The sequence below is a fragment of the Phacochoerus africanus genome, chromosome 15 (assembly GCF_016906955.1).
Source record: "Phacochoerus africanus isolate WHEZ1 chromosome 15, ROS_Pafr_v1, whole genome shotgun sequence".
Taxonomy (NCBI): domain Eukaryota; kingdom Metazoa; phylum Chordata; class Mammalia; order Artiodactyla; family Suidae; genus Phacochoerus; species Phacochoerus africanus.
Genome location: NC_062558.1, coordinates 129,691,671 through 129,834,655, shown reverse-complemented (window position 1 = coordinate 129,834,655; position 142,985 = coordinate 129,691,671). Strand labels below are relative to the sequence as shown.

At 45.7% G+C, this 142,985-nt stretch overlaps 3 protein-coding genes across 12 annotated transcripts in view; 2 read left to right on the top strand and 1 right to left on the bottom strand.

Annotated features, from left to right (window-relative positions):
* Positions 1–7,701, bottom strand: part of BAG3 (BAG cochaperone 3) — a 23,645-nt gene extending 15,944 nt beyond the window's left edge. The window contains exon 1 of one of the 2 annotated variants that reach the window (XM_047761520.1): positions 7,173–7,701. In XM_047761520.1, coding sequence (XP_047617476.1) covers positions 7,173–7,358 — 186 coding nt within the window. In that variant the 5' untranslated portion in view covers positions 7,359–7,701. The remainder of the gene's footprint in view (positions 1–7,172) is intronic. The other variant, XM_047761521.1, reaches the window with a different exon arrangement.
* A 43,394-nt stretch (positions 7,702–51,095) lies between these two features.
* Positions 51,096–74,454, top strand: TIAL1 (TIA1 cytotoxic granule associated RNA binding protein like 1). Of its 8 annotated transcripts, none has more exons than XM_047761525.1 (14): positions 51,180–51,314; positions 53,449–53,516; positions 54,012–54,073; positions 58,375–58,471; positions 64,437–64,535; positions 64,777–64,831; positions 64,989–65,076; positions 66,960–67,035; positions 68,507–68,615; positions 68,929–69,024; positions 69,125–69,209; positions 69,435–69,558; positions 69,914–70,053; positions 71,645–74,454. In XM_047761525.1, the coding sequence occupies exons 4-14, from the start codon at positions 58,460–58,462 to the stop codon at positions 71,769–71,771; spliced, it is 1,011 nt and encodes a 336-aa protein (XP_047617481.1). In that variant the 5' UTR covers positions 51,180–51,314; positions 53,449–53,516; positions 54,012–54,073; positions 58,375–58,459; the 3' UTR covers positions 71,772–74,454. The 8 variants fall into 8 exon arrangements, with proteins under 8 accessions (XP_047617482.1, XP_047617478.1, XP_047617481.1 ...); XM_047761524.1 differs by having other exon boundaries at positions 64,386–64,535; XM_047761526.1 differs by lacking the exons at positions 53,449–53,516; positions 54,012–54,073; positions 71,645–74,454 and adding an exon at positions 69,760–69,818 and having other exon boundaries at positions 51,096–51,314; positions 64,386–64,535; positions 69,914–70,052.
* A 19,701-nt stretch (positions 74,455–94,155) lies between these two features.
* On the top strand, positions 94,156–130,784 carry RGS10 (regulator of G protein signaling 10). 2 transcript variants are annotated; one of them, XM_047760646.1, is made up of 5 exons: positions 94,156–94,306; positions 105,851–105,969; positions 107,073–107,159; positions 117,164–117,307; positions 130,303–130,784. In XM_047760646.1, the coding sequence occupies exons 1-5, from the start codon at positions 94,258–94,260 to the stop codon at positions 130,447–130,449; spliced, it is 546 nt and encodes a 181-aa protein (XP_047616602.1). In that variant the 5' UTR covers positions 94,156–94,257; the 3' UTR covers positions 130,450–130,784. The 2 variants fall into 2 exon arrangements, with proteins under 2 accessions (XP_047616602.1, XP_047616603.1); XM_047760647.1 differs by lacking the exon at positions 94,156–94,306 and adding an exon at positions 100,128–100,602.
* Positions 130,785–142,985: the final 12,201 nt, after the last annotated feature.

The window sequence follows — 142,985 nt, the reverse complement described above, 5'->3', positions numbered from 1 at the left end:
TGAGACACCAGAACCCAGTTGTGTCTGACACCAAAGCTGGACAGAGGTGAACCCTTAGCTCTTCCTGCACATCCCGCTACGGGGTGATGATGGCAACCCCTCCCCTTCCCGGGGTGAAAGGCAGCAGGAGGGAAGGCACTTCCCTTCACCCAGTGGCGGAGCCGGGCTGAGGCGCAGACCTGGAACATTCAGTTCGGTGCGCTCTGGGTCAGGGAGCCAGGGCTCGATGCTGAGTCACTGCCTGGCTGTGGCAGGGCAGCGAGAGTGAGGGCACTGGGCTCACTTCTGAGTCACCACAGCCGCAGGACTCCACACTCGCCCCGGGAGGAAGCCCAGCTCGAGCCCAGCAGGAGAGCCGGTCCTGCTCCGCCGCAGGGTCTGTGCAACAATCCCGAGGACTCGAAAGCCCGCGGCAGCCGCCTCGGCCCCTCACACGAGCGCGATCCTGCCTCCCTGCCGCCTCCATCTCTAAACCGGCCGCTCTTTCACCGCCCAGGAAGATGTTTTCAAAGAACTGAAAAGAACTACAATTCTACCTCAATTTAAAGTAAATTACACTTTCAAGAAACCAAGGAAGTTGCTTCAAAATAGGAAATGTCTGTTCTTCAACAGGACGCGAAGGACTTTGCAGGGCAAGGCTCCCTCTGTCCGTCACTAGGGACCCAGCCCTGTGGAGGCAGGTGTTTACAGGCTCCTCATGCAGGCAGTGAGTGACCTACAGCTCTGGCTCTTCAGAACTGACAGGGAAAGAGGGGCTTCGCCCTGCAGCACCCGAGCTTCCTGCCAGCCGCCTGGACCAAAAAACTGCAAAGAAAACCCCGAAGAGAGACGCCTTCTACAGAGCGGAGGCTGCTCTCTGCGGCTGTGGCTTAGCGACGTCTGGCAGCGAACCAGCCTCCAAGATGCTGTGTCACTGGTGAGGACAGAAGAGAGCTCCTGCAGACCTGTGAGGACGACCTGAGGGAAGCAATACCCAAGTCCCCTGTGGAGAAAAGGCCATTCAGAAAATTCAGTGAGGAACATTTGGGAGCCCAGGATACCACTGTTTAGGGACCGACAGCAGGCTGCCCACGACACCCACTTTAATAAGGGATGCTTTTCTTCAACCTGCCTGTCCGCTCCGGAGCCCAGGCCCACGTTTTACTGTTCTCCACGCAGAATCCTTCGATTTTACTGAGCCTGTAGACCCTGCCAGGCCCCCAAGAGGCAGAAAGATGAAAGAGACACAGACTCTGCCTCTGGAACGCTCAGCCCACAGGGACGTGACCCCAAGGCAAGGCAGAAAAGCACTCCCTTTTGAAGGAAAGATTCAAATTAAAGTAATGTGGAGTCCAGAGCAGGGACAGCTTGCTTCCAAGTGGAGAGACGTAGCAAACGTCTTGAGGAGCATGGCACTGAAGGGGAGAGAACTGTCCTCTATATGGCATTTAACACCACGACTTGCAGAGAACGGGCATGCAAAAATTTAGGATGGGATGAATGAGTGAGTGAAGACAAGGGCCCAGCTTCTAAGTTCAGACCCAGGCTCCAGAAATGAGCCAACATTTCTGATCAGCTGTAAAGAGGTGGACTCAAGGCTGTTTATCACCAGGGCTGTGCCTGGCAAGATCTGAACATAAAGGAGACGCCATCAGGCCTATGAGCAGCCAGTCTGTCTGTCACCGGCCTGGGGGTAAACCTCTGGCCACAGCAGTGTCTCTGTTCTGTCACAGCTGACAGTCCTCGGGCCCTCTCTCTCCAAATCTGTTTCCTTATGCATAAAGTGCATGTGACAGCATCCATGATCTGCTCTGAGGATTTAAAGAGAAGAGGTTTGTAACAGCACCCACCTGTGTCTACAACATGTATATAAATAAATATGTTGACAGACCAAAAAAAAAAAAAAAAGGTTCATTCCTCCCTAAAGAAAGTCTCTCCGACTAAGCTCCTGCAAGCTGCCTGGCTTGCTGAGAAGCTGCCAAGGCCCCCAAAGAAATCGTCATAGAAATATGTGAAGACTTAGTAACATGAGCTATCTCACACAGCCACACAATGCCAAACAAGGGCTGGAGATCAACTTCCACATCTGCAAAAGGAGGGCATTTGGAGCCCAGCTTCCAAGTCCAGCTGTGAGGCTGAGGGCTGAGGCATAAGAGGATCATGGGGGTGCAGAATGGAGTCACAAGCCCCGGGCAGCCAGGAGGGGCTGGAGAATTCCAGAGTCAGGTGTGAGAGAGGTTTCCTCAATGTTCATCAGCACTAGAGGGTCCTCAGAGGTTCCCAATAAGCAAGGCCTTTGTCATCTGCTGCTCCCAGTTTTCATATATAGGGTGTCTTAAATATGTAGGAGCAACATTAAAACAGCAAAAAACATGAAGGAGAAAGAGTAGGTTTTTATTATGCATCATTTCCTAATTTTTATGAAAAATACCAGATCATTAAAAAATGTCAATAGGAAGTAATAAACATGCACGGTGGTTTATATAAGGCAACTGTGTGTCGTTCCAGAAATGAGGACAGTGCTAATCAAGCCTCATGGGTGGTATGAAGCTTTCTGACTCACAAGCAGCCCCAACAGCATCAAACAACTAAGCCTTCCCAGCCCTGGCTAACGTCAAACGCCGCCACAGTTCCTGTGCACTGACTCTCCCCTTGTAAAGGGCAAATATACTCTACGAAACAGGCGACAAGTTATGCTCAGTTCTTGCATAATCCAAACACAGACTGTTCTTTAGAGGGGAAAATGAAGGTCCTGGATGAGCTGGACTCGAAAGGCATGTGGCCATGTTCTTTATCCACCCCCAGCAAATAGCTAGCTATTCATCAGTCATAAAGAAATTTGCCCCAGAATAACTGCAATTTGCTGAAAATACAAAGCGCAGAATGGCCACTCATTTCCTGACTGTGTTCTGATTCTAAGAGGTAAACACGTTTGCAATCGATCTGCAAAGAGCAAGATGATCTCATCTTTAAGAAGATTCAGGAGGCTCTGCTGAACATGAAGCAGAACAAATGGGTCTCTTTACTTCAACTGTAATTCAAAACATTCCCTAACCTATATGGGACAAGACTCTGAAAAAGAGTGGATATGTGTATATTATAATTGAATTACTCTGCTGTACAGCAGAAATTAATATGACATTTTAAATCAATTATATGTCAATACAATTTTAAAAAATGAGAAACAAAAAACTAGAACAAAACAAGATTTCCAATTTCCTCTGAAAGGATGTTTCTGCCTGTCTCTCACAGAGCCTGAGAATAATCTGTCAAGTTATAGTGGTGAGACTCTGCTAGGACAGGAAGACAGGAAGGAAAGCTCTGACTTGCTCCTTCCTGGGGTTCAGAAGGGTCTTGGGACACCTCCCCACACCCTGGCACTGCCACTCCGCCAGGCTCAGCCCTACCTTCACTCTCCTGGAAGCCAGCACTGGCAAAGTTTCACCACGAAGGAATGGAGGCTTGGCCAATGGCTCTGCAGGTTAGATGTTGAGCAGGAGCCCTTGAAGATGCCAAGGCCTATGCAGGCGCACACGATGTCCCAGCTCATCGTCCATCAGTGGCTCCCAAATGCCAGTCTGGCAGAACAAGAACCATCAGGGGAGCTTTTCTGACCTACAGACTTCTGAGCCTTACCTTGTGGGATTCAGATTCAACAAAGGTGGTGGGGGGGAACAAGGGGACACACAGCAGGCAACCCCTGTTCTTAAAAGGCTTCTCTGAAGGTTGCCAGGCGTGGGAATCTGTGCCAGGGACCTGGGACCTCAAAGACCTGCAAAGCTGGAACATGGAGGAGGGACTCGCCCTAGTCCCTGGGGAGGTTTAGGAGGGAGTGGCTCAGCGCCTCTCTCCAAAGTATCTGGCTTCCGTTTACTTAGCAAGGAAAGCTTAGAGGAGCGGCTGCACTGAAACTGTACATCTCCTGACTCCACAGTGGATGCCAAACTCTCTGCCGGGGAAGGGGCCGGGACTGGTACGAACTTGCCAGATTAGTGGGAAGCCCACGTGTGCAGAAAATCAATATCCAGGAAGAGCACAGGTGGGGAGGTTCAGTGGCTCAGAGTGGAACTGGATAAGGCCCAAAGCCTTGGCCTCTAGCTGCCGGCCTCTGCAAAGGGAGGACAAGGCACTTGCTTTCACTCCCCCCCCCACCCCCACTGTAAAAATGGGGAGGAAAAGAGACTCTAACAACCTCAGGGGAATGGGGGAGGATCATCTACAAGGCAGCAGAGGATACTAATAAACCAAAGTTCTAGTCTTTTTCTTCTTTCCATGAAAGCCACTCCTTTAACATTCGGAAACTGTCTTGCCCCAAAGAGGGCTTTTCTCTGTTTTTCGTGCTCAAGGAATAGCTCTTTACTGACTGACAGCATCTCCTCTTGAAGGCAAGGATGCTTGATGAGTCTTCTTAGCTCAGCTCCTCTAAAACTACCTTTCATTTTCAGACAGAGCCCTTTTCTCATTCCTCATTCACAAAGCAAGTTCTGGTGTTCCTGCCATGGCTCAGCAGAAACGCATCTGACTAATGTCCATGAGGATGCAGGTTCCATCCCTGGCCTTGCTCAGTGGGTTAAGAATCTGGCGTTGCCGTGAGCTATGGTGTAGGCGCAGACATGGCTTGGATCCCACATTGCTGTGGCTGTGGCATAAGCCAGCGGCTACAGCTCCGACTCAACCCCTAGCCTGGGAACCTCCATACACCACAGGTGTGGCCCTAAAAAGACAAAAATAAATAAAAAGAAAGCATGTCCCAGTATAAGGTAATAGAGAAAGATTTTCCATCATATTTACTCTGCACTATGGGGTCATAAGTGACAGTGAATTAGCCACACAGACGTTCTATGTATATCAAAGCACAGGCTTGAAAGCAATGAAGCCCATGGAGCTAATGAACCGAATGTTAGTTTTCTCCTTATGATGTGGTGCCATGCTGACAAATCTCAAGTAATTAATCTGGTAAAGAGAGTTCTTTTCTTGAGTTGAACACACCCAGCCATCACCACCCAAGTAGTGTTCCAGTCTACAAATTTCAGTGTTTCATAAAAATTTAAGACATTTCTATCTTCTTCTGAACAGATCCACTGCCTCTTATCAGAACCTTCTGGTATAGTTCTCTCTTTTCTATTGGTTGCAGCGGAGTGACCTTTGGAAACACAGTTGAACTCTCTGGGTTTATTTCTTAGATAAATGAGACTGAGCTAAAAGATCTGTAAGGACCTTTCAACCTTAAAATTCAGATTGTTAAATTTTCACATCAACTTTTCCAGGATCAGAGTTCTTTTTGGTTGAGTAGCTCTTATTTTCTACTTGGGAAGAACAATAACAGTAATTCAACCTGGTTTTTCCCCCTTAAGAAGGTTTATGAAACCACAGCCTGACCCATCCACTGTGCGGGTACACAAAGATCTCAACCTGCTGGGTGAGTTTCACATTGAAAACAAAGTGCCGGGAAGGTGGGACTTACACTGCACTCACAGTGGATATGTTCAAACTTGATCCTCATTCACCACCAAGGATACCACTGGATTCTGACATCCCTGTCTCTACAGGACGTTAGTCTCAAAATGACAACCTTTTTCTTTTTTTCTTTTTTGGTCACAATAAGGACCTCTTCCCTGGAGACTGCAGTAACAGAGGGGGACTGAAATGGGCATTAGTTTCACTCAACAATGGGCTGAACAGACACAGAAAAAAAAAAAAAGAAGTATCTGCAGTCATGACCATCCCAGCTAATTACAGCCTCTTGTACTAATTTTCAAAAATAAACATACAATTAATTTCTTATAAATGTAAGTTGCTAAATATACCCTGTCTCACTGTTGGGCACCAGAACTTTATACACACTTTTAAGAAAAAAGTACATTAAAATGAAAATGGGTAACAGATCTTTCTTCTGAAATAATGACTTACAAAGCCTTTAATTTGGTGAATTTTTAAGTCTTCAAAATAACTTACCAGCTCGTGACTTTCATTTTTATTTTGCCCAAACAACATTAACGCTACCCTTAACGTAGACCTCTTTTTGCCAAGCTTTATCTTTTGAAAAAGCTCAAATGGACAGAAAAATCACGAGAAAAGTACAGTCATAATTTTTTAAACAGACTCATTCCGAGTTTATATTTTCAAAATTTCAGGCTCCTAAGGATTAAGAATATATACCCTTACATAAATGTAAATAAGGCATACATCTGTATTCAAAAAAGCATTACTACTCAATTATTTGTGTATTAGAAACAAATCCTGGGTATTGTAGTAACATAACAAGGAAAGGAATGTATTGCCATTTAAAAAAAACAACACTTTTTCTCGCCAGTGTGAGGCAATGTCTAAGTCAATAGCCAACTAGGCGACAGTCTCACGTCTTTAGTTTAAAATTGCCTGGGAGAACAGCATCTTTTTTTTTTTTTTAACAAGTCATTCTAGAATATATTCTTATCGAAAACAGTTTCAAACAAGAATACAGTTTTAATTTCAAATTCAAGGGGGGGGGATGTATTTACGTCAGTCTCCTGAGTCACTCTGTGCCTCAGGTGGGAGACTGAAGTCAAGATACCCTCAAGCAAGTTCTGGAACTTTGGGAGGTAAAAGTCCTTAGAGATCCTAAGAGACCCCCCCATCCAAGCTTGCCAAAGGCCCCCTGGCGTCCGACCAAGCGTGATCAGCAGAGTGAAACCAGGCTCTCAGCCCTGGAAGCCGGGCGGAGGCCGCGGCGGGGCCTGGCCCGGGCCTCCGAGGCTGACCAGGCCGATCGCCCCTCACCTCCTGGCCCACGGCCCCTCGAATCCAGCCGGTGGAACGGACCTGGCACCACGGGGCGGGTCGCACTTCCCGCCCGACCTCCGGAAACCAGATGCAGCCCAGAGAGGACAGTCCTCCCCGGGGCCTCCCCCTCGCCCCGACGCCGGCCAAGGGCGGGCCTGGGGAGGGGGCTCCTGGGACGCGGCAGGCCGACTCCTGAGAGCTGGTGTCCTCTTGGGGGTCTGTATGTTCCCAGTGGCCTTCACTGACCTCTGGGACACCGGCGCGGGCGGGCTGTGGCCGGCAGGCACCCTGCTCCTCGCGTCACCGCAGCCCGGCCCAGTCCAGCCCGCCACCCCAATCCCCGCAGCCCTGTCCCGCCGCTCGCCGTCGGGGCGCGGGGAGGTGGGGGTGGGGGGAAGTGCTGGCCAGAGTGCAGCTCGGGTCCCGCTTACCTTGGGGCCCTCGGGGGGCACGCGCGGGTCGTTCCACGTCGTGGTGCGGCTGTTGTGGTCCACGAAGAAGGGCCAGCCGGTTTGCGGATCGATCTTGATTTCCCAGCCGGGGGGCAGGGGGTCGCGGTCGCCGGCGCCGTTGCCGGACGCCATCTGAACCATCGGCGAGTGGGTGGCAGCGCTCATGCTGGGTCGGGGTCGGCCCGGAGGGGCAGCCGCCGGGGTGCCGGGTCACAGGGTCGCGGGGTGCCGGACTTCCAGGCGCAGAGTGGCTCGCTGGCCGAGGCCGGAGCTAGAGTCGTGAGGGCTGCCGACGTGTCCGGGAAGCCGGCGCTGGGCACCTTTATGAATTAAAGGAGGGGGTGACGTGGCCGGAGAGGGCTGGAAGTGTCTGGAAATAGCCTCCACGCTGCCAAAGGGGAAGGAGGAGATAAAGGGAGGTAGCAACTGGCCGGCTAGAAACTTCTGGTCCCATCCAGAGAAGTTGGCGGCGGCGAGGGCTGGATGCGGAGCTCCGCCCTGAGTCATCGGCTATAATCGTGGCGGGGCGGGGCGTGGGCGTGGTCACGGGCGTGGCCTCCCTGCCGCCCCTCCTCCACCCCACCTCCTCCCTCGCGCCAGCTTCCTGGGTGGGTGTATCCCGGCTGAGACAGCCTCAGGGTGGGCCAAGGTGCACCCGAGGCATCTCCCTGCTGCTGGCTGACTGGACCAGCGAGCCCCAGGGACGTCGTCTTTGTGTCCTGGGCGGTTTCGGTTTTCAGACTGCCTCTTCCTGTTCTTAGGACTGGGAGTCCACACTCAAGAGTATCTGCTGCAGTTCCTTATAAAAACAAAGTCATCGTTAGCCTTTAAAGTCTTTGGGTTTAAACCAGAGTCTCTCCCCACCTCTCATTTGTACCCCCATATACTGATACTCGGGGCACTGGTGTCCCTCCGTTATGTTTTAATCACTTTTCTCCCTTGGGCTTAACGGCTGTCGGAAGGAGCGCTGGAATGTTGATCTGACACAGTAACCAAGCCAGGGGAAAAATGGAAGTGCAAATGGAAACTCACCTGCCTTTCTTTCAAAAAAACCTGAAGACAGAAAGATTGCATCAGCCCATGGTTTTATGCTCCTGAACCTCATAACTCAAATGAGAAACTATCATTGCTGAACAACTTTAAAGAAAAAAACACATTATTTGGAGTTTTGGTCTTTTTTATGGTAGAGGTTGGTTCTTGCTGTCTTAAAATTTGAGCTTTACTTGAGAAGTAGGGAACAAATTGAATCATTAAATGTATTTGTTGGGTTGTTTCAATAATCGCACTTGTAGCCTGAACCCAACACCTCAATTCCTCTGGGAGAGAGAGTGTGTGCCCCCCAGAGGGAGAATGTTGGGGAGGTACTAGTTTAAATCTTTGGGCCCGAGACTCATTCCTTTCTCCAGAAGCACTTTAAGAAGGTGCCATGGATTAATACTGGGCCCAATTTTCCAACTCAAATGCAGAGACTACCCAGGAACCCTTAGAGGCAATACCTTTCCTCTCTTCCTGCCCTCAAATTACTCCTTTTGGAGCAAACGATAAGAGGCCTACCAATCATTTCCAATGGAATGATTCTCACTTACATAGGTGTTCTTATCAGCTTTAAAGTACAAAATTCAGTTTTGGGAAAACGCAGAGACGATTAAGCCCCAAGGACTGACTCAGGTACCAAACACACAAGAGACTGATGTATAAACCCAAATGCCAGTGCACTAATTTACCCTAAGTACTACTATTGAAGGAGCTGGACCCTCAAGCGCCTTATTCAGTGGCTTTTTTGGAGGGGAGTCGCACCCCAAGCTTATGGAAGTTCCCAGGCTAGGGGCTGAATTGGAGCTATAGCTGCTGGCCTACGCCAGAGCCACAACAACACCAGATCCAATCCGTGTCTGCAACCTACGCTACAGCTCACAGCAATGCCAGATCCTTAATACACTGAGCAAGGCCAGGGATCAAATCCACATCCTCATGGATACTAGCTGGGCTTGTTACTGCTGAGCCACGATGAGAACTCCCATCAGGAAGAACTTATTTCTGGAGACCTGAGCTCCAGAATCTATATTCAATAATATTGATGTATACTGAAGACTGATTCCAAAGCGAATTTTTATTTCTCTTTCCTTTACTCCATTTGCATTCTATGACAACTACATTTACACACTGAGAGCATTCTTTGCTGATGTTTTGTTTGCAGGTGTACTAGACAGGAGCAAGGAGGAAGCAAGTTCTCCTGGGGCTAATATAGCTGCTTCTGGGAGTTATGTTCCACCAGGGACTTCAAGTGGGTTTGTCTAAAATGGAGCCATAAGTCTTGGAGAACTACCTGGAAGAAGCTCCTTTGAGCCATGCTGAATAACGAGGAGCATGTCTGACCTTGGTGCCTTTTTTCCTTCTAAGTCTTGGGATGCTCTTTCCCCAGGTGCTAGAGACTGGAGGTTTCTATCCTCCCAAAGGTCATATGTTGAAACCTATTCCCCAGTGTGATGCTATTTGGAGGTGGGACCTTTGGGAAGTGATTAGGTCATGAGGATGAAGCCCTGGTGAATGGGTTCAATACCCTTATAAAAAACACCCCAGAGGAGTTCCCGTCATGGCACAGTGGAAACGTATCCGACTAGGAACCATGAGGTTGCAGGTTCAATCCCTGGCCTTGCTCAGTGGGTCAAGAATCTGGTGGTGTTGCCTTGAGCTGTGGTGTAGGTCACAGACGTGGCTCGGATCTGGCATTGCTGTGACTCTGGCGTAGGCCTGCAGCAACAGCTCTGATTAGACCCCTAGCCTGGGAACCTCCATATGCCATGAGTGCAGCCCTAAAAAGACAAACAAACAAACAAAAAACCCCAGAGAGCTCCCTCACTGCTTGCTTCCTCAAGTGAGAAGTGAGAAGACAGATGTTCCTCTGGCCCCTACTAGACACCGAATCCACTGATGCCTTGATCTTGGACTTCCCAACCTCCAGAACTGTAAGAAATTTCTTTCTTTCTCTTTCTTTCCTTCCTCCCTCCCTTCCTTCCTTTCTCCTTTCCATCCTTCCTTTCTTGCCACACCTGTGGCACATGGAAGTTCCTGGGCTAGGGGTCAAATCAGTAGAGGGAACACGGGATCTGAGCTGTATCTGTGACCTACACCGCAGCTTGCAGCAACACCAGATCCTTAACCCACTGAGGGAGGCCAGGGACAGAACACACATCCTCACAGAGACAACATTGTGTTCTTAACCCACTAAGCCACAACGGGAACTCCAGGAATAAATTTCTGTCGTTTATAAGTCCCCCAATCTGTGTTATTCTGTTATAGCAGCCCGAACAGACTAAAACTCCAGGCCTCCTTGAGTTCATTCACCCAGACCAGCAGCTTAAACACGACTCTGAATTCCCCTTTCTCTCTTACCTTACCATCCAATCAACACCAAGTGTGTAGATGCCATCACCTCAGTATTCTTTCACTCTGGTTACCCTTCTTTCTCTTCAGTCTAGCCTGGTCCAGGTAATCCTCATCTCTCACCCAGACTCCGGCAACAGCCTCTGATATCATCCATGGGCAGTCCATTGCCCAAATGGCAGCCGTGACCTTTTTCAGGCATTAATGGACCATGTCCTTTCTCTGGTTAGATTGCCTTAATGACTCCCCACTGGCCTCTTTATATCCAAGGCCACACTCCTTGGCCTGGTGTATGTAAGACCCTTCATCCCCTCTTGCTGGTGCCCACTCCATGCCAGCCCTGCTGGTGTACCTCATGCCCACACTGCGCTTTCTCTTGTCTGCACACACTGCTTCCTCAACCTTCTCCCTCCACCCCCACCCCCCAATGCCTCCCACTCCCTTCACCTGGCTGACTCGTCTCCATCTCCAGGCATCACCTTTGACACCACTCTCTTTCACCCTCCTAGTCTTGATCACGTGCCATTTCTAGATGCTCCCATACAAATCCTGTGGCACCCTGTCAAGTGCACTGCATTACAGATGCTTGTCTAATGGTCCAAATTGCTGTGGATTGAGTTTATTGAGGGCAGGTACAGAATCTTGGTCAATACAGAGTCCCCAGCCTCTAGCACAGAGCCTGGCAAATACCAGTTTTAAAACCAACAGTTGTAATGGTGACCACTTACTAAGCATTTACTGGAGGCTAGGTACTGTGTTTACGCACACTATGTGAATAATCTCATTTAAACTTTGCGATGGAGGCTGGGATCCCCTTTCAGGATCAGGAAAACCAATCTCAGGAGTCCTTCGGGGACTGGCTCAGCTGAAGAAAACTGCCTTGCTCAAGGTCATACCTCCTTCTAAGGGCAGTCTGCATCCAATGGCTGATCTACCCATCTATCAAGGGACATAATAGCCCTGCCCTTCTGGTCCAACTCTAGGAAAGGCTAACATGCTCTCCCAGCTCCAACCCCTGGGGTTGACCAGTTCTTTCTTTTCTTTTTTTTCCTTTCTCTCTCTCTCTCTTTTTTTTTTTTGTCTTTTTAGGGCCACACCACAACATATGAAAGTTCCCAGGCTAGGGGGTGAATTTGAGCTGTAGCTGCCAGCCTACACCACAGCACAGCAACACCGGATTTGTAACCCACTGAGCGAGGCCAGGGATCGAACCCATGTCCTCATGGATACTAGAGTTGTTTCCACTGAGCCATGACAGGAACTCCTGGCTGCTGCTTTCTTGGTACTGCATCCCAGCTCAGCTTCTCCCTCTGCCCAGTTCTGTTTCCTGCTCTCCCTTTTACTGGTGTTCCTCTGAAGAGAATCCTCTCATAAAATCCTGCTGGCTACCTTCTGCTTCACAGTCTGCTTCCCAAGGACCCAAACTTGAAACAATCCTTGCAGCAGCCTAATGGGTAGGTGTTAATAGGATTCTCCCTTTACAGATGAAGCGATTAAGGTTTAGAGATGCTAGGTGACTTGCTCAGTGTCACAAAGCTCACAATTTGTACAGGTGGGATTTGAATTCAGGTCATTGATTCTAGAGCCCCTGCTTTTGACCACATACTCAATAAATGCAATAAGTGAATCGATGGCTAGTCCCGCTAGCCACCAAGGGGGAAAGTTTTTTAAGCTATTATTCAGAAACAAACTTTGTGGACATAATTGTCTCAATGCTGAGGAAACAAGGGCAGCAGCAGATGGCTGTGGATGATCACAATCCACCCTGTCAATGGTGTGGATGGTCCTGGCTGACTCATAGCATAGGTCCCAGAGCCGAAAACTCCAGCCCAGCTCTAATGGTGCCTTCTACATGAAAATGTCACCCGGGATGGCTCAGCAGAAGCAAATCTGATTAGCGTCCATGAGGATGCAGGTTCCATCCCATTGTGGCTCAATAGAAACGAATCTGATTAGTATCCATGAGGACGCAGGTTCGATCCCTGGCCTCGCTCAGTGGAGTAAGGATCTGGTGTTTCCGTGAGCTGTGGTGTAGGTCGCAGATGCGGCTTGGATCTGGCATTGCTGTGGCTGTGGCGTAGGCCACAGAGGCTAGAACTCCAATTCAACCCCTAGCCTGGAAACCTCCGTATACTGCAGGTGCGGTCCTAAAAAGACAAAAAGAAGAAAAAAAAAAAAAAAAAAAATTGTCACCCAAAAGATCCCAGTGTCTGGATGATTTAATCCATTTCTAATGGAACACATGAAGCGGCATAGAAGAACAGCCAGTTCTCCCGTCTGTGAAAATGCTGATCGACCCAAGTTGTTTTTGTTTGCCTTGGGATGTGATCAGAGATCAACACATGCAGCTGTGCGCAGCCTCACCAGCCAATGCCGCCCATGGGGACCCTTCCACCATGGGCAGCCTAGACAAGGGGAGGCCAGAGCCACCTGGATGGAAGCTCGGGCCTCTCTCAAATGTCCTAATGGTCAAGTTCATTGGGAGAGAGGGACCACAGGCAGTAGGTGGTAGAGCAGAGAGAGGAATAGAAGGTGTCTGGTCTGCTTACGTGGTGGAGAACTTGATGATAAGCTCCAGATAGACACCCTGGTGGAGGGGGAGGGGGAAATCAATATGGCTTAGCTCAGAGTTTCAGATTTCAGCACTAACTTTGCATCTGTTTGTTATTAAAAGTTAAAGTCTGTGCCTGCTCCAACCCAGACGTCCTGCGCTCTCTGACCTCCTGTGGCAGGTACATCCTGTTCCAGGCATCTGGGTCTTTAATCATAAACTATTCTGTTTTGCTATTCAACTGTCTATGTTCTTCCCTAAAAGGATTGGCAAGAGCCATGGAAATGAGGACACTAGTATTAAAAACTAATTTTTTAAAATATCAGGTGCAGGTGCTAAGCACACTAGGAGGTGATCTTATTTCTCTCAGCAGTTCTAGGAGGCATTAAGCCCATTGCATGGAGGAGGAAATAGGCTTAGAGATGCTAAGTAACTTACCGAAGTTCATAAGGCTGACCAGCAGGTAGAACCAGTATTTGAAATTAAATCTGTCTGATTCCATGGCTGTGCTTAACCACAAAATTAAATATGCCTTTGCTTTTGGCTCTTTCTCCAACTGAGCTATAGTAGGGTAGAGAGTGTTCCCCCAAATTCACCTCCACCCAGAACCTCAGAATGTGCCCTGACTTTGCAGATGTATTCAAGTGAAGGTGAGGTCATAATGGATTAGAGAAGACACTAATTTGGATGGGTATCCGTAGAAGAGGAAAATGTGGGGCGTTCCTGTTGGGGCTCAGGGGTAACAAACACAACAAGTGTCCATGAGGATGTGGGTTCGATCCCCAGCCTTGATCAGTGGGTTAAGGATTTAGCATTGCCACAAGCTGTAGGGTAGGCTGCAGAGGCAGCTCGGATCCTGAATTGCTGTGGCTGTGGTGTAGGCCAGCAGCTGCAGCTCCAATTGGGTACCTAGCCCGGGAACTTCCATATGCTGCAGGTGTGGCCCTAAAAAGCAAACAAAAAAAAAAAAGAAAGAAAGAAAGAAAAAGAGGGAAACGTGGACACACACAGGGACAATGCCATATGATGACACAGCGAGGGCAGAAGTTGCAGTGATGTGACTACAAGCCAAGGCTTGCTAGCCAACACCAGAAGCTGAAAGAGGCAGGAAGGATCCTCCCAGAGCCTTCCAGAGAGAGCGTGGTCTTGCCAACACCTTGATTTCCAATTTCTAGCCTCTGTAACTGTGAGAAGATACTTTTTTTTTCTTTTGTCTTTTTAGGGCTGCATCCGAAGCGTATGAAAGTTCCCAGGTTATGGGTCAAATCGGAGTGGCAGTTTCTGGCCTACAACACAGCCACAGCAACTTCGGATCCAAGCCACATCTGGGACCTACACCATAGCTCACAGCAACGCAGATCCTTCACTATGGATACTAGTTGAGCTTGTTACTGCTGAGCTACCATGGGAATTCTTAGACAATACATTTCATTTGTTTTAAACCAACTAGTTTGTAGTACTTCATTGAGGAAGCCCTAGGAAACAGCCACACTAGCAACTTTTTTACCTAACCCACATGTCCCTTCTGTAATCCATGACAAGACCCACCCTTTGGAGCATGATTGACAGATTGTTTCCTTTGTCCCTCATCAAGCACAGCTTGGATGGCTTTCCAGACTCTTCATCTCTCCATCAGGTAGAAATCAACCCTCTTCCTGTTTGAGGAATTGTTTCCCTCAAAAACTACTAAACTCTCAACTCATTGGAAGTGAAACTCTTAAATACGTTGTTTTTTTTTTTCCTTTTAGGGCCACACTCACGGCACATGGAGGTTCCCAGGTTAGGGGTCAAATCTCAGCTACAGCTGCCAGCCTACACCACAACCACAGTGACGCCAGATTAGAGCCACATCTGCAACCTACACCACAGCTCATGGCAACGCTGGATCCTTAACCCACTGAGTGAGGCCAGGGATTAAACCTGCATCCTCATTACTGTTGAGCCACAATAGGAACTCCCAAATGTTTTTGTTTTTTGTTTTGTTTTGTCTTTTTGCCTTTTTTTTTCTAGGGCTGCTCCCATGGCATATGGAGGTTCCCAGGCTAGGGGTCCAATCAAAGCTGTAGCCGCTGGCCTACACCAGAGCCACAGCTACATGGGATCTGAGCCGCATCTGCAACCTGCACCACAGCTCACGGCAACACCAGATCCTTAACCCACTGAGCAAGGCCAGGGGCCGAACCCACAACCTCATGATTCCTAGTCAGATCCATTAATCATTGCACCATGACAGGAACTCCCCAAATGTGTTTTTATTTATTTATTTTTAAAATTTTTTTTGCCATTTCTTGGGCTGCTCCTGCAGCATGTGGAGGTTCCCAGGCTAGGGGTCGAATCCGAGCTGTAGCCGCCAGCCTACATCAGGGCCACAGCAACGCGGGATCCGAGCTGCGTCTGCGACCTACACCACAGCTCACGGCAACGCTGGATCGTTAACCCACTGAGCAAGGGCAGGGATCGAACCCAAAACCTCATGGTTCCTAGTCGGATTCGTTAACCACTGCACCACGACGGGAACTCCCCCAAATGTGTTTTTAAATGAGATCTTTTTCCTTTCATCTGTCAAAATCCTCCAAACCTTAGGGTCAGGTCTCAGTGATCTTACCCTGACGAATCATCAATGAATTGATAGTTTAGCAAATCCAAAATCAATGAATAGCCATAAAAATGGAGGAAGAGAGTGAAAAATGTCTAGTTATCTATTCATTCATTCATTGCAGCAAACATGTGAGGGCTGGTTTCTAGGACCATAAAGATTGATAACATGTGGGCCCAGCCCCTTTCGTGGAGGTTAGAACCCCATGAACAGTTAATCACATCACAAAATTGTGAAATGTTCTCAGAGCCCCAAAGTCAGAGACATCAACTCAGACTGATGAATCTGGGAAGACTTCAAGGAGGAATGGACATTTGTGCTAAAATTTTTTTTTTTTTTTTTGGTCTTTTTGCCATTTCTTGGGCCGCTCCTGCGGCATATGGGATGTTCCCAGGCTAGGGGTCCAATCGGAGCTGTAGCCACCGGCCTACGCCACGGCCACAGCGACGCGGGATCCGAGCCGCGTCTGCAACCTACACCATGTCTCACGGCAACGCTGGATCCTTAATCCACTAAGCAAGGCCAGGGATCGAACCCAAAACCTCATGGTCCCTAGTCGGATTCATTAACCACTGCGCCACGACGGGAACTCCCCAATTTTTTTTTTTTAAATCAGTAATACACGTACACGATACAGAACTCAAAACGTACCAAAGAATGCTGTATTCATTTGCTAGGACTGCTGTAACAAAGGCCCACAGACTGGGTGGTTTAGAATAATAGAAATGTGTGGTCTGGAGTTCCCTGGTGGCCTGGCACGTTAAGGATCCAGCATAGTTACTACAGTGGCTTGAGTCACTACTATGGTGTGGGTTTGATTCCTGGACAGGGAACTTCCACAAGCTGTGGGTGCGGCCAAAAAAACTGTATTGTCTCATAGTTTTGGAAGCTAGAAGTCCAAGATCAAGGTGTTTGCATGGTTGGTACCTTCTAAAAACCGCAAGGGAAAAATCCATTTCCATGCCTCTCTTCTGGCTTCTAGTGGTTTGCTGAGAATCACTTGGCACAGTGTTCTCCATGTGTGCCTGTCTATCCAAACTCCCCCTGTGTATAAGGATGCATGGCATATTGGGTTGGGGGCCCACACTATTCCTGTATGACTTCCTCTTAGCTAGACACATCTGCAACGACCCTATTTCCAAATAAGGTCTGATTTTGAGATACTGGGGATTAGAACTTCAACAAATGAATTTTGTGGGTCACTATTCAACCTGTAACCGTACTCAGCAAAAAATACATCTCCTTCTTTCTGATGTTCCCAAGCCTCCCAGGTCCCTACCCAGGTTACTGGGTATTCTGCTGGGGTCCTCCATGCATTTACCACCATGTATGTGTGTTCTTCCCACCCACAGATGCTAGCACACCACATGCACTGGCATCCTTCTTACTTTTTTCACTTTGTACCCTGCAAAATTTTCCATAGCAGTCGCTACAGACCTTGCTTGTTCCCTTAAGTGGCTGTACCATAGTTTATAATTTATTTAACCGGTCCCCTATTAATACACATTTAGACAGTTCCCAGCCTTCTGCTATTACAAACAATGCCACAATGTATATTTTGGGGAAGACGTCATTTTGCATGAAGGTACATCATCTATTAATACCTTGAGGTGGAAGTGCTTGGTCATCAAACCAGTTCATCTTTAAAATTTGAGATGTTTTACCAAATTGCTCTCTCAAGGAGGTCAGAGAAGGTCGGCCTTGCACCAGCTGTGCGTGTTTTCCTACAGTCTTACCAGAATGTGTATCTAATTTACTGATCTTTGCCAATCTGATATATTCCCTTTGTACTTTTAATTTGCATTTCTATTATTATGAGTGTAACTGAGCATCTTTTCATCTGCTTAAGAGACATTTGGTATTCCTTTCTGAACAGCCTGTACCTATCCTTTGCCCATTTGTCTACTGGAATTGAGGAGCAATGAAAAGGATGTTTACAGTTGCTGAAGAGGAAATAAAAAAGGGCACCAGATAATTGTGAGGCATACAAAGACAGGGACTGGCACTGCAAAATGGCTTGACGACCTAACCTCACCAGCTCTCTCCAGTTGCCTGAGATTTCTGGCGTAGGCCTCCTACCTCCTCAAGCCTAAGAAACAGCCTGCTTAGGAACCAAGAGGAAGCCTGGAAATTAGATTCTGGGTTTAGAATTGCAAATTGGAGCTTGGACTGTGTGAGAAAGCACTGGGCCCCTCTTCTGAGCCTGGTTTATCTTCAAGGGGGTGATTTAAGTTGGTGGGGACAGGGTGGGACATAAGACATGGGAGCTTGTTGCTTGAATTAGTAACAACAGCCTTGGGAGAAAGATGAAGCTTGAAACAGGTACAAATGTCATAAAAAGACAGTCAGAGACCAGGTGCAGAAATTCTTCCCTAGACCACAACATGCTTTTGTGTTTTTCTTTTGTCTTTTCTTCACTGGCTAGGGCTAGGCTGAGCTCAAAGTCAAATGAGCAGACATTTCTGTCTAAATCTGTTATTATCTTGGAAGGTATGACTGAGTATGGAAGAGTTGTTTTCAGGAGAGAAAGGATTAGGGTTATGCTTGTGGTGTCTCTGCAGCCATGTGTTTGCACTCTGGAGATTAGGCAGATGCTGGTCAAACAGCCCCTGTTGTTTCCAGAAGGGGCCCAGGGTTGCTCCCAGGGGTTCTATCAAATCTGCTGCGCTGTCCTTCCATTCCTGGGGGCATTTATTGAACACTTCCGGACAGAAATCTCTGAGTTTGACCCTGTGGGAAGATTCAGACGTGTCTGCACTAACCTGTGCCTTTCAAGGTGGTAGATTCTAGTTAGGGAAATAAGACTCTTATGATAGTTAATTGTATATGTCAGCTTGGCTGGGCCTTGGTGCCCAGATATGTGGTCAGCATTATTCTGGATGTTTTTTGTAAAGATATTTTTTTTGGATAAGTGAAGTGTTTAAAATAGTGGACGTTAGTAAATCAACCATCCTTCAAAGAAACTTTAAAACATTAAAGAAATAAAAATAAAAAACAGGGTTAAGAATCTGACTGCAGTGGCTTGGGTCACTGCAGAGGTGAGGGTTAGATCCCTGGCCAGGCACAGTGGGTTAAAAGGATCCAGTGTTGCCACAGCTGCAGTGTAGGTCGCAGCTGTGTCTTGGATTCAGTCCCTGGCCTGGGAACTTCCATATGCCATGGGTGCGACCATTAAAAAACCTAATTAATTAGTTAATTAAAATCATGGACTTTCCCTCCTTTATGAGAGTGGGCCTCCTCCAACCCACTGAAGGCCTTAATCAGAGCAAAAAACTGATGTCCCCTGAGCAAGAGGGAGTTCTGCCTACAGGCTGCCTTTGAACTTGGACTAAAACTCTTTATTGGGTTCCCAGTCTGCTGCTCCACCCTGAAGCCTTTGGACTTGCCACTTCACAACTGTGTGAACCAATTCTTTAAATATCTCTTTCTCTCTCCCTCTCTCCTCTCTCCGATAGACAGATAGAAAGACAGATACATTCTGCTGGTTCTGTTTCTCCGGAAACCCCTGACTAATACAACCACTAGTGAGTTGTATTGCGGTATCTGACTAAGCACAGGACGAGGAAGATGACGAAGAGAGAGAGGAGGTGAGGACCTCACCAGACAGGGAGGCCTTGAGCGGGAACTGGAGAGTTGAGCAGAATTCTGAAGCAAGGTCAAGAGAGATGAAAGAAGGAGGAGAACAGGCCTTCTGGGAGGGGGAACCGCAAGAGGGAACCTGTGGAGCGAGGCCCAAGCGGGACTGATCCTGCAGATGCAGATGCTCCTGGTACCAGGCACCTTGCCCATGGCAGCGTCAGAGGTGCAGCAAGACCTTGTTAGTGGGAGTATGTGTCCAATGCCTGTCTCCCTCTTGGGCCACTAGCTGGTGTGTTTTGAGCATGCGTATTCCCCGTGCTTACCTAGGCCATTAGCGTGAGCTGGTGTTGAATAAATATTTGTGGAATGAATGCATTCACTTTGTCCTCGGATTGAATTACAATCTCTAGAAGAATGAATTCCCAACCTTGTTCCAAAAGGGGTCAAGAAATTGGCAACAATGGTTAAGAGAATTGCTTTTTCCCGACGGGGAAATAACTTTATTACTTTCCATTTCAAAAAGCATACTTGTAAGCAATTCAGACAATGCAGAAGGAGAGAAAGTAGACTGTCTACAGTCCTGTTGCCCAGAGACAAGATGGAAATGAAATAGCATTAAATCACCATTAAGTGTAGAGTGTGATACATTTGTGGGGTTTTTGTTTGTTTGTTTGCTTTTGTCGTTTTAGGGCTGCACCATGGCATATGGAGGTTCCCAGGCTAGGGGTTGAAGCAGAGCTACAGCTGCTGTCCTACGCCACAGCCACAGCAATTCCGGATCCTGAACCTACTGAGTGAGGCCAGGGATGGAACCTGCATTCTCATGGATACTAGTCAGATTCATTTCTGCTGAGCCATGATGGCAACTCTAAATTTGATGCCCCGTTGTCAGAGCTTCACTTGCTCTTGAGCCAGGACCGTCATATTTATGGAGCAGGTACTCCTGCGTTAGGGAGTGAAACACAAAGCAAAATAGACAGACGTGGGCTTTTCCTGCCTTCTGGGAGTGATGAGCAGATTAGAGGGAGTCTCACAGAATCAAAAGCTTTTCCCCACTTGGGATGTTTCTGTCCCACCTCTTGGCTACTGGCCACGTGGTCTTTTGTTGTGGTTGTGCCTAAAAAGATATTGTCCCTTCCCCTGCCAAGGCTGAGAGGAACAAACCTCTCAGAGCATTTCTTTGGAGCTGTTTCCACTTTACACAAAACGGGTTGTTAATTTCGAAGGGCTCTTTTCACTTCTTTCCTTAGATCCCTCTGGAAATTCAGTCTTCTTAGTTTAACGATTTTTTGTCTTTCTTTCAGTATTGTTTGTGTTTAAAGATCACATTCTTCTACTGGGCAAGCAGCTATTCACCCTGACAGGCCAAACTGGTTTAGTTTTTAACACTCTTCACTTATAAAAAGAAGCATTCTTCTCAGGACATAGAAAGGAGCAATTAGCGGCACTGTCTTCGTTTAAGTTTGTTGGGTTTTTTTTTTTTTTTAGTGTTGTTCATTTTTAAGCACCTAAATGATAGATGTGTCCTGATATGAACATGTGTTTTAAATTTTAAATTCAGGTGTAAATGAAGCATTTCATCCACTAAGTCTTAATCCAGACGTTCTTGCATTCTTTAGGGTTGTTTTTATAGGGTGCAGGCCAGTGCTTAACTCATTGGCACCTGAGAAAAATCTGTTATGATTTTCCAAAATTTCTCTGTTTCCCAGATTAATTTTATTCACTTCACCCATCCAGCTGTCCTGTACTGTTTATAGGCCACAAGATGCCAGGACCTACTTGGGAACCAGAGCAAGCAGCCTTTGCCTTCATGGTGTCTACAACCCGGTGAGGCCACCCGCATCCTCTGGGACAGGCCTAGTGGCCCCCTGGGCATTCATACAGTGTTCCTTGCCCACCGCTCTAGGCTGATAAAGGAGCATTTGAAAGTCAGGGAAAGCCCTTGCTAGTCAGTGGCAGCTCACAGGCCATGCCAATAGCAGCCCGGTCCCAAAGTCATGGGAGGCCAAGTTGTGCTCATGCTGGACTCAGTGACCAACCTAATGTGGCAGAGGAGGCCAGCGATTAGGTTTCTCTCTCTCTCTTTCTCTTTTTTCCTTTTTAGGGCCACACTTGTGGCATATGGAAGTTCCCAGGCTAGGGGACAAATTGGAGCTGTAGCTGCTGGCCTACACCACAGCCACAGCAATGCTGGATCCGAGCCTCATCTGCAACCTACACCACAGCTCATGGCAACACCAGATCCTTAACCCACTGAGTGGGGCCAGGGATTGAACCTGCATCCTCATGGATGCTAGTCAGATTTGTTTCTGCCAAGCCACGACAGGAACTCCTTCTTTCTTTTTCATATAAAGAGCAGAATTAGATTTTGTGGTTAGAATTTTTAAAAACTGTATTATTTTCTCTGTAATCTCATAAGCAATTTATATATACTCTATAAAAGCTGGAAAATACAAAAATCACAGAAGAAAATGAAAATCTCGTGCAAGGGTGAGAGCTTTGAAGGAGACAGGATGCAGGTTGAGATGGGGGAGAACTTGCTAACGGTCAGGAGTGAGCCTCTGGTCACTGGGAGTGTTCACCTGGCAGGGGACTGAACAACCCGCCTCTAAAAGGCCTCCCTGCTCTGATTTTGTGGTGGGACAGCATGCCCTTGGTCTTCTGGCTTCCTAACACTGTGCTCATTTTCCTTAGCCCTCCCCCCACAGAGCAAGGGAGGACAAAGTGAATCAAGGCTCTGCGGAGTGGCATTGCAGAGTGAGTTTCAGAGACGCCACATCTGTTTGTTCATTTGTTCATTCATTCATTCATTCACTACTCTTTAAATATTTATTGAGCAGTTACCATGGATGGGGCACCACATCAAGCTCTGAGGATTTTCCATGAACAACATAAACTCTAGATCAAGTTATTACATAGGCATGAAAGTTATACCGATAAGAATTTAGCCACAAGCTTTCAAAAAATACACAAAAGCGGAGCTCCTGTCGTGGCTCCGCTGTTATGAACCCAACTGGTATCCATGAGGACGCGGGTTCGATTCCTGGCCTCACTCAGTCGGTTAAGGATCCGGCGTTGCCATGAGCTGTGGTGTAGGTCTCAGACACAGCTCTGATCCCATGTTGCTGTGGCTGTGGGGTAGGCCAGCAGCTGTAGCTCTGATTCGACCACTAAACTGGGAACCTCCATAGGCTGCAGATGCAGCCCTAAAAAGACAAAAAACAAAACAAAAAAATACACAAAAGGAAAGATAAAAATATTTAATCACTGAATAGCAGTAAATACTGTTAACATTTTGATATGTAACTTTTCAGTGTTTTGTGTACATTTTAATTTTTTATCAGAATGAAGTGTTATCCTCTATCCTCTATTTGTAGCTTGTTTCATAATATGTTTTCCCATGTCATTAAATAATTACATCAAAAAAAAAAAAAAAGAATTTAGTCACAGGAGTTCCCACTGTGACACAACAGGATTGGCAGCACCAGGAGGCAGGTTCGATCCCCAGCCCAGCACAGTGGGTTAAAAGGATCCAGGTTGCTGCAGCTGCAGGGTAGGTTGCAACTATGGCTCGAATCCGATCCCTGGCCTGGGAACTCATATGCCTTGGGATGGCCAAAAATGAAAAAAAAAAAAAATAGAATTTAGTTACAGTTGTTAACAGCCAAAAGGAACAGAAGTTGGGAAGGCGTCTTTGAGGAAGTCACAGGCCTTTTTCAGATGAGTAGGAGGTAGCTGAGCAGAGGAGGGCAGAGGAGCCCTTCTACAGGAGGTGTGAAGGTCTGTGTTGAGGAACCTTCAGGAAATGAAACAAGGCCAGTGTGGTGGGAGCCTGGAGAGCAGGGCCCTGCTGTGAAGTAGGCTGACCTTGGCCTTGCAGGGCCAGTGAGGCCTCTCGGGGGGTGTGGGACCTTTTCCCAAGGGCAATGAGAATCATTTGCAGAATTTTAAGCCGGGAGTGACATGACCAGATTTGTGTTTTTAGAGACTTATTTGGCTGCCTTGTGGAGAATGCCTTGTAGGAAGGCAAGGTTGGAGGTCAGGAGGCTAGTTAAGAGGTCAGATGAACATTAAGTGAGAGATGCTGTGGCTGAGACTAGAATGGGGAAAATTGAATGAAAATAAGGTTTGATTGAACATATAACTAAGTGCCAGGCACCTGTATGATTTCATCCACTCCTCACAAGCACTTGTGAAGTCAGTTTTATTAATAGTTGTTTTATGGAGACCACTGAGGCTCAGAGAGGTTAAGACATTTGCCTCAGGTCACACAGCTGGTGAATGCAGAGTCAGGATTTGAATCTGGGCACTCTGGGTCCAGAGCCTGTGAGCTTAATTACCATCTTTACTAGAAAGAAATAGATAAGACTCAAAATACACTTGAGAGTGAACAGCAACAGAACCTGGTGATTGATTGACTTATTTCTCCCATGAACCCACTAGATGATCTGTGCCATTTGTTAAGACTGGGACAGCGAATTCAAACTTAAAACTTTTTACAGATATGGCTTAATGGGAGAAAAGTTGCAGATCAATTAATTTATACTAGGGTGATAATAATAATAGCATATGCCGATATGGAGCTATATGCCAAGCGCTCATAATCTTCTATGAGAATGAATTTTTTTCTTTGTATGGCCGCACCAGTGGAAGTATCAAGGTTATCATCCCTGCTCTGGTCTTTTGAATGTTTGTGTCGTCCCAAAATTCATATGTTGAAATCCTAACCCCCAAAGGTGATGGTAATAGTAGGTGGGGCCTTTGGGAGGAAATAAAGAAAAAGAAAAAAGGAAAAAAGAAAGAGGTTCCAGAGAGATCCCTGCCCCTCTCCCACCAAGTGAGGACATAGCTACAGAGAGAGAGGGCTCCCCCAGGATGTGACTATGCTGCCTTTTTTTTTTTTTTGGTCTTTTTAGGGCCACACCTGTAGCCTATGGAAGTTCCCAGGCTAGGGGCTGAGTCAGAGCTACAGCTGACAGCCTACACCACAGCCACAGCAACACAGGATGAGAGACACATTTGTGATCTACACCACAGCTCACGGCAATACCAGATCCTTAACCCACTGGGTGAGGCCAGGGACTGAGCCTGCGTCCTCATGGATACTAGTCAGGTTTGTCATGGCTGAGCCACGACAGGAACTCCCCATGCTGCCCTCTTGATGTTGGACTCCACCCTCCAAAATGGTGAGAAATAAATTTCTGTTCATAGAAGCTTTCCATTCTTTTATTTTGTTATAGTAGCCTGAACAGACTAAGACAATACTATTTCATAGATAAGAAACAGAGGTGCCGAGATTTCAACTGACTTACCCCAAGTCACAGAGCCAGAACATAAGCCCCAGCAGGCTGGCTGCAGAGGCCATGCAGCTTCCAGGAGCCTTTGCAACATACTGGTCCCCCTACCGGGCTTCACCAAAGCAACCATTACTCTGAGTGAAAGCTTAGACATAAAATTGGCGCTTGGATGTTTAAATAATAAAACTTGTGACTGGCATCTCTGGCTCATTGCTCACTTATGAAGGAATAATGAGTCTGCTGTAAGCTGATTATTAGTAAGGCCTGTATTGCTGAAAGGCGTTCTTTTCCAGACATCATTTTCTGAATTGGTTTGGAGGTTGTTTGTAAGATTGTGACAAGTTATTTAATGAGGAGTACACAGGGAGACTTTTCTCAGAGTTCTGATGACATTTTTTCATTATGCAGATGTGGCCTTCTTGGTGGTGCTGAATAAAGCTTGGCTTAATTTGGATGCCTCTGAAATTACATTTGGAGGGATTGCTGTTAAAGGAAACCAGTGGAGGGGCCATCATTAGTTCCTCATAAGCCTGGATATCTTTGTGTAATGGAGCTACGGCTTTCCTCAAATCATACACAACCCCTGTGAATTAGAACCCAAAGGGGATGGATGCTCCTGCATTTAAACAAATCTTCAGGAGTGTGTTTAAACAAACCTTTCTGCTGTGGCACAATGGGGTTGGTGGCATCTTGGGAGCACTGGGATGCAGGTTTGATCCCTGGCCTGGCACAGTGGACGGGGGATCCCATGTTGCTGCAGCTGTGGCTCAGTTTGCAACTATGGCTTGGATCTGATCCCTGGCCCAGGAGCTCCATATGCTGTGTGGTGGCCAAAGACAGAAAGAGAGAGTAAAAAAGAAAGAAGGCTTCAAATGAAGACTCAGCCCCTGGAGCCACCCTCAGGAGTCCCCATTCCTGTTTCAGAACCTTGGAGAACCTCCCACTGCTCTCAGCAAGAACCCAAGCTCTTCACTGAGCTGCCAAACCCATCCCAGTGTCACTCCATCCAACTTTGCAAACTCTTCTCCCATCCACCCCACTATCCATTCCCACTAGAGTCTCACCTCCCCCAAAAATATCCTAGCTGGGTTCCTTCCTGCCAGAAATGGGCTTCTCCCTTCTCTTCATCTGGATCTTCTCTCTACCTCTTCCTTTGAGACCCTGACAGAAATCTCCCTAAAAAACTTTCCCCACCTGACCCAGGTACTTCAAGTACAGATGATTATTTGGCTGTGTGTTATCTCCCTCTCTAAACAGAGAGGCCAGGGATCAACTTACTTGTTTTCATTCTTCTTCCTTCTCACCATCTGTGGCCCCTCCATCCCACAGAGCACGTGGTGAACAAGTGCCAAACTGGGCAGGCTATGTTGCCCAAATTCTGACCGCCACCCTCTGCCCAATCTCATTGCAAGACTATCCTGACCACAGCCCTGTGCTAAGGGGTCTAGGTTTTGGACCATGTGAGCCTTGACTCACTGAAATGTCTCGGCTAGGAGTGAATCCCCAGAAGCCAACCCAATGGTTGGCATGTCACCTGCGATGACCTGGGGAAAAAAGATGAGCTGAGTCCTTAGGCTCTGCTTTTAGGAATGTGAAGTAAGAAACATAGAAAGAACTGGCAGAAGATGGGGTCGTGACGGAGTCACATGAAGGGAGGGAACAAAAGTGAAGACAGAGGGAGGCCTTCTACCTAAAGGTCCATAGCATAGCTGTCTTGACTCTAGGATACCCCCTGGAGAAGAAGAAGGCCGGCTGTGGTCACCGCTCTTGGTCTCTGAGTCCCAGTTTCCCTTCATGATAGTCAGCGTCCGAGATGGCCCCATGACCGTAACCTCCTGGTACTCACCGTTGTATAGTCTCCTCTGACATTGAATAAGGCTGACGGGTGTGGCCCATAGGATAGTGCAGAAGAGACTGGCTGACTTTCAAGATAAAGCATAAAAGACATTGCAGCTTTTGCCTTGGTGTCTTGACTCACTCAGCCTGGGCGAAGCCATTCACCACATTGTGAAGACACACCAGCAGCCTTGTAGAAAGGCCTTGATGAGAAGGAGCTGAGGCCTCCCACCAGCCATCAGCGCAACTGGTGAGTGAGTCACCTGGGCAGTGGCTTCTCCTGCCTCAGTCAAGCCTTCAGATGACTGGAGGCCTGGCTGACTGCATGAAACACGGAGCCAAAGCCTCTAGCTAAGTGGCCCCCAAATTCCTGACCCACAGACACTAAGTGAGATAATAAGTGTTTGCTGCTGTGTCTGTGTGTGTCTTTTTTTTTTTTTTTTTTAGGGTTGCACGTGTGGCATATGGAGATTTCCAGGCTAGGGACTGAATCGGAGCTGTAGCTGCCAGTCTGTGCCAGAGCCACAGGATCCAAGCTGTGTCTGCGACCTACACTACAGCTCACAGCAATGCCAGATCCTTAGCCCACCGAGTGAGGCCAGGGATTGAACCTGCATCCTCATGGATACTAGTCAGGTTCGTTTCCACCATGCCAAGATGGGAACTGCGCTGTTGTTTTAAGCCCCTGAATTTAGGGGTAATATGTTATGAGCAATAGACAACTAACACACTTTGTTTCTTTACAATAAAAATTCCCTGTGTTGGCTTATGTGTAAATACTCACCACTTACTCACTGATGCCTTGTGTGGTTGATGGGTTCCCACACATACTCAGGACAGTTTATGCCCTGGGATTAGCATCTGCTCCACTGGAAGCATAGAAGAACTATAATACATCTCTCTGTATTGGTTATACCAATAACATGATATTTATGTTTGATGTGTTAGTTTTCAAAGAGCTTTTCATACACGTCTCATCTGATCCTCTTAGCAATTGACATGGATGTGTAATTCAACATCTCAGATATACCTACTGCTATAGATTACACTGAGAACGTTTGCATTAGTACATGGATAAAGCACTTTTTGAAATTTTTCACATACATATGGGATCAATAGTTTTCCTAATTCAACAAATACTTATTGACTTCATGCTATGCGTAAGGAGTTAGATAGAAATCATATAGAAAGGAATCAGAAATTAACCTTGCCTTCAGGGAATTTATAATCTAATGGGAAGATTGGAATGTGTATATAAATAATGAAGATACCATGTAGAATCTTCTAAAGCCCTAACACCTGGAAGTGAGCAGTGACCTTCTCCTAAGAGTTGCACTAAAAGCTTTAAGAGTCCCTACTCAGATGTGATATCCACAAGGGCAGGGATTTGTCCTTAACTCTGTGTGTGTGTGTGTGTGTCTTTTTAGGGCTGCACCTGAGGCATATGGAGGTTCCCAGGCTAGGGGTCAAGTCAGAGCTATAGGTGCTGGCCTACACTACAGCCACAGCAATGCCGGATCCGAGCCGCATCTGTGACTTACACCACAGCTCACGGCAACGCCAGATCCTTAACCCACTGAGCAAGGCCAGGGATCGAACCTGCATCCTCATGGATACTAGTCAGATTCATTTCCGCTGAGCCACAACAGGAACTCCTGTTCTTAAGTCTAATACCTGTGACAGTACTTGGCACATGGTAACTTTTTTTTTTTTAGTGAGTCTCACTGAGTCCTCACAACCTCATGAAAAAAAGGAGAGTAGCAGAGTGGTTAGTGCGTAGGTTCTAGAATCAGTCTCCTGAATTTGGATTCTGGCTCCGTTACTCACAGGGAAATGATCTTGAAGAAATTACCGACCATAACTCAGTTTCCTGACATGGCAGGCGAGGGTGTTCATAGGTGTCTAGCTATATGATCTAATCACATTATCTCACAGGGTTATCCTGGGACTCACATGAGATAAATACTTGGAACCGTGTCTGACACATGATAAACACTAAAGTGTTAACTCTCATTACTGTCGCTATGATTATCCCCATTCTACAGACAAAGAAACGGAGGCTTGGGGATGTTTAGTAAGCATGGGTACATGCTTTTAATGGTATCATTCTAATATTTCCCAAAAAGGTGGAAAAGGAAGGCAGACCAAGATTAGTCTCAGAATATTTTCTAAAGAGAAAAGGGAGGGTGAGTTCATATCTAAAGATGGTGATGGGATGAGTGGAGCACCTCTTTGGAAAACAGTCAGCTCTAAACCAAGGTCAACTGGATTCTGGCCCCAAGTTACTTTTACTACGTCCCCTCCCAGATGGTTAGTTGGCAGAGAAGCCCCTCTAGGGCTGGGGCGAGGGGTCCGCAGCTGGAGAGGCCATTTTTGCACGACTCACCAGGCAGTTCATAGCACAGTTTAGAAACACCAGGGAGAGCAAGATTGCTAATCACACTGTCTGCTGATGTAAACTCTATTTGGATACAGTAATGTTTTAAAATAACCGCAAATACAATTACCACTCTGAGGAGGGGGCTGGTTGAATGACTAGAGGAATATCATTCAGATGGTTCATTGAGTAATTACAGCATTCCACAAACTGTGTGCAAGGCAAGGGCTGTGGGGCTGAGTCACAGGGCCGAGCTCAGGGGCAGAGGGAGGTTCAGCACCAGCATCAGGAGGTGGTACTCTTTTTCTTTTTCTCCTTTCTTCCTTTCCTTCCTTCCTTCTTTTTTTTTTTTTTTTTTGGGCTGTGTTCACAGCATGCAGAATTTCCCAGGCCAGGGATCGAATCCATGTCACAGCTGCAACCTGAACCACAGCAGTGACAATGCCAGATCCTTTACCCACTGCACCACTGGAGAACTCCAGGAGGTGCCATTCTTGATTGGGCTCTTCCCTCCTTGCTGTCCTCCTAGCCTCCATGGGCAGGTGCTATGGGAGGCGCAGAAATACTTCCACGCCAGGGCCACAGAGCTTCAAAAGCTCCGTTCCTCTCCATGGTCACTTCCGACACTGATAACCCAAGTCAGAATCTCAGAGAGCTTGAACAGGGCAGGCAGGTGGCCAGTCACCCATTCAGTTAATGCACCTGCTGTCTTGAGAGCTGGGTGGAAGGATGGATACCTCCTGCCCTACTACCTGGAAAGCACCTGCTGATCTTTCAGCTGGAAAGACGTGAATTCTTACTACATAGGACAGGGGTGGCCAGGCAGAGGCAGGGCTGGTTACAATGCCACCATGGGGGGATTAAAAAGGTTTTTTTTTTTTTGTCTTTTTGGCCATTTCTTGGGCCGCTCCCGCGGCATATGGAGGTTCCTAGGCTAGGGGTCAAATCGGAGCTGTAGCCGCCGGCCTACGCGAGAGCCACAGCAACGCAGGATCCGAGCCGTGTCTGCAACCTACACCGCAGCTCACGGCAACGCCAGATCGTTAACCCACTGAGCAAGGGCAGGGACTGAACCCGAAACCTCATGGTTCCTAGTCGGATTCGTTAACCACTGCACCACGACGGGAACTCCTAAAAAGTTCTTTTTTTTTTGTCTTTTTGCTATTTCTTGGGCCGCTCCTGCGGCATATGGAGGTTCCCAGGCTAGGGGTCAAATCGGAGCTGTGGCCGCCAGCCTACGCCAGAGCCACAGCAATGCAGGATCTGAGCCGCGTCTGCAACCTACACCACAGCTCACGGCAACGCCGGAACGTTAACCCACTGAGCAAGGGCAGGGACTGAACCCACAACCTCATGGTTCCTAGTCGGATTCGTTAACCATTGCACCACGACGGGAACTCCTAAAAAGTTGTATTTAAAAATTGTTTAAAGGTGTAAAAGTGTTAGCAAAGCACATTGAACTCCTGCTGCTTCAGACAAGCCACTCTTTCAATCTTGGTTTCTCTAACCCTTGGTTTTTTGTTTTTGTTTTTGTTTTTGGTCATTCTGTCTTTTTAGGGCTGTACCTGCAGCATTCGGAGGTTCCCAGGCTAGGGGTCCAATCAGAGCTGTAGCTGCCAGCCTATGCCAGGGCCACAGCAACGTGGGATCCGAGCAGCATCTGCGACCTATACCACAGCTCATGGCAACGCCAGATCCTTAACCCACTGAGCGAGGCCAGGGATCGAACCTGCATCCTCATGGATGCCAGTCCAGTTTGTTAACTGCTGAGCCATGACAGGAACTCCGGCTTCCCCAATTCTTAAGGAATTAAATTTAGTATCTACCTCAAAGAATTGTTGGGTCAAATGATGTATGGGTTTTTAGCACAATGCTTGGCAAGAAGCCAGGGCTCAATCAATTCTTCCTGCTGTCATTTGATCACATGCATGCTCTTGCATCCTTGGGAAGAGAGCAGGTTTAGACCTCTGCTCCATCCCTGTCTCTGAACACTTCTCCATCCGTGTTTGGACCCTCCCGGCATTTGGCCACCATCGTATGTTGCTAAAGACTGATGACTCGCAATTCTTTTTCTGAACTTTGAAACTCAATGTCAGTAGCATACTATTTCCTGAACAGCAAAAGCTCCCCCCAGCAGCCCCAGGTGAGAAGTGGCAGACACCCCCCACCACTACCACTTTGTTTTGAAAAAAAAAAAAACATTCTTTATGAGAAATATAATTGAGCCTAGCTGGCTGTACTACTCGATTTTTCTATTTTCCTCCAAAGTGAATGCCAGACATTTCTGTAGCCAAAGACAGGATTAACGTTTCTCAGCCTAGTAAACACACCCATCTGGATTCAGCAGGGAGCATTAGGGCTCCAACCATTTCCTGTAATCAGCTTGAAGGATCCAGGCCCCAAGCTTGGAAATTGAATTCTAGAAGTGAGTTTTCCATCGTGGAAGCTGTTTCAATTATGGCTTCTTGCAGATGAACCTCAGACAAGCGCAAACTTACCAGCCCTGCACTTCAGTAAGGAGTCTGCATGATGGGAACCTTGGGGCAGCACAAGTGAATAGGCCACCTGGAGGCTCAGAACACAACTGCTGGACAGAGCCACCTGCTCTGAGTGCTCTCAGTGTGACAGACATCAGGTGAGTCTGAGCAGCGCAGGGGCCCCGAACCTGGGCCCCATCCTTAAATACCTGCAGCCCAAAGGGGAAGGTGCATTTCACTGTTGGAGCTGGCATGGCAGTAAACCCTGGTGCTATGAAACCATTAGCCCAGCATGGGGTTGAGGGTGCGACCTCCAAGCTGAATCTCTGAGATTAAATAGCAGTCAGCCACGTGAAGAGAGATGCAAAGGGCATTTCAGGCAGAGGGAAGAATAAGCCAAGACCCAAAGGTATGAAATGTGGTGTGTAAGCATGGCTGCATGTGTGTGCGTGCACATGTGCATGTGTGCACATGCCTCCGGGCTGCCTTGTATTCAAGTGGGGGGGGGGCGGAAGATCAGCTTTGCCCATCACCATCATTTTTAGCCTCAGAAAATCCTCTAGGAACTGCCCCAGTATCTTATCTCCAAGACACCACATTTCTAGGGCACGAGATTCAGAGCACAGTGAGCCCTCCCCTGCTCCGCAGAGGCCAAACAGCGGGATTTCCAAGCTGGATCTCTAGAGTACAGTGGGGCCTGAGTATTAGAATTAGGGTCTGTGGGTGGCAGAGTAACCAGGGCCTGGGTGGATATTCCAGGACACAACTGTAAGTCCAGGAAGTTCTCGGCTCTAGATCTTAAGAACAAGATTCAGGGCCATTTCAGAGGTCATCAGACAGGTGCCCATAGGGCGATCTGATAGCAGGTGCCACATGGCTCAACATAGAAGACCTGGGAGCAGAGAGAGGCTGGCTCACGAGGCAGGAGCCTTGCACTTATCCACTCTTTGTATCCGACACAATTTGGGTGGAGGATGCTTAGGAAGGGGGGCCTGAACCTGTGAAACCTGTGGCACCTGGCCACTGTCAGCTCACCTGCAGGAAGCCCACAATGGGAGTTCACAGGAGGTCGGACAGACCAGAGTTCAAGTCTTAATCTTGCAGTTTTCTGTGGGCCTGAAATGACTGACTTTCACAAAATACCAGATTCCTTGCTGTTAAAATGTGGACAAGGGGGCTCAGGGGCTAGCGCGGGGGTCAAATGAAGTCAGTGTAAGACCTGGCGTCAGAGTGAGTGTCGAACAGTAAGGGGTGTTGTCCAGGCGCCACTGGATAGGCGGTTGCAGCCAGTTAAAAGGCTAATCTTGAACTGTTTAGGCTGCTAGGAGGAGAGTGCTACCCTTCAGTTTTGGGGCCTCTTTAACGTCGCCATAGTGGCAGTGGGGTCAGCTCATCCATAATCACATCCTTGGGAAACCAGAGTTGGTGGCTCCTGAAGGGCCTCCAACAGGCCTTTCCTCCTTCCTGCTTCTGCTGAGCTCCACGTGGCTCCTGGCCACCTTCTCCACATCAGGCTGCCGGAAAAAGGGCATCCGGCAAGAAGGCAGGCAACCTGGGTTTTCATTCACTGCCCAAATAGAACTTGTTGGGACTGAACATTTCCCCTGCCCCACTTGGTTTCAAAATCCAAGAGGGAAAGGTTTTACAAGAGAAGTAATGTAGAGTCAAATTTTAAAAAACTCAAACAATCTAGGACCTTAGAAATGAGTTACTTCTGGTTTTAGTTTTCTAATCTGTAATGCAGAGATAACAGTCATATCTTCCTCTTGGGGTTATTGTGCAGATTAAATGAAAGCATTTGAAAAACACTGGGTGCAATGCCTGGCTGAGAGCAAGCACCTCACATATGTTAGTGATAGTCATCGTAGCCATTCTACTTCCAGCGATGATATACGTCTCTTTCCAGAAATACTCCATGCTTACAAGAAAATATACCTACATACGCATGCACACAGAGAGATGCTAAACAATTTTTTTTGGCCACACCTGAGGCATGTGGAAGTTCCTCGGCCAGGGATCAAACCCGCACCACAGCAGCGACCCAAGCCACTGCAGTGACAATGCCAGATCCTTAATCCACTCCACCACAAGAGCACTCTGAGAGATACACTTAAGCCCTGTGACTTGCTATGTGCATTTAAAAATCATCTTGGGCATCTTTCCACACTAATGCATATTGATTTACCACATTCTTTTTAAAGAACTGGACAGTATTTCATGAAATGAGTTCCAAATGTTATATGACCAAAGGAGAGCATTTAAAATATATAATTGCATACTTGTCTGGAGGTTTTATATTTCAACATATGTGCAAAACCTATTCAAATAATTCAAACATCCTTTACAATGTTTACAAATCTTATAAACTTGACCCACATTGTGTGCCCACAGTGGTGCAGAGAAACAAACTGGAACTTCAGGTCAAGAGCACTGTGGACCAGACTGGACGTGCCTAATGGGGCCAGTTAAAAACATCGTAAGTTACTATACTTATCCCAGATTAATTTGGCACAGAATCAACGTTACAGAAAGTGTCATAGTTGTTTGCTCAAGATTTTAACTGCAATGTAAAAGCACCAGTGGTTTTACTGTTATTTTTCCATTTGGATTCCTGGCACCTCAAATTCAATCAGTGCCCTGCTGTTCAGAGGTATTTTGAAGTGTGCCAAGTCTTAATTGAAGTGGAAGTGCCTGAAACCAGAGTTAATACTATGAGCAACAGGGAGTCAAATTTATGGAGATAAACTGTTGCTAGCTCTGCATTTCAACTACTTTTGGTTCCCAGGGTCAATTGAAATTCTGATAATAGATTGGATGGTTGGAAGCTGGACTGGGTCAAGGCTGCAGCTCTGGTGATTCTGCTGAGCTTTGGGTTCCCTTGGAATGTAAGGAAAGAGTTCTGCTGCCAGGTGCAGCAGCCCAGGGTGGCCAGCACCTGGATGCGAAGTCTGCTGAATGCACCAGGCACTGTGCTGGGAGTTAGAGATGCAATGGACAGCAGGATGAGATCTGAGCAGGGTCCCTGTCCTGTAAGATTTTCCTTGGGAAGACTTGACGCAAGCAAGCAAGCAAAAAAAATGAATAGAGCTTATGGTTGGTACCTAGAAGGAAATAAAGTGATGAAATAGAGTTATTGGGAGAAGCCACTTTCCATAGGAGATTAAGGGAGGGGGCATGTGAGCTGAGACCTGATAGATAAGAAGGGTCTGGCTCCAGGAAGAGCTAAGAAAGACCATTCTAGGTGAAAGGAAGAACAAAGGCCAAGGCCCCAGGGTGGGAAAGAGACTGGTATGTTTGGTGAACTGAGAAAGCCCAGGTGGCTGGATCATAGGGACAAAAAGGAGAGGAAACTCCACAGTGGGGCCCAGATCTTGCAGGGTCATATCAACCACAGCAAGTAGCTTGTTTGTTTGCATCTTTTTAGGGCCACAGGTACAGCATGTGGAAGTTCCCAGGCTAGGAGTCCAATCAGAGCTGCAGCTGCCGCCAGCCTACACCACAGTCACAGCAACGCAGGATCCTTATCCCACAGAACAAGGCCAGGGATCGAACCCACATCCTCATGGATACCAACTGGGTTTGGAAGCTACTGAGCCACAACGGGAACTCCAGGCTTGGATTTTATTCTCAATGCCTTGGGAGGCGACTGAAGGTGTTAAGCAAAACAGTGATGTGGTCTGGTTCTTATTTGTTCAAAAAGACCACTTGACTGCTGTGTGGAGAGTGCATGGAACGGAAGGAGACCAGTGGAGAAGGCGGTAGCTGTTTTCCATGCAAGACATGATGGTGCTGGGGGCAGTGGTTACAGCAGCAGAGGCACAGCTTAGTTACAGATACCGCCAGCAGGCTGAGCCCCCTGTAGGCTCCAGGATACAATGATCCTCCAGGGTTTCCCATCAACCCCTCACCAGCCATCCCCTGAGTACTTGCTGAGCACAGGGACAGATGGCTGGTGCCACAGGGTTTATAGGAAACATTAAGACAGATACCTGTCTCACTGGGTACATCAAACACCCCCACATACAAATTAAATCATAAGATGCCAGGCCTCAGGCATTTGTGACTGTGGGCACGAGTCAGAGCAGCAGGGACAACTTCCTTGGCCCCACAGACACTTGGGATCCTTGGCAAAACTGTGAACCCTGTACTGTCTCTACTGCCTTCATTTCCCCAGCCAGGAATACAGACTCACCCCATCTTTCACACCGACCCTCTACTCAGACCCCACATGCCAGCTTTAGCCACCCCAACACAATCTGCTTTTTATTTTTAATTTTTTTTTTAATTTTTGGCCATGGCTTGATGTGGGATCTCAGTACCCAGCCCAGGGATTGGACCCAATTAGCAGAATGAAAGTGCCAAGTCCTAAGCACTAGACCACCAGGGAACTCCCCACACTTGCTTTCTATTGATTTATTTTTGGCTGCGTCTGTGCTCTATGGAAATCCCCAAGCCAGGGATCGAACCTGCGCCATAGTAGCGACAACTGCTGCAGGGACAACATCAAATCCTTAACCCGCCAAGTCACAAGGGAACTCCCACATCCGTTATTTATTTATTTATTTATTATTTATTTATTTATTTTTTTAGTGTGGCCTATGGAAGTTCCAAGGCCAGGGACTGAATCTGAGCCACAGCTGTGACCCATGCCACATCTATGGCAATGCTGGATCCTTTAACCCACTTGGGCCAGGGATCGAACCTGCACCGCCATAGTGACCCGAGCCGCTTCAGCCAGATTCTTAACCCACTGTGCCAGAGCAGGAACTCCCCACATCTGTCTTTTAAAGTGATGCTGTAACCCAAGTGGGTATGTCATTTCTGGTCTGTGTGGGAGAGAGATTTAAGGTCTGGCTCCACCTGGGGACTGAAAGGCTACAGTACAGGCCAGGACTAAACAAGTGCTAGGTGAGTCCAGAGAAGCAAACTTCAGGGCAAGAGCTGTCTGAGGGACAGGTCGGCGGTGCTGAGCTCTGACAACTTTTAGAAGCTGGATTCTAGGATTCCTGGCAGGAAGCCATGAGGTGTGGCTTTTCTCTCTAGTTGCTTTTAAGATCTTCTCTTTGTCTTTTGGTGTCAGCAATTTCACTATATTGTGTTGGGGTATGGGTATCTTTTTATTTGTCATCCTTGGTGTATAATGTAATTCCGACTGTTTTGAGCTGAAATGTGCACCCCCACCACACCTCCCACCCACCACCCACCACCCACCAAAGTGTTGAAGTTCTAGCCCTAGTACCTTAGAAGGTGACTGTTTGGAGACAGGGTCTTTAAAGAAGTAATTAACTTAAATGAGGTTAGGAGGCAGATACACTTGGAGGAATAACAGGTGAAAGACAACCTCTTGCCAGCCCCAGAGAGAGGGTCAGAAGAAACCAACCCTGCCGATACCCTGACCTCAGATTTCTAGCCTCCAGCACTGGGGAAGATAAACTTCTACTGTCTAAGCCACCCAACCTCTGGTACTTTGTCCAGGCAGCCCTGGGTGCCAAGAGACTGCTCACTACCAAAAATAGCAGCCAGGAAAGAGGAGACATTATCTTCCAAATACTGGCAGAAAGTAAAGGATGAAGGTGAAATAGGATAATAAATTTTTGATTACTTTACGGCTCTTCAAGGATGTCACTTCAAATCAAATATTGGGAGGAGTTCCCATTGTGGCTTAGTGGTTAGCGAACCTGACTAGCATTCATGAGGACGCAGGTTCAATCCCTGGCCTCACTCAGTGGGTTAAGGATCCAGTGTTGCCATGAGCTGTGGTGTAGGCTGGCGGCTACAGCTCCAATTTGATCCCTAGCCTGGGAACCTCCATATGCCGTGGGTGCGGCCCTAAAAAGACCAAAAAGAAAAAAGAAAAAAAAAATTCAAATACTGGGAGAGTGGGAGGGCTCATGAAAAGAGTTTACTAGAAAATGTTGGAGCCAATATATTACTGATTGATTCAGGGAAGGGTCATCCTTAAGTGCTAAAACCACTGGTGAAAAAGATACTTGAGCAGAACTCCAATTATTACTTCGCAGATTACTTATTAATTACAAACAGTAAGAGCTCTCTTTCCAAAGGGGAAATCTGGAGGAATCTTCTTCGTCAGTCACCTTTTTCACGTCGTCTTTAATATGACCAACGATGCGACAAATCAGCACCACACAGCTTCTAGTGGGATGTGCCGAGGACACTGCATCACGTATAAGGTCTTCCTACCAAAAATGTTTAGCCTGAATATATTTATGAGGAAACAATGAGACAAATACAAAGGGAGGGCCTGAACCTTTAAAAAGCGTCAATGTAATTTCAAAAGAAATATGATTGTGATAAATTAGTATTTGAAAGAAGGGAATGGAAGCACAGACTCAGCCTAGTATAAGTTACCCCTTAACTTACAGGTAGATAGACACCTGGGGGTGAGTAATGCACTAATTCTTAGGTTGGGGGGGCAGTTCCTGAGAATGCACTTTATTAAACTGACAATGTCACATATTACAAATATTCTTTAGCGTGTGTGACATATTACATGGTGTTTTAAAGTGGCATTTTGGCTCGGGGAAGTCAGGAATGCCCACATTTTACCTTTGGCCTATCATCTCTAGCCAAAAGATGGCTCTAGTTCCAAAAGAGGAGGCAATGGCAGGTAACTGGGGGCCCAAGGACCATGGATTGTTCCACCAAACCCCATCCCAGGAGAGGGGGAAGCTGGGCAGAGCAGTACTGCCCCTCTTACCCGGATTGGTTGGGCCAAGGGGCCTGCTCACGGGTTCTGCGCTCTAGAATTTCCTACCCTAGAACACAGACTTGGGCCTTAGATTGTGCTGCTGCGATGGGAAGAAAAGTGGGCTTCACACACAGCCATCATGACCAGGGAGAATGGACCCAGGGGGCAAGAGCAAAGGCGCCAAGTGCAGAGCTGGTTGGTGCAGGTGGGGAGGGAAAGGGGGGAGGGACGGTGGTTTGGGCAAAGGCTCTTATGGAGGGAGCAGGCCCCCCCTTTCTTCATCCTGCTATCATTTTACAGGGAGGGACTTAGGAAGGAGCCACGTTGTACCCGAGGTCTTTCTCACTCAGTAACACTGTCCACTGGCAAATGTGGCCCATGTTGAGTTCCAGAGAACCTCCTCTCAACATCAGGGGGGAGCAGGCATTGGGTGGGAGCAGGACAGGAAGGGACCTGGATTCCTGAGCCTGGAGGACAATCTGTGCAAACAGGGCAGCTTCAGTTTATTCTTCTAAAATTTAAGTTGACACAGTTCTTGGGGCTTAGTAAGTGTTACATCGCTTCCTTCCCCTCAAAGAGCCCATGGTCTCCTCTGCCAAACCTTTGGGTGGTGAGAAGTACTGTTATCCTTACTCCCTGCTGGGTCAGCCAGGGGCCAGCTGGGTCCTTAGGGACAGAGCTCCCTCTACTGGCTCCAGATGTTGAATAGAACCCTCCCTATGTGACATCAGCCTCAAAGAACTGTCATCATAATAATCTGTAATAATTTGTTTCTTATCTCATACACTGATCTACTGCTATAGACCAATAATGTTAATATGAAGTGTAGCAAGGCTCTAGAGCCAGCCTGGGCCCTTACTGGCAGTGACCTTTGGCGTGTTTCTTAATTTCTGAGCCTCAGTTTTCTCATCTGTACAATGGATATAATAATACTGTATCCGTCAGGGTCCAGTGGGCAAAACAGAAACGGCACTAGTTGATTTAACAGAGAGAGCACGGGGAAATTGTTAAACATGGGTTGGAGGACTGAAAAAATAAAATGGGTCTTTTGTGGCTACAGGATAATAATCACAAATAGCAGCTACCATTCCTTTGGTGGAGAGAAGAGGTTGGGGTTATCAGAACTGCTTCCATCATCTCTTGCTGCTCCACAAATCACCCCAAAGCTTAGAGGCTTCACATCCCCTGGGGTGGCTGGACAGTTCTGTGGGTCTCTCCTGGACACACTCAGGCTGCAGTCTTCCACTGGGAGGTAGGCTGGGATACCTGGGTGGGTTGGCTTCTCTATGTCTCATTCAACCTCAGGGAAGCTAACCCAGGCTCCCTCATGTGAGGGTGGCAGCAACAGTCCAACAGAAGAAGTCCCAAAGCCTAAGTGCTAATCCAGTCTTAGCTTCCTATTAGCTGATATCCTACTGGCCCCAGCAGGTCACATGGCCTGAGTCATGCAGGAGAGAGAACATTGACTTCAGGAGGCATTATCTATCCAGGGTCAATTATCTCAAGAACCTACAAGCTTAGAGGAGGGGTCTCCAGCTACTGCTGTTACCTCAGGACCATGGCAGGATGGGGTGTCTCATGGAGCTGGGGCACAGACAGCTGAAAAGTGGGCGCCACCCGTCTATGCCGGGAGTGTGGAAAGAAGTTGGAAATTGGAACCATCTGCTGTTCCCGGCAACCAAATAGAAGGAACAAGTCCCTTCTGCCTTCTGATCTCCCTCCAGTGGTCCTTTTTTGGCCAGCTGACAAGGGGAAAATGTAGCTTGCAGACTCCCAGCCCGGGCATCAATCAGAGAACTGGGCAGAATAGGGGGAGCTGAAATAAAACCTGCCTTGCAGGCATGGGGAAGACTGGTACTGTTTGCACAGCCCAGATGAAATGTTCAACAAGGGATAACTTTTGTTATTAACCCCTTTTCACCTTTTTTTTTCCTTCTCTTTTTGTCTTTTTAGGGCTGCACCTGCAGCACATGGAGGTTCCCAGGCAAGGGGTCTAATCGGAGCTGTAGCTGCCAGCCTACGCCACAGCCACAGCAACTCCGGATCCGAGCTGTGTCTGCGATCTACACCACAGCTCATGGCAATGACGGATCCATAACCCACTGAGCGAGGCCAGGGATTGAACCCACAACCTCATGGTTCCCAGTCAGATTTGTTTCCACTGCACCACGATGGGAACTCCCCCTTTTCCATCTTTCTTAATTTAAGCACACCTGCACTAAACTCTTGCTGTACTGGGTCCCATGCGGTGAGATAAAATTTGGAGATAACTGAGGTTTTTATTCTATCCCCATTTCTTACTGCCCTGTAGCCCTCATCCACAAAGGCAGTGACATCCCAAAAGCACAGAGGGGAAAGGAAGCCATGAGGTCCCTGGAAGAGTTGTTTTTTTGTTTGTTTTCCTGCCCCAAAGGAGATGGTAATGACAAACCAGTAGGAGAGAAAGAATCAGAGGGGCTTAACTAGATCTGATTTGTTGAGTCTGCAGGAGAGGCCCTATATGCTGGTCTCTCCAGGAGCTCAAGGCAAACACCAACCGCTGTGGGAGTGCCAAGAAAGGAAAGGTTTCCTTATTGTGTCCCAAAATGCCAGCAACAGCCTCATCTATCCAGGACACAACAGGCTCAAACTGGGGAATTGAAAGAAAATGAATCAGGGATCTATTTACAAAAGTGTGGGCAGGGTTTAGTAACAGCAAGGAGGAGGAGGTGGTACAGTCCTCTGGTACTAATAATAGTTGGGAGCTATCAACTACCACTTTTAGGCCTGAGGGAGCAAGTAAAAGGACCAGTTACTAGAACCTGGTGAGCTGTATGTTGAGGGCCGCTGGACAGGAGCTATGGGAGACACAGCCAACCCACTGCAGCAGCTCAGTGGGCAGGAAGCTGGGGGAATAAATACTGTCGTCTTTTTCCTCCTACCTGCTAGTACAAGGGTCGCCAGATTACATGGGGAACACCTCTGCTAAAGTATTGTTTATCTGAAATTCACTTTTAGCTGATGTGTATTAGGTCTGGCAAGCCTAGCCTGTGCTCCTCATTGGCTAAACTCAGACAGAAGCCAGCGCTCAGGACAGCCTACTGATGCAGCCACAAGGGTCCCTTAGGTTTTATTTTGTAGGCAATACAGATAATGCTAGATTTTAAGGAAATGAAGAAACACTTTATCTATTTGTTTATTTTTTGGCTGTGCGCACGGCTTCCAGGAGTTCCCCAGTCAGGGATCAAATCTGTGCCATGACATTGACCCGAGCCAAGGCAGTGACAATGCTGCATCCTTAACCTACTGAGCTACATGGGAACTCGGTTTGGGGCTTTATATAAATTTCTTAAATAACAATATTTAAAAATTTAAAATATTTATGTAGGGTATGTAAATTTAATATACATGACATATTATTTTTAAGATAATTACCTAAATTATATTATTATTTTTTTTTGTCTTTTTGTTGTTGTTGTTGTTGTTGTTGTTGCTATTTCTTGGGCCGCTCCGGCGGCATATGGAGGCTCCCAGGCCAGGGGTTGAATCGGAGCTGTAGCCACCGTCCTACACCAGAGCCACAGCAACGCGGGATCCGAGCCGCGTCTGCAACCTACACCACAGCTCACGGCAACGCCGGATCCTTAACCCACTGAGCAAGGGCAGGGACCGAACCCGCAACCTCATGGTTCCTAGTCGGATTCGTTAACCACTGCGCCACGACGGGAACTCCTTAAATTATATTATTAATTTTGCAGATTTATACTCAATCTCTGTGTATCATTAACACGTTTAAGTAGGCAGTTTTATGTCACCATACAGTTTCTTTTCAGGAGAATAATTTTCATGATTGCCTCCTATTCATTTTTTGGCATATTTTTATGAAGGTATAATTTATATACAATTATGTAATTGTCACAAAATCAAGCTATAAAACAATTCCATCACACCCCAAATCTCCCAAAGCCCTTCTGTAGTCCATTCCTCCTCCAGCCCTCGGCCTCTGGCAACCATTGATCTGTTTTCCAGTTTTTCAGAATTTCTTATAAATGGAGTCATACAGTATGAGGACTTTTGGACCTGGCTTCTTTCATTTAGCATTATGCATTTGAGATTCATTCCTGTTGCTTCATTCCTTTTCATTGCTAAGTGTGATTCTATTGTGTGAATGATGTAACAGTTTATCTAGATTCAGAGGTCTAAGGACATTTAGGATCTGTATCAATATATATATACGTGTATATATGTGCATATACGTACACATACACCTAGACATATACATACATACCTATATTCATCTCTCCCTTTATCAGTATCTATGTCTACACTTATCTTCCTCTTGCGCCCGCTCTGTTTCTTCTCTCTAGACAAACAATTTATGGTGAGGCATTGGCCCATGTCATTCTGGGGGCAAGTAAGTCCAAAATCTATAGGGTAGGCCAGCAGGCTGCAGACTTAGGCAGGACTTTTTTTTTCTGGCTGCCTCACAGCATGTGGAGTTCCCAGGCCAGGGATCAAACCTGAGCCAGAGCTGGAAACTACCACAGCTGCAGCAATGCCAGATCCTTAACCCACTGTGCTGGGCTGGGGATCAAACCTGAGTCCCTGCCACTTCAGCAACACCATCCATCCTGGTGTGTGCTACAGAGAGAACTCCTCAGGCAGGACGTCTATGCTATATTTTCCAGGCAGAATTTCTTCTCTAGGAAACCTCGGTGATTGCTCTTAAGACCTTCAACTGATTTGATGAGGCGAGGCCCACCCACATTATTAAGGGTCATCTCCACGACCTAAAGTCAACTGATTGTAAATGTTAACCACATCTACAAAATACCCCTGGACTAACGTCCAACCAAACAACTGGGCACCATGGTCTAGCCAAGCTGGTACATAAAATTGTCACAAGGTATTTCCAGTTTTTGGTGAATACTCATAAAGCTGCTATGAACACTAAACATTCCTGCATGGGTTTTGTGTGGGCACTAGTCTTCATATCACTTGGGGAAATAACTTGGAGTGGGACAGCTGGATCATACAGTAATTTTTAATGTTATAGGTGACTGCCAAATTGTTTTCCAAAGTGGTTAAAGGGGTGAGGAATTAAGGCAGAGTCTCAGAGTCTCTTAACTGATGACCAGGCTGGGGTCCTGATCTAACAGACTGTGAGATCAGGGATTGGCGAACTATAGGAAAGAGCGTGTTAAGGCCTCTGGAGGATATAACAGATCCCGGTCCCCAACTGTCAGATACCGCAGATTCAAGGACCCTTAACTTTTCATCGGATCAGAGGTTTGTGTGCGTGTTTGTAAAAAATTGTTTCTATTTGACTTTACACAGAGTAGAGGCTGAGATTGCTATGTGCTGGGTTTTCAACACACCTATGTTCCTTTTTTTTTTTTTGTCTTTTTGCCTTTTCTTGGGCCACTCCCACGGCATATGGAGGTTCCCAGGCTAGGGGTTGAATCGGAGCTGTAGCCGCCGGCCTACGCCAGAGCCACAGCAACACAGGATCCGAGCCGCGTCTGCAACCTACACCACAGCTCACGGCAACGCCGGATCCTTAACCCACTGAGCAAGGGCAGGGACTGAACCCGCAACCTCATGGTTCCTAGTCGGATTCGTTAACCACTGAGCCACCACGGGATCTCTTCAACACACCTATGTTCCTTATTTGTCTGAATTCAAACTTAGATTAGCATTTTTCCATATATGTGTGTGTGTGTTTGGGTTTGTTTTTTTTGTTTGTTTGTTTGTTTTTGCCATTTGTTTCGTGCGGTTTTACGAAAAGTAGGGCCTTTCATCATCTAGAGGGCACTCTCAGGTCTGAAGCCTACCAAGAGTGGGGGAGGGTATGTTTTTCCACTAGTGCAACCACAGTGATGCTTTTTTTTTTTAGATTAATTCTAATCTTTATCAGATCTATATACAGAGTTTAAAGAATCAGAATCTATAGGGCCTGTGAGGAAAACCAGAAATTCCCTCCTGGTAACTCTCCCATTTCTTGTTTCCAGAATCATTCATTTTTAACTCAACTGAATGTTTAGTATTTACCTCCCTATCTTTAAATAGCTTGACTCTATTGCCATTTCCTGGTTCCTCAATTTTAGGTATTACCTAGTGACTTCCCACTCTAAAAGGCTTTATCTCTCTTTCACCCCTCATTTACTGCACAAATGCAGATTCCCTGTCATCGATATTCAATGCTTTTATTATTATGGCCATGGAAATGCTATGCACAGCTGAGCCAAATAATACAATATAATTACTTCTCCTTTCCTACACAGGTTTCCTTTTAAGGAGCTGGTAAATGTCTTATTTTCTCTTCACGTCGTTTTCCACATGCTTGTGATTAACACCTTCCCCAGTTCTCCCTCAGTTGTTTGCTCTCCTTTGAAAGAGATCAAACAAATTAAGTATTCATTACATTTCATCATCATCTTGAAGAAATCTCTCTTGGACTCTTTTTTTTTTTTTTGGCACCGGCATGCAGTGGCTTGATGTAGACTCTCCATTCCCAGACCACAGAGGTGAAAGTGCTGAGTCCTAAGCAATAGACCACCAGGGAACTCCCCATCGCTCAGATCCTTTTTAAAAGATTGTGGTAAAATACACACAAAATTTACCATCTTAGCCATTTTTAAGTGTACAGCTCAGTAGCATTAAGTGCTTACATATTGTTGTGCAACCATCCCTCACCATCAGCACCATTCATCACCAGAACTTTCCCATCATCCCAAACTGAACCCCTGTGCCCATTAAATAGCTCTCCACCCGCTCCCCTAGCCCCCAGCCACCACCCTTCTACCTTCTTTCCCTCTGAATCTAACTGTTCTAGGGACGTCATATAAGTGGGACCATACAATACTTGTCCTTTGTGACTGGCTTATTCCACTTAGCATGATTTCTTTAAGGCTCATCCATGTTGTACATGTGTCAGAACACCCTTCCTTTTTAAAGCTGAATACTATTCCATTGCATATATACATTTGGTTTATCCATTCATTCATCAGTGAACACTTGGCTTGTCTCCACTTTTTGGCTACTGTGAATAATACTGCTTTGAACATGGCTGTACAGTGTCTCTTTGAGATCCTGCTTTCAATTCCTTGGGATATATATTCAAAAGCGAAGTTACTGGGCCATATGGTAATTCTATTTTTATTTTGAGGAACTGCCATACCCTTCTCCACAGTGGCTGCATCATTTTACGTTCCCATCGACAGTGCACAAGGGTTCCAATTTCTCCACATGGTCGCCAACACTTGCTATTTTTTGTTTCCGGTTTTTGGCATTTTTTGATAATAGCCATCTTAACAGGTTTTGGAGAGCAGACTTTCCTTTGATTATTCTTCATCAGGTTTTTTAAAAGTAGTTTCTCTACCTCTGATTCTTCCATATGCGTTAGTGTCCTCTCAGATTCTCAACCCTCCTGTCTTCCACTCCCTCCCCTGGTGACACTTTCTCACACCTAAGACTTCAGTTACACCTACAGATTTATTCCTCCCAAAGCCAGTCTGGGTCCCTAAACAAGCTCTAGACCTGTCTATTTGAACACTGCGAAGCTTTAAATACATTCATGATGAGCAAGTGCAAAGCCTTGCAAGTGCAAATGCCTCTTCTTGTATTTCCTGACTCAATCAAAGACCCCATAATCTGGGCAGACAGTCAAGCCATTAACATGGGAGTTAACTCAGTTTTCCCTTTCTCCCACCCTTCTGCCTCTCTGTTATGTTGTATCCATAACTTGGTCTCTTTTCACTGTTACTGCCTAAATCCTCTCAACTTGTAATTCCTTATCTCTTACCTGGACTATTGAAATTATGTTCCAGAAGCCCTCTCAGCCTGAAATCTCACAACCATATGATAATCCATACATCCTGCTACAGAACAGATCTGATATTACTCCCCTGCTTAAAACCTAAGTATATATGGAAGGATAAAAGACCAAGAATAGTCAGGACATTTCTAGAGAAAAGCAGGAAGGCTAACTGACTCTACCATGACTCAAACTCCTATGAAGATAATAGCTTTTTATTGACACAGGCATAGAATAGAGGGCCCAGAAAAAAAACCTGTGAGTATCTGAAACTCTAGTATAAGGCTCTGGTGCCCTGCTCAGATCCCCCTCCGAGAGAACCTGCTGTTGGGAGTACAGTTAGTGGACAGCCTCCAGGTCTTTCTTGTCCAGCTTAGAAGACAGTAACTTTATAGTCACTGAAGTGTTCATGCAGAGACCAAGCTCTCTCCCAAGGCTGCTTTCAGCCAGTGACTGAGACAGTTGGGGTGCAGCAGCCAGGCCATTTCTGAATGGCATAGGACTCCTCTAATAGGTAACCTTTGCTCTGGGGGTCCCCAATGGCCTACCCAAGGTTTTCTTAGAGCTGCACCAAGTTGGAGACAATTTCTAGCCAATCTTCCTTCCTCCCTTCCCTCTTTGCACAAGTGTCCAGCCTGTATTGTGGATTCTTGCCTATTTCCTCCTTTTATCCTCCCCAAGAGTTTCCTTTCAATGCATCTCTTGCACATCTAATTCTATCTTGCTATCCTCTTAGAGGACCCAGACTACACAAAGACAAGAGGAGCATGTCAGATCAATTGGGAAAGATTGACTGGAACTATTCAAACATGGAGTTAAAAAATAATGGTTATGCACATGGAAAAATATGAAATTGGATCCCTACATTTGTATAAAATTTAACTCCAGTTAGATTAATGACTTAAATTTCAAATACTAAGTTTTAAAATTTTAGTAGACTCTATGGATTAAGTATCTTTTAGATATTTAATTTAGACCTAGATCTGTAATTTAGACCTTGAGGTAGGGAAATATTTCTTAAACGATACGCACGCACAGCAAATAGATTTGACCCTTTAAAATTAAGTACTAAAAAAAGAAATTAAGTACTTTTTTCATTAAAGGCATTTAGAGCGGCAAGTTACAAATTAGGAGAAGATAACTGCAGTACACAAGATTAGCTTTAAGAATTCCTTAAAATCAATGAGAAAAGCACATATAACCCAAAAGAAAAACAGGCAAAAGATACCAACAGGCATTTTTCAAAAGAGGGAACACACAGAGCTAATAAAATATGAAGAAATGCTCAATCTTACTGATTAAGACCACACTGAGCTAACACTTTGATTGATAAAAATGTAAAAAGTCTGACAAAAGCAAGTGTTGAGGAGGACGTGGGTCCCCTTATAAGCCCTCCTACATGATGCTAATGGGAGCACAAACCCAGGTATCCACTTTGGAAAAAATGTTTGACGTTATCTTCTAAAATTGAATACTCACATACCCCATGACTCAACAATTCTACTTTTAGGTACAGACTTGAATAAACCAAAGAGAGCTCATGTACATCTGTAACAGAAGAGTACAGGAATGTTCATAGCAGCACTGCTCACAACAGTAAAAACCTGGAGGCAGCCCAAATGTCCATTCATGAGAAGTCAGACAAAGTTGGTATGATCACACACTGGAATAGCACACAATAGTGAAAATGAATGAACTAAATACATAAAATATGGCTGGATCTTCTGCATGTTACGGAGGGTGAAGAGAGTCCAAAAAGATGCAAAGGCATTTTTTCCCCTTTAAACAGACTTGACTTTTAGAGCAGTTGTAGGTTTACAGAAGAATTACATAGAAAGGATAAAGTTCCAAGCCATCCTCTCTCCACCACACATGCTGTTTCCCTTGTTATTACTACCTTGCATTTATGTGGTACATTTGTTGCAAAGGATGGACCAGTGTTGATACATTATTGTCTATAGTTCACATTAGGACTCACTCATGATGTACATTCTACGGGATCCATCATTATAGTACCACGCAGAGTAGTTTCACCTCTGTAAAAATCCCCGTGCTCTACCTACGCAGCCCCACCTCCAGCAACCATTCATCTTTTCCCCTTTCCCATAGTTTTTGTCTTTCCCAGCATGTCACGCAGTTGGAATCATACAGTTTGTAGCCTTTTGACACTGGTTTCTTTCACTCGGCAATGTGCATTTAAAATTCCTTCATGTCTTTTTGTGGCTTTATAGTTCATTTATTTCTGTCACCAAATAATAGCCCATTGTCTGGATGTACTAGTTTGCCCATTCACTTACTGTAAGACATTTTGGTTGCTTTCAAGTTTTGAGTTACTAAGAAACCTGCTATAGGAAGCCCCCTGTGGTGCAGTTGGTTAAGGAGCTGGCATGGCTGTGGCTGTGACGCAGGTGGCAGCTGAAGCGTGGGTTTGATCCCTGGCTCAGGAACTTCCACATGCCATGGGTGTGACCAAATAAATCAATAAACCCTGCTATAAACATTCATGTGCAGGTTTTTGTGCAAACATAGGTTTCAACTCATTTGAGATACCTAGGAGCTACGATTAGTTTTGTAAGAAACTGCCAAAATATTTTCCAAAGTGGTTACACCATTTTGCATTCCCACCAGCAGGGAATGAGAGTACCTGTTGCTTTTTATCCTCCCCAGCATTTGGTGGTGTCAGGGTCTGGGATTTTGGCCATCCTAATAAGTACGTAAGGGACATACCCTTTTTTTATTATACCAAAAAAAACCCTCAAAAATACATGTGTATACACACACACTTTTTGGGGAAAAAATTAGGTATATACATATATAGAGAATAAAACTCTGTAAAAAGAAAAACAAGAAATGCTAAATTCAGAATTCAGCATGATGGTGAACCCAGGTGAGGGGAGGCAGGAGGATGAGAGAGTGTGTGTGTGAGCAAACCCAAGAGTTAGACTAAACTGCGTCCCTAAGAACTTTTTTTTTTAGGGTGGAGGGCTCACAGCTATTATTGTATTTTTTAAAAAGTAACAAACTAAATGAAGGCAGGAGTGGTAGACTGAATAATGACCACCCCCCCCCCCAAGATGTCTATGCTCTAATCCCCAGAACCAGTGTACTCATTAGGTTATGGTAAAAGGGGTTTTGCTAACATGATTGAATGTCTCAGAGAAATGGGACGTTATCCTGGCCCCATGTGATCACAAAGGGTCCTCATGAAGTCAAAGAGGGAGGAAGGAGGATCAGTCACAGAGAGAGAGGCAGAAAGGTCAGAGAGGAAAGAAGATGCCATGCTGCTGTTTTTGAAGATGATGGGGCCAAAAGCTAGGGAATGCAGACGGTTTCTAGAAGCTGGAAAAGGCAAGAAGCCCATTCTCCCAGAGACTTTAGAAGGAACCAGCCCTGCCAACATCTTGGTTTTAGTCCAGTGAAACTAATTTCATACTTCTGACCTCCAGAACTCTAATACAGTCCTGTTTTAAGTCCCTAAGTTTGTGGCAGCAACAATAGGAAATTAACACAGTGGGCGTGGATCAAGGATGAATTGGATGATGATGGTTACAGCTCTGGATGTCGGTTCAATTAAAAATAAAACCTCTGAATAGCTCCTCATTGATTGGGAGACAAAGCCCAAACTCCTCAGCCTGGTACCCATCTTTAACAACATGGTGCTATAAAACCCTTGCCCACCTTTCTAACTTAGCTCTCCAGATTCCTACTCCATGCCTTCCCCCACTTCTCCCCCAACCAAACCCATACATTTTTTTTACCCATGGGTCCTGGCCTCGGTGCCCCTTGACGTTCCCATTGACTCAGGGGGCTCAACTCTCTTCTCAAGGTCTTATGAAGCCTTCCAGGTTGAACCCCCCCTCCTTCCTCCCCATATTGACATTACAACGTTTTTGCTGCACGGTTGACTCCCATCACAGGATTAGGAGTCAGTGGTAGTGTTTATAATACCAACTCTCAAGGCACAGTTTACCTGGGACCTTCTAGCTCTGGCAACAGGATGAAAAACCTTTCTTCGCCGTTATTATCCTTCACTTCACTAACCTACAAGAGGGGGTACGAGCTCAAAAGCATTCTCCCAAAGACGCTTGGGGGTGGGGTGAAGGAGTGGGAGCGTAGGGTGAACTGCCGCCGGTGAAAAAAACAAATTCTACAAGGTTACGTAGCCAGTTTGAACGGGGTTTCCCACATACTCGAGCAAGACTTCATCCCCGTCCATATGATGGATGGAGGGATGTCTGTAAACACAATCTTAAGTCTGTGCACGTCTCTGCCCAAAGACTTTCACTCTAATAACTAAATGAGGGGCAGAAGGGCATTATCGCCCTCTTTACACCAACTCGATGAGTCATCTTAGTGGAGGGCTGTTCTTTTGACCCCCTTATCCGATGAGATAACGAATGAAGAAGCCGTCTACCCAGGGTAGAATACCTATTTGCGGGAAAACACGCCCAGAGGAGGAATCGGCGGGCTGTTGAGAAAGCCGGAGGGGCCCCGGCGAGCGCAGCTTCCAGCTCAGCGCTGGGCCGGAGGTCCCCCCCAGCCCCTCCGCTCGTCGCGCGGGGCGGCAGTTGGCGACCGCGGGCGGGCGGTTTTGATGAATAGAGGAGGGCCAGAAAGGCCTGCGGGCTGGGACGCCACGCGGAGCCAGAGGACCGCATTAGCCGCAGTTGAAGATACCGCTCTTGGGCTGGACAGAGGCGGAGCAGCAGCCCACGCTGAGCCAACAGAAGAGCCTTAAAATGCCTGAAGCAGTCCTAGGACAGCCCCCAGCGCGAGGCACTATGGGACTTGCAGTCTACTTCTCCGACGCCGCTTTTTCCCAGCTCGATTCCCGGCCTTTTAACGTCGCTTTTATTCTCTCCCTCCCCTCCCAGCACGCCGACTTCCTGGTCGCCGCACGTCTCACGTACGACTACACTACCCAGAAGTCTCTTCTTCGCTTCCCAGAGCGGCTCCGGCTCCTCAGGACTACAGTTCCCAGAAGTCCTCCGGGGAAGTGCTTACCTCTCTCATTTCCAGGACCACAATTCCCAGAGACTTCAGTTTTACGGCGGTTCTCTTTTTTCTCGAGTTCTTCTTGAGCTGGCTGGGTTTCGCTGGCCAGCCGGCGAATAACGACGACGTGATCCATCGTGACCGGGCACGAGGTTTCCTCAGTGGCCCCTTTTGTTCCCACTCAGTTATCCGCTTTTTCAGGCCGTCGCGGCTGGCCTGAGCGGTGACCTGGCGGGCCGCGCCTGCGCTCTGCCCCGTTTCCTGCCTGGCTGGTGGCGGCGGCCATTTTGTTCATCCTCCTCCTCCTCCAGCTCCTCCTGGTTGGAGCGCAGTGTCCGGAGCGGGCTGGGGGGAGAGAGCCCGAGAGCAGGGTTCGGTGCCTTTTCCTCTGTCCCCAGCCGGTGCCCGGAGCCCCCCTCCCCTTCCTCCCCACCCCCTCCCTTCCCCAGCCCTGCCCTCCCCCTTGTCCCGGGATCGCTCCGTCGCACCCACCATGATGGAAGACGACGGGCAGCCCCGGACTCTGTGAGTACCCAGACGGGGGGTGCCAGGCGCCTAGAGGCCCAGGCACTGCGGGATGCTATGGGAGGGAGCAAGAGAGCGGGGCCGAAGCCAGGACTCTCGGCGGCTCCCTAGCTGGGGTGGCGCGGACGCGAAGTGCATTCCTCATTTGTCCCTTTTTCCTTGGGAAGGAAGCCCTCCCTTCCCCCAAACACAGTCACTTCCTGGGGTCCGGGGCTAGTTTCGACCTTTTCCTCTCGCGCCCTTCTTTGCAACCCCGTCCTGAGCCGGGCTTTTGCACGGCAGAGTCTGTCAGGCCCGGGAGAGCTCCTGCTCCCCCTGTGCTTTGGGGGCCCTGGGCTGGGCCGGGAGCTGCCGGTCCCCACGGGGGCTGGGCCTGGTGGGGGTGGGACTGGGGGTGGGACTGCGGCCACATCCCCTGCGTGCTGCGAGGAATTAGCACTCACGCCCTCCACGTCCCCAGCTCCAGTCGCTCCCGGCTCTTCTCCCAAGCTAAGCTCTGCGAGGAAGCCGGACACTCTTCCGCCACTCAAGCCCCTACTCTCTTTCTGCCCCACGTGCCCCCGCCCACGCTGTCAGAAACACTCGCCAAGCGCCCGCTACTTTTGAAGTGCAAAAGGGATGCCTCTTGCCGCCGGAGCATCTTTCCTTTCTTGGATGACGAAGTTTACTTTGAGCGCTACCTACGCTAAACTGACAACCAGTTGTTAAACAGCTTTTTGCTCTATTGGTGCTACCTTCTCTATTAAATACCTAATCTATTTGTGCGTCGAGCCCTTCGGAGTTGGATAAAATGATATTTTTATCAGCTATTCGATGTGTGTGTTTTGAGTGCTTTTTCTTCCACCTTGCTGTTGCTCTTTACCCTGAAGCCCAAATGTAATGAATGAATTTCATCTTCCCACCGCTTTCCTTCCTTTCCTAATGAAGAGTGATGACTCAGCGTTTGCATTCCTTTCCAACTAGTGTGGCACTCCTTTCTTTTTTCCTGCATTTTTTTTTTTTTTAAGTGTGAGTCTAATTAAATGTGTTAAGTTGGGCACTGGGTTTTCCTCGCCTTACGAAGCTCAACACACCTGCTTCGAGTACAAGGAGTCAGTCAGAACGCTGCTTTTGTTTTCTCTCGCCTCTGCCTGGTATTTATATGACCATAGTTCACTTGGCTCTGCTGTCTGATGGGGTAATTACTTTTTGGGGAATAGATGCAGGTGGACGGGTGCTCAGGAAGTTTGACTAGTTTCTGATCTCTACTCCTGCCAAAGAAAGATTGCTCAGTCCAGAAAATAGATGTCTTATGTTCAATATTGATAGTTGGGATTTTCATTTTGTTGGGGCGGGGGGGGTTGCATTTTTTTTATTCCTATTTCTTTAATGTCTCACTAAAGTATCTGCTATACTGTTTTGAGAATTTGAGGCCAACTTAAGCACATCAAATACTTGAATGGAAAGCCTGCTTGGTAGAAGTTTTGTATTTATGTCTTGTGTTGTCTTCCATTTCTGCTCTATTTTCCCAGAAGAGAGAGAATTGGGACAAACATGAAGTTTGTCCCCTAACATCTGTTGAAGTCAAGACTTGGTATTTAGTTAGCAGTGTGTTCTTTGATGGAAGCATCTGGGAAAGCTGGATTTAGGTCTAGCTAGTATGTATTTAATAAAGATAAAAGTTACATTGTATTTAAAAATCTGAAATGTCACCATTGCATCCTAATAGCTACTGAATAATTGGTAAATTTTCATGGCACATTTCTGATTAACTGTATCTGTCTCTTCCTTATGAAGAATTCTTGGTTTTGTGCTAAATAATATGCTATTTCAGTACCTTTAATTCGTATCGCTGTCTTTGCATCTGCCTTGTCTTCATCTCCATCAGACCTTAGGCCATAGACTAATAAGCTAACGTCTTTGTGTCACTTATTTCTTACCCCTACCTTCTCCAATTTCCTGTTCTTTCTCAGAAACACACCTAACTTGTCTATGTTTACAGTTGTCTAAAAAATGTGACATGTATACATATAAGTAAAGAAACATCTTGAGCTTCATTGTACGTGTATGTCAGTACATGTTTACTATTCTGTCTTCCTTTTTCCTTCTCCCACTCTTCTCCATGGGAAGGGTTTTTTTTTTTTTTTTTTTTTAGACAAGGACTGCTACATCTTCCTAGGTCTTACCCCTGCAGCACTTAGTTCACTGCCTGGAACATAAGAGGTACTCAAATATTTTACAATGATTATACTTCTTTTCATTAAATTAGTATTAAGTCCATTTTTTTAAAGTCCTGATTGATTTAAAATTTTAGGCAGACGTGACTGTCATATGTGGTGCAGTCTGCTGATTTTTATGTATTTTTTTAAAAACCTTCAAATGTAAAATTTTGAGATAAAAGCAAATGTTTCACACTTGGATTTTTGTCAGATTTTAATAAGAATAATGCATAACTTTTAAAATGTTCATTTTACGTATTTTTTCTAAAAGTTCTTTTAGATACAAGTAACGTGATAAAAGCATTGACAGTGACTAGAGGCTGATACCTGGTAGAGTTTTTTGTTTATTTATGGCCATCCTTCTTTTATTTTACATTGTTATCTATGGATTAGGTTTTCAAGTGGCTAGTATGTTTTAAAGAATGTACTCTTAACAAGTTTATCTTAAACTGTTTCCTTAAAATGCCTGTGTGTTACTAGTGAGGTTTTTTTCCTGCAGACACACACAAGCTAAGACATATGGTTCTATCATCAGAAAACAATATGGTGTTTATAGCCTAGGTAGGTCTTTAAATATTCATTATCCTACAGTATTACTAATTTATTTGATGGTATTTAAAGTGGTATAGAATTGCTTTGATGTTGAGCCTTAAGTTTGTCATATAGTTGCTTTGAAGGTCTGTTTTCTGATATTCTTTGTTCTCCTTTGACATTTTTTGGGGGGTAACATGTATTGGATAACTTGGGATCTAAAAAAAAAAAACCAAGCAAATGAGATCTTGCTGTGTTAACACTGGTGTTGGAGGTGGATTGACTGACACATAGCTTGTAGGACCCACATTTTAGATTTGTGTTGTGGGTAGTAACTTTGAGTGCAGTGATTTGATCCATGGTATATCTGAATGTGTTATATACCACATTAAAATGTAATAGTGTTCAACTGTAGTTTAATTTATTTTCTTCATCTATTTGATACACCAAAATGAGTAGTAGGAATTGTGGATCTGGGATTATACCATGTTATGCAATGCCACCTTTTAAGGCTGGGTTCTTCCTGATAAGAGGGTCAGTCCAAAGGAGGAATTAAACCATTGGTTTAGAGCATGATCTGAACCTCTAAGAAGGGCAATAGCAGAAGTAAATACTATTAAATCCCATTATAAAATTGATTAGCTGTATCATGGATTTGGCTATAATATGGCTGTAATTAAGCCTCCCATTCAATTTAATCACATTCTGTTTCTTTAAAATGTGTATGTGTGTTGATCCTCCTTATGTAGCAGGTCTCACTTGTACCTCCTGCACCCTTCCTCCACCCTGCCTCCTTTCTAAAATGAAACATCTGACAGATTGATCCTGTTGCTTAGAGGCCCATTGAAGGATAGTGTTGCAAAATCTCCTTTTATATAGGAACTTTAAAGAACAAAAGCAAAAATGTTACTTTTTTAGAAATTTAGCTTTAGTATCTTGTGTAAAAGTGCTGGTAATTTCAGCTTTTGCAGGGCTAATCTTTTTAGAGTGAGAGCACATTCAGTGTGGAAAAGTATGATTAGTCTTCTGAAAGGCATGATGTTCTTAACTTAAAATTCTGCCCAGTTGGACATAGGAAGTGGTTTGGCAATGTGAACTTTTGCCTGCTGTGAAACTGCCAAGTTCTAGTCTCAAATTTGATTTTTACCCTGTTAGGGATAAAGGCATCATTTTCCATTATTAATGCTTTAGTTCCAATAGTTCTTGTTCTTGGAAAACAAAACAGACCTATATAGTACGTGCCACCCCTCCCTTGAGTTAAAAATCATTTTGGAATTTCATAAGTGTTTACTCTTTGAATTGACCTCAATATGAGTTTGAGCCATTTGTCTTTTTCTGTTATTTTGTGTATATTCTTCAAGTAGAGATTTTATATTTAAACCTTTGGAACGTTAGAATGTAGTGACTACTTTATATCCAGAGTAAAAAGAAAGTTAAGTGTAAAAACTATATGTGATTTAGAAAAAAAAAGATAATATTTCAGTGTACTACCAAGAGGTGATGTTTTTACTAAATTGGGCGTTGAACATTTGCCTTAAATATTTTTGTTAGTATTTATTTTGGGATAGATAATTTTATGATAATGTCAAGGTCCTTAAGCTGTATAGTATAGTATTTTTAAAACTATAAAATGTTTCTTATTAAGTATTACGATGATGGCAAATGTAGAGGAATGAATTACAGAACTCTTGAGTAAAGGAAAATGTCAGATTTGGGTAAAATTAAGGTGAATTATATGGTGAATTATATCCTTTTTATCTTAGTAAATTAAGATGTTCTACAAGTTGTTATGGAAGGCCATTTTTATATTAGTTTTAAGAATTTGCTGCTTTACCATTGAACTTTTAGTGGAGATAATTTGAAAAATAGGAAACCTGAAAAGTGGACTTTTTCTATAAATATTTTGTGACAATCTAATCTTAGATTAACATTTTGCTCTTTGTTATTGGTACTTAAAATGTAAATTAATGTATCTAAATGTGCCTCTAGAAATTCTTCAGAGGCACATTTGGCTTGGACTAAAAATCCTATGATTGGAAATGGGTTGACTTGGACTAAAAATCCTATGGAACAGTAATAGCTTTAATTGTGACTGTTAGGTGTGTAAGGTAAATGCCTATGCAGTTTTTTTTTTTTTTCTGGAAAAAAATGTTTAAACAGTCATAGAGATTTAAAATTATTTAAGTCATTTAAAAAAACAAAAAAAATAAAATTATTTAAGTCATTTAAAATTTGTTATATTAAGATGATGATTCTGTTTAACTTTGCTACTAATTAACTTTGATATGTGAAAATCATTTTTATCCACTCTTATTCTGTTAGAAATAAGTAGCACTTTAGGTTAGATTAGTATTTACACTTCAGAGACCAATTCATGGTCTCTGTTCATTTTCTTTATAGATAGGTCTACCTTGTACGAAGAGAAATTCCATGGAAATTCAACACGTTCACAAACCCCTATGAGTTTTGTTTTGTTTTGTTTTTTATTTAAATAAAGACTACTGTCTGACTAGCTCATAAGCCTATAACCTTTCATGACTGCTAGAAAAAGTATGCCTTTCAATGGATCTGCTCTACTTTAAATATAACAAAAAGGTGCCTAGTTTGTCACTGGTTTAGTCTCCCATTTAAGTAACATTGGACTTGTTTTAGTTTTAAAGCATGTTAAAGTTATTAGCACTCATTGCAACGAAATTCTTAGCTGAAGAAGAAAATGGCAATTCATACTTAGTCAGATTTTTTTTTTTTTTTGACATTTAACCTTACTTTTCTCAGTCTGTTTCTCTTTCAGAATATCTCTAAAAGTATGGCACCCATAGATGTAAGGCTTATATTGGTCTCGGTACACAGTTTCCATATGTTATATAGTATAGCTAGGAAAGTAAAACTTTTGCCCTTCTACTTTCCAGAAGAAACTATGTTAAATTTTACAGATATTGTTTGGTTTACGAGGATCATAATATGTGAGGTTTAGGAATTACATACTGAGTATTAGAGAGGCTTAAAAGTTTATTAAGCTAAATTAGGATAGATCCATGGTACGAGGTGGTTACCTTTGGGTAGTGTTTTGTTTTGTTTTGTTTTCTTTTAAACTTAACTATATTTTTTTTAATTTTTAGGGCCACACCCTTGGCACATGGAAGTTCTCAGGCTAGGGGTCGAATCAGTGTTACAGCTGCCCGCCTACACCTCAACCACAGCAAGGCCAGATCCGAGCTGTGTCTGTGACCTATGCCACAGCTCACAGCCGCGCTGGATCCTTAGCCCACTGAGCGAGGCCAGGGATCGAACCTGAGTCCTCATGGATACTAGTCAGGTTTGTTATTGCTGAGCCATGATGGGAACTCCATACATTTATCTGTATTTAAATTTTTTATATAAAACACATATATTCCATTTGTAATCTTAAAAAAAAAAATCCAAACTTTAGATATGTTGTAGTCAAAAATATACCTGGATTTGTCTTAAATTTTTCCTGAAATTTCTTTTTGTGTGTGTGTGTGTGGCTGCACTTACTGCATGTGGAAGTTCCCGGGTCAGGGATCAAATCTGCACCACAGCAGCCACCTAAGCTGCTGCAGTGACAATGACAGATCCTTAACCCGCTGCACCACAAGAGATCTCTAGAATCTCCAGATTTTCTCCCAGTTTCTAAAGAAATCTTTATATTTGCTTTGTTATCTACATAAAAATGTATTTTGTTGATTCTGATACATTTAGACTAGAAGGTTTTATAATTTACCCTGCTCTCCTGAAACAAAACAATGAAGACATAGCACCAATAACAATCCTAATAGCAGGACAGAACAAAACCCTTCAGTCTCTTGTGTGTTTTACTATAACTTTAATTCTGCTCTTTGTTCATGTAATTGCTTTGGTTGAGGGGGGGGGTCTGAGATAAACTCACCTTTTGTCTGATATCCCTCTGTTCAGGTGTTTTAATCAGTATTGGTAGAGTGTGTATGTATGTTATTTTGAATCGTGTTTGACATCTAGAAATTGTAGTTGATACCGGTTTAAATTTTTATTATTTTTTTCTAACAAGATGAGAAAATGACATATAGGGTATGTGGAATGCTATGCTTTGGGGGTATGCAAGGTCACGTCGATTTGCTCTTTATAAAGTCTTTTGAAGTGATGTTTTAGTAGCCTGAGAACAATTATTGCTTTCCTAAATGAGAGTTAATATTCAAAGGATCAGGCTTAATTGGAAAAATTTTGTTGAAGACAGAGGAAGTTAAAATGAAAAAAAGTTGGTAACTAAATGATAAAGTTTTAGAACCAGAGCTGAAGGAAGATCGCTGACAGTATTTTTTTTCCTTCCTGTACAGATACGTAGGTAACCTCTCCAGAGATGTAACAGAAGTTCTTATTCTTCAGTTATTCAGTCAGATTGGACCCTGTAAAAGCTGTAAAATGATAACAGAGGTAAGATCCTCCCAGTTCCACGTGTTGTCAGATAGCATGTGTTTAACATTTTAAGATACATGAGTCAATTAGTACTGTTTTAAACCTCGAGTTACTAGATAGATTCTTGTTTGTTGTGTTGACTTATTTGATTTGGCTGACAGACTAAGTTTAGAATGGAGTTTTATTTGAGAGGACAAAGTTTCTGTGCTGTTACTCTCAAATGCTTCTTTGTGATGTAGTTATCTTCAGGTGATTCTGCTTATAAAAATTGTTAGAGTGTATCTCAAAATGTTGAAAAACTAGATGATGTTTCGTACATTTCCAACAGGAGTGTTACATTTGAAGTTCAGGAACTGGTGTGTGTAAAACATGAGGTTATTATGCGCATAGTGCTACACAACAAATTTGAACATTTTTAGTAAATACTGACTGAACAGCTTTATGTAGATAGGAATTTAAGTTGTTGGGATAATAATTGTTTTCTTCTTTTTCCAAAAAAATCTTACTTTTTATCTTTTCTTGGTAAAGACCGTAGCAGTGCCCAGTGACATGTGTTTCAGTTTGTTTTTTTCTTTTTTGTTTATTAACACTTTGGGGGGGGGTACTAGTATGTACTAGATACCACTATAAGTGCTAGAAATACAGTGATGAATAAGACAGTTCCAGCCCCATAGAATTTTCCAGTCTAATGAGGGAGACAGAGGAGTTAGCAAGCACTAATGATAGAGGAAAATAAATGCTATGGAAACTGACAGGTTCAAGTGCTCTGGAAGCATTTGGGTCCATAGTCTTGGGTCAGGGGAGGATCCCTGGAGGATTCAGTGTCTAGGCTGAAAACTGAAAGGGATAGTTGTGGAAACTGACTAGATAGGAATTTGAGGAAGAAGGGATTCCAGGTAGAAGAGTGTTGATCTCGCCTGATAGACAGAGGGCAGGAGTGTTTGGGAGATAGGGGAAAAGACAGAAACTGTAACAAGGCTAGAGTTTCAAATGGGATTAAGAGATGCCAGGACTGTTAAAAACCTACAAAGCAAATTGGCCTTTTGATCTTTTGTAACTAATGATAATCATCATTGTGTTATATTATATCTTCTTTCCTTCTTGCCTTTGATTATATTCATTCTCTCATTAATCGAAATTTTACTTTGTTTTGGCACTATTCAAAGCATAATGCAGAGGTAGACCAGTGAGGGTCCCAGCGTTTGTATATTAGTGAGAGTCTTGTAGATAGCAGGTAAACTAGATAATTCCAGATAGGAATAAGAGCTATCAAGAGAATAAAACAGTTGATGGGAGTGTTGGTGCTCTGTAGGCTGGGTGGTGAGGGGAAAGGTGTCTTGCTGCAGTTGGCATCTATTTTGTGAATGTAACAATACAATTTCTTAAGGAGACAGGAACTAAAGTTCCCTGATTTAATGTTGAGGCTTTTTGGTTATGGTTTGTGGTCTAGAAATCTCTCTTCAGCAAACATTTGCTTCAAATCAAATTTTAAAAGAACAAATGAGTCTTATTAGACTGGATGTTTGCTGTGGGATCCAATGTGATGAGTACTATCAGAAATCACCTCTTCAGGGATTCCCACTGTGGCTCAGCGGTAACAAACCCAGCTAGTATCCATGAGGGCTCCAGTTCGATCCCTGGCCTCTCCCCGTGGGTTAAGGATTTGGCATTGCTGTGAGCTGTGGTGTAGGTTGCAGATGCAGCTTGGATGCCACTTTGCTGTGGCTTTTGGCATAGGCTGGCAGCTACAGCTACCATTGGACCCCTGGCCTGGGAACTTCCATGTGCTGTGGGTGCAGCCCTTAAAAAAGAAGAAAGCAAGCCCGCGTTGGCTGTGGCTCTGGTGGCCGGCGGCTACAGCTCTGATTAGGCTCCTAGCCTGGGAACCTCCACATGCCTCGGGAGCAGCCCTAGAAAAGGCAAAAAAGACAACTAAAAAAAGAAAAGAAAGGAAGGAAGGAAGAAATCAAGAAATCACCTCTTCGAGCTGAGACAGGAATGACAGGATGGCACCATCTACATTAAAAGCTGGAGGCCTTGAGTTGGTAATGAGCTTGGTATATTTGTAGAACCAAAGACCAGAGTGGCTGGAACCTGGTGAATGGTGAGAAATGAGTCTAACGAGGTAGGCAGGCAGGGTCCAGAATCACTAGGGCAGTAGGGGCCATGACAAGAGTGTTCAGGTTTTACTCTGATTGCAGGAAGGGTTTTTAAAAGCAGGCTGTTGAAGTACTCTTTATTTGCATTTTAAATATTACTCTCTTTGGAAAATGAGTGTTGTATGTAGAATAGATTGGAAGGGGCAAGAGTGGAAGGAGAGGGAAACCAGCTGGGTTTAATTTCACTAGTCTAGGTAATAGATGATGTGGAGGGCTTGTTCTTTAGGGTGGTAGCCACAGACATAGAGGGAGATAAATTTGGGATATATTTTGGAGGTAGAATCAATAGGACTGGCTTGGCTGTGGGATACAGGGAAAGGAAGACATCAAGAAAGACCCCTAAGGAGTTCACGCTGTGGTGCACTGGGTTAAGAATCCGACTGCAGTGTGTTGGATCACTGCAGAGGCACGGGTTTGATCCCCAGCCTGGTGCAGTGGCTTAAAGCACCTGACTTTGCCGCAGGTGTGGTGTAAGTCACAGTTGTGGCTCAGATTCATTCCCCGCCCCTGGTGGCTTCCATATGCCATGTGTGTGGCCATAAAAAAAAAGAGATGGGAGTTCCCATTGTAGCTCATTGGGTTAAGAACCTGATTAGTATCCATGAGGATGTGGGTTCGATCCCTGGCCTTGCTCAGTGGGTTGTGGATCTGGGGTTGCCACAAGCTGCAGTGTAGGTCACAGATGTGGCTCAGATCCAACGTTGCTGTTGCTGTGGCCATGGCGTAGATTGGCAGCTACAGCTCAGATTTGACTTCTAGCCTAGGAACTTCCACCTGCCATGGGTGCAGCCCTAAAAAGACAAAAGAGAGACCAACAGAGACCCATGTTGATGATACTAGCTTGCAGGGGTATTTGAAGCCATGGGACTGAATATGGTCTAGTTCCTATATCTAGAAAGTGCTGATAGAGAAGAGTAGAGGGGTCTGAGTTCAAGCCCTGAAGCATCTCAACACTTGTGTGACATTTATAGTTTGAGTTTAGGAGGAAGAGATACCTTCGGAAAGATCCTCCAGTGAGGAAACAGGAAAACCAAGAGAATATGGTAGAATCTACAGGAGAATGTTTAGAAGAGGAGGAGAGTTTGAGAAACATTAGATAAAGATTTATTTTAGCAGTTTTTGTTTTTTAACTTGTGTGTGCACAGCCACTTGAGGGGTAGAGGGATTTGAAATGAACTTTCACAACTTACCTGTGTTCTACAACTCCTACATTTGAACTTGTAAATAGTTGTAAAATTTTCTCTCTCTTGACATTTATGTCATCCAACAAAAATTGGTGACAGTTGGAGTTTCCATTGTGGCTCAGTGGAATCGAACCCGACTAGTAACCATGAGGATGTGTGTTCAATCCCTGGTCTCTCTCAGTGGGTTAAGGATCCGGCATTGCCATGAGATGTGGTGTAGGTCACAGACGAGGCTCAGATCTGGTGTTGCTATGGCTGTGGCATAGGCCAGCAGTTGGATCTCTGACTCCACCCTTGGCCTGGGAATTTCCATATGCCACGAGTGTGACCCTAAAAGAAAAAAAATTGGTGACAACACCAGAATAAGGACACAGTTGATTTTAGAGTGTTACTTGGTGGTGGTGTAAATGGGAAGCTTGCAAAGGTGTGGACTCTAGTACATACTATTATTTTGTTTTTTATTTGCGGGTTTTGTTTTTTTGGTGTTTTTTTGTCTGTGCCTGCAACATACCAAAGTTCCCAGGGCAGGAATGGAACCCGAGCTGCAGCAGTGATGGCAGGTCCTTAACTGCTAGTCCACCAGGGAACTCTAGAGTATTATTTTCTTTTTATAAATTTTATTTTTAATAAATGCAAAATCTTTTTCCCCTTAATTTTACTTTTTTTTTTTTTTTTACTTTAGTTACTGTTTATCTTAGATTCTAGCCTGCCCTGTCGTAAGTATATATTATCAATTCTAAGGCGAATGTTAAACTTTAACATTTCTGGCAGGTGGGAGGTGACAAAAATCAGTGGTATCTTCAGAGAGATAAAATGCAGTGTGATGTAAATATAGTAGTGGAATGTGTGTGTACATGCACGTATGTACATTGAATGGGATCTAGGTTACTAGTTAGACTTCTGTGTATTTTGTTACAATGATCAGTGTTTTCCTTAGAGATCTTTAGGGCAGGAAAGGTAGGAGTCAAAGGAGAAGTTGACTAGCACCAATTTGTTTATTTTGTTTTATTTTTTTTAGGGCTGCACCCACGACATATGGAGGTTCCCAGGCTAGGGGTCTAATCGGAGCTGTAGCTGCCAGCCTACGCTTAACAGCCACAGCAGCGTGGGATCTGAGCAGTGTCTGCAAGCTACACCACAGCTCATGCAACACTGGATCCTTAACCCACTGAGCTAGGCCAGGGATCGAACCTGCATCCTCATGGGTACTGGTCAGATTCATTTCTGCTGAGCCATGATGGGAACTCCAGCTAACACAATTTAGCTTCTTCTTTGCCTTTAAATCCTTCAATGAATGTCACTGGTAAGTGTTAACTCTTACGAGAGGAATTTGAGTGCGTTTCTATTTGGCCTCTTTTCTATTTCCTTTCTCTGCCTTGTAAGAACAGCATTCACGTGGCTACAACAGTAGGATTTTGTATGGGAGCCCATAGTATTCTTGTCAGTATTAATGATTACACTTTTTTTCTCTCAAGGAAATGCCTTCTGGTTGCTTCACCACTATTGTTTTAGACGTCTTATTTTGGATTTTTCTTCCAAAACTTTCCTGGAATGAAAAACAGTGGTTGTTGAAAGAGCTTTATTTTATCTGGTATTTTAATCCCTTGTAAGTGCAACTGGAATTCTACATTTTGAATGTTTTTTAGGGTGTGTTACAGTGATGGATATTTTTAACCTTATCTAAAAAATATGTTTGTACGGTGGTATAACTATTCAGTGTAGGTTATATTCTTATAAAATTCATTTCCATTTTGGTTGATAGTGATGATACACTTGCTATACTTTAGGTACTTTCTCATCGTCCTTATAAATATCTATTTGACAGTGACCATCAAGCATAGTATTGCAGAATATAAAAATAAAGATTTCTTACATTGGTGTTTTTGTGATATAAAATTGTAGCTTTGTCTTAGAATATTTTATTCACACACATTTTCAGAAAATCTTTTCTTCGTCACTAGTATGTATATTTTTTTGGTCTTTGGAAGACCGGATTCAAAGTGAATAGAATCTCTAGTGCTTTCGAAGATTTTAAAAGGTAGGGAATTCATTTCAGCAGCTGGTTATAATCTGAATTTCTTCTGTTTTCACTCTCATTCCTTCCTTATCCAGAAAAGAAATACGTAATCTCATCTCATCATATATAGCACTAATCCTAGTTTCATCAGGAGTAAAGTTTGTAAAGTTGGTTCATTTCTGTATTTTTTTATAGTCATGGGATACAGTTTATGAAGGATTATGATGCATAAGTAGAATTCATCCCTTTGAAAATAATGTTGGGAGAGAAGAGCAGTGGTAAGGAGTGGTCCTCATCTATCAAATCTGAACTTGAGGTTTTGTTTGGTCTAATATAAACTTCTATTTTATATTCAGCATACTTCACCAGAATTTTGTATTTCGATTTAATACTGATAGTCTTGATTCTGTATTCCTTTGTAGTTCTGTTTGAGTACAACAGTATTCTGAGGTGCATAGTCAGTTGTAGGTGTAAATTTTATTTTGAAATTGTTAGGCTTTCATAAGCTTGTGCAGTCTCACCTCGTACATTCCTAGCTATCAGTAATGTTTTTTCCTGGATTTTCTTCTCAGCAACCCGATAGCAGAAGGGTCAACTCTTCTGTTGGATTTTCTGTTTTGCAGCATACAAGCAATGACCCATATTGCTTTGTGGAATTTTATGAACACAGAGATGCAGCTGCTGCATTAGCTGCTATGAATGGGAGAAAAATTTTGGGAAAGGTAAGATAATAGAATGGTGGCACCTTATGAATGTATATATTTGCATGTCAGGTTGTTTTGTGTTCTTCCTTTAGCAAATTTTTAAACAAATATTCAGCTTTGCCAAGTGATGGTTTTGCTTTATTCAGCCTAGTACTTTTACCAAAATAATCCTGCTTGATAAATGATTTAATAAGTGGTAAGTGTTATGATTCACAGTGAAATACCTAATAATTGTATTAAATATAATCTTTATTTTTAGGAGGTCAAAGTAAACTGGGCAACAACACCAAGTAGCCAGAAAAAAGATACTTCCAGTAAGTACTTCTGCTGCATTTTACTGTGGAAGAGTTCTGAAATTATCCTGGCAGCATTACCAGCTCAAAGAGGGTTTTTTTCTTCCTTTAGTGTTGCCTAAGAAAGATTTCGTCGCTAACTTCTTAAGTATTTGATTGCCAAATGCTTTGATTTCAGATCATTTCCACGTGTTTGTTGGGGATTTGAGTCCAGAAATTACAACAGAAGATATCAAATCAGCATTTGCCCCCTTTGGTAAAATATCGTAAGTATCATAATCAATACTATACCCAGTAGTGATAGGCAAGATTGTATATGATTAACTTGTATCAGAACTAAGATTTTCTTTCCCTAGTTAGTGTGATTTTTTGTTTGTTTGTTTGGTTTGTTTTTTTGATCAGTAGGTGTTGTTGAAAATGTTAATGTCATTTCAGTGTTTTGGGGTCTTGTTTTCATCTAATCCTGTGTATAACATGTTAAAAATTTTTAAGTAATTCTGTTTGTTATCTTTAAAGCAGATGGTTGGGTGATAAAACCTATTATAAAATCTAGCTTTTTGTCAAATGTTTTCAGATTTTGGTGGTTAAAGAAATGGGTTAAACAAAAATAAATGTGATTTATACTGTGTATTAAACTTTTATAGGAGTTTATAAGTGGGGGAAGTAGGTAAATTTTGGGGTGTGCTGTGGTGAAATTAGAAATGTATATGTTTAATTATAATGATAAATGTGTTTTGATATTTTAGGTGAAAAATAGCACTATTATAGTATTGAAATGTTTTAATGTCTGAGCCATAAATGTGGGATTAATCAGTAGATTTTTTTTTTTTTGTTAGTGGTATTTGATTCTGCTTGTTAGGGCCCAATTGTGATTTGATTTTTTTTAAACAAAGTTTATGATCAGATTTCACTGTGTTACTTTATCAACTATATTGGGAAATTAAAAGTGGTTACAAGTTGATAAAATGTTTGTCATAGTTTATCTTTCTGATTAAAATCACTTTATTTCCTGTGGATTTAAATTTAATGTTTTAGTACTACTTTACAGAAATGCTTCAACTAAGAACAACAATACATTTCTCTCTATAATTTGTTGTTCTATAGAGTTTATTGATAGATTTAATTCTTAATTTTCTATTCTGATATTTGCTTTGCTTTTTAATTTCTAAGTGTGGTAAGTAGTACTGTTTTAAAAATCAATATAAAAATAATAAAGGTTGCTGTTTTTCAATCTTTATTTATACCTGAGACCTGCAGTTTTTCTGAAGTCCAAGTCACAATTAAAAGTAATAGCATTCTGGTTATTTTGCAGAATTGCTCATAAGAATGGACAGGATCTTGAAGGCTAACTGCAAGGAACTGTGCACACTGGAACTCAGTTGTAGATTTTTTTCTCATTTCTATTTATTCTTATTATACATTATTTATATATACATATTTTAGTATTTACATTTTAACATTCTATATTCAGTGGAGTTCTATATTTCCAATCATTTTAACTTACTCACTAAAATTTCTGTGTAAATTTGTTGTTTTCGTACTGGTGTGCTTAGCATTGTTGTTAGTTTTTTATTCTCCTTTCTTAAATTTCTGAAAATGTCAATTTTTCAAAATTTACAGCTGCCCAAACTCCAAAATGATGGTAGAGAATTGACCAAGAAAAATAAAGAAATCTGTTAACAGGCCATGTATGCCTTTTTAATTCCTATTTTTTCCTCTTTTTCAATTTTTTAATATTTCATATATTTTGTATCACTAGGCAGAAGACATTTAACTATTTAGAAATTGCATGGTAAAGTAGTTAGCATTGTTACAGTAATTTATAGAAGCAGTAAACCTTAGAGGACACTAGCCGATAGAATATTAGAAAAGGAAACTATTGTTCCTATTAATCTTCAAATTTGAGCATTTAGTTTAGAAAGCACAGGCTATTTGATTAGGTTGCATGTTTATTACATGTTTTTGTCCTACTGCTTTTTTCTAACAGGTAAAGAAGCGTTAGGGAGAGTTCAGGAATGGCAGTAGTTAATTAGGGCTAACTGAAATTTTATTTAAAAAAATGCTCACAATACAGTGTGTGTGGTTCCTTTTAGTTTTTATTTTGAGGATGACTCTTACTTCCCTCATTTAGCTGTGCTTCTTTTCACAGGGATGCCCGAGTAGTTAAAGATATGGCAACTGGAAAATCTAAAGGCTATGGCTTTGTATCTTTTTATAACAAACTGGTATGTTTTTTTAACTCATTTTAAATTTAATACAAGACTTAGTCATTAATAAATATTTTTGGATGTTAACTGTAAACAACTGGGAGTCCCTTTGTGGCAAAGTGGGTTAAGGATCTGGTGGTGTCACTACAGTGGCCTGGGTTGCTGCTGTGACACAAGTTCAAGGAACTTCCACATGTTGCAGGCATGACCAAAAAAAAAAAAAAAAAGCCTACAAACAACTATTGTGTAGCTTTGTCTGTTTTAATAATAGGGTATAGTTTGTTCTTTTCATTTGTAAGCTTGGAAATAACTGGGAAAATAGAGGTTGATACATACCTATATTCTTCCTTACAGAGTGTTAGTTTGCATTTGTGACTTGGTAACAATAAGATGTGTGATAAAAGTAAAGCTCAAAACTGGAACAGATGAGCTAATCTCAGAATTTGGAAGGGAGTTAAATTATATTTATCTTAACCGCAAAAATCTTAGTTTTAGCTTTTTAATTATTCATATTTTTGTAGGTGGGATATTAATGACTACAGCAAATTGTGTAAATGAAAATTTAAGCAATTCCTCCTGATTTTTGCATGTATTTAAGAAAGGGGTACCAAAATATCTTAAGTATTCACATTAAATATAGCATCAGATAATAAAATGGGCTTTGGGGAGTTCCTGCTGTGGAGCAGTGGGTTAAGGATACATTGTTGCTGCAGCTGTTGGCGTAGGTTGCAGGTCTGGCTCACATTCGATCCCTGGTCTGGGAACTTCCATATGCCACAGATGCTGCTGAGAAAGAAAAATTATTGGCAGCCCTTTTACAGCATTCTAAATCATAATGCAGAAGTCTTTTGTCTTAAGTTTTAAATCTTGTGTTATAGTCAAAATCTATTGTTACTAGAATGTAGATTGGGGGAGTAGGTTGAAGAGTTTTTTTAGATATTCTTCAGTAAAAATGTTATATTACAAATCAACCGTTAAATTAAGATATTTGAAAACTTTGTCCTTTTTTGGTAATCAGTGGGAGTGATTTTTCTTTGCATATTTGAATTACAGATTTTTTTTGTCTTTTTTTAGGGCTGTACCTGTGGCATATGGAAGTTCCCAGGCTACAGGTCTATTTGGAGCTGCAGCTGGCAGCCTACACCACAGCTCAATGAGGCAGCATTGAGCAGGGCCAGGGATCAAACCTGCGTCCTCATGGATACTAGTTGGGTTCATTACCGCTGAGCCACAATAGGAACTCCCAAATTATAAATTTTTCTTGATGCTTAAATGCTGTCCTGGTATAAAAATGGCTTTAATGAATCACTCGAGTTCAGTTCACTTGTGAAATTCAGTTTTATTTTAGGATGCTGAGTGAATTCATTTACTGATAAGATTTATTGGATCCAGTGGTGCCAGCATTTTGTTTCATCTTTCTGGGTCTTATATACCACCATTTTCTGTGTTTGTAATTGCTCTTTTTTTATTTCTCTCTTTTTCTCTGTAGGATGCAGAAAATGCAATTGTGCATATGGGAGGTCAGTGGTTGGGTGGTCGTCAGATCAGAACCAATTGGGCCACACGTAAACCACCTGCACCTAAAAGTACACAAGAAAGTAAGAAAATGTCTGCTTTACATGTTTTTATGGATACCTCAAAAAATCATGTGTTTAGTCTTAATTTCTTAAAATTTGAATTTTATTAGTATTCCAAGACTCATTTCATCTTCAGTGTAATTGTCTGAAAGTAACTGGGCTTTGATGTAAGTATATTTGGAGTTGTGAATCAGCAGATTTTACAGGTCAAATCATAGCGTCAAGAGAAAAAATTCTGTTTCTCCCTACATTGAGGCACATCTTAATAGTATACAGTAATTAGTTTCACAGTGCTGTATAACTACCAACATTTTTGGTTTTTTTCTGCATGTAGATAACACTAAGCAGTTGAGATTTGAAGATGTAGTAAACCAGTCAAGTCCAAAAAATTGTACTGTGTACTGTGGAGGAATTGCTTCTGGGTTAACAGGTATAGTGTCTGGTTTTCTAACTCCCTTCTCTGGAGCTGCACTGTTAGCATTTTCATGATAACATGAACCTTAAATTATTTGTATGTTTTTGTTTTTCAGATCAGCTTATGAGACAGACATTCTCACCATTTGGGCAAATTATGGAAATCAGAGTTTTTCCGGAGAAGGGCTATTCATTTGTCAGGTAAAATTCTACGTATAGTTTTGTTACGTGTACATTTGATCCATTTCTTTCAGTTATATCATTTGTTCCCTTCAGGTATTAGAGTTTGTTATTTTAGGACTTCGTTGCAGTGTAGAACTATAAACTACCTTCATCATGTACTTTAGTTATAAACTAATGAGTTTCTGTATTACTAAGTTCTTTTAAAAAATCAAAAACAAAAAAACCTCATTCTCTTTCTCTTAGATTTTCCACCCACGAAAGTGCAGCCCATGCCATTGTCTCAGTGAATGGTACTACGATCGAAGGACATGTTGTTAAATGCTATTGGGGTAAAGAATCTCCTGATATGACTAAAAACTTCCAACAGGTAATTCGATTTTTCATAGCACTTTTTAAGGTTTCCATCTGACATATCTACATAAAAGCTTTAGAAACACCGTTTAAAAGAAAACAAAGTGAAAAACAACAACAAAAAAGCATTTAGCTGCTTTCAGTTGATTTTGTTAATGCTATTTCAAAAGTGATTATTTTGTGGTATTAACTGAATCTTAATACTTTCTTTTCACAGGTGTCACCACCCCAATAAACTTAGACAATGATAAATAACAGAGTCCTATTCACATAAGGGTGCTTACTTAGTTTTTCTCTTCCTTGTCTCCCACTTTCTTCAAATACTGTGTTTTCTTTCTTGTTCCCTAAAACAGTAATTCGCTTTTTCCTAGGTCGACTATAGTCAGTGGGGCCAGTGGAGCCAAGTTTATGGAAATCCACAACAGTATGGACAGTATATGGCAAATGGGTGGCAAGTACCACCTTACGGAGTATACGGGCAGCCATGGAATCAACAAGGATTTGGAGTAGAGTGAGTTGTTTGAATTTTTCTAGAATGGAAATAGATATGATTGTGACAAAAGGAATTAAAAAGTGTGTTTTTCTAAGGAGAGTCTGCTTAAACATTGAACTATCTGGCATGTACAGGCATTGTAGAAACCTTATGCAAAAGGATTTGTAATGCTAAAAATTTGCTTTTTATTATCTAGGTAGAAAGGGAGGTTGGGGTAATAACATTTGGTGTGTCCTCCTATCTCTGTGAGCAGTTGGTAGAATTTGATTTACATTTCTTTTTCTTTTTTTTTTTAAGTGCTGCACCCATGGCATATGGAACTTCCCAGGATAGGGGTCAAATTGGAAGTGCAGCTGTCACCCTCCACCACAGCCACAGCAACACCAGAGCTGAGCTGCATCTGTGACCTACACCACAGCTCGTGGCAACACCAGATCCTTAGTCACTGAGCAAGGCCTCGAATCCGTGTCCTCATGGATGCTAGTCAGGTTTGTTACTGCTGAGCTACAACAGGAACTCTTAGATTTTTTTTTTTTTTTTTTTAATTTGCTTTTTTAGGGCCGCACCCGCAGCATGTGAAGGTTCCCAGGCGAGGGGTCTAATTGGAGCTACAGCTAACGGCCTACATCACAGCTGCAAGCAACGCCAGATCCGAGCCGCGTCTTCGACCTACACCACAGCTCATGGCAATGCCTGATCCTTAACCCACTGAGTGAGGCCAGGGATCGAACCCAAGATCTCGTGGTTCCTAGTCAGACTTGTTTCCTCTGTGCCGTGATGGGAACTCCCTACATTTCTAATATACTATTTTATCTACTTGTTTATTTTTGTTTGGAAAAGATCGTTGTCTAGGTGTGTTCAGAAATGTAATGATCTATGCCTGTTGGCTTGTGTGAGAAGTCTCTGAGATTTATCTGATACAAAGCAGCTTGCTTTTCTTCCTTTGTTGATAGATTGTGTTGGTCCCTTTTACTTTTTCCCCCAGACCAGCCCAGACCTTTATTTTCACCAATTCCTTCTCTTTCCAATGTGAACTTGTGTCTTTAAAATTGTTTATAGGGAATTCCTGTTGTGGCTCAGTGGTAACGAATCCAACTAGTATCCATAAGGGTGCAGGTTCAATCCCTGGACTCATTCAGTGGGTTAAGGATCTGGTGTTGCTGTGGCTGTGGTACAGGCCGGTAGCTATAGCTCCAATTCGACCCCTAGCCTGGGAACTTGCGTATGCTGCAGGTGCAGCCCTAAAAAGCAAAAAAAAAAAAAAAATTGCTTATAAACCAATATACCATGTGTGTATGCAGTACACGCGTCATACACCTTGCAGTAGATGAAGTGTTGAATCATTTGTCATTTTTTAAGAATCAGTTTTGAGATACTTTTGATACTTTTTGTAGAAGTCATTATGTTGTTATTTAAGCACAAATTTAAGACTGATATTGGAGTGTGTACTTCGCATATGTGGATGACGTGTCATTTATTTCTTTGCTCTTTGTTGTAGGTATGTTGATTTCTTGTCTATTCTATAACTCAGCTTGATTTTTGCATAAATGTATGTAGATAATTTTTTCTCTGTGTTTGCTAAAGTTTTTTTTTTCTTCTTCCTTGCAAGTCAATCACCTTCAGCTGCTTGGATGGGTGGATTTGGTGCTCAGCCTCCCCAAGGACAAGCCCCTCCCCCTGTAATACCTCCTCCCAACCAGGCTGGATATGGCATGGCCAGTTACCAAACACAGTGAGCTGGGACTCTAAACAAAATGTAATTCATGATAGCTTCAGTTTCCTTGTGACATTCTGAAGACATGAAAGTAGACATCGGAAAATGAAAATATTTATTTTAAAAATTGAAATGTTTGGAACCTTTAGCACAGCTTTGCTTTGGTGAAGGACACATGTCTTCTAGTTCTGCCTTTTTAAGTTTTTGTTCATGATGGATATGAACATGATTTTTCTTTGTGTACAAAAACTAAAATAAAGTCAATAAAGACAATTCTGACTACAAATTTTGATATAATAGGAGAAATGGGTAATACATTTTGATTCTTAGATACTATTCCATTTTTATCTTGCTGTTCAGTATTTTAACTCACTGTGTTTTTAAAAGAGCAAAAAAGGGAGGATTGTGAAAAACTGGGAATAACATATGAGTTCATCCTGAACCTTGATATTCCCTTCCCCTCCTCTGAGGTGGACCACATTCGAAGTCAGCAGAAAAAAGTGTGATATTGAGAAGATATGCATGATTTTGAAGTCGCTTTGGAGGAAGTACTATCTCTGTGCCTAAAGAAACCGAAGCCAGACTGACAAAAGAAATTTGCCATCTAAATAAGGGACAGCATTGTTTCAGTTACTTGAGCAAATGTTGGTGGTCCACATTAAGACATATTTTTAAAACTTTAAAAAGTGTTGATTATTAAAGCTGTAGTGAATTACATTTCATTTTGGGGGGAAAATTCAAAGTATGGTGTTTATATTAAAGTCAGTCATACTTATGCTTTTACATGAAGTTTAAATGATATACATTGTAAATAATTGAATACAGTGTTTAAAAAGCATGCTTCAACATAGAAGTAGCAGTAATGTAATTATTTGAAGTAACACTTAACACACTCCACTGCATTGAATGCAATGGATGAATAAGAATGTTTAAGACTGACATTTCCAAGGTTGGCTACTATGTAAAATTAAAATTATACAAATTACTATACAGAAAAAGCCTTAACTTTAATTTCATATAAATCTTTGATTCATTAGTACATTTTAAAATGTCATTGAAAATTAGATTTTTTTTTTCTTTTTTTGCTTTACATCAGTTGGTATGTAAATACCTTGATTAAAACCTTGTAAACCTATTTCAAGGTTCCTATAAGTTGTAAAGTACAACTGTTTTTTAAAAAATCTTGGGGTGTTTTTTAAAATTAGATATATTTTGCCCAAGAATTTTTTTAACAAAATTGCTTAAAAAAATCTTAGACACTTTGATGTACCAATTTATAATTGGATACTCAATTTACTAGTACACAGAGTTGTGACTTTTATTTTTAATTAATTTTTTTCCTTGTGGGTAGTGTGCATGGGATGATAAGCCTGAACAGAGGCTGAGTTGTATGTGTGCAGAGTTAGTAAACGAATTGATTGGGTAGGTGTATATGATTGATGTTTGCTTTTGAGGTATTTTTCAGGCCATGTGGATAAAATCTGTCTCAAATTTCTATCGTAACAGGAATGTAAAAGAGATGAAATCCTATGTATTTGAATTCTGACAGCTAGGGGGTGCATATGTTTAGGCAGTGTATTTGAAATGTTTTGAGGCCTGAACACCAAAATGAGAAAACTCTACAGTTAAGTAATAAGATGCAAATAGCACCCACAAAATACTATTTTTTAAATGTTTGGAGCTACAATTTGCTTTAAAATGATGGTTTTATAAATTGGTGACCACAATAATTTTGGTGTTTTCCTTCTTCCCCCATTTAGAAATGTATTAAACATAAAATTTTACAGGGTCTGAAGTTACTCATTTTCAGGCCAAATTTTTTATGGCACTTTAGTTTTAACCACAGTACTCATCTATTATTACACTCTTATGTTAAAATTTACCCTTAGTTTTTTGTTCATGGTTAGCATCTTTGGGGGATGTTATGGAAAAGTTACTTTATATTTTATAAGGAGAACATTCAAATTATATCAGTTATGCCTCCTAGTTAAACATTTCTTAAACATATGGGAAACTTGAATTAAAGATTTTTTTTAATATATATTGATAAAAGCCTATTAAACTCTCAGTTTGCCTTTTTTGGTCTGCCAGTAAATTAAGTAGCTTATTGCAGTACCAGCTAAATATAGCTTCGGTGTTTCCTGATTGTATGCTCCACAGTTTAATAAAATGACCCAGACCAGTGATACTGCATAGTAAACATGACTGAAGTGTCCTTCATCTTAATTCGGACGACCGAGACTGCATGCTGCGTTCAGGTGATGGAAGTTATTTCATATTAAATGGCTTTTAAAATATAAAGCTACTTATCCAAATGAAATGCACCACTTTAAAATACAACTGTCAAGCTAACGCAGACTGAAGGCCATAATACAAACTGAAGTCAGTGCTATCTTGATCCAGTTTAAGCCTAAGAATCGTTGCCTTTTCCATGTTCATTAAAAACATCAGCAGAGATTCTTTGGCATGCAAGAAAATGTTTCTTATTTCATAATCATTTTCTGATCTGATTTATATTGGTGATGTGTTTCTGACTGCCATCTCCCTTGCTCTAATCTCTCTACTAGTATTTCCCCTCCCATGCCATGACCACTTGATTTTTATGCCTGCTGGCAGTGAGAGGCTGAAATGACTGGCCAACTTAAGCCAAAGCTGTAAACCACAGTTGAAGTAAGTCTTTCAATAAAGACGAGACTATATAAGTGGCTTTTTCTTATTGTCGTTTATTATATAATTATTCCTTCCAGGCTGCAATTCCATTTTAAGTTATTAATAAGGTATGTAGAGTGTTTATATATATCCAGGACCTATTTCTGTCTTTCGTGTAAGTGATAAAATCTGTTTACTTTGTTGGATTAAATTTAATTTCTGGATATGGAGTAGAAATTTGCATCCTTCTAAAGACGTATGCTCTGTTGAATATTAATATAGTAAGAGCTCATTAGAGTCCACAAATAATAGGAACCATAATTTTACCATTTCTAAATTGATCTTTGGTAGTACTTGTGAGTAAAGATTGCATTCAACAGACAAAGTAGAAAAATTTAATATATAGACAGACACTCTCTAGCAGGTATACCCAAATTTAAATCTTATCTATTTATTCAAAGTTAGCGTTTGGGGTTCCATTTAATATGATATAAACATTGAATTTGCACTTTTAGTATGTGTTAGAAAGATGCAAAAATTATTTAGACTTTTACTATTATGTAAGCTTTCTCAAGAGGTCCAAAAGATCGGGTTTTGTTAAATATGAATTCTGCTACATGTAATGGTCATCTGCTAATGTCCAGTGTTGTTCAGGTGTATCACAGTAAATTATGTTTCCGTCTATTGCATTTTTAAACTAGGAAATGTCAGTAATTACGACATTTTAAAAAGGTGTTATTCTAAACTGTAGTCTAATGGTATTCAAATGCCATATTAGTATGAAAAATGGGCTTGTGCCTATGTAAATTGGGTCTGTTTTGGGGAAGAGGGAGGTCTATTTTTTTGAATTAGTGCAGATACACTGGAAACTGTGATTCACAAGGTACTCTGTGTAAATACCTCTTTTAGGGACAAGAAAAACTTGATTTTAGAATTGCTCCAATGTGAAAAGTTCATTTTATATCTAGGAAATAGACAAAGGGGGAATTAAATATATTTTTTTATCTTAGGCAAAAAAGTGGGGGAGTAGGGGGTTTTAATACTCATTGATCCTTTTGTTGAGGTAGGCTTTTTTTGTCCTAGGGAAAAGAATATTAATCCGTGTAACATTCATAGTTTGTTTTTTAAGTAATGTGGCTTAGAGTAACAGCTGACAAAAAGTGTGTATCCAATAAGTTATTTCCTTAGTGTTCCAACTCAGTTGTAATACATATTGCTACATTCGCATTTTTCTAGATTGTTGCTCTGTTCAAAATTTAGTAACCACTGTTCCTCTGAGATACTCCTCTGGGAAAATGACCCGTGTCTAATATTTTGAAGTTGTCTGAGGTAAACCAGGTTTTGCTATGTACAAAATCACCAACTGTGATTTTTCTTTTTTCTTGTTCCTGTATCTTTCTTCCTTGGGTTTTGGTATACCAATGAAGAGAAGTCCGAAACCGTCTGGACAAAATGGGCATGAAATATGTAGCCATATGTAACTGCCTGTTCTGAGAATTGACTATTTTGCATAAATTTCAGATTCTCACAGTTCATTTTACTGGTTAAGAGTTGTGAGTTGAATTGTTCTATATATAGGTGGTTTACGTGATTGCTTTTGCTCACAAAAATAAAGCTAACTCATAAGACTTAATGTAGCTAAACAAATGGATTTAATAATCTTAGCTTCTTTTTGAAAAGAGCTAAACTGGGAAAAACATTTGTTAACTCATTTCCTTTGGCTATGTTATATTTCAGCACGTGGCCCAGCTCCTACTTGTTGATATGTTTAATGAGATTGGGAAAGGAGTGGTGGCTAGGTTAATGAAGAGGGGAGAAGTCCTTGATTCTGAAGAGCATTGACAGGAGAATAACAGTCCTGGGCAGATGTAGTAAACCATGCAGGATAGTCAGGGCTTGGATGCTGATATTTACTATATTAGCTTAAGCTATGCACATTTATCAAGAAGATTGGGAGACTTAACGGGTGATTGGAAATAAAATATTACCAACGTCTTTGTCTTATTTACTGGCCTTGGTCATTTTTTTTTTTCCAATTTCTCTTACTGTGTTTGTTCCCCCCCCCCAACTATTAGGATGTTGGGAAAGTGCCGCTGTTACAAAATACAGCCTTTGAGCATTTTCAGTAAAATGCTGGGATTAAGACATCTTTCAGAATCCACATTTAGTTTGTTATAATCAAGAATCTTTTATTTTTAAAAATGGATAAACTCATCCCAGGTTTCTTCACTATTTTTATGTATCTTTGATTATGCCCATTTCCCTCCATTAGAATGTAAGCTCCATGGGGGCAGGGACCTTCTCAAACCCTAGGCCTTTTACAGCAATACTTGGCACATGGTAGGTGTTCAGTAAATGTTGACTACACGAAGGCAATTGAGGAAGTAAAGGTAAATGAGTATTTTAGTCTCCCTCTTAGATCCAGAACAGCACTTGGTAAGTGGAACTTGATCAGAATCAACTGGGTGCTGGTTAAAATGCAGATTCTGAGGCTCCACAGTTGTGGCTGAAGATAATCTGAAATAAAATTATTTAGTGCCAATTCCTTTCTTCCTTTTCTAGCTCTTGTCAGGGGAAGAAAAAACTGTCAATGGTCACAAACATCCTAGAAAAACAGGTGCTTTAGAGTGCATATTCTCTGATTGCTTCCCAGTGCAGTTTGTTAAGGCTCTTTCCAAGTGATGAGGATGTCCTCCCAGTGGTGGTACATCTGAAGGCACCAGGTGGGAACCAAAGCTGCTCCTGAACAGCGCTCTTCAAGAATGTGAGCAATACAGGGCCCTGGCGTCAGGTAGTTTGGGGAGCATCATTTTCTCGGAAGAGGATATTAGCAAGGCAGAACTGGGTTCCTGGACAGGCAGCATCTTATTTAGCATAACAGACTACTTGGGAATAGCCATAGGAAGTGACACAGCTGAAATTCTTAAAGTGACATGTATGAATATATACATATCACTTAAACACCTGAAGTCTGTATTGGCATACTTGACAAACTGGTTAGAGTACAAGGAAGTTTCCTAATTGTGAGAAAAGAAACCTCTAAAAATGAGAATAAAACAACTTAGAAAAGACTTGTAGGAAAACAGGTAATTTTAATAGTGGTGTTCTCTTGTGGTAAGTACACATTTAAAATTGTGTTTTATTTAAAATTTGATCTACCCTTCCATGTTTGTTGAAGGCCTTGTATTCTATACTTTTTTAGTTTGATTCCTAAATCTCATGCTATCAAATGTGAAGTTTTAAAATTCTAATATACCTGGAAACTACTTGCATTTACTCTCCTGTAGTCACAACCTTACTCGTCTGCTACCTCTTTCAAGCAAATGCTTTGCCTTGACATTAAATTTGCTGATGCTTTTATTAGACCTGCTAGACTGGTGACAAAATGCAAAAGCAGAATGGAAATACAAAAATACCCTATTTTATAGATCTTGTTTTCCCTTGCTCTCTATTCGTACCTCTTCAACTTAATGTCTTCTTCCACCTGCAATACTGAAATAGCTTCCTACCTGGTATGCGTACTTTTAAAAATTAGGACATGACCCTGAAAAGTACACGTGCATAGCTCTGGATTTTTACAAAGCGAAAATTCATGTAATGCCACCAAGATTGGGAAATAGGACATTGACAGCACCCCTAGAAGCCTCCATGCTTTTTTTCTAGTCTCTAGGCTCCATTCTTCCTGTAAGATAACCACTCACCTGGTTTATGTGATCTAAAATCGGTTTGCTTGTTTGGAACTATATGGAATTAAGCAGTATGCTTTTGTTTCTGATTTGGTGCTGTCAGTTTCTTGTCTCCTATAGCTGAGTTTTGCAGTGTTATGTTACTGTGTGCATGTGCAACATTTTATCTGTTCTACTCTCCATTAAACACTTGCTTTTCTGTTCAGGAGTTATGTATAGTGCTGCAATGAATTTTTATTAATGTCCTAGGGAACATAGGTACACATTTCTGTTGAGTGTATAAAATACATTCTACCTAGTGATGGAATTCTATGTTCTAAGATATGTGTCTGATCAGTTTATTTTTTCATTATTTTTATTTTTTGTCTTTCTGCCTTTTCTAGGGCTGCTCCCCACGGTGTATGGAGGTTCCCAGGCTAGGGGTCCAATCGGAGCTGTAGCTGCCAGCCTACACCACAGCCACAGCAACGTGCGATCCGAGCCGTGTCTGCAACCTGCACAACTCACGGCAATGCCGGATCCTTAACCCACTGAGCAAGGCCAGGGATCGAACCCTCAACCTCATGGTTCCTAATCAGAAGCTGTGCCATGACGGGAACTCCAGTTGCATTAATTTTTAAAAAACATTGACTAACATGTAGCCTGAAAATGCCTCGGTAACTTCCCACTGTACTTAGCCTAAAATCTCAAGTCCTTGACAGGGCTTTACAGCCTGCACAGCTGGGTGCCTTCTTACCCATCTCGCCCGTCTTCTGTCTCTGTTAGCAAGCACCAGTCACCCTGGCTGAGCTTTCGCACCTCAGGGCCCTTGGACATGCCTTCTCAGTCTAGAAAACTCTCCTACCACTGTCTCCATGGCTGTTTACATCAGCTTGGCCTTTTTTCCAGAAACGTCTTCCTTGACTGCGTCATCCCCACCATCTAATTCAAGGATTCCCTAATTATACTTTGATGATCCCTTAATTTTTTTTTCTGTATGGTCCTTGAAATAGACATATTTATGTGATAGTATTTCATTAATGGCATTCTGCCAGATTATCAATTGTATGAAAGAGTGGGGATTTTGTCTCTTAGCACTCTCATAGTGCCTCTGTATTAGATGCTTAATGAGTAGTTGTTTAGTGAATAAGTTTATGAGGTAAGTTTGCAAACGGTCACTTAACGCCTTTCGGCAAAGATGATGATAAAGACTGGGGACAGAAGGGAAATGCTTTGTGTACAGAACTGGAGCAGCGGTCTGGTTCTGTTAGCATGAGGGAACCGCATTGCTGCAGGAAGCCGCATGGGTCATTCTCTTACTCAAGGCACAGTTGCTGTACCTCCCACCTTGTTACTCCCAAAGTCAAGTGGGCGTGGAGAGCTTCCTCTGGCAGTCTGGGTGGCCACTGCCAGTGATGAGAGCCTCTTGAGTTCTCAGTGGTTTGGGGAAACAGGCAAGTCAGCTTTGTCTCAGGAGCTCCTGTCTGTGCTTCAGCATGCTTGGGGCAATGATTTGAAAGGAAATCCCACCAGTCAAGAGCAAAATCTTCCCTCTCCTGTCCCTGCCATGCATGCCTGCCTCATCCTCTTTTCCACTGGCTATTCTGCAGTTGAATGGGCCCTTACTCATCTTCTGCTCCCTAATGGATCAGAATAAGGACAGGGTGTTCAAAAGGAAGAATAAGCAGCAATCCAAAATAAATAAATAACTTGGAGTTGAAATTTTAAGTTCTTGGAACAATCATCTTGTCCGCTACATACATTTTTAAATTTTGAAAAATTTTAGACAATTCCATTTACCAGTTTTCAATAAGTGAAAACTTTACTGCTGATACAAAAATTATATATATTTTTAATCTAAAAGAAAAAGAAGCAAGCCAGAAAATAACATGTTGGTGAGGATGTAGGGACGTACTGTTGAGGGGATTGTAAAATGGTGCCACCACTGTGAAAAACAGTCGAGCGTCCTCAAAAAAAAAAAAAAAATTAGAAAATAGAATTACTGTATGACCCAGCCATCTCCCTCCCACATATATCCAAAAGACTCAAAAGCAGATTCTCAAATATCTGTGCACCTATGTTTATAGCAGCACTATTTACAATAGCCAAGAGCAACTCAAATGTCTATTGATGGATTACACGAAATATGTATACCTACAATGGAATATTATTCAGCCTTTTAAAAGGAATCTGACACAGAAATCTGACCACAACCTGGATAAAGCTTGAAGATGTGCTAGGTGAAATAAACCAGTCATAAAATGACAAACATTGTAATTTACACTTATCTGAGGTATCTAAAGTAGTCAAATCCATAGAGACAGAGTAAAATGGAGGTTTTACCAGCCAAAGGGATGGAAAAGGGGGAATTACATATATTTGTGGGCATAGTTTGAGTCTTGCAGGATGAAAATGTTTTGGAGGGGTTTCACAACAATGTGAGTGCACATGACCCTACTGATCTGTACACGTAAAAACGGCGAAGACGGAAGATTTGATGTGTATTTTCAACACAGTGAAGCCTTTGGAATTTTCTAGATCACATTAAAATAATAATGAGCAGGAGCATCATTACTGCTTAGGCCTAGATACTATTTTCCTTTCAGATTTATCACTGCTCTCCAAATTCTTGTCATTTTCTCTCAACAGAAGTAGTCTCTGTGTAAATTTAATCAGCTTTCTTCTTGTTAGGTGACCATTATAAGATAGTTTTCCTTTTGAGAAACAATAACTTTTCGACATCTTTGCTTTATCAAGTTCCATTTATGAGAAGGAGTTTGAGACCTGAGGCGAGCTAAAATCTCAGCTAGTCATCAGCTTATTAGCAAATTGCCTCTTAAGTTGCCTTAAGGTGATTTTAATGTACTGGCATTTTTAAGCTAATTGCATAAAAACATTAGCCATGGAAAAAAAGTGGCCATCAACCTCAGCTACACCAGCGCAATGCCTGCAAAATATAGTCGGTAACCACAGTCTTTATTCCCTAGCTGCCACATACCCATTTAGCTATAAAGTCAGGGATGGTGTGTTTGCACTTGGAGAATTTACTGCTGTTTATGCTAAGGGTGAAAAGTTTTTCTGGTGACCCTGACTGAAAAAGGTTGTGGGCAGTGGTGGCTGAGAACAGACGTGGCCTCAGCTGGAAAAACTGAGCTTGTAAATGGTGCCTGGCAATAGATTTTACCTGTATCTATAAATCCCTTCAAAATATGGACCGGATCCGAAAACGACACTTTATAGCCTATTATGTAAATATGTGGGATTCCATTATTAAAGAAAATATTTTGGTATTTATGACTGGAAGCATGTAAAACTTAAGTACTCTTGGTGCATTCTCCCATCTTTATCAGTGGAGATCATCTAACGATCCTGATAGCCAGAAATTTGTGGTATTTGCCTCCTCATAAAGGTAATTCCTTTTTATGGGCTTAAGACTTTGGATCTGACGATTGCCAGACCTCTGTGTGGAATTAATGGCTCCTCTTGAGAGTGTAGCTGTGCAGACTGTCTCTAAGATGCATTTATCCAGCTGCTGGGCCAACAACCTTCACTGCTTTTCAACTACCCACAAACTCATTTAAATATGTATCTGCATCTATGCATGCATGTGCATATATACATACATGTTCATGTGTGTTTATATACATGTATTTTCCATTCCAAGTATCTTTAAGATCTGAGTTATGACTGTATGTTTTTTAAGCTTTTTTTGGTTTAGGGTGCAAAAACTCACATACAATGTTCCTTTAATACTTGATAAATCAAACTTGTAAGCCAAAGTACATTTCCTGAGAATTTGGGCCATGAATATCTAGGAAGTAGTGATTCAGAACAGTTTCTCTCTGGCTTACAAGTTTAGTTCTTGCTAAAATTTAAGCAAGAATGACATGGTTTGCTGTTCCATATTTTGTCAGGTGATTTTCTTGTATGTTTACCACCATTTTTGACATTTTTCTACAACTACATGCAAGATAGGCATAAAATAGCTTTTAAGTGAAATTGGATGGCTAGTCAAATGGTAGTTGGGAACATCTCGATAAATGATCCATATTTTGAAGATTGCTAACTTTCTTGGTCGGGTTTTATGATTTTAAAAACCATTTTAAAGGATCCTGGAGATGAGCATGTAAGTGTAGATGAATAACCAGAAGACCTAATTAAGATAATTAAAACTTTTGTATTTTTTAATATCCCTCAGACTTGAGTTAAATAATTTTTAAAATGTTTTCATAGAATCCTGTCTTATGCGACTGATTAGTTCACAGAACATCCGTTGTTTTTAATAGCTACCAAGGAATATTTGTGGGTGCTTTTATAAAGTAAATTTCTTTTAATCATGCCTGATTTTATATATCCAAAATGTGAAGGTGTATGTTTGTCTTAAAAAGTAGTCGTCTGTAATCTTCTTCCCCAAAGCTGATTCTTTTTTTTGTGTGTGTGTGTTTTTGCCATTTCTTGGGCCGCTCCCGCAGCATATGGAGGTTCCCAGGCTAGGGGTCGAATCGGAGCCATAGCCGCCGGCCTACGCCAGAGCCACAGCAACGCGGGATCCGAGCCGCATCTGCAACCCACACCACAGCTCACGGCAACGCCGGATCGTTAACCCACTGAGCGAGGGCAGGGACCGAACCCGCAACCTCATGGTTCCTAGTCGGATTCGTTAACCACTGCACCACGACGGGAACTCCTTTTTTTTTTTTTTTGTGATTCTTTTGAAGTAGTTTTTGGATGTGGCTTATAAGCCACACTCAAATTGGTCCAGGTATTTTATAGCTGCATCGCATAGCCCCCCCCCCCCCCCGCCGCCCCCAGCATTTTATCACCCACCTCATTTTGTCAGTTTTCATCAAATAGCTTTTCGTCATTTTCAAAAATTTAGATATGTCCACAAGATATTGTTCACTTTTCAGACATACCCGAGAAGTTTTTGAAAAGTTCTGAGCAGTGACAGCTGCCCAGTTGCCTCAAGAAAGTGTCTGTGACCACACTGAAAAGGCCACACTTGGTGGGACATGTGTGTTCCAATACAGTTGTTCAAGAAAACCCCAGAACCGTATGATTATGTTATGGTCACGCCTTATATGTGCATGTGTGAGTTGATATGCACAAATGCTTTTTTTTTTTTTTCATTTCCCCTTCTTTTTCTTTCCCTTTTTGCTTTTCGGAGGGCACTTTTGACCTGAGTTTTAAGGAAGTTCCAGTTAAGATACCTGGAAATGCCAAGCTCATTTCTCCTTTAACATTTAAAAATAAGACGAGGGAACAGTGTTACAAAGTGGACACCAAGGACAGCGATATTTTAAGAACCATTTTTTCCACAGGAAAAAGACTCTTGTATCAAGAGCACCAGGAGCCCAAAGATCTGAATTCCAGCCCTAGCTTTTTTTCAACTGTACCTGTGACATTGACCAGTTCTCCTCTCTCTCAGTTTCTATATCTACATTCCTGTATTGTGAGGTTTAGTGAAGATCAAGTGAAAATGTGTGCGAATGTTTTTGAATCCATAGAGATCCACAGCTTTACTCGCAGTTGGTGATCCAGCCTGCATTAGAGGCCGTTTAGAACTGAGACCCTCCAAGGGGGTGTGTTAAATGAGGTCAGGATTTAAAACAGCACTTAGACCCATGCCAAGCACGTAGAAAGTGCTCGGTGACCTCAGCTGTACTGCTGTTGGCAATATCACCAAGGTGTTCCTCTTTTGTTACATACTAGGCATGTGATGATTACTAGAATTTGTAAGAAATTTTTATTAAAATGATATACATGTAAAATAGTTTTTAGAAAGTCAAATAGTTCTAAAACTCAAGGAAAATTTCACTTCCCTTGCCCATCCTCTGCTAAACTTCTCAGAGGCCACCATGTAAAATGTTTAGCTGCTCCTTCTGATGTTCAATTCCATATAACAGACAACACGCAAAAGTGCTGTTTCTTAAAGAAACAATCTTAGACTTTTTCTGCTGACTTCCCATTGTGATAGATGAGGGTTTACTTTTCCTTCTCCTCAGCCCCTCCACCCCAAATATGTCAATTTTCAGTTAATAGTGTTTATGAATCATGACTATGCCGTTATTGATTACAAGTAGTATATTTTGACTGTTTTCTTTCTTGCACTTTTGGGGGTTTTTCCTCTAGTTAATAATTGTCTGATTTTTCTTTGGCTAGTTTTCTATAAACTTGTCACTAATTTTAACCAAATAGAGCAACAGATTCATCAAACGCTCTACAATACATCAACATTCAGACTCATCAGGTGAAGCTTCTGGAACCTTCCCTGTCATGCTTCTCTCTGGACTGGCTGTCCTGGCTTTATCACACGCTCACCCATCATCCCGGCTGGGACTTTGCCTCTCTTTGATGTTGGGTTGCCCCTGTTCCCAGAAGCCTGTGTTTCCCTGACTTTTTGCATTTTCTTATATTGCTGCAGCGTATCCTCCAATAGTTTTCCAAGAAGTCCAATGACAATTTGATTCTGAACCCTTGTATGTGAGCTGGTTTTGATCTTTGCAATTAAAACAAATTTAACAATTTTGTTGAGAGATGACTTATATACCACAGGGTTCACCTATTTAGAGCATACACACTTGATTTTTAGTATATTTACAGAGCAGTGCAACCATCACCATAATCCAATTTTATGACTTTTTCATCATCCCAAAAAGAAGGCTTGTACCTATTAACAGTCACTCCACATTCTGTCTTTGCTTCCAGGCTTAGGTAATCACTAATCTACTTTCTGTCCCCACCAATTTGCTTATTTTGAACCTTATATAAATATGATCATACAATATATGGTATTTTTGTTGTGGTTCTTTCACCTAGCAAAATGTGTGGTAGGTGCATTCATGTAGCAATACATCAGGGCTTCATTTTTATTGCTGAATAATATTCTGTTGCGTGGATATAGCATATCTGTCGTTTTATTCATTCATCAGTTGATGACATTTAGGCTACTGTTAATCATACTGCTATGAACATTCATACACACATATTTTAGTGCAGACATTTGTTTTCATTTCTCCTGAGTAGATACATAGAAGTGGAATTTCTAAATTATATGGTAATTTCATGTTTAGCTTTTTGAGGAACTGCCCAACTGTTTCCAAAGGGGCTATTTTATATTCTCATAGGTGATTTTTACAAACCCCTTATTTACATAATTGATATACAATGAAATGTACATATACAAAGTATATGATTTTGGAGTTCCCATGTGGCTCAGCAGCTTTAGGACCTGGTGTTGTCACTGCCACATGACATGTGTTCTATCCCTGGCCTGGAACTTCCACATGCCACAGGTGCAGCCAAAAAAATAAAGTATATGATTTAAGTTTTGACAAATGTATACCCTTGTGAAACTATCACCACAATCAAGATAATAAACATATCCATCACCCCAAAACTTCATGTCCCTTGGAAATCTGTCCTTCCCACCTCATTCCCTATTATCCCCAAGCAACCACCAATCTACTTTCTGTCACTCTGGTTTAGTTTGCATTTTCCAGAATTTTGTATAAGTGGAATCATACAGTGAACCCCTTTCGGTCTGCCTTTTTTTTCACTAAGCATAATTGTTTTGAGATTCACCCATGTTGTTGAATGTATCAGTAATTCTTTTTATTTTTTGGGCTGTGCCCACAGCATGTGGAAGTTCCTGGGCCATGGATTGAACCCAGGCCACAGCAGTGACCAAGCTACAACAGTGACAATGCCAGATCCTTAACCCACTAGGCTACCAGGGAACTCTGTAAAATGTATTATTTAGAAAATTGATTCTGTGGTATATTTATACCACAATTTGTTGATTCCTTCAGCTGTCGATGGACATTTGGATTGTTTCCGGATAGAGAATATTACAAAGAAAGCTGCTGTGACCAATTGCGTACAAGTCTTTGTATACACATACGCTTTTATTTTTCTTGGGTAAATCCCTAGAAGTGGAATATTTGAATTATACAGGTGGTATATGTTTGAAAGAAACTTCCAACTACTTTCCAAAGTGGTTGTACCTTTCATATTCCCACCAGCGGTGTGCTCCTTGTTAGCTTTTTGGAAATTATCTCTTTTGACATTTCATGCTGGTACACTTTGTTGCGGGTGTGTCATGGTGCCTGCTTTGTGGGCTCTTTCAATTTGGAGAAGAGTTTTCTTCACTCTGGACAATATTCTTGAATTGTATCTTTAATCTCCTCTCTATTATCTTCTCTGCAATGTCTTTCTAGAATGCCTATTCCTTGGACTTATTCTCTACTATTTTTCTTTCCCTCCTGTTACACATTTATTCGTTTGTTCTAATTTTTAGATTTCCTTGACTTTCCCTTCCCATCCCCTTTAAAAAAAATGTGGGTTTTTTTTTTTTTTTTGAGCCACCCGGTGGCATGCAAAATTCCCTGGCCCATGGATCGAACCCGTGCCACAGCAGCAGCCTGAGCCGCTGCAGTGACAATGCCAGATCCTTAACCTGCTGCATGAAAAGGGAACTCCAAAATGTTTTTATGTTTATGTTTATATTCCAAGATCTATTTCTTGTTTTATGGATAGAGTAGCTTCTCTACCTCTAAGGTAATTTTAGTTTTTTAAAAGGAGTTATTCTTCTCTATTGTCTTTCTCCTGAATTGTGATCTTCTGTTTGTTCTGGTCTATCTTGTTGGAGGCATCCTTTGAATGTCTGTTATCCTCACATACCCCTCATATTTGAGAGGGGGGCATCAAAGGCTCTCAGAAGCTCTGTGTGTGTGTGTGTGTGTGTGTGTGTGAGTGAAAGAGGCATGTGGATGCTGTATTTCTCTATGATTAGTTAGGCATCATAACTTTGGGGAATCCCAAAATATTAATATCTATGGTGTTTTATTTATTTGGAGGGAGATATGTAATGTGTGCAGGACACTCAGCTGCTGACCTTCTAGAGGGAGGGGAAGGGGTCTCCTGGTTCAGGATGCAGACCTTTGCTGAACTCTCTTACAGCCCAGAGGCTCAACTGCACCCCAGCTTGGCCAGGGGCCCCCACGTCCACAGCCTCTCTGCCTCCATTTCCCATGGTCATTTCTGGTTTCCTAGTCTGGGGTAGGAGGGAGCCTGAGGCCTCCTTATACCGACTTAGCCAAAACCCATTTCCAGCCCTGGCCTGCCCTGCTGTCAGTGGCCCTAGGCCTTTCTATCCGGAGCTCATCTGAGGCTCTGCAGGGTACACTGGCCTCCTCACTGGCACCCAGCTGCCTGCGTTGGGTTGTAGCTCCTTTCTCTTTGATAAAGCAGTTTCTGCTGCTCCATCTGCTTTCAGATGGGTTGAAATTTTATATTATAAATCAACTAAATTTCAGCAAAAAAACCTCTTTTCCATTAATGCTTCCTTTCCCATAAACCTTGTCTAGGAAGGTTTGTACATCATTAAAATATACCTTATTGGTAATATATTTTCTTGTCATTTTGGTGATTTGTGAGAGAAAAGTATTTTTCCTCGATTCATCAACACATTTTTGTTGAGTGCCTACTATGTGACAGGCACTCTTCTGGGTTCTGGGAGAGCAGGGCTAACATTCTAGGGAGAAGGGAGGGGAGGGTGCATGCAGGCACAGTAGGGAGAAACATCATGCACGTATAGTAAGTTACAGTGTGTTGGAAGGTGATTCATGCTATGGAGAAACATGGCAGGGATGGAGGGAAACAGGACAAGGAAGTCCAGGAGGAGTGAGTGGCCACTTTAAAGCCTGATGAGGTGACGTTTGGGTAAAGACCTGAGGAAACTGAGGGCGTGTGCCATGCATACCCAGGGCAGAGGGTTCCAGACAGAGGGAATGGCCAGTGCAAATAAAGGTCATGGGTGGGATTGTTGAGGGGGTGGGGTTGAAGGTTAAGGAGGGGAGTTGGTGGGAGCAGCTGGGAGAGTGGGGAGAATGAGGAAGAGGGTCGGAGAGGAAGGGAGGTCCTGGTCATATGGGGCCTCACCCATTTTTTTTTTTTTTGTCTTTTTGCCTTTTCTAGGGCCGCTTTTGCGGCATATGGAGGTTCCCAGGCTAGGGGTGGAATCGGAGCTATAGCCACCAACCTACGCCAGAGCCACAGCAACGCGGGATCCGAGCCGAGTCTGCAACCTACACCACAGCTCATGGCAACGCCGGGTCCCCAACCCACCGAGCAAGGCCAGGGATAGAACCCGCAACCTCATGGTTCCTAGTCAGATTCGTTAACCACTGCGCCACGACGGGAACTCCTTTTTTTTTTTCTTTTGTCCCTCATCCATCTTTATAAGGTCTCGGGCTTTCTCTTGGGGCCGCGTGGGGAGCTGCTGCCGTTTTGAGCAGAGGGTTGATATGGTGAGAATTCCCTTGTTTCGAAAGGCTCACTCTGGTCGCTGGGCTTAGAATAGACTTGAGCAACTAGCAGCAGTGCAGCCTGTTAGGAGGCTGCCACAGTAAACCTGGGCAGTGGATGGTGGCTTGGACGAGGGTGACATGGAGTTGGAGATGATTCAAGGTGGGCTTCTGGGTTTATTTCGATGATAGACCTGCAGGGTTACTTGATGGATTCAAGGTGAGGTGTGAAAAAAGGGATGATCAGAAATGACTCCAAGATAATTGGTCTGATCAAGGGCAAGGGTCGAGCTGTCTTTAGTTGTGGTGAGAAGGCAGGTGGATCAGGTGTGGGCAGGAAGAGGAGGATCTGTTTTGGACACAGTCTTTGGTGTCTTAGTCTGCATTTAAGAGGAGATGTCAAATAGGCAAGTCCAGGCTGGAGATAGAAACGTGGGGTTGTGAGTCTAAAAAGGGTATTTGACTATTCACAATGGCCAAGACATGGAAACAACCTAAATGTCCATCGACAGATGAATGCATTAAGAAGATGTGGTATACATACACAGTGGAATACTACTCAGCCATACAAAAGAACAAAATAATGCCATTTGCAGCAACATGGATGGAACTAGAGACTCTCATCCTGAGTGAAGTCAGTCAGAAAGAGAAAGACAAATACCATATGATATCACTTATATCCAGAAACTAATATACAGCGCAAATGAACCTTTCCACAGAAAAGAAAATCATGGACGTGGAGAACAGACTTGTGGTTGCTGAGGGGGAGGGAGTGGGATAGATTGGGAATGTGGGGTTAATAGATGCAAACTATTGCCTTTGGAGTGGATAAGCAATGAGATCCCGCTGTATAGCCCTGGAAACTATATCTAGTCACCTGTGATGGAGCATGATAATGTGAGGAAAAAAAAAGAATGTATACATGTATGTGTAACTGGGTCACCTTGCCGTGCAGTAGAAAATTGACAGAACACTGTAAACCAGCTATAATGGAAAAAATAAAAATTATAAAATTAAAAAAATAAAAGGGGCATTTCATCTGGACTTAGGTGAGAATGATGTGTTGATGATGGCTCCTCTTGGAACAAATGCACCACCCTGGTGGGGAAGGGACTGCTTCAAGAGGAGGGACCAGTAGGGTCAGATGCTGACAGTGGGTCAAGACAGAGACAGAACTGTTAGATTTCCCAAGGGGAAGCTATGGTGACTTAGAGCAGTTGAGAGGCGTAGTAGAGGTACAAGCAGATGTGAAAGGGCTTAGAGAGTGGGAGGAGAGCGATGGGAGACGGTGCATACAGACAACTCATTTGAGACACTTGGCTGAGAAGTGCTTCAGTGAAATAGGGCAGCACAAAAAGGTTTGGGGTTTTTGGTGTGCTTTTTGAGATTGGAGAAATACAAGCATGACCACATGCTGATATTCATCTGCCTTTGTTTAGCAGGAATCTCAATTTGAATCTGCTTTTCTTTTTAGAGCCACACCTGCGGCATATGGACGTTCTCAAGCTAGGGTGGAATCAGAGCTGCAGCTGGCTGGCCTACACCACAACCATGCCAGGTCCAAGCCACATCTTCGACCCATGCTATAGTTTATCCTTAACCCACTGAGAAAGGTCAGGGATCAAACCCACATCCTCGTGGATACTAGTTGGGTTCTTAACCCACTGGGCCACAACAAGACTCCCTAATTTGAATCTTAAACACACATTAAGGTGCATCTTCATCAATGCAGCATGGTATAAGAGTGCTGTACCAGGAGGACCACCTGCCTGTGACTCGGGAAACCTAGCATTGCTCCCAGCCAAAGCCATCCGGGCCTCAGTTTCCTGATCTGCAGGGAACTAGGCTGCTCTCCAGGGATCCATCCAGCTGTGACATACCATGAATGTGTGACTTGAAAAGCAAGGGAGATCAAAGATGGGAAAAGCAGTTGATGTCTCTTCACTCCTTCCATGGGAAATGAAGAGTTTAAGGAAAGCACAACTAATATAAAGATGCAGGCTTGAACATTTGTAGATTAAACCTAGTAGAGTATTTTTTTTAGGGCCCCAACTGTGGCATATGGTAGTTCCCAGGCTAGGGGTCAAATCAGAGCTATAGCTGCCAGCCTATGCCACAGACACAGCAATGCCAGATCTGAGCCATGTCTGCAAACTACACCACAGCTCCTGGCAAACACCAGATCCTTAACCCACTGAGTGAGGCCAGGGATTGAACCCACATCCTTATGCATCCTAGTCGGGTTTGTTAACCACTGAGCCACAACAGGAACTCCAAATCTAGTAGAGATTTTGATCAGTTTCCAATTGCTGGTTTCCCCTCACCCCAGTTGAAAAGCATATTCACTGAAGAGATTTTGCAAAACGGGAAAAATATAACAATGAAAAGTAAAATCACCCATTACCCCAACATCTAGAGGTAAATGCTGGTAGCATTTGGAATCACTTCCTGCAAGCTTTCTATCCATAAATATGCTATATTTCCTCACTTGTCCCACTCAAAAATGTCTCTATTTGTATCCTGCTTTTTTCAATGACAGCTTCATAAACATGTTTCCTACATCACCAAATATTCCTCACCCAGTTCTTACTGGGTTCAACATTGCATCATAGGAATATACTGTAACTTAGTCATTCTATTAATGGCCATTTATAGCTACCGTAAATAGCATTAATAAAAGAAGTGTTATGATATTCAACTTTGCACATAAACCTTTGTATTTCTTATTCTTTGGCATAAATTACCAGTTGTACAATTATTCACGGGTCCAATGGGTATAAACATTTGGAAGGCTTTTATACATGCTGCCAAAACATCATCCAAATACATCTGCCTCGCTTGCCTTCCAGAGAGATTGTAACCATTTACTTTCCCCGTCTACACTGGGTGTCAATTGCATCACATGGTTCCTAATCCTGCCAACTTCCTATAATTTCTTAAAAAGCTATTTTTCACTGCATACAAGCTAAAATTTATTATTAAAACAGCATTGGAGGGGGAGTAAGTTATTCAGATTCCACGGCTTTTTTTTTTTTTTTTTGTACCTACATGTGCCGGGCACCGTGCCAGGTGCTTTCTTGTTTATTGCTAGTGAACACCACACTCTTAGAATGTAGGTGGCATCCTTTCCTTGTCCAATCCCAAGAGGCTGTGTAAAGATTGGCCAGGATTTGTACCCAGATCTCTTGACTCCAAGCTGGGCGCTTACATAATTACTTATTTGACCATACCTCACCTGCTTCAAATGGTAGAAATTTCTAAGAGACTCTAAAATATGTTTTATTTTATGTATATTATAAAAGACTCTATAATGTATTCACAGCTTACCAGTTGTAAGTTTCTGAGAATAAAAACCAGCAAACTCTAAAGTTAATGATCATTCTGGGGTTCTGCTTTTCAGGACACTCTAGTCTCTTGCTCTGTTCCTGGTTGGAATGAAAGTTGTGCAACTAAAGGCCAGACCAGCAGGGGTAGGAAGGGGCCAGACTGCTTGTCCTTTTCTTGCTCAGACTGGCTACCAGTGTGCGTAAAGGTTTGAGATGAGCTACACAAAGTGAGTGATGCTATTTGGATGGTAAGCATCTTTAGCCACCGCCAGCCACAGGCAGAACCTGAATCATGCGGGAGGGGTGTGTGTGTGTGTGTGTTTTCTTTTGGCAAGACTTAGGAACTGTGTGGTTCTGTACTTTGGTACTCAGGCTTTTGTGCAGTACATGTTGAAAACTGGCTTTTGGATCTTCAGACACTTGAAACAGGTATTTATAGTTTCATGAGGACAGCCTTTTAGTGTCCTGAAACATTAAACCTTAATCGTGGGTCTTCATTCCTATACTCATTATCTGATATGCTAATGGGACAGTAAAAGTGATTTGAAGCTCTTCTATTTTCATTTCAGGAAAACCTGGCCCCTTCAGCTCAGGACAGATTCATAAGCATGACCTAGACGATGCCCGGTTTTATCAGGACACGGGGTGGACCTGGCAACATTCAGCTGTGCCTGACTTTTACCCATCGTGCCAGTGTCCTTATTTCCTGTGTTAAGATTACTTGTAATTTGGTCTCTGGAGACGTTTTCTGGGGAAGTGTGCTGCACAAAGTCCCTGGTTATTGCAATGAAACTGCAGCGACCTCATCTGGATCCAAGACTCTGCAGAGTTGAAAGGTCCTTCCTTTATAATGGATGAACCTGCAGCCTATAGTTTTAAGCATCACCCCGTTCAGTCCCATTACAATGAGAGGAAGCTAGCAGGAGCCCAGCCCCAGAGGAGCCCAACAACAAGAGAAGCTTTTAAAATTGAACTTCCCAGCTGGGTTTTACTTTCCTGACCACAGTGGTCTCCTGGAGTTGCAGCTGAAAGCACTCCCACCCCACCCCTTCAGGAGTAAGAAGAGCCTCTCTATGCAGCAGAGGGGGCGTGGGGGGGGGTTAGAAATACTCTGAGGAAAAGCATACTTTGAGAGGGGAAGGGGAGGTAGGGAGAGAAATGAGAGGCAACCACAGAAGGCCAGGGATGGGCCGGGTGGGGTTGGGACTGAAGGGGTGGGTAAAGGGAGGAGGAAAAATTGGCGAATGGGAAGCTCAGAATAGCAGATATAAAAGAAAGTGCCAACTAGGGAAAATACTGAGAAAGGATGGGTGGAGGGGGATCGAGACTGGGTATAACGGTTGAGAAAAATAGCAATTAGTACAGCTAAAAATAAAGACCAATTTAGAGACAAAGCCAGATACACAAGGGGAAAAATAGGAATCGCCCGAAAGAATTTCTCACAACCAAATCCTCAAGAAAATGGGGCTAATGACACCCCCTCTTGGGCTGTTTCGCAGAAGAAATGAGAATATATTCGAGTAGAACTGGTGGCGCTGAGCAGGTGACTGGTGACAGAGGAGACATCAGAAGTAGGGCGCAGCGCGGACCCTAGTGGTTCGTATTCTGGGCGTTGAGCTCAAAGGCCCTCTGGGACGATGAGCCACGTGTCCCTAAACTTAGTCCCAACTGTCAGCGGGTGTGCGGGGCAGAGGCACCGCTCTGGGCTGGAACGTTAAGGGGTTCCTATAGAATTCCCTCGAGACCAAGGCTCTAGCGCCCAAGTTTCGGCGCCCACGCAGCCCACCTGGAAGAGGGCGCGCCCACCCGCAGTAGCTCCGCTCGATCTGCAGGTGGACACCGCCGCCCGGGTTTCGGCAGCGACGCCCCACTAGCTCTCGTGGCGGTGGGATGGCTCAGTGCCCACGGAGTCGCGGGACAGGCAAGCCTGGGGAGCAAGGATCCTAGATCACCGGGACAAGAAGAAGGCCGTTGGCCACGCCTAGGTTTTGCAGCACTTCAAGGCCTCGGCTTCCCGGTCTCTGAGCCGGGATGTGACCCCGGCCTGCCTCCCCGCCAAAGTGCAGGGAGTCAAAGAAGCACTGTGCTCCCGCGGCGCCGCGCCCAGTTCTCGTGGCTGCAGGGAGACGGCTGGGGGCCGGGCAGGGCGGGACTGCGGGCGTCTTCTCTGGCCAGCCCCGCGGGGCAGCGAGGGGTCCCTGGGACCCGCGAACCGCCTGGGCAGGGTTCCTAAGTCCTAGGCGGCGCAAACTCCTTCTGCGCTCGTGCGCACCATCCCGGGCGCTGAGCCGGATTCTGGTGTTTGGGAGTCACCCGCGCGCGCCCTGCCCGCCCAGGCACCCCAGGGCTGGACCGCGAGGCCTCAGCTGGGGTGGGCAGGGCGCAAGGAGCGCGCCACGCGGCGCCTGGCCCGGCGGAGGGCGGTGGGGCGGGGGCGCGCGCTCCGGGGCGGTCCTGAGCCGGCTCCTCCTCCTCCTCGGCCTCCTCCTGCTCTTCGTCTTCCCCAGCTCAACTGCCGCGCCGCCCGGCTGCTCCTCCTTCCTCCCCGGGGTGTCGCAGCGATGTTTAACCGCGCTGTGAGCCGGCTGAGCAGGAAGCGGCCGCCGTCAGGTAAGGGGCTCCATGGGTTGGGGACTGGGGTGCCCCCAGGGGCAGCAGTGAGCCGCTCGAGCCGGCGATGCCGGTCCAGGGCATCCTTTCCTCCCGCCCGGGCGCGGCATCTTCTCCCAGCTCCGTCCAGCGTCTTTGCGGTTCCAGCCGCGGCGGGAGCACAGAGCCGCGAGAGGTGCGCCAGGGAGGAAGTTTGTCTAAAAAGAGGAACAGCAGCACTTTTCTTTTTAGTGAAGATCGGGGAGAAAAATGAGATCCCAAACTTTGAAGGTAGTATGGGATCTAGATTCTGAAAGCAGACCGTCACCGCCCCCGCCCCCCCGTTTTTCTTGAGTTCTCTGTCTCTGCTGCAGGCGTTGGTGTGAATGATGCCTGTGCAGTGCCTGAGGAAGGCACGCCTGGACCCCGGGCATCCGACCGGGCATCCGGGCTGGGGCTGCCGAGCGCCTTCTGTTCTGGGCTGCGGAGCCGAAATGTGGGGTGAAGAAAGGGTGAATGCCAGGTGAAGGGCGTTCGCGCCCAGGCAAGGGGCCGACATTGCAAAGACTTCGGCTTGGCCATCCCTCTGGTCCAGCATTTGCAGTTCGCGCCCAGGCAAGAGCCGGCTTTGCAAAGGGTTCGGCTTGGCGGTCACTCTGGTCCAGCCCGAGGACAATTTGGAGCGATTCGACAGGACAAAGAACCCACGGTGATGGTGAAACCATGCCCTTGATTCCAACCATCTTACCCTTTTTGTTCATGATAACAGCTACGCCCTTTGGAGTGCTTAATGGGGAACAAGCTCTGTGTTCACTAGGCTCGGTGAATTCTCTCTCCACTCTTAAGGGCAACCCAGTGAGATAGGTACTGTTCTCGCCCCTTTATGGAGAAGGGAAGGAAGGGAAGCCAGGAGCTGTTAGGTACCTTGTCCCAAGTCACACTTAGGAAGTGATAGAGACTCTTTCAAACCCAGCTTGGCCCCACTCTGGAGGTGAGAGGCTTTTCTGTCGCCTTCCACCCCAGGAGTTGCTTCTGTATATACTCAGAGTGTGTACATGTTGGCTCATGAATTTTTTCCCCACTGAATATCATATTTTATGAGACACACAGTGGTTAAGAGAAAGGACGGGAGCTAAGTTGGGTGGATCCAAATCCCACCTCCACCACTTACTAGCTATGGAGCCTCCCTGTGCAAATAAGGATCCGCAAAATGGGAATAAAATATCCCTCTTTAAACAGTTACAGCTGGTTTCCCATCTATCAAATGATGCATGTTATTGCACTTAATATTTAGAACCCTAATAAAGTAGGGTTTCCACCCTAATAAAGTAGGATTTCATAGGGTTATTGTAAATTGCTTATATTTAGTCTTAGTGGTCATGTAAACATTTCTGTGTTGCCTGTGAGTCAAAGTATCCATGTGGGTCTTCGTATCAGCTACTCCCTATGGTTGGATATTTATAGGCCTATGGAGTGATGGTCAGAGTCTGGACTCTGAAAAACTCCTGCTTCCCACACTGACTATCATTCAGTGAACTTGGGGGCAAGTTACTTGACCTCTGAACCAATTGCTACATCATCAGGAAATTTGGGAGCTGGTTGCTAAACCATAGGTAGCTTGAAGTTGGCTGTCGGTGGCTATTTACACCACAAAAATCAGCAGATGCTAAAAATCAAGGTTCCCCCACTCCGCTGCCCAGGAGAGCTGGTTCACCCACACACCTCTGAAACACAGTTTAAAGACGGTAAAACAGATGCATAGAGTGGTGGGATAAAACACAGAAAAGCATGTATATGAAGTTTTTAGTACAGTGTCCGGCATTACTGAGTAATGATTAGCTGTTATCTTTTCCATTTTTATTATAAATAGAGCTTCTGTGAACATCACTGCACAGGTGGCTTTTGAGTTGAAGTCTTCCAAACAAATCAACTGAATTATGGGATATGCATGGTTTGGGGGTGCATGGGCGCATGTTGTACGCCAGAAAGACTGAGGCTGTTTCAGTGGAGTGTACTGCTTTCAGGGTAACACATTTTAAGGCTGATGAAATGTGATTAGGTTGTGATAGAAAGATCGGTAGCTAAATATCATGGATTGGTAATGAATGCCTGGCTTCCAAGAGCCTGATGTTGTTAACGATTTTTAGGTTTAAAGTTTGTCCCCTGATGAGAAAGAACAAATAACCCCTTGCCAGTTTGGTCATCACCACCCAGCACTGAGAAAGGTGGAGCGTGGGCCCTGAGGCAAAGGCACTGGAAGCCAGCCAAGCGATCCATGGGACCCTAGACTGAATCGGGGGGGGGGGGGAGTGATTTTGAATTTTTTTTTAAGTGGTTCTCTAGATTGTACAAACTTCCAGCCCCACAAAATTTGGATCCACCCCTGCAGGACCCTGATTTGGACCTGGCTGCCATCCTACCTCCTAGCTCCTTTTATTCTAGACTTTTCCTGCTTTCCTGCAAAATCTTATTGGAAACAATGTCTTTAAGCTGAGGTTTGGCACTCCTAACCCCTCATTCCAAGTGCAATTCAAAATGTGACTATTCTTCTTTCTGAGGTTTCTCAAGGTGCGTTCATGAACCACATGGGGGGGGGGGTTGATAAAATGCAGCTTTCTAGGCCATGCCCCTAAACTGTGAGGACCCCTCGAAGGGTTCTATGCACCCACCCTGCCCCCTATAACCATGTGCACTGTTGATAACTGGGATGCTCTTCATTTGAAAAGCAAAGCCACAGCCACAGCCGTCCACCCCCTGGGTCCAGACTGAGGGCTGAACCGCCAGGGGAATCCCCCACCACGGCGCTCAGCCCTGGGGCCTGTTATATATTATCCCATTAAACCTCTGGGACCAGTCTCAGATTTATGGCTGGCTGAAGTTTTTATTTAAAGATGACAGTTGACATAACAACTCAATGTCTTTGTTGTAACAACCTAGCGGCAGGGCGGACTTGGCCACTGGGGGGAGTTTTCCTTGCAGAACATCACCAGCCCCGGGGCCTGCAGTTTCAGGAGATCAAAGCAGGCAGAGAGGCTGGGCTGGGTGAAGGGCATTGTTTAAATACAGGTGCAATCAGCCCACCAGCCGGCTGAGTGCCCGCTACCAACTCTGAATGCCACCATGGGCTGGTGGGGAGGGTGCGCTCGTGGGTCTTTCACAGACTTTGTACTGGAATGGATGCCTTCTTTCCTCGCTGTTGGAAATTCTGGAAAACTAAGCAGGTGCCTGGCTGGGACATTTCCTAGGGCTTCCTGGGTGGACTGAGTCACTTCCCTCCCCTGGGGTTGAGTAATCCCTTGGGCCCCCTGCCACTGGGCTCTGAGAACTTGGTTGTTTAAATTGTACTAAATTTACTCACCAGTTTCTTCTGCTTCCCCCAGATAGCTCTCCACGGCAGCAGCCTCAGGGGTGGCAGTGGGGGCCCAGGCAGGCGACAGCAGCAGCTCCTTGATAAGAGCTGTCAGGAGGGGTCCGCTAGAGTTGAACAGTCCCTTGCAGCCTTCCGGGGACAAATTTTCCTTCTGCCAAATGCCTGGGGTTCAGCTTTGCTGTCGCCACGCTGTGGTGTGCTCAGGGACCCTGCACCTGGCCTGCCTTCCCTCCTGGTCCCGTTCCTTCTGTTCCCCGCTCTTCCCCTGGGTGGCTGGACAGTCCCACCTCTGTCTTTTGTCCCCTCCCAAAGCCGGGTCTCCCTGAGGCTTCTTGCTCCTTTCCTTTTTTTTTTTTTTTGTCTTTTGAGGGCTGCACCTGTGGCATATGGAGGTTCCCAGGCTAGGGGTCTAATCGGAGCTGAAGCCACCAGCCTATGTACACCACAGCCACAGCAACGCCAGAACCGAGCCGCGTCTGTGACCTACACCACAGCTTACGGCAATGCCAGATCCCTAACCCACTGAGCGAGGCCAGGGATCGAACCCACAACTTCATGGTTCCTAGTTGGCTTCATTTCTGCTGCACCACGACGGGAACTCCTGTCCCTTTCTGTTCCTGAAATTCAGCCTGTGTGTCTCTAAACAGCTGCAGAAACCACCAAGGTGCAGGGACTTGTCCAGAGCCCCCCTTTCATTTTTTCTTTTTCCTTTTTTTGGTCACCCCGCAGAATATGGAGTTCTCAGGCCAGGCATCAGATCCATCCTAAGCTGCACCTGCAGCAATACTGGATACTTAACCTACTGTGCCGGCTGGGGATCGAGCCTGTGTCCCACAGCTCCCAAGAGGCCACCAATCCTGTTGTGCCATAGCAGGAACTTCAAAGAACCACCCATTTCAGAAGGGACAGAATGGAGAACTTGAATCTCTGCCTGCGCCCAGAGCTACCTGCGTGACCTCACGCAGTGGCACCTTGGTCATCTTGCTCACATGTCTTTAGAGACTGAGTGTGGTGCAGGCAGCTTCTCTCTTTCCTTCCCTGCTCCCCTTTTTTTTCCCTTTCTCTCTCTAGTCAGGACATTAAAAACAAACCCCACCATCATCAGCCATCTTTATTATCCCACAAATGAAGGATGTTTCAACATCCCAAATAGTAGGAAAGAAATCATCTCAGGTAAAGAACGTCCTGATACCCAAGAATCTTCTAGAGCTGTTGCTATTAAGGAGAGGCTCTGGGTGGCTGAGGGGCGGGGGTGACCGGAAGCCCAGTTCCACTGTGTTCTCTTGTGTAGTTCTTGTCTTTTGCACCGTGTCCATAAGTGTAATTTACTTACAGAAGGTGTAACCCAGGATGATCCTTACACAACACAGCTCACGTGATCAAACTTTCCCTTCTCATTCTTTCATGAACCAGTGAAGAAAACTTCATGTCGGTGTGTGGCATCTGGGAACACTGGCCTCATCCTCTCAATTAAGTTCCTTAAGAAAAAGGGCCCACTTTTTTTTTTTTTTTTTCATTTTTGGGACACCCCATGGCATATGGAGTTCCCGGGACAGGGATTAAATTTGAGCTGCAGTCGCCACCTAAGCTGCAGTAGTGGCAACACTGGATCTTTAACCCACTGTGAGGGCCGGGGATTGAACCCACGTCCCAGCGCTCCCAAGATGCTGGCGATCCTGTTGTGACACAACGGGAGCTCTGGGCCCACCTTTTGGTTCTTGCATCTTTCACTGCCCTTCTCTTTCCAGCCTCTGCAGCCAGACAGCCTAGAGTTGAATCCCAGCTCATCTACTTCCTGGCTTGCTCCTGTGGAGGCCAGTGATTTAACCTTGTGGTGCCTCAGTTTTCCTCATCTGTACAATGGGCCAATGATGGGCCTTGCCTCCAAAAGTTGTAATGAGGTTGAGATGGAATATAGTAAGTGGTCAGTCAATGCCAGCTCTTTTTACAGCCACCACCCTCCTCTCTGCCTTTCCCCCCACCGACAGTCTACCAGAAAACATTTATCACTACCAATCTATATGTGGTGCCGGACACTGCCGACCCTGAGAAGACTTTTTTTTTTTGTTCGGTCTTTTTAGGGCTGCACCCATGGCATATGGAAGTTCCCAGGCTAGTGGTTGAATCAGAACTGCAGCTGCCAGCCATAGCCACGCCAGATCCCAGCTGTCTCTGCAACCTACACCCTAGCTCATAGCAACATTGGATCCTTAACCCACTGAACGAGGCCAGGGATCGAACCCGTATCCTCATGGATACTAGTCAGATTTGTTACGGCTGAGCCACAACGGGAACTCTGAAGACACAGCGCTTACTCTCAAGAAACACAGTCAGAAGTTCCTTCATGGTGCAGCGGGTTAAGGATTTGGCATTCTTGCTGCTGTGGCACAGGTTTGATCCCTGGCTTGGGAACCTCTGCATGCCACAGGCACAGCCAAAAAAAAAAAAAAAAAAAAGGGTGTGTGGGGAGGAATACACAGCTTAACTTACTGCTATTGGAGGGGAAAAAGTCACTAATTTGCCCCAAGGTGGGGGCCAGGGGAGAGTGAGGGCACATTTCTGCATAAATGTCAGGTCCTGGAGGAAGCACAGGGGTGCTTCTGGAAGGTTAAAAACAATAATGATGGCGCCTTCACTTTCACCTCCAGAACTGGGCTCCTGGGTAGTTTTAATTTTTTCTGGGCCTTTGCCTAGAAAGTGAGGATTCTAGGGAGGCTGCCCATAGCAGCCTGACGTTCTTATTTCCTTCCCTCTGGTAGAAACTAGAAACCAGGGGCCATCTGTTGTTTAGTCCACTCAAAAGAGGATGTTGGGGCTTGTTTTTCCTCGGGACCCAAGGGTGCTCAGGAGGCCTGCAGCCTCTGCTTGTCTCGAACAAAGCGTCTCTGGAAGGCAGCGGCGTTTTAGGCTGTGGGCACCTCCCCAGGCGGACCCCAGAGCATGGCACGTAAGGACGGACCCCCACCACTTTGGCAGATGCCCTCAGCTCCTCCATCGCTGGGGGCTGGCAGGCGGGGGTAGCGGCGGGAGGGGTGCAGTGCACACACAGGGGGCATAGGTGGCCTTTGAAAGGGTTGCCTGGGCGTTTGACTTTCTTTGAGGCCTCTGGCCTTGCGGAAAAACTGCCATGAGGCCATTTCTGAGCCAAACCATCCTCTCCAGCCTGTTGGCCTGCTCTGGTGGTGCTTGCTATTAGTATGATTATTTCAAAACGTTTTTGTTTTTATTATTATTTTCTGCTCATGGCAATTCAGGCAAACCTCCCCACCGAGGGAATTGCATGCCTGAAGGGTCGCTGTTCTCCGAAGCTAGATACTGGAGCTGATAAACACTTAATATTTAGACAGAGGGTTTCCATGACCTAGTTTCGCTGGAACCTTACATGGATCACCAGTTGTAACAAACTGATTCTCTGCTTCTAAGTTGGGATGAATTTTTTAAAAAATGTCATGTCTGATGTGGTATAAGTGATCCAGCTCTTTAAATAAGTTTTCTGAGGTGTGTACTTTCCCCGAGTATTTTAAGGGAGTATGATGTGTGTGTGTGTGACACCAAACCACTTTAGAGTTTAGGGTTCACATTTCTGCCTTTTTCTGGGGCTTGAATGGTTTGTTTTCTTTAATATGCTGTGCATTTGTTGGGGGGGTGTTTGAGGCAAAAAGTTTGAGGATGAAAGTTGACTGCTGTTGAGGAACCTGGATATTGAGATTCTGCTAAAATCTTTGATTTGGGGAAATTGTCTGCAGGATCATTTACCATGATCTTTCTGCAGACTAATAGCAGGAAGTCATACCGTGAGCGTTCAGGTCTCTGAGTGCTGGAGATGCCTTTTGAGTATGGATTTCCAAGGAATTAACGTCTGGAGAAGGTCCCTGATAGATATGACGTCATACCATCTATAAATAATGCACCGCACAATATGCTGCAAGCAGCCAGCCTCAGGCCTCCACGCCGTGATGCTGAGCCGGCTTTGAAATGATGGCTTTTACTAAAGTCAGAGACCACATAGGACAGTATCAATGTAATGGGAAAGTATATACCTCGTGCTTTCATGCTGGATGACTCTGGTACAGTCTTCTATGGGTTTTTGTCTTGTGGAATTCGACTCCGTTTTCATAGTCCTCTCCCAAATAATAGCTATAATCAATAAGGCTGTTGTGTTCTGGCCTCTGTCTGAGGATCAGCAGATGTCAAAAATAAAAATGGCTGCAGAGCCTATGCTAAGTGGCATGTGCTCTAGAGCAGGATAACCTAGACGTGGGCCATGGTTCCCTATTTTCTAGCTGGGTGACCCTTATAAGGTACTGTGCCTCGGTTTCCTCATCTGTGAAGTGGAGCTAATATTAACCATATCAGAGCGTCATTATGAAAACCAGATGATTTAACCCATGGGAGAAGCTTGGAATAGTACCCCGCGCATTGCGAATAATTTGTTGTGTTAGTGGTTCTTATTAGCCAATGATAGGTTCATCTGAAGATGAATTTATTGAAAAGAGATGAATTTATTGCAAAGAAGGTAATATTGTGCCTGCAAAAATCTGCAGATCTAAAATGCTTTGAAGAGTCCAGGAGATAAAAATTTTTCATTGCAAAAGTGTTTTCCAGCTGGTCTAATGGACAACAACAAATAAGCAGAGCTGGACAAAATCGAAACAAACGCTACCTCTGACAGGTCCTTGGTAGCTTCAGTGATCTTACTGCTGCTAGAAAGATAGGTGTAAGTGTTTTTCCTCCTTGTGTAATTCATCTAAAATGAAACTCTTATCAATGACAAAGGAAAGAAGAGTGTGGGGATCTTTGTGTTCCCAAGTGCCAGGAACTGGGGAGGAGATGAGACGCTAGGGAACTCTTGGTTTTGCTTTATTCTTAAGCCCAGAAGTAAAACTTTCTTACTATGAAGATAGGTTCTTTCCTTCTCCACATTATTGGGCTGATGGTGACATTTAAGTGAGCCGAGAGGAGTTCCATGGTGGCTTAACTGTATCCTGATTAAGAATCCGGCATTATCACTGCTGTGGCTCAGGTCACCTATGTGATGAGGGTTGATCTCTGGCCCAGGAACTTCTCAGACCAATGGGGGGGGGGAAGAGCTGAGATGGCTTGGGAAGACTTTACCTACATGCGTTGGAAAATAGCAGAAATCTCCTTGGGCAGAGGATACTGAATAACGGAAATTCCCCACATTACGTGGTGATCTATAGGGCGATGCCAAAGGGGTGGACCTCTGCCAATCTCATGGTGGTGGGATAATGAACAAAGAGACACCATTAAGTGAATGCGTTTGCAAATATTCCTTTATCTAGAGCTCTCTATTGATACCAATCAAGAAGGTTTTTTTTTTTTTTTTTTTTTTTAAAGGCATAGCCACAGGCCTTAATCAAAACCAAAAGACCGTCAGGAAGTCTTGGCAAAATTCAAACCAACATTTCCAGGAAAGCAAAGACACATGACAGAACATGAGCCAAAGATTCCTAGAGTAAGGACTGCTGGGGCAGAAGGTGGGCAGAAAGGCAAGAAGGAATTTCTCTTTGTCCAGGGCACCAAAGCCAGCAGCAGCCAGGTAACCATGGTCGTGGAGATACTGTCCGTGTCCTGGTGTACTTCCTAAGCCAGCCCTGAAAATTCTGTGCCTTCTGTTACAGTGTCAGCTGTAGATGTGTTTCATGACGTCAGTGGAAGGAAGCTGGTTCCCCAGGAGGAAACTGAAAAGGAAGGGCCATCCATTTGCAAACTCTTGTGTTCTGAGGAACAGTGGGGTTCTGGGGAGGTGGTCCTGGGGAAGGGGACAGTTGCCTGGATATTGTCCAGTACTGGTTTTTTCTAGGAGTTCCTAAACTAGGACACCTTACTTTCTGGACTTGGATTTCTCAGTCTGTTAAATAAGGGGACTAGACCAGATGAGTGGATTTTGAGTTGTAAAACTTTTTGTTCAAATGCAAGCTCGTGCAGAAACCTAATATGCAAAAATAATTAGAGTATGAAATAAAAGGGGGAAGGGAGAAGACCCAATTAACCAGAGCACGCTATTGGCTAAATGAGAATCCCCCAAGTGTATTTACTTGCAAGACAGTTCGGCTGTGAAAACTCAAATGTGGTTTGGTTTATTATTGAAAAGAATGTTAAGAGTTTTAGAATCATTTCAGGCCAAGGCTGAAAACTTACAGCCAAAAGACTTGTTCTGTAAGAACAAGAGAAAGAGAAATTTCTGGCTGCCCAACATTGTTCGTGGAACAGCAAGCTTGTGTCTCTACATTTATTTATTCAAGAGAAGATCTGGTAGGGAATTGGAGTAAACTGCCAAAGTGCATTCTTCAGGTAGGGAACAGAGTCAATTTGTGAAATGCTTTGTAGAATGAACCCTGTTGCAGAAAGTTCTCATGCTAATGATCTTTTAATTTGATTTATACTTTGTTGCAAAGAAATGCAGTCTTCAGAAGCTTGCTGTTTTAGCATTTGCAAAGAGAGCAGGGGACTAATTTAATATCCACAAACCAAAGATTCACTTTAGAGAAGCGGCAGGTCCATTTGAGATGTTTGAGTGAATTTGCCTCTCGATTAAAGAAATGCATTTGTTCCAAACAATTCTCTTACGTGGTCCATCACCAGTGCATGTTGAAACACAGCCCCTGTGGGCTTCTGGCTTCTACTTTATTTAGGCCAGGCCAGCCAATCAATGTCTAAAATCCAGGTAGATTTCCCAGATGCTGAGAGATGGAGTCAGTGTCAGCTGCTGCCTGAGAAATTAACGTGTGTATGAACCTCAGTAGAACAGGAGGGATCATAGAAGCTGAGTTACTACTAAGTCCAACATGTTTTGATACAACTTTCCTCCAAAAACATTTTAAACCATATGGCCCCCTTGCTACTTGCAGCAATGAACACTTCCAAGAATTTTAAAATGTATCCTTTTAAAATGATCTGCTTTGTAAACTTCTGAATTTAAAACTTACTTTCTCCTAGATTCAGACTTTTTTTTTTTTAAAGAGAAACATGTCTCTACTTTGAAAAAAGGGAAATGGAGGAAGGAGTATTAGCTATTAAAATTGTTCACTTAATAGATCATTATTTTAAGGAAGAAGAGAGAAGAAAGAATATTTTCTGGAGGGGCCACAGTGGGCATCATCAAGGGACCTAATGTGCTTCCTCCTTTAATCCTTCCGATGACTCCAAGAGATAAGGAGATTATCTTCATTTTACGCAGAATTTTGTCTGTGGTCACACTGTTCGAATTAGTCAAACTGGCTTTGGAACCTGAGCCCACCCGAAGTGACAGTCCACGTTTTTTCCTTTATCTCCGGGAAGGGGCCAAATTCTGTAGCTGTGTTGTCACTTCCTTGTTCAGGCGTAGCCAGAGTGTGTTAGTTGGAGGTCCCTGTCCTCTTTCCTTTAGTCAAGAGGCTCTCTTTTCAGAGGATAGAATGAGAGTGCACCAGATACAGAGTGACTGATTCATTCTGTCTACCATTGTAGAAACAGCCTGGCGCCGAACCATACTGGAGCCTGAGAGGCACAAGGAAAAAATGAGTTATTATTATCCTGCATTGTTTAAATTTTTGGTATTTTGCTTGTGATGGATTTTTTTGCATTAATTTTGATTTTTTTCAAACGATTGCAGGACCATCTCATTTATCTGATGCCTGAGTTTTTGGCACCTCCTTAAATTTTGCACCTCCAGCCAGTTGCCTCCCTTTCCCCACCCTAGACCCAGCCCTGGTACATACTTTTATTTATGTGCCAGCGGGCAGTGAGCTACCTGCTAGAGACAGAAGATCAAGAGCTCTCAGACTAGTGAGAGCCAGTCGTGCAAACCATCACAACACAGCCTGATAAGACTGTGCACAGCATGTAGGGAGAAAGAGTTGCCGTTGAATCAAGGTCCATGGGAGGAGGGCTCCAGGGAGCTGGTGGAAAGGTGAATGGGCGAAAGATGATGTACTCGGAGTGTTGGGAAATGACACGTCCCTTCTTAGCTCTGAGCCTCAGTTTTCCACTCCTGTAAAATGGAGGGATTGGTAGCACCTACTTCATAAGGTTGTTGTCAGGACTAGAATGAATTCGCTACGTTAAGCACCTCGAGTCGCTTCTGGATTATAACAGTGCTAAAGGTGAGCCGCTGTGGTTATGAAGATCATAGTGACCATTGTAAAAAGACAGTATCTTTGGGCCACATACACAGTCTGAACTTTGCTTTGCAGATATCCACGACAGTGATGGGAGTGCCAGCAGCAGCCACCAGAACCCCAAGAGCGCAGCCAAGTGGGCGGCTTCTTTGGAGAATCTGCTTGAAGACCCAGAAGGCGTGAAAAGATTTAGGGTTTGCATTTTTGTTGTTGTTGACTGGGATTGATGCAACACACCAAGCGGTTTCAGAGCCTGTGGGGGAAACCCAGGCCAGTTTTTAACACTGCGTGTCCCCACTTGAGAATGAGACCGTCGCACCTGTCATGCCCAAGATGGAAACGCTTTCCCGCACAGTTCTTATACAGCAGGCTGAGAGGGGTAGAGATGCTGGGGACGCAGTTCCATGCTTGTTGACGAAGCGTTTCTAGCTCTGTGACACCTGGAAGGGGGTGGCCTGGGTTTCTGTGATGTGAAGGTTTGTTCTCTTGTGTGTTGGGGATTTTCAGGATATATTAGTGGCAGTGAAAGAGGCCGGATGACAGCTGGCAAGGTGAAGTTGAACTCAAAGAGGAGGGCAGGTGGATGACAAGGCCAGTGCTGCCTAGAAAGGGTCTGCAGAAACCCCAGGTGTCAGAAGAACCACATGTGAATGTCAAGAATGCCTTTTATCGGCCCGACTCCCACTGACGTCTGTCTTTAAGCCTTGGGTCAGGCCAGGATAAGCTCTCGTGCTGTTGCTCCCTGTTGCAGATTCCAAGGAGGGGGTAGCAGGCAGGGCTACTCACAGTTCTGGACGGAGGACCCCAGTGAGCACCACCTGCATCTCGAGGAGAAAACTTCCATGCGTAGCCAGAGAGCTGGCTGTGCCACCAAGCCCCCCAACATCTGCCAAAGGAAAGCACACCTCCAACTTCAGATAGTTTTCATCATGGCATTTCTAGACATGCTTAATATGTTTTCTTTTGTTTAAAAAAAGGGGGGGGGCCTGAATTTAGAGGAATGTACGTTGTTTAAACACTGTCTAGAAGGAATGAATAGATCTTCCACTTTAATTTACTTTCTGGTAATTTATTGTCAGTTGAGAAGTGTAAGTAGATTCCTGCTTTTTTACTCTTCTTCACAATGTCAAAGTCATTAAGTTCAAATGCACGTGGAATTCTATCTAACATTAAACATACATGGGGTTTTTCAGGGCGGAGCTTGATCAGTTATTGAATTTTGACATATCTGTTCTTAAAGGGAAATGCTTTGTTTTTGAAGTAGAATACTGTTTGACATTTTTCTTTTCGTCCATAGGAGTTTTTAAAAAAAGAATTCAGTGAAGAGAATGTTTTGTTTTGGCTAGCCTGTGAAGATTTTAAGAAAACACAAGATAAAAAGCAGGTACTTCTTCCACTCTATAATCACTTTTTTTTTTTTGCGCCTTTTTTTAGGGCTATACCTGCAGCATAGGGAAATTCCCAGGCTAGGGGTTGAATTGGAGCTACATCTGCCGGCCGACACCACAGCCACAGCAATGTGGAATCTAGCCATGTCTGTGACCACATCACAGCTCACGGCAATGCCAGATCCTTAACCCACTGAGCAAGGCCAGGGATTGAACCTGCATCCTTGTGGATACCAGTCACACTCATTACCACTGAGCCACAAAGGGAACTTCCTGTAATCACGTTCTTGATCATTTTTTCCCCTTCTTATAAAGTTACAGCCGTCTTTCCAATAAATGTTGAAGTTGCCTAGAGAAATCTAATCCGTTTTGGACTTGGGGGAGGGGGGAGATTTAAGCTTCAGATTAGGCTATCTTGTATTGAGCAAATATTAAGTTTTTAAAAAGTGTGCTCATCTATTTTTTTTTGTCTTTTTTTGCTATTTGTTTGGGCTGCTCCCGCGGCATATGGAGGTTCCCAGGCTAGGGGTCGAATCGGAGCTGTAGCCACCGGCCTACACCAGAGACACAGCAACGCAGGATCCGAGCCGCGTCTGCAACCTACACCACAGCTCATGGCAACGCCGGATCGTTAACCCACTGAGCAAGGGCAGGGAGCGAACCCGCAACCTCATGGTTCCTAGTCGGATTCGTTAACCACTGCGCCACGAGGGGAACTCCCAATCTATTTTTAAAGGGAGCTGTTCAAATGGACAAATATTTAAAGTAAAAATAACGATTTAAGTCATTGAGAGTTCATCATTGAGTAGGATTTTTTTTCAGGAGTAATTTATGTGAATGCATCTCCCAGAGTTTGACATGCCGGCATCTTGCATGGATCTTGTAAAGCAGGCGTGTGGCGATAATGCATCAGATGGATTGTCAATTATTCAGTGTATCTTTGCAGAACATCTTGTGGTTGGCAGGCATCCCACATAAAAAGTTTCTGACTGTTCTCCTGGGTGGATATGTGCTCTTTGCAGGAGGTAGCCTTTAATTCCAATGTCAGCTGGATTTTCTGCCATTGAAGGGTGGGTGTCAGGAGAGGTGGAGGAGATTATGGAGAAGGCGGCTTGTGGATTGGGTGTGCTTACGAGGCCCATGCCTGCGTATTTCTGAGAGGCTAGTGGCTAAATGCCTGCAGCGGCTGGTAACTTATAGGACACGAGGGAGGTTTTTGGTGTGAGGCTGTAGGGAGTGGTGGGGACTGGAGCCATTAGGGGGTAGCCTGCCCTGCCTCCAGAGGCTCTATGTAGCGGGCTGCTTAGCTGACTTTGACAGTGAACGCTTTGTGGTCTATGGCCATCAGAGCCTTCCCTGCTTTGAGTTCTACCCACCTAGGTCTTGGCTTGCACACCCCTCACCCCAGAACTCTGAGGGACCCTTCCTCCCAAGGCAACTTCTATCTTCAGCCCAGTGCTGCCTGTTTTTCCAGAGACGCTGGACATTTGGCTTCTTATAGGAAACCTTCCGATTTTATAAATGATGGAACTCATTCTTTTAAAAGATGGAAAAGCTTGCCTGCCAAAAAAAACACAGCCATGGGCCGTGGCTGGCTCGTAGGCTGCCAGTTTTTGAGCCTCTGGCTCCACATAGCTGGAATCCCTGAGGCCAGAAGCCATTATGTGTTTGCAGAAGATGTCTGTATTGGTTTATTCAAAGGCTTTTCTGCCTCAGGCACCCTTTCTCTAAGATCAAGCCGTGTGGTCTTTCTACCACTTTCCGCTCTGTGGGGACAAGGGTGGATCCGAGGTCCCTTTAGCTGAACTTCCTCAGTCAGCTGAGAAAACCATCCCAACATAACCCTTGGCATTTGCTTCCTTCCTGCTTCTTCCCCCTGGAGGATGGCTTTGCCCGAGCTCCTGGGTGGTGAACGGCCTCAGGTGGTAGGGCCTGCTTTGGAAAGCCAAGTGTTGGCTGCATCCCTTGAGACAGGCGTGCCCCTTGCTCTCTTTTGCCCCCACCCAGGCCAAGGCCAGGACAACCCTCAATAAATACTGGCCTGGGCAATGGATATGTCCAGCCTCGCCCTAAAACCCTTGCTCAGACTCAAGCAGGCAGACAGATGTCCATTCCCTTAGTTTGCATGCTGGAGGTGAGAGGGGCCGACAGGTCAGCTGGCCCACCCCTGCATTGCACAACCAGGCAGCTGAGGTCCCCGCCAGCCCGAGCTGGGACTCGAATCTGCACCCTAAGCTGCCTGGTCGTTTCCCCTGCATAGGGTGTCAGTGTACCCTTTGATTCAATTGAGTTTTCCAGATCTTTGCAGTGTACCTGCTCAGGGCCAGGCCTTGTGAAAAGCACATGACATACAGGGACCAGGCAGAGGAGCCTCTTTAGGGAACAGGCTTTCAGAGGGGAAGCTGCTTGTTAAACAGTCCTTTGCAAGGATGACGAGTACAGAAATGGGAAGTCCAGCTTCTGTGGGAGCACAGGCCGCGGGTGTCAGGAAGGCCCCTGGGGAAGTGACTCTTGGACTCACATCTCAGTGGAGTCTGGCCAGGGGAGTGTTCCTGGAAGAGGGGAACAGCATGTGGGGAGCAAGGCCTGGAGAGAAGAGCTGAAGGAAGCCCAGAGGCAGGCGCCGTGCTTCAGGGGCGGGCTGGCTCTGCTTGCCTGGGGCACACCTGGAGACCCCGGGCACCAAGGTGAATGCTGGAAAGCCACGGTGTTGGATTGTACTGGCCCACCCACAACCCACAGTCAGAGCTTCCAGAATCTGGCCCTCTCTCTGTGCGCCCAGCCCAGAGAGGTGCGCCAGTCCTGTCCCACAGAACAGGACTCCTTGAAGGCTAGTGCCCTGGAGTGTGCCTGGCCATTGCTTCCGGGCAATGACCGACACTTCTCCCACCTGCCCGAGGATGCAGATGGCACTGGGAAGGGAGGTGGTGTCCACACCTCAATCTGGGTTTATCACTCAGCCTCGTGATGACAATTCCCGCCCTTCCAGATGCTGGAGCTGTGGTCTGAGCACTTAAGCTCACCCACAGCCGCCTGGCTTGGTGCAGAGAGAACCAGGATGCAGGCCCAGATCCCCTGTGTAGTCACGGGTGGGTCTGGCTGCAGGGGAAGTAAAACCAGAAGTAAGTTCTGTTTCACTAATTTTAAAAAGCAGAGGAGGCCATCGTACAGGGAGAAGTCGGCCTAACTGAATTGCACAATCAGACTTCCGTGTCTGATCCAGGGGGGACGGTTTCTCTCTACAGGGAACTAGGGCAGTTGTGAGACTGACGTGAGCCTTGCTTTGGCCTCTGTTATTTAAATAGGACCCGTGCTGGTTGGGTTTTGCATTCTTTGACTCTAATTATCCAGCCGGATCTCTCCAGAGCGCTTACCCAGTTATCTGGTACCTTGTATTTATCTTCAGTTCGATTTGCTTTTCCCTCTGTCATGTGGACTCTGGAAGGTTTGTCATCTTTGTCCTCTTCCCCACTGTATCCGAGCACCTAGGACAGTGGCTGGCTCTGTCCTTCCACTCAGGCCACTTTCAGATGACCTCTAACCTCCTGTTACCTGCTGAGCCCCTGAGGATCCGCAGTGGGCAGGGTCCTGGCCTCCCTGCTCACCTTGACATGCAGTCCGTCACTCAAGGGGTTGGATTTGAGTGAGGAATCTGCCCTCCGTTCTGTTGGGGCCTCTGTTCTCAGAAGCTCCGAACAGCGGGCTGGGGCTGTGTCTTCCCCAGTCTGTGCTTCACCCCCTGGCAGCCTGGAAAGCAGCCCTTTTGTTTGGGAGGGTCTCGACTCTGTTTCTGGGGGGGAGCCCTGGGGTTTAGGAAGATGGGTGGGTGATGCCTCCCACCCTCCCTCCTTGGGACGGTCCCAGGGTGTAATGCCAGGCACTTAGATTCAGCGGTCAGCCTTCAAAGCTGTTCTCTCCCTTTGCAATTTCTTTACAGTTTAAAATTTTCCTATAAAGGGCCTCTTCCTGTTGAATTAGCCCATGAGATACATCAATCTTCTAATACAAAACAGCATTTGTCTCATAAAACCTCAAAAAAAGCTCCAAAAAGGTGCTTCTTTGACTACTCCTGAATTCTTTCCTTCCTTCCGTCATCAGCTCATGCATATAAAGTTGGCTTACTGTGTGACAGGGCTTGAGATGGATACAGCCGCTGGTACAGATTTGTAAAAACCAAACAGAGTGGGGGCGGGGAAGTGGTGGGATGGTGCAAGATTTCTAATAATCATAGCTCTGAAAGCAACTTGCACTGATATGTTTAATTCTAATGGTACCGTGCATTTTTATAGTGTTTTAGAGTTAATTATGGGGAGCGGGGGTCTGTGGTTTTTGTTCATTTTATTACATTGTATTTAACACTAAAACTTGACCCAATATTTAACAGCGATTGATTTTTTGTTTAAAAAAAAAACAAAACTAAAAATCCAAAGTGACCAAGCACTCCTTCCATGAAATTCATTCATTTCACAGGTGAGTGAAGTAAGACGGGCTCATGCCTTTAAACCCTCAGCACACTCTAGATTTCACTGCCTCTTGGCTTTGGGCTGTGTCTTTTCCAGCTTTGCTTTTGCCCGTGGACCTGGCTGAGTTCAGGTGGGACAGGGTGGGAGCTTAGCTGTTCATGGTGTGGCCTGGGGCCTAGCATGGGCCTGCCCTACACCCCCGCTCCTTCCTGGCCCCTTTTGTCACTTTCAGATGGCCTCTAACATCCTGTTACTATAACTGAGGTTTCACTTACTCTAGACCTCTGTCTGCTGTATTTTCATTACTGAGGCTTTTTTGTTTGTTGTTTGCTGCTGAGCCAAAGAGGACGCTGAGATTACATTTTTCCTTCTTGGACTTTTTTTTGCTCTTATTTTTATACTAATAGCCCTTTAGAACCCCTTACACAGGCCTCTCAGATCATCTCTACCATCCAAGTTCCCCTGGGGACAGTCCTCCTGGGGTCCTCTGACCACAGCTCCCACGGGGTGACCCCAGGTCTTCCTTTGCCACCACTAGCCCTTCCCTGCCCCTCTCCGGCCGGCCTCCCACACCCAGGTCCTCTTCTGTCCGGAGTCACTCATTTTGGTGGAGCAGAACCAGCAATAACTTCTTGAGAGAGAGGACTGGGCATATAGACCTTTAAAGATCTTGAATGACATTTCTATTTTTTCCCTATTCTCCCATGTCATAGAGCATAGAATTGAATTCTAGGTTGAAACTCAGAATTTTGTAGACATTGGCCTATTATTTTCCATTTTTGTTAAGAATCAGTATGTTACAGGTAAGCTATTGTGTTTTGCTTTTTCTCTCTGGAATGGCATAGGATCCTCTTTCTGTCACCAGTATTCTAAAACTGTACAATCAGAGGCTTATGGAGAAGGGGTGGGTTCATTCATGGTGTGGGCATTTGATGGAGCCCTTTAACCTGGAAATTTGTAGTTCTGGGAAATGATCTTACATTGTTATTTTCACAATCATTTTTAAAGTAACTTCTTTCTCTCCATTTTCTCTCTCCCCCCAAGGATGACCATCCCCTAGATGAGTCCTTAATTTTATATTTTTTCCCCTCCTACTCTTTCATCTTTTCTATAGACTGGGGCCCCCTAGTCCCTTCCTGGTGGCCACAAGCCCGATATGTTTATAAACATCTCAGATCATCTGAGTTGGGAGAAACTTGTAGGGTGTTTCCGTGAAGGATTCCACTTAGTCCTTGTATCCACTTTGCCATCTCTTCCTTGCCCTCCTTCGTGTCTGCCACTTCCCCGAGTCAGTTTCTATAGAGGAGAAAGTTCCAGGCTCTTTTCTTCTGGGGGGTGGGGCGCGGCGGGATAACTGCTCAGGGCTGGGGGTCAGGGACCTGGGGGGCTAACAGCTCCCTTCTGCTGCCCTCCTCATCCCTCCGGCCAGGGTTCCCCAATGCCCTGGAGTTCCTGCTTCTTTTGGAGGTTTCTTGCTGGCTCTGCCTCCCCACTCCAACCTGGCAGGTGCCCAGGTTTCTTCCTGCTGCTCTCTGCAGTCCCTTATTGTACCTCTGAACGCTTTCCACGTCCTGCGTCAGTGCGCAAAAATATGCTCAGATTGTTCACCTGACACGTTCTTTGCCTCTTTTTCTGAAGCTGATGTTAAAATGAAAGGATCGAGCCATTACTTTCAGTTATGTGTCCTGTCCCATTGTCCATCTCTGGCAGAGTGATGAAAATGGAGGGGAGCGGGCTGATGGAGGCAAGGCGGGGACTCAGTGACAGGCAGGGTGCAGGGGTGGGGGGGGTGTTAGGGGATGGCTGCTCCCAGCTTCCTGGATTAGAGACAGCAGGACCCACCGGCCAGGAGGGAACCACTACTTTCCTTGCTGTTACGTTTGAGGTGACATTCAAGCCCATATTTCTAGAAATCAGTTGGCTTCATGGTCAGTAGGCTTGGGAGAGAGAAATGGGCTGAAATCTTGAGACACGGTGTGGCTGGGAACGCAGTCATATTAGGGCAGGACTTGGGAAACTCCAGAATTTATGGGGGGGCACAGAAGGACAGGAGCTGGAAAAGGAGGCAGGTGGAAGCTGGGAAATGCTAGAGAATTCTGAGAGGGCAGCCGCGGTAAGCAGGACCAGGGGCTGGAGGTGGAAGGACATGAGTGAGCTGGTGGGAGGGGCAGAAGCCGGGGGCTGAGGAGCAGGTGGCGCGGGGGGACAGAGTGGAGCCACAAAATGCACATTTTTCTTTTGAGATGTTTCAGTAAGAGGTCATTAGCTATAGGAGGATGTGGAGTAAAAGGTTGTGTTTTCCCAGTGGGGGGAAAAAAAAAAATCCAAGCACGCTCACTGGGAGGGAGAGAGGAACCAGAACAGACAGAGGAACCAGCCCGTCCAAACTGTGGGCTGCAGATGCTCTTGTCCTTGTTCCGGGTCGATCTCTGTTTCTGGGGCTGATGTTGAAGTGAATTTGCTTCTCCTAAACTTGCACTTGCTGGGAGCAGCGTCTGAGGGCTAACTTCTGCCCGAGTCTTGCCACGGCTGGTGCGCTGCCAGGCTGGTGGGGTGTCTGGGAGGCAGACCTGGTCCGTGCTCCACAGACTGGTCCTCAGGTGGATACTGAGACTCATCACCTGGGCCCAGGGGGAGGAATGCTTTTCCAGCACTTTCTGGGGCAGAGTTGGGTGCTGGGCCCATTTGCTGTCCTGGCAGGACAGACACTCGCAGCGGAGGCTGCAAGGGCTGGAGGAGCGCGGCAGGCCACCCAGGCTGTGCCCAGGGTAGGGGACCTGAGCGCTGCCACCTGTCTCCCCCCCTACCCCTAGTGGGGGATGTTCTCACCCTGTCCCGACCGGAACTAGAGTTGGGTTAACCAAGCTCTGGAAAATATACCAAAATAACTCGAGCCACCCGGTTCTTCTTTTTCGTTGTGTTCTCGGCGTGGACACCAGGCCTTCCCGTGACCGGCTTGCGGTCGGCAGTCTCAGGGTTTCCCTTCTCAGTCACGCTTCCTACCCCGGCCCGATAAGCTCTGCCCACGCCGCCGTCACCCTGAACGATTAGTCAGAGACGAGGGCGGACTGGGGACCCTGCACTCTCCGCAGACAGGGACGCTGGGTGCTGGGGACATGTGGGTGGGGCCGAGAGCCAGCCCCCCCTCCAACCTGCTTCCTGTCCTCCCTCCACCCCCACCTCTAAGCCTCAAGCTATTCATTACACTTCTTTTCAGAACCACCCAAGACAGCCCGGCTCCATCTGGAACACGTGTGTGTGTGTGTGTGTGTGTGTGTGTGTGTGTTCAAGGGGGAGGAGAAGCCTACAGTGATTTGTGCTTCCAGAGCCCCACGTGGAGGTTGCTAATCTGCTGGCTGCACGTCTGCCACTATGAAGTGCTCTTACAACAGGAAGTGGTTTTCCAAAGATGTTCCTTCCTGACAGAATGGGGGTGGTGGGGGAGGCCCAGGCCTCGTGGGGGTGGGGGGAGGCCGTCTTCGAGAGGCAGGCGGCCCCAAAGGGCTGCCCCACTCGGGTCTTCCAGCCTGTCCCCTGGAAGAACCACATTGCCATTAGGCCCCCACCCGGGCAATGTTCCCGCGCGTCTTGCCCAGGCTTTCTTCCTGGGGCTGGCAGATGGCCAGGCCTCCGCCTCATGGGGTCTTTTGTCAACTGGTCCCCAGAACTATACAAAGTTAAAAGATGGCTTTTCCCCTCCTTTCAAGCACCAGGAATTGAACCTTCTGGGGGTTTCCATGAGGCCAGAGGTTTTCAGAATCCGGGGTTTCCTAAGCCAAGCTCTGCAGCACGTGTGGGGCTCCAGGTGGGCTCTGGAGAGAAGGGCGGTTTTCTAGAGAGACCCTGAGCAGCCCCCTGGCTTCTCCTTGCAAATCACATCTCTGCGGCTCTGTTTCAGAGGCATTTATTGTCTGGTTTCCTCTGTCGGGTGAGGTACCATGAGGCCTCTGATGCATAGAGACAGCCCCCATGTCTGCTGCCTGCACGGTGAGAGCACAGGAAGTCAGAGAGCCTAGAACCCTCAGGGGACACCTCCAGGACCCAGCAGGTGCCTGCTGTTTGTAAGACAAAGCGATCACCCTGAGAGCGTTCCTGTACCAGCCGCTGCTGGGATTCGGTGCAGCCTAACTGCAGGTGTGGACGCCTTTGCCAACCTCTGCTGATGAGGGCAGACGCCTTCCGGCCCGACTGCTACCTAGGCCTTGGGGCAGGTGGCCGAGGGTTCTATCTTGCTAACACTCATAGCTTGTTCCCTGAAAACGACCCCCAGTCCTGGTGCCTGGTAGCACCACCTGGGGGATTAATGTCTTTTGTAAGCGTGGAACTGAGCAGAAATGCCAGGCTTTGGACCAAGTGGTCCTTCGTCTCCCTGGTTAAGCCACGCTAGCTCTCCTGGCCTCCTTGTCCTCATCTGGGATGTGGCCCTAACTGGAGGAGGGCACTTGGCTAGGCACCCAATGGATTAAGGAAATGGGCCCCTAGTTATAAACCACCTAGTGAGTATCTGGAGCATAGTAGGGGCTTGGTAACTGGCTGGGATATGTGTTCATCGTTTAATTTTTTTTTTTTGTCTTTTTGCTATTTGTTTGGGCCGCTCCCACGGCATATGGAGGTTCCCAGGCTAGGGGTCTAATTGGAGCTGTAGCTGCCAGCCTACGCCAGAGCCACAGCAACGCAGGATCCGAGCCGAGTCTGCAACCTACACCACAGCTCATGGCAACGCCGGATCGTTAACCCACTGAGCAAGGGCAGGGATCGAACCCGCAACCTCATGGTTCCTAGTCGGATTCGTTAACCACTGCGCCACGACGGGAACTCCTAATTTTTTTTTAATTGCAGCAAAATAGACGTACATTTTACCATAACCATTTTTTAGGGTTCTCATGTTTACCAGTTCAACCATTTTAAAGGGAGCAGGTCAGTGGCGTTAAACACGTTCACCGCGTTAAACAGCTATCACCATTATGTAGTTCCAGAACCTTTTCATCATGCCAAACAGTAACCCCTTACTCACAAGGCAGCCACCCCCCCATTTCCCCCTCCCCCAGCCAACCACTCCTCGCTGTCTCTATGGAGTTGCCTGTTCTGAATATTTCATATGAATAGACTCGTGTAACAGGTGGCCTTTCATGTCTGACTTCTTTCACTGAGGATAATGCTTTCAAGGTTCATCCCGTTGTAGAATGTGTCGGTACTTCCTTCCTTTTTATGGCTGAGTGATGTTCCCAAGAGTCCTTTGGAGAAGTCACAGGGTGGTCAGGAATGCTACCTAATGTCACTCACTCTGGGCCAGGATTCCGTCTTTATTTCTGAATGGATAGTAAGGCAGTTTTGTGACAGGAGCTGCGACTACAGGTGCATGGAAGGCGAGGGGAGGGGAGGGGAGGGGGCCAGGCTGACCCCGAGCCCCACCCCCACCCCCCAAGGGCTCTTACAGCAGCAGCGTCTCCTGCTGGACTGGGCTGGAGAGGGGAGCCGGCTCGGGCCCGGAAGGGCCATGCTCGCAGATAACAGACAAGCTCTCCGTGTCTCCCCAGATGCAGGAAAAGGCAAAGGAGATATACATGACCTTTCTGTCCAGCAAGGCCTCATCACAAGTCAATGTTGAGGGCCAGTCCCGGCTCAATGAGAAGATTCTGGAGGAACCACACCCACTGATGTTCCAAAAACTCCAGGACCAGGTAATCAGACTTCCCTACTTAGACCTTGACTTGAAAACTGACATCCCCCCACCACCCCAAGTCTGGAAGAATTCAGTTAAGAGTAAACGTTAGACACCCGTCTCTTCCAGATGGACAGGCTGAGGCCCGTGGAGGGCCTGTGGTTGGTGACAGACAGATACTGACTTGCCAGGCCCAGGAGCTGGCCCGGAGGAGCCTCCCTCAGGCCTCTTTCTGTCTACACACAGTTTGACCCAGCAGGGTTATCTGGCTTCTCAACCAGCTTAGAAGGGAGGCTGGAGTTAGTTGAGGAACCCACAGAGGAAGCAACACGTGATATAACTGAAGGTAGGAGCAGCCAGAAAAATCTAGCAAACAAGCACACAGACTCGAAGTGGCAGGGAACCTAAGGTTGCTGTGCTAATGCCCAGATATTGCCACCTGCTTCTGATGGCTCAGGAGCCCACTTTGCCAACATAAGTGCACTTAAAGCAGGAAAAGTTAGGTTTCAAGAAAGGACCTATAAGGGGTAAACTTTAGTTTTCTGGCAAATTTTCATAGGAGGAATGCCAGAAGTAAGATAGGCAAAAGGGATGAAATTGTACTGCAGAGGTTTTTGTTTTTGACATGAATTTGCAAATGTGACTATTCATAGCATACTCTGTTCTTAGGAAATGGTATGTACACACTTGCAGAGCATGGAACACTGGCAGATTTCAACCTTCTGCCAGCCCTGTTCTTACTGGGGAAGCCAAGGCCTTATTTGGCACATAGGTGGAGACTAGCTCTTAGCTTAATTCAGCCCTCCTCCAACATGAACAAGCCCAGAGCCACCTGGAGGGTTTTGTTTTGTTTTGTTTTTTGCACTTTTTAGGGCCGCACTCATGGCATATGGAGATTCCCACGCTAGGGGTCGAAATGGAGCTACAGCCACCACCTACACCACAGCCCCAGCCACGCAGGATCCAAGCTGTGTCTGTGACCTACACCACAGCTCACGACAACACCGGATCCTTAACCCACGGAGCGAGGTCAGGGATCGAACCCACATCCTCCTGGATCCTAGTTGGGTTCCTTAACTGCGGAGCCATGAAGGGAACTCCTGGAGGGCTTGTTAAAACAGAGGCTGGACTCCAGCCCCAGAGTTAGTCAGCAGGCTTGGTGGTTCCCAGGTGGGTCGAGATGTTGTCTTCCCAACAAGTTCCCAGGTGACTCTTATGCTGCAGGTCCCAGGACTACACATTGAGAAACCACTGGCCCATTGCATCGTTTGGCGTTTTTTGATCACCTGGAGTGGGCACTGAGCCCAGGACATATCCCAACATCCAGCAGGCCTCACTTGCTCAGCATCAGATAGAAAACAAGACAGGTAGCAAATACAAGTATGAGAAGTAGCTGGAGACTGTTTTCCAATTGATACAGTGGCAAGTGCAAATTCCGCATGAATTCTGAATCAAGTTTGGGGGTTGAATGGACGCCAGTTAGCATGGAAGACTTGCTGAGGGCTTCCTGGAGGTGGTGATTTTGAGCCAACAAGAGGGGTGCTGTGGACATGAATTTGTGGAGGGGAAGGGAAGTGGGAGGAATGGTTCAAGGCAGTTCTTGGGCTGTAACCCCACAGGGATCCACCCCACCTGGACCTGATTTGCTCCCCGGCTTCTTAGGGCGCTTTGACATGCAGCCAGGGCTGAGAACTGCACTGACCTTCTTGTGTTCTAGTTATTCTCAGTAAGAGCAGTATCTACCTTTCAGAGGTGCCCTTCTGTGCCCAGCCCCCTTGGCATCTGTACTATCACATTTATGCTCCAGTGAGCAGTGGCATTCCCATTTTGATGGGGAGGAAAGCTGGGGTCAAGGGCACAAGTGGTTTGTTAGCACAAAGTCCCGCAGGTATAGGAAGTGCTGGTGGCTGTCACGCCTGCTTTCAAAGACTACACTGTGTCCCCCACAGCCTGAGCAGCTGCCCTGGGCTCCAAGGCAGCCTCACACTGCTCCTCAAAGCCACCTGAGATCTGCTGGAGCAGAGGGATTGGAAAGCCATGGTTGTATATGGTTCTTTTCTGGGACTGCAGAAGCCACCTGGGGTGGCGAGGAGTGGGATGGGCTGCTGCCATTCCATGTGCGAGACCACGGGCTCCCGAGGACCTGGCTCTCCTGCCGTTAAGGCTTGTGACACGTCTCAAAATCCAAGGGCCTGGCTGTCCTGCCATTAGGCCAGCTGGGTCTCTGTGACCTGGGCACCCTCACTGGATTGAGACGTGGAAGGTTTAGTGTTATATAAAAAGGAGGAAATAAGGGACAGAGGATGTTTCCTTAAAGTGACAAAAATATTTTAAAAATAATTTTTATTAAAAAAAAAAAACGACTTGTTGGGGTTCCTTGGTGGCCTAGCGGTTAAAGGATCTGGTGCTGTCACTACTGTGGTGGAGGTTGATACCAGGCCCCAGAAACTTCTGCATGCTCTGGGTACGGCCAAAAAAACAGACCCCAAAACTTATCTACTTAACTGGAAAAATCATACAGGCTTGGCAAAAGAAACTTGGGAAACCAAAATGTAAAGCTGAAAACAATTTCATTCCATTCCTGTTGATGTCTAGGCTTTCCATCTTTTTTTCTATGAATATGCATGTGCACACACATCTAACACGTGTGGCACAAGAGTTCATTCAAACTACTCTCTCTAAAAAAAAAAAAAAAGTGCTTTTATACCCTGTTGTTAAAAGTCATTTATTTGAGGGGGGAAGAGGAGCTATCTTCCTGAGGTGAAACTGGGTGGGGACGAGATATTTGGAATCTGAGCTGATTCCACAGCAAGTCCCTGGGAAGGGCTTCTGGGTTCTGTTTCGCTTCAGAAAACTCTGCCTCAGGGCAGAGTTGGGGGGAACGTGGGGTGGAGGAACTTGCTCATAGCTATCATAATGGATGCTCAGCACAGTCTGTGGGTCTCTGCTCCCAAAAGGCTCCCGCGAAAGCTGTGTTTTCCTAAATGAAGGAGCATGAAGCTGAGGGGAGTGTGTTTGGAACAAGACTGCACATTAACTTGAAAAGACTTCCTCCGCGGCTTTGGCTTTGTTAAGCACCCCTTGGCTTTATCGCCGAGTTGTCTGAAGAGCCTCCTTTCAGCACTGGCTCACCAGGAACACCTCAGGGAGCCTCAGCTCCTCCCCACAGTGGGCAGCACTCCATGCCCTGGAGGCTGCTGATAGGGCAGCATGGATTTGGGGGCACAGCTGGAACCTTAGAAGGATGGGAAAATCCTCCCTGAGCCTCACATGAGATGATCTGACATCCACGAGTCTCATCTAAAGGAGAGCGTCTCAGGTCTTCGTTCAGGTCCTGTTGACTCTTGGTTTACACGCAGTTCTGACAGTTTTGGTTTTTCAGTTCACAGCCCGTTTGAAGTGCTGGTGGTAGAGGCTGTGGAGTAATGGGCAGCAAGAAGCCGTGGCTAACAGCCAGGGAGGAAACAAACATGATACTAAACACAAAACCACAGCACGGTGATTGGGAACCACCAAGCGTGGGGGCCACAGCTCCCCACACACCACACTAGGGGCATCCCTGTGCTACAGGGTGGTGATGCAGTTAGGGATCGTAATGACCCCAAAGTATCAAGCAAAAAACAAAGTTTGGCCAGCATATTCACTGCCGAAAGTGTTAAACGTTTTAAAAGAATTTCATCCGAAATGATCCCTTAAGTTTGGGGGCTTTGTTACTTGGAAAATACATAGTTGGAGAGGTTGTCTTCTGCTTTAATTCAGCTCTGCTCCTGTGGCCCAGCGGTGTGCCCACCTGGCCAGCCCAGGAGAGGCGAGAGCAGTACTGGAGGCATTTCTTTAGCCTAGACTCCAAGGCTGCTATGGGACAGAAGTTGTAGGAAGCAGGAAGGGGGAGGTGATCTTACAGAGAGCTGGTTTCTTCAGTGGCTTTTTGTCTGAAGAATTCCCCTGGGAGGTCTCAGTTCAGTTTCGGTTGGTTTGCTGCTGTGTGGACTTGTTTTTTCAGTCCTTTACGCTGTATGTATCCATGGAGGGCCTGCTCTGTGCCAGAGACTGTGCTAGGAACTGTGTGTGCAGCAAGGAAAGCAGCACCTGTCCACCCAGGAGGCTGGAGGGCGATAAATGCCAGGAAGGGAATGCAACAGGTGATGGGCTAAGAGTGACTGGGAAGAGCCCACTTCGGGTCAAGTGGTCAGGGAGGGCCCCCTGAAGAGGCGGCTGAGATCTGAGTGGCCAAGGGGAGCCCAATGAGAAGGGGCAGGACCTTTTCCGGGGAGAGCTAATGGCAGGTGCAAAGGCCCTGGGGCTGGAATCCACCCTCTGTGTTGGGGGAGGTCTGTGTGGCTGGAGTGGCGTGAGGGAAGGAAGTGACAGAAGCTAAGTTGGGAGGGACTGGCTGGGGCTAGACCCTGAGGCTGGGGTAACCAGTTTAATTTCAACACTGTGCTATTTATAAAATGTACCAGCTAGACTAAGGACCTCTTGAAAGCTGGGCACCTTGGCTCTGATCCCCAGCTCCAGCTGTGCCCGTCATTCGTCAGCCAGGCAGAGAACATGGATGACTGCATGCAGAGTGATCTGTTACTAGAAAGTCAGCTGCAAACCCTCGGTCTCCTGACCATGGCTCATCATTTGTACCCAGATGGCCTGCCTCCCCTCCCCCTTCCCTACCCCTCCCTGCCCATCACTTCCTGGATGCTGAGTGACAATGCAGATGCACTGTCATTGTCACTGCATGTCAGGTCAGCCAGGAGGGGGAAGTGGGAACCGATGTTTCAGTTCGACCTCCCATCCTGGCCCACGTGGATCCTGTTTCCTGGTGGGGCCTCTGTGGCCTCATCAGTAACGTGGGGCTTTTGGCAAACACTGCTGCCTCCCCAAGCTACACACAGAGCCACCTGCAAGCCTTCCATGCCCCTGTGTTTAAGAAAAATCACCCCCTGATGGCAACCTTATTTCCTTAGACCTGATTTTTTTCTCTTTTCTTTGACTTTAGAATTTAGTGGTTATCAAACTTTAGGCAAGATGTGGTCCTTCTCTGAGCCTCAGTTTCTTCATTTGTGAAATTCAGGTTACAATGAGGCAGTCGTGAGGATGAAACACAGTGAGGTGCTTAACTTAGTGCGGTGCCTGGTGTGCAGTCAGCTCCCCAGAAGAGGTAACTGTGCCTGTCCTTTAGAATGTCACAGGAAGATGTGCCTTGGCCTCACGCAGTCATTCTTACCTGGGGGTGGATTGTGCTCCTTAGGGGACCCTGGGCCGTGTCTGGAGCCATTTTTGGTTGTCACAGTTGGAGTGGGAATGCTACCCCTGGCACCTAATGGGCAGAGGCCAGGATGCTGCTAAATGCCCTGCAGTGCACGGGACCACCCCCTCCACCTCCCAACAGACGCATCTGGTCCAAGATGTCAGTAGTGCCAAGGCTGAGGAACCCTGGCTTAATGACTTCTGAAAACGTGACAGTCCACGTGCCTTAGCTGCACTGAGCCCCCAGGCCCTACCTTTTAAAAAAGCAGGAAATGATCGATGTCAGTTTTCTACACTTTAGTGAATCCTGGGAAACCAGTAGGACTGAACCTCATCACAGTTTACACAATGTCATTGTGTGTGCGTCTCATTTGACTCTCAAGTTGTCTGGGGAAGGAGGGACCTGACACCTCAGTTTACGAAAGTTCCCTCGAGGGAAGGAAGGTGACCTGACTGCCCGAGGTCGCAGAGCGAGGAGGGGAAATGGAGCCTGAGCCCAGGGCTTCTGGTTCAGCTGGACCCTTCCTGCCCCACCACTGCTCGTGGGGCTCCTGGGACAGTAGCGTGGTCTCTGGCATTTAAAGACCAACCAATGCTCTCCCCCGGCTTCTCTTTTCCCGCCTTCCTCAGTTCTCATCTCCCATACAACCAGCCCTTGCTGATTCTAGAACATTCCCTCCAGTCACTCAGGCGCTGAGAGGCACCCACAACATGAAGGGGTCCGATTAGTCACAGCAGCCTGACATGCCTTTCTTTTGTACAAGAAATGGCAATGCCCGCCTGTGCTGGCCCTGTCAGCTTGGTGGCCTGAACACATGTGTCCTGCTCACCCTCACGGCTAGAACTCCAGGGAGGAAGGCCAGCACAGGAACCCACTAAACCAGCACTAGCCATGAGCACATCCTGTTACTGCTCCACCCAGGATTCTGGACAAGTTAACTTTTAAAATTGTCATTTTTGCTGTGCCTGCAACACATGGAAATTCCCTGGGCCAGGGATTGAACCTGTACCACAGCAGTGACCTGAGCTTCTGCAGTGACAATGCCTGGATCATTAAGTTACTGTTCCACAAGGGCATGCCTTAAAGTTTTTTTGTTAAATTACTACATGAAGTGAAAAGCTAACACCACCCAGTTCCTGCCTCTTCCCTCTCACTTTCTGCCTTATGTTGTATATTCTTCCAGAACCTTCCCTGAGTATTTGAAAATAGAACACCTTAAACTCTGCTCAGTGACTTGAGGTTGTGCCATGTGAAAGATTTAAAACAGAATTCTGCTCCTACAAGTGTCTGGGCCCCAGTTCACACACCTTTCTATCTGTAAAGCCTCTGGTTTGAATTCCATAGCCTAGCAGGATGGGTTCCCTGGACCAGCAGGGAAATTGGAGAAGACGGAAGTCAAAGTCATTGCAAATGGCAACTTGAGGTCATTGCTTTCTCAGACCATGAAAGAGAAGGCCGCAGGTTTCTTCCAGAAATCTTAGGGGCCCTGGTGTCTACACTTCCTGAGGATTTTGAGTGTTGCTAGGACGCTAAGCCGCCTGGGCTTCGAGGTCGATGCTAAGTCTGGTCTGGGGAGGGCAGAGTGGAGGCAGCCTTCTCCACTGAAAAGGAAGTCCTCCACCTCTGATGTTTAAAAAAAAAAAAAAAAAAATTGAAAGACTTCAGTGAGATGTCAGCGCTCCCAGCCACATCCTTGACAGAAAGGAACCATATGCACAGGCCCCTTTTTAGCACTGTCGTTTCTTTGAATTTCCCCAGAACCCAAGAAGTGAGAAGCGCTTCCTTTTTAGACCTCAGTAAGAGGGGCGGACCAGCTGGTGAGGACCCAGAGGTGGGGGAGGGGCTGCCCTGTCAATGGGGGTCGTTTAGGGGTCCCAAGTCTGCAGTGGTGGCTGGAGCCAGGGATCCGGTCGCCTCAGTCTTAGTGCCAGCTGACCTTTGCTCCCAAAGACCAAGCCCAGTCCGGAAAATAGCATGGTCCAATGGCCAAGCCAGAACGAGCAGCCCGTGGGCTTTCATTCGAATGGAAGGAACGCTGGCTCCCGGCCTCTGCCACAGCTCTCTGCCGGCTGATGGTGGGGCGGGAAGGACAGCATTTGAAATGCTTAGAGTTATTTTATTTTTCACAACTTTAAGACAGTGTTTAGGGGAAGAAGAGGGCATGGGGGAGGAATGCCAGAATAGTATTTAATTCCCTCCCTGATGGCAAAAGGCAAAAATAAAACACCTTCACCCCATATGGAAAGCATGTCATTTCAGCTTTGAATTTTAATATTAAGGATTCCGGGAACAGGTGGACAAAGCCCCACCCCCACCCCCTGCAATGCAACAGCACCAGACTTGAGGGCCTGTGAGGGGATTTCACCCCAGGCAGGGGTCTCTGTGCCTGTTCAGCATCTTTCTGGAGTTCTGATCCCACTCTGGCACGTTGTCGGCCTCTGCAGGCCTGTCCAGGAAGCAGGAGCACTGTCCAGGTGACAGAACCTTCTGTGTCGCCCTCCCTGGTACTTTGGGAGAAGCGCGGACCTGAGCTTTCTTTTCACACCTGCTCTCTGCCAGCTGCCCGCAGGCCTTCTTCCCCACTTGGGGTACGGGGGGCTCACCCCATTTCCCTGTCACCAGAGGGGGAGGGGGGTCTTCAACTCCGGGATGGGAACATCCCTCTGTCTGGTCCCAGCAGCCTCTGTGCTGCCCAGCTGACCCTTGAGTGAGGAATGGAGCGTGAGCTGGCTTTATCTGTGCGGTTCTGACAGCTTGTCTGCAGTCTAGGCTCGCAGGTGTGTTCCAGAACTATGCTTCATGGACAGGTGTGCGTTCTTTCAACCATTTTCGTGTGAAAACTAAACCAAGTTCCTGAAGCAAATATGAAATCGCCTAAGACTTTCTGTTGTGTTAAGGGATTCGTGTTTTTCCTCCTGATGCCCGGTTGAGATAACAGGGAGGGGGGCTGTGAAGAGCAGGCAGGATGCGTGTTTAGTTTCGGTCTTTAGCATCCCTGTCTCCGAGGAGGGGTTAAAAGATTGATTTGGCCTGCAATGCACTTGCTTGAGATGGGGCTGAAACCTTCACAGAGGGGCCCTCACAGCTAGTGAAGCTTCTCACTCTGTCGTTGAGCATGTGTCTCCGAGGGAGCCCTTCCCTAGAGCCGCAGACATATAATAGTCTCAGACCGAAGCACCTCACGGAGAGTTTCCTTCACAGGAAGGTGAACCCTCCATCAGTCATGCTGTCTGGGGATGGTGGGGTTCCTTGTTTTGTAATGACCTTGAGTTGGGGAACCTGTTTTCACCCTGAGTCCCATGTCCAGCAGCCTGTAGGGCTGGATCCTGAGGCTACGACACTAAGCAATGGACAGTCCCGGCATGCACCTCCAGATGTGGGGCTACCAAAGCCCCAAACCTGCTGGGCCACAGCCATGCTGGCCAAAAAAAAAAAAAAGTTAGGTAATGCCACTGAAGCTGCCAACTTGAGTTTTCCGCTCCATCGGCAGCTGCCTTCCTGCCTGCTTATGACTCTGCTCCGATGGTCTGCCCACCTGGAGCCCCAGCACAGATGGAGCTCCACCTTCTGTGATCTTTTGCTCCCCTGCGGACAACGTGAAGCAGATTTGTCAGGGGAAGGTCACGGCTCAGTCCTGGTGAGGCCAGGTCTCCCCATCTGAGGGTCCTGGTTTTCTGGAACCCCCTAGGGCCATCTTGTTTTCTGTGCTCAAGGAGGTATGAGGTGTAGTCCATAATTTGACTGTGTTCACATCCAAGGGCTGTCCTAACAGATGAGCGCAAGCTGAGTTGCTTAAAACACCACATTTTTTCCTCTCCCAGCTCAGGCGGCCAGAAGTCTGACAGCGAGGCTCTGCCAGAGCCGAGCTTGCTCGGGAGGCTGGAGGGGAGCATCCTAACTTGCCTCTTGCAGCATCTGGTGGTGGCCGGTGCTCCTTGGTGTCCTCGGCTTGTAGCCACATCTCCCCAGTCCCTGCCCTGCCTTCCTCCCTCACTCATGTGTCAGCCCCTCCTCTCCACTTCTAAGGAGCGGGGCCCCACCCTCAATACACAATGTCAGTCGAGATCCTCAACTAAGTCTCTTCCCAAATAAAGTCCTATTCTGAGCTTCCAGGTGGACAGACATCTGGGGGGGCACACTGTCTGACCTCCTCTGCTGACCTTTGGGGATATTTCCCATTTACACGCACAAGCGCACATTAAACATATTTGGGGTCTTTGTCTCTAGGTTCGGGGCATTTAAAAAAATGCAGTGTTCAGCCATTTAACACGTGTACATCTTCTCACCTGTTCACTTTTTTTTTTTTTAAGGACAGCCTCTTGCTCTGCCATATGAGCTGCAGGGGAGCCCAGAGGTTAGGAGTGTGGGCTCCAGAGCTGGGTGGCCGGGGTTTGCAGCCCACCCGGCTCTTTTGCCCACTGTTGTGGGCAGACTTGTGTCTCCCCTCAAATTCATGTGTTTGATTCCTAAACCCCTGAACCTCCGAATGTGACTGTTTGGAGATGGGGATTCCTTAAAGGGGCGATTAACATTACATGGGGTCCTTGGGGGTGGGTCCTAGTCCAACCTGAGCTACATCCTTATAAGGAGAGGAGAGTAGGACATAGACACGCACAGAGAGACCCTGGGGAAGACGGCCACCTCCAAGCTCAGGAGAAACCAGCCCTGCTGCCACCTTGATCTTGGACTTCCAGACTCCAGAACTTGGAGGAAGGAAATTTTTGTTGTTTAAGTTACCCAGTCCTCGGTGCTTGCCACAGCACCTGAGCTGATAATGTACCAGCCACTGGAGCAAAGCACAGAACCTCCAAGGCCTGGTTTCTTCCCCTGTGGGATTGGGGACCTCAGGGGTTTGGTGAGGATTAGAGGCTGCTCCATGCAGGGCCTGATGTGTGGTTGAAGGCGCTCTCGGCTGGCTTGGTACCAGCCTGAATCATTTAACCAGCCCTGTCGTTGCTCGGCAGGTGGGTTCTGTTCGTTCACTGGGCAAACGTTCCTCAGACCCCCGTCATGGCCATTGCCCAGTGATAAAGATGCTGTGGTCAGCAGCTGAGTAGCTGATCTTTGGCCACTTTCTTGGAAGAGATTTTTAGGCACAGTCCCTATCCTCTAAGCCATCTGCACTGAGCACCACCCATGAGGGGCCCCGGGATGGGAGCATCCTACTGCCACATGCTCCTAGGCCAGTGCCCAGGAGACCTGTGGCCCGTGGCAGTGAAGACCCAGAGCAGAGATACCAGGCAGCTCATCACTCCAGAAAATGAGGCTCTTGAGAGCAGCATCCCTTTCCTTCAAATCTGTCTGAGTCTGAGGGCTGCAGCTGCCACCCAGTGACTCTCGGCACCAGAGGCTGCACCAGGAGGCAGGCGAGGGCTGGTGGAGAGGGAAGCCCCTGCCCGAAGGCCTCCACCGGTACCTCGTACCTGCCCAGGCAGGGAGTGGCCTGTAGGTTCTTCTAGTCGGTAGCCACCCGCCCCCTCAAGCTTGCTAGCCCCAAGAGTGCCTAAGGGGGAGCAGAGCCTGCGGTGTCCTGGCATCTCCTGGAGGCTGGGTGAGTCCTGCCGGCCCCTGACCCCTTGCTCAAGCAACACCCTTCCTCCTCCTCCACCGCCTCTGGCCCTGGGAGCCTCCAGCCCAGCCTTTTTTCTTCTTTGAAGAGCCACGGCAGGCAAACAGGATGTTCCACTCCCACACGTGGAGCCTCAGACGAGACACTCGGGTTGAACCGCATCCTGCTGGCTGCGCTGGGTCCCGTCTGTTGCGGACCGGGGTGGGGGTGGGGTGCCAGGAGGGGCACTCTCACACGAAGTTGTTTCCATTAGCTCCTCTTCGAGCATCATTCCAAATTTGAACTAGGTGGGCATCTCAAAGTCCCCTTTGGGGGCTCTCGTTCCCGAGTAATGCAGGTGCTGAGGGATGGCACATACGTGGGAGGCCGCGAAATGGTGACATTCTTTATTCCCCACCTCGCCCCTGGCAATGGTTTTTGTATTTTCTGGGAGATTTTTTTTTTAAATGAATAACTTCTCCAAACCTCAGTAAATAATATTGGATGATGAGATTGCTACAAAATAGATTAACTGCTAGGGAGATGCACAGGGTGGGGGCTTCCGGAGACCTAGTCTTTCTGAGCAGTTAGACTGGAAGGGCACCCAAGGCAGGGCAGGTAGTAGTTTAAGAGCTCCAAGAAAACCCAGGTCAGTCAAACACAAATATCTTGTGATATTGCTTATATGTGGCATCTAAAAAAACGATGTAAATGAACTTATTTACAAAACAAGTAGACTCAGAACAAATTTATGATTACTAAGGGGAAAGGTTTGGCGGAGAGGGATAACTTGAGAATTTGGGATTAAAATACAATTATATGTAAAATAGATAACAAGGACCTACTGTATAGCACAGGGAACTATACGGAGTATCTTGTAAAACCCTATAGTGGAAAAGATCTCCAATGTATATAACTGAATCACTTCTCTGTACACCTGAAACAGTGTAAATCAACTGTATTTCAGTAAAAATTTAAAAAAAAAAAACCCGAGGTCCAGACTCTGCTGAGAGCGAAGGGACTTAGGCAGTTCTCCCATGGTTGAGGATGTCTTGGGAAAATGAAGGTGCCAAGGCCGAGTTCTCCCATCCCCCCCAGGCAGATGTCCTGAGTCCTCGGACACCATCGGACATTTCATTTACAAAGTAGTTTGTGTGCCTCTTGGGAGAGGGTGGGTTTAAAAGCTGTTTTACCACCCACTTGATAACCCCGCCTGGCAGTGAGCGACATTCTGAGACACCCCTGGAACTTTCCACTTGTTGAGCCTATGGCAGTGCTGTTCAGGCATCAGGGTGTGCCATGTGGATTTTCAGCCTGCGGTGTGTCCTGAAAATTCAGTCGAAAGGCCTGAGAGATGGAGAGGGGTTCCCCAAGAAAGACGGTATCCCCAGATATTTGGAAAGTTCTTTTTTCTTCACCCCTCTGCAGGGCCAGGGAGGAGGCTAGCAAAGATGCGGTGGGAGTAGGGAGAGGGCTGCTGGGAGTAGGGGCTTAGGAGAGAGGGGGGAGCTCTTTGAGGACTTGGAGTGGGGCAGGGGGCAGGCAGGAGTTGTCTTCCCTTTGCACCTGACGATTTTACCTTCCAATGCATTCTTCTCCCAGAGATGCACTCCTGGCCCATTTGAGCCAGCAGGTGTTTGCATTCTGCAGCTGACTGCTATTTTCTTGCATTAGGGCTATTCGATTGTCATTTCACTTCCCTGCCCTGCACTGAATAAGCCCCATTTTGTTTCTAGGCATAATGATAGGTTTGCTTGAGATTTTCATGCCAGACTTCCAGGGGAGCTTAACTGTCTTGGCATCATCTGATGTGTTAGTGGCCTTTATACCGTCGTATCTTTACAGAAATGGTTTCTGTTCTGCTAATCTCAAGTTCCTGGAGAACTCCATCCCTGTATTAATTGCCCAAATAAAGTGGAGATTCTTAAAGAACCTCTTGATACCAGGCTATGAATCAGAGCTCTGTGAACCTATACTTCCGTGGAAAGTATAGATTTGTGGGATTCGTTAAGCTCTTATCCTCCATTGAGATACTTTTGCAATGACCCCCAAATATCCCGGAAACCCGCCTTGTCTAGCGCATGACTTACTTTAGCTTTCTTTGTGGGTTTTGACACGTATTTACATGCCTCGGCACTTGCTAGGTATTTAATAAACATTTGATGGGATGATTTGAAGCCTGGTTAGCCTCATCCTTCAGACTCTTTTCCTTTCCCCTTAGATCTTCAACCTCATGAAGTATGACAGCTATAGCCGCTTCTTAAAGTCTGACTTGTTCTTAAAACACAAGCGAACCGAGGAAGAGGATGAAGATTCCACCGATGCCCAGACTGCGGCTAAACGAGCTTCGAGAATTTATAATACATGAGCCCCCCCCCCCCCAAAGAAGCTGGCAGGACTGGCAGCTTTCCGGAGCAAAGGAACTCATTCTCAGGGCCAGGCAGGATTCATAACGGCTTTGTTATCTGCAAGGACTGAAATGTACAAAACCCTTCCATGGGATATGTGTATTCAATTACCTGCTTGGCCAGTAAGTTTTGCATGATGGCTCATCTTACATAAAAAAGACAAATAGCTTTGAAATTTTAGTTCTCACACAAACACATACACAAAGGCGGAAGAGGGCCTTAAACACTGGACATTTTGAGTATTTTACAGCTTGATTAAACTTCATGTGAGGCCACCAGGTGAGGCTTACAGCCAGCTTGAACCTTTGAAATCTTTGCTCTGCCTCTGGGAGGGCCGGCCATGGGTGTCCACAGATTCACTTGGTGAATCAGCTCAAGAATGAGTTGATGGGACAAACTCGGGCCACTGGGGCTTTGGCCTATCAGGTACTTTTTGGGTTAAGTACTCCTAGAGAGTAAGTTCAGTGCTGGGAAAAGAAAATTCATCACGGCTTCTAAGGATTTGGGGGGCTGCATGTGAGCGTCTTCAGAGGGCTATTTCTTACACGTGGGTTTGTCCTGGTTCTGCCCACAGCCTGTGACAGTTCATGTGACACAAGTAGTTCGTTTTGACAGAAACGAGATCTCAACCAGGAAAAAGAAAGATGGGAGATTGTTCAGGGTCCCCACGGCAATGCAAGGTGCGGAATGGGATGGTGGCGCCCAGCCTGTGCCGATGGAGTTGGGGGGGGGGGCTGGTCCCTTCTCTGGTAGCCCATCTGGTGGAACCCCTTGTTGGACTTGTTGTCTGTGGCCTTGAGACTTCGACCAGGGGAAAGAGATGCTGTCTTTGGAAGTCGTCTCTTCTTGTGCGGAGAGGCTGTGAGTCAAGTCCTGCTCGGCCCAGATTGTCCCAACCAGCCCACAGTGTCCACCCCCCAAGCAGAGCCCAAGGTCAAGCACAGTTCCCTTCTGCTTATTGCTCCTGCCATCTGCTGCCACCAGACCTTCTTCATCACATGTGCCAAACCTTAAACTCCTGTTTGTACACACGAACCACCAGACTCTTACTGAGAGCCTTTCAGCTCTGTTGTTCCCCATTTGCAAAAAATTCTCTGCTGTTGAGCGTGACCATATGGTGTATCAATCAAAACCAGGACCTTTGGGAGAGAAGGGAGTGAGTTGACTCGTTACTCTGGGATAACAGGCGGCAGCTGGTTCTGCTGTGGGTGAAACCAGTTTGCAGAATCACCCTACCCGACCACCCTCTTTTGGCACGACGTCTTGGGCAGCCCCCACATTCTCAGTGTCCATTCCTGTGGCCAGATGCTCCCCTGTTCTTCTGTCTTGGGCCTTGGGAGGGGACGGTCTTCAGGGAGCCATTCACTGCTGCAAACTGAGCCACCCCACCGAGCATTCCTCAGAAGCAGCAAATGCTTCACCTTCCTCAATAGGGGAGCAGGTTTCTGCCTCCCTCAAGATGTTCCAGACTGGCTTCCTCTCAGCCTGGGATGAGAGTGATACCCAAGGGCTCTGTCATCTGAAGTCCTGTCCATCGTCAAGCACAGCGACTGCTGCACTTTAGAGGGTAAGGATTAAAAACAATATGTGTCCTCAAGCTCGGCTGGCAGTTTCCCAGCCAGAAAAGTGCAAGGATGCAGACCCCAACCCCTGCCCTTTTGCAGATGCAGGATAGTCCTGGGGTGCCATGGAGCTGAACGAGCTGCTTGGTGCTCCCTTTGCGGGGCCTTACTGGGCAGGTCCCAGAGAATGTGGGTTGGCTGGAAACCCTCTTTCTGGCTTTTACCCTTTTACCACTGGGTTCAGAGATGCTTTGAGGTGGTGATCTCGTCATCAGCACAGAAAGGAAACAGCCAGAGTTGGCCTGAAGATTGCTGAAAAACCTCTCGCATAGGAGCTGCCTGAAAAGCTGAATGCCAGCCACTGGGAGGGTGAGCTTATGTTTCACCGCATCTCACTCCCACCAGCGTGCACTCCCACCACTTCCCCCGGCTTGCTCCTCCCTGGCTGCCCACACCTCCGCCAATCCCAGAACTGAGGCAGGTGCAGCATTCAGCTTCCCAAAGCCATTGCAGAAGTGAGATGGAGTGTAGGGGGTCTGTGTAGCCAGACTGATGCTTCTACTCGGCTTTTCACTTTCACGCTAGTCTGTTCATCCACCGATTTATTAGTATTTAAATTGTGTCTGCAATGTTCTCGGGACCGTGTTAGGTGCCAAGATTCAGTGGGGGGGAATAAAGCGGTTGTGACAGTTCATGCACCAGTGGAGTTCACAGGTGTTCTAAAGTGTAGGTTTGAGTATTATTTCAGGTATGGTGAGCCTAACAGATCAGGTGACAACTACCATTGAAAGGAGAGTTTGTTACAGTTCCTCAGCAAAGGAGGCAGGTCATGCCACACAGGGCCATGTGAGGAATCGCCAGAGTCAACCAGGAGCCAGGGGAGTGAGGGGAATGGAGGGTGGGCAAGAAAGGGTCTTGCAGTTTTTCCTTGGAAAAGGCAGGGCAGGCTAAAGGGTAGGATGGGCTAGCTTGAATCATTTCTCTGGGCTCTGGGGCCTAGGGACCGTACCTAATTGTCTGAGTGATTAGGGCAGGTGGCCCAGAGTGGGAAAGCCCTATAAAGAAGGGGCCTGGGGACATAAGCCCCCGATTGGTCAGCTGTTTACTGTCTCTGGGAATCTAGTGCTGGGAGAGGCAGTCCCACCGGTGCCAGCCAGGACCCAGATGTCAAAGCATTAGCGCAAACGTGCTTAAGACAGCAGCCTGCAGGCTCTCAGAATCTCGGCTCACAGGCCATAGATGTGCTTATGGGGCATGGGTTTTAAAGCTTGCGGTGCTTTTGCCTGGGGTGGGTCACGTGTGTGGTCTCCAGTTAGCAGCAGGCCCCCTCATTCCCTATGGCCTTGTAACCAGCCATTTAGTTTATGTTATCTACTGGCTCCACAGTTTGTGCCCTGATCTCTCCCATGGGCAGAGAGAGCTCGGACTGGGTGACATTGTCCTCTGTGACTTGGAAGCAATCCTACCTCAGCTCTGCTGGCCCCGCCTGGCCTTCTGAGTGTCAGTTCTGGTCCATGCCCCCGCATAGTCCTGCCTTCTCAATCACACAACTCTGCCCATGGTGGGCCAGGAATGCCTCCTGCTTGAACCCCTTTCCAAATCTTTTTTCCCCACTGCCTTAGTACATGCAATCTTAAAGTGGGAGGACAGCTATTTTCTCCCACTTCAGAGATGGGAAAACCAAATAAAAGGACACGACTCACATAGGCACGGGCTTGTGAGTGGTAGAATCTAAGGCTCGAAACAAGCCTTCTGTGTTCCGACCCCAGCTCCTCCTTTGGTCCATCCTCTGCCCGGACAGGGGCCCAGGGACACCACCCATAGTGGGGGTAAATACTGGCATTTGGAAAAGATGCTCATTTACACGACAACTATTTAGTGAGCACCTACTATATCCAAGGCCAAACACTAGCCATAGGAAGGTAGTGGGGTTAAAGAATGAAGCATCAGCCCTGCCTTTAAGGGAGCAGCTGGGCAGATGGGATGGAGTCTTTTCCAAAAAACTCTGCTAGGGGAAAGTGGCTAGCTCCTGGGAGAGGGTCCGATGGGACACACCTGCTGGTTGTGTTCATCCCAAGTTTACGTGCTCGGTTGTTTTGTCTTTTCCCTGAATATCAGGACGTTAAGCTTCATACTGACACCGGCGGTGAAGTGATTTCATTCAAAAAACATGAGAATGAGCGCTCTCTTCTCATGGGGATAAGCGTTTAAAATTCTAGTCTCAGGGAGTTCCCGTCGTGGTGCAGTGGTTAACGAATCCGACTAGGAACCATGAGGTTGCGGGTTCGCTCCCTGCCCTTGCTCAGTGGGTAAACGATCCGGCGTTGCCGTGAGCTGTGGTGTAGGTTGCAGACGCGGCTCGGATCCTGCGTTGCTGTGGCTCTGGCGTAGGCGGGTGGCTACAGCTCCGATTCGACCCCTAGCCTGGGAACCTCCATATGCCGCGGGAGCGGCCCAAGAAATAGCAAAAAGACAAAAAAAAAATTCTAGTCTCAGGTGGACTGCAGAGAATGAAGAATTAGCCAAGTTTCCCATTACGGTTTTGCCGATACATCTTTTCCTGTGTTACAGAGTTGGGAGCTGATGAACAGGTACCCAACGCCCAGGTCACAGCTCTGAATTTGTGAGCACGCTTTGTTTATATGCTCTGCAAACGACTAGGCAAGCACCGGCATGACTCACATTGTCATTATTTACTTTCGTTTTGGCTGCGGGTGTTCTAGAGCTTGCATTTATTTAAGCGCTAAAGGGTCTTCTTGTCCCCTTAGGTTCCAGGGTTTGAAAGTTGTGTGTGTCTTCTCGAGGCTGGCTGTACAGGATGCGGTGAGCCCTGCGGCAGGGCTGTGCCTGGGCAGGGCGGGGAGCGGGATGGAATCACTGTCAAAATGGTCCCCACACGGCTCTCCTCGGATTCCCACAGGCATGGTGAGCTTTGCAGGTCCAGAGTTGCTCAAGCAGTAAACTTGGGGAGGCGTGTCTCTCCTTGTGGCCTCTGAGTGAGGGTCAGTACCCTCGGTAGGTGTTTGTGTTGGTCACAGTGCTGTGTCCACCAGAAGAAATGGGGGTTTTCCCAGTTACCACAACCGAGTTGGGGCACCTGGAAGTGCCCTGAGGGTCTCCCCTTTCCTGCATTTTTATGTCTGATCCATCAGCAGGTTTCCTAGATTCGGCTCCAAAATCCAGTGAACACGTCCATCCTTCCCACCACATGGCCCCGGGTCCTGACCAAGCTGCCTCCCTCATCCCTTGCCTGATGGAGCCTCCTCACTGGTCACTTCTCCTCACTCACACCCCCTTCCCCATCTTCAGCTCGCATCTATCCACCTTTTAAAATTTTTTTTTTAAAATTTTTTCTTTTTGGCCATGCCTATAGCATGTGGAAATTCCAGGGCTAGGGATCGAACCCACAGCAGTGACCCAAGACACAGTGGTGACAGTGCCAGATCCTTAGCCCACTGGGCCACCAGGGAGCTCCTCCACCCACCTTTTAAAAAGCCCAGACCTGACCTGGCTGCTCATCTGCCTGAGCCCCTTCTATGGCTTTCTTTGTTCTCAGAGTAAAAATTCAGATCGTGACCGTGGCCTGGTTTCAGATGTGAGTGGGCCACGGATGCTGCTCTCTGAAGCCTCTGCACAGGCCGCCCCTCCTGACCTCAGTCCTTTCTGTCCTTCAAGTCTCAGGCCATATGTCAGCTCCTGGCAGAGATCTTTCCTGGGGGCCCCACTAAGCAGCCCCCTCCCCCCGCTCTTGCACCCCCTCTCTCCAGTATCTCCAGAGCCCTGGCACATGGCTCATTTTCTGTTACCAGTTTGTGACCTCTCTCCCCAAGGACAGGGACTGGATGTGTTTCACCGAGTTCCCAGAGGTGAGCCTCCTGCCTGCCTTTGAGCAGCCACATGGTAGCCCTCTGTAAACGTTTCTGGAGTGAGCCAAGAAATGCCAAGTGGGTCAGGATCTCAAGTTTTGGTTGAGCCCATTCACACCCTAGCATCTCACTATGGCCTCTTGGTAATGGTCAACCCTTGCGATTGTCATATAAATGCAGATTTGGGAGATTCCCCATTTCTTGAGCTCCTCCCTCATGCCAGGTATTGTGCTGGGCGCATTGCAGATGGTATCAAACGTGGCCGGTGGGTGTGGCTTCCACTGTATCAATGGGGACCAAACTTTGGAGGCATGGAACACGCACCAGGTAACCATGGCTCACGGTTGGTGATGTCAGGATTGGAACCCAGGTCTTTGAAGCTCCCGCACCCCCCAAGCCCACCATCTTTCTCTATACCAAGCTGAGCCACATTTCAGCTCAGACAAGCCTTTGGCCATTCCAACTGAAGAATGGGTCTCTGTTTTCCCAGGAAGGAGGCCACCACCCAGCCAGTCTTGACCTCTGCAGGACATGCAGAGGGTGTCTCACCCTAGCCAGGGATGTAGAGTCAAATGCTCCTTTAAAAAGTCTGGTTCGGTATTTGCAACCATTTTTTTCCCTTTTAGCAATATATCATGACCATCTTTCTATGCCAACAAACATAATTACACATCATCCAAAAAAAAAAAAAAAGGTCCAGTTTCAAGATTATCTAGGGAAGATAAATGTTTCCGTTGTGCTAATTCCAGCACAGTTTATATGCTGTTTTGCAATGCTGGCAAACTGTTTTCTTCTTATTTAAGCATTTAAACTCTGTTTTTTAAACTGTTATGGCATACAGATCACTTAAGAGTAACAGATGTCTGCTTGATAGAGATGTTCCCAGGAAAAGAATTTGCTGCTTCTTGGTCTCCAGAGGAAGGATGCCTTTGCAAGTATGTGGCTTTTGGTCCACATATTGCCCCTCTCACCCTCAATAAGAGCAGCAGGGGGAAGAAATACAGTGCCTTGGGCTGCTTTGTAAATATATTTACCGATCCTGTTGATAACAGAGGTGAGGCCCTGGTCTCCCAGGAGGGCCATCCCTTCCCCTCCTGGAGGGACTATTTCCTGAGTTTCCTTAGGTAGTTAAGATCATGGCCCATCTGGAGACATGAAAACCTGGGTCCACTTTTCCTAAAAATGCAGATTACCCCAGAATTTTAGCTAGAGATTCTTCCAGAATCAAATTATTTTATGATTTACTATTGGCTAGCATGAGAATTTTTATTAAGCTCACGTCATGGAGTTCAAATGCCTACCTTTTTGTCTTTTTAGGGCTACACCTGCAGCAAATGGAGGTTCCCAGGCTAGGGGTCTAATCAGAGCTGTAGCCACCAGCCTACGCCAGAGCCACAGCAACTTGGGATCCGAGCCGCATCTGCGACCTAGATCCTTAACCCACTGAGTGAGGCCAGGGATCAAACCCGCAACCTCATGGTTCCTATTCAGATTTGTTAACCACTGAGCCACAACGGGAACTCCGACTGCCTAAATTCTAAACCAGCTCCATCATTTATTAGCTGTGTGATCTTGGGCAGGTCACATCTTTCCAAGCCTAAGTTTCCTCACCTGTTACATGGGGCTAAGAGGGACTCAGTGAGATTCAATGAGATGATACATGTAACGTGCCTAGCACAGCATCCCATCCATAGTGTGTCAAATATTCATGATTCAGAGTCATATGGAATGTTCAAGGTGACACCAGTCTGGGCCTCTTCCTCCATGTCATTTCAGTGGCCACAGGAAGGGCCCCAGGGCCAGGGAGCTAGATCTGAATATTGAGGTAGAAAGTGGGTAGGTGTCAGAGCAGGATTGGGTCAACACTGGTGGACATAGCGGGCAACAGGGGAGGGGAGGGGAGGGGGAAACTAAGGTAGGCCTGGGATCGGGTATCAAGGCTGGGAGATGGCTCCATTGCCAACCCAAAGCCAGGTTCCTAGTTCAGCCAAATGGCCAAGTTAAAGGGCAGAAGTCTGAGAGTCTCCGAAGGGCTTGGTATCTGACCAAGGAAAAGTAGTGCTAACAGGGAGCTGGTGGTCACCTCTGGAGACATTTTGCATCTGAGGGAAGGAGAAGGGAACCCAGCAGATGACCTTTGGGGAGCTGCTCAAACGCTCTGCAACTTTCCCTTGGCCCTCCAAAATGACTGATTCCTGGGGGAGGAGCTGCCTCTTGTGCCTTCCAGGATGTCCACGACTCCACGGAACCCAGTAAGAACGGCCCTCCTGAAGTTCCCAGCTCGGGCTCATGGGGGAGCTGCTGAGCCATGGAGGGAGCAAGCAGCTGGGCTCCCTGGGACGGTCCTGCAACTTAGGAGGAACTTCTAAGGCCCTGAGCATCACCCCTGCCCCCAGGGAGTGGTCCTCCCCACCAGAGCGCCCTGTGTTGCCCCTCTCCCCAGGTCTGGTTGTAAAAGGATCTTTGTGCTAAACACCTTCCAAGAGCCCAGGTCTGGGGATGGGGCAGCCCCGGAACTGCTGGGTCCGTGCCATGGCCTTCGCGTCTAGCAGTGAGAGTGGCAGGAAGGCGGAGCAGTTGCTGGTACCCTTCCTAGCACCCGCGGTCCCATGGCTGTTTAGGCAGGAGGATGAGGCATTTCCTGGGCTTGCACGGAAGTTCTTTTACTTCTTTTCACTGGTTCCTGATTCCCTCCCTCCCCACCCCCCACCAGCCCGTCTTCCTACCACCGCCCCCACACACCAGCCTTGGCTTCTGCTGGCTCCAAAGACCCAGATGGGCTACCGTGGGGGGCTTTCATTTCACCCGGTTCTAAAGTCACTTGCTAATTTTTTTTAAGCACTTGGAAACCGTGTTTCGCAACAGTGTTTTGATGCGAGTTTCTCAAAGAACTGCAGGACTTTTTGCACAATAAGCTGCCAGGTACTAAAGCTGCATTAACAAAGATCAAGAAAGGACTCGCTTCATCCACTGAAGCTCAAAGGTTTAAAATGGTTCAGATAAGTAAGTATTTCCCTTTCTCATCGGTGGATTTTACAAATCTACCTCCAGATCCTCATCTTTTATCTCTGGTGTTTGTTCTGAACTGTAGTTATTATTCCTGAAGCTTCCGAGATAAGAGGCTAAAGTATTCACTCTCCTTCCTAGCTCTCGGGATGATTACTTGGTGGGGGGGGGTGCTTTTTTTTTTTGAGTGAGGAATAATGTTCAGTAAAGTATACAGACCTTGAGTGGGCTGCTCAATAAATGTCCACAATTGTTTACACACATGTAACCACCACACTGCCAGCATCTGGAGTCGTTTTTGTGGTGTGCTTTTCTGGATGGGTGGGTGTTATAACCCCAGGGCCCCTGCTGTGCTCCTCTTCTCACCCTTCCTGTTTCCTGCCTCAGTTCTCACAGACAGAGGTTACTGCCCTGTCCCCAACTCCTTGCCCAGCTATGTGGAGTGAGCACGGCCCCTTCTTCATGCACCGAATTCTTTGAGACTCGAGGGTTTGTTTTGTTTGGTTTGGTCTTTTTAGGGCCACACCTGGAGCATATGGAGGTTCCCAGGCTAGGGGTCGAATTGGAGCTGCAGCTGCTGGCCTAGACCATAGCCACAGCCATGCAGGATTTGAGCCATGTCTGCGACCTACATCACAGCTCACGGCAATGCTGGATCCTTTAACCCACTGAGCGGGGCCAGGAAGTGAACCTGTGTCCTCACACCGATGCCAGTCAGATTTGTGTCTACTGAACCACAATGGGAGCGCCTGAGTTTTTTCATTAGGGAAATTACTTTGCAAATAGCAGCCAAGGTGCCACTCTGCCTTTGTACAAGCTTATGGCAAAGTTGGGAGGGATTTTGATGGATTTGTCCATATCTTGACATCGTGCTTCTTCAGTGCTGGTCAGTTTTATCACTCAACCACCAACCTATTACATTAGGTAACTAGGAAGAGTTTCAAAACATTCAGAAAGGTAAAAAAAATAGTCACAATAAAACCATTGTCTGTATTTAATATTTAATAACTTATCACTATTAGCCATGTGTCTTCCACTTGTTCATTTTTTTTTGCCAGTTTTAAAGAAAATTAGACTTGATCTCACCTCGTATTTATTATACCTATTCAAATGAACAATTCTTCTCAATATCACCTAACACCTACTCCATATTCAAACTTCTGGAACTAGAGAGCATTTAGAAATTAAACCAGGATTTAATCGAGGAGCTGGCATTGTAATGTCTCTCAATTTAGACCAGTCTCCCGATCTTTTATATTTTTTAATGGCATTGCCCTTTTTGAAGAAATCAGGCTTAGTGTATGCTGCATGTTCTTGATTTGTCTTACTGTTTCTCCATGGTGTCATTTAGCTAGTATTGACTTTGCTTCTGAGACGATTATTACTTATGCTGACCCTTCTTGGTCCAGAGGCTCCTGAATTTCCTCAGTTCACAATGCCCTTGATATCTCATTTTTTTTTCAGTGTTCTTAGGTCTTAACCCCAAACTAATTGTTCATTAAATAGGTCCAAAAAATTGTTTCCTAATAACTTCATAACTGATTTTGAATGAAATAGAAATAATTTCAAATGTTAAAATAACCAAATTACTAATAGAATGGGTGTACCTGCGGGTTCTAGCCAGCTTCTCCAACCTTAGAATCAGATGGATGCCACCGTCCTTAGTTAGGTCCTGCCCCAGTGATTTTTGTGTGGTATTTCCTCTTCAGCACAGCAACCACTGAAAACCCAGCATAGAAAGATATGACTCCCTCAGAAGGAATGCAGCATGATCTAGTGTTGAAACCATGAACTACCTTAGCTAATTCAGTGCCAACTGCCCCCATGTTTCCCTTGAAAACTGGGATGTCCTCTGGCACTCCTGTCAGTTTACTGTGGTGCTTGGGTGCCTTGGTGGGCAGTTTGGGAACCGTAGTATGAATCCAGCATCTGACCACCTCAGCTGCAAGGATTACAAATGGCCTGAAGACGAAATGAGCAAGCACAAGTTTGTCTCAACTAGATGGACAGAGAACACCTCCTTACCTAGAGCAGGTCTTCCTAACCTCACTATGCTTCAGAAACATCTGGGGACCCTATCACAGCAAACACTCCTGAGCACCGCCCCCACCCCCACCCCAGGGGACTTGATCCGGGTTTCAGGTGCCTGTTTAAGAAAGGAGCATCCTTGGTGGTTTACGTAACCCAAAGCCCACTGTGTTCCGACAAGTCCTCTGAGGTCATCTCTGACCCAGAGTTCACTGTCAAGAGAAGAAAATGAAAGACGATGGGATAAAGGTTCAATGAATAAGGCCTGGGTCTGGATCTAGCCAATAGAGTGAGTTCAGTGGCTTTGTGAATACCCCTTGCTGGAAAACCTGTCCTCTTGGATAGGCGCAGCTCACGTGACAGTCCCAGAGTGCCAGGCAGTTCGGGACCCAGAGAGGAGCGAGGTCAGCCCTGCCTGTGTGTCTGCAGCTACTGAGGGGGAAGGGACATGACGGTAACTCCAAGTGTCAGGGTGGATTTAAACCCTGTCATTGCAGTTTCCTCCCCTCCCCGGACCAAATAAGGACATTTCCCCCTCCCCCACAATGTTCATAGGCAGGGGGAGGTGAGGGTGCTTTTTCCATGAAAATCTCGTATTTCCTTGGTGAATTATCTACACTTCTCGACTGAAGTGTTGGGAGCTGGCCTCTGCCAGGAGGCCCAGCTGCAACCCCCGCTCTCGACTTCAGTGCTTTTCCAGTTCCCTTCTCAGAAACTGCAGAATTCTGGTTGATCAAGGTTAAGTCATTCTCCTCCAAAGCTTCCACCCACTCAAATGTTTGGGGCACCTCTTGTACACCGGGCCCTGGGTGGGTTCTTCTGGGTCATTTCCTTTGACTTCCCACAGCCTCTCCTGGGAGCTAGCTGTGGGGGTTGGGAAGGTGCGGAGCCCAGACCCAGAGGCCAGGTGCCCCTTGGGGAGAAGTCAGACAGTATCCCCAGGGCCTCAGGTAGGAGAACCCCTGTCTCCCTGGAGACACCCAAGCAGAGGCTGGACCGCCTCCCATGGGATGTGGGACCTGTGATTAGACTAGCGGAACCCTGAAGCCTCTTTCACCTCTGGGAGGCCATGGGTTCATGTTCTGGAAGATGCTTCAAGAACGGCAGGAACTCCAATCTTCATTTTCATCCTGAATAAAAGCAGGAAATGAGCTTAAAGGGAGATTTGAGAAAAAAAAATAGCCCCAAAGATATAATTTGTTCTCAGCATTTGTACAAGCTATTAAGTCTGGGCCACAGAGCATTTTGAGGACACCATCAAAAGAAACAATTGCTTTGGCATCATAAATAAATATGAATCCCTGAGCTCTCCTCTGGAAACAGCTGCCCTCAAGAATCCCATCGCGGCTAGCTGGTCACCACCCCACACACAGAAAGGATTCTTTCTAGCCCACAGAGCCCAGGTTGAGCCCCATCACACAGAAAGTGGGGGAGGAGAAAAGCTGGGCAGGGCATGAGGGAGGTGGGTGGGAGAGAAACGGATTTGAACACGTCCCCAGAGCTTGTTTGGATCTCCTTCATGGTTTGGGGGAAATAAAAACACACCTGACGGTGCCCTTTCAACTGTGCAATGGCCACTGAGACTCAGTTGTGGAGGTTCAGGTTTTATCAAAGCTACCTGGTTAACCCTTGCGGTCCATGCAGGGTGGCTGGTGGGATTAGCACTGTGGAGGAGCTAAGGCTTGGTGTCTTAAGCTGCAATTTCTGGCTCCCTAAACAACCACCTGCATCCTAGAGACCCCAAAGCCCTCACTTTTCCAAAGTGATCGCCTTTGCGCTTTGCCAGGATCCAGCGATGGAACACTGGTGTTGACGTGTGCATGGAGCCGATGTGAAAGGTAAGGCTCAGAGGCACGTGACAGCTCCGTGAAGAACTCGGGGGCATTGAAGCTTATTTTTTTCCCCCTCAATCTGGTGCTTTGTCCACTGCCTGTCATGTGAGCCCCAGGATCTCTTAACCATCTAAACCTGGACATAGAGTCACTAACTTCGTTCAGTTTCACGATCCCCAGAGAAACCCTCCAGTAACTTTGG

Excerpts from the sequence above, each read along its gene's own strand:
- TIAL1 (XM_047761522.1), top strand. The coding sequence starts at position 51,283 with ATGATGGAAGACGACGGGCAGCCCCGGACTCT. Across the intron at positions 67,036-68,506 it reads TATCTTTTTATAACAAACTG|GATGCAGAAAATGCAATTGT; the intron begins GTATGTTTTTTT and ends TTTTCTCTGTAG. Across the intron at positions 69,559-69,913 it reads TGACTAAAAACTTCCAACAG|GTCGACTATAGTCAGTGGGG; the intron begins GTAATTCGATTT and ends GCTTTTTCCTAG.
- RGS10 (XM_047760646.1), top strand. The coding sequence starts at position 94,258 with ATGTTTAACCGCGCTGTGAGCCGGCTGAGCAGGAAGCGGCCGCCGTCA. Across the intron at positions 94,307-105,850 it reads CAGGAAGCGGCCGCCGTCAG|ATATCCACGACAGTGATGGG; the intron begins GTAAGGGGCTCC and ends TTTGCTTTGCAG. Across the intron at positions 107,160-117,163 it reads AAACACAAGATAAAAAGCAG|ATGCAGGAAAAGGCAAAGGA; the intron begins GTACTTCTTCCA and ends GTGTCTCCCCAG.